The sequence below is a fragment of the Bradysia coprophila genome, unplaced genomic scaffold, assembly GCF_014529535.1.
Source record: "Bradysia coprophila strain Holo2 unplaced genomic scaffold, BU_Bcop_v1 contig_143, whole genome shotgun sequence".
NCBI lineage: Eukaryota > Metazoa > Arthropoda > Insecta > Diptera > Sciaridae > Bradysia > Bradysia coprophila.
In genome coordinates this window covers 468,041-612,219 of record NW_023503415.1, presented here as the reverse complement: position 1 = coordinate 612,219, position 144,179 = coordinate 468,041, and the positions used below count along the sequence as shown (strand labels likewise).

Here is a 144,179-nt window from a genome sequence, read left to right as displayed (position 1 = left end):
CGTACAGATCAACTTTACTAACAGATAAGATAAAATTTGAAAACAGTGACGACAAAAATATGTGTACAAAACATTGAAACTGTACATCTCCCACTTTGCGACGGATGCGACCGATTAACTAAGCTAACAGAAGAGAAACAAAAAAGAAAATACCGAAAAGATCTTGTACGCACGTCAACAATGACTATGTAATCTTTACAATGATGTTATAACGGTATAACTACCTCAATATAATATTTTCTTTGTCGATTTTGCGGTTAGTGGATTATTACCGTAAAATTGCATGATGACTAATGGCCAGGCTACAACAAGAGTACACACGCATGAAATGACCAAAATGCTTAATTTCCATACATTTTGACATAAACGTCACGATGTTGGCAAAAAGTTGAAATTAATACATTTTTTCTAAACTTCAAAAAAAATTGCGTCACAAGTGGTAGATTTACATTTTTTTGGTCAAATTTTTGCTTTTACAATTTTTGCGTACAAGCGATATCAGTTGTTTTGGAAGAATGCACAGAGACTTCCGTCACTTTTACAATTTTGAATGTTTTTGACTGATTCTAATTGCAGACGGGTGCGATTAGTCCAACGACACAGCCAATGGTAGTCGAACCCAGGTGTGATTAGCCAAGTAATACAGCCAATGCTAATGGCGCCGCACTAAAAAAAGTTCGGTTGCCCGAATTAGACCCAAGCTCCGGGCGCCAGTCGAAAAAGTGTCATTCTTTAACCGCCGCCTCCGAGGAAATCAAGATGTTTTCTGCTCAGCCTAGAAATCCAGCCGCCGCTGACCATGTCACCGACCAAGCCGCCGCCGATGATGTGGTGATTTTTTTTTGCATGTGAAATCATCAGAAGTGGTGTGTTCCTGCGTATCTAATAAAATAGCGATCTGCGTGATCTCCCCAAAGTATACACTGTATACTATACAGCCTTGTTACTTGTAACATCTTTTGATTTCCATGTTTTTTCCAGTATGCAGCAAAATTGAACTCAAGTTGTAGCATCTGTACCTGTAGCATTCTCTTATTTAGAGGTGGCCGATTTTACAGGATCGGAAATGAATCTATCAAGAAAAATGGTGGTCTCACCCAAAGTTACCAAAAATTAAAAGTGACTAAAAGTATGTCGATGTGGGATTGCGATAGCTAATTAAAAAGGTAATTCCAAATGGAATTCAGGACAGGAAAGCTTTCCACAATATCTTACAATTTGATTGAGCTATCGCCACTGTACTGACCGAAAATGCTTGGAGCTCAATAAAAAGGACGAGGGGCAAATCTCTGCTTTGGGACTACACCTGTTCAGACTCTTTCGATCAATCATATGTCAATAGAGCGTCACGTGAAATTGGCTATGTTGCAACTTGAAAAACTGGAAAAATACGACCATTTAAGAGATAAATTTATTTTTGTACCGGTGTCATCCGAAACGACTGGAGCTTTCGGAAAAGTTGGACATAAATTATTAAAACAAATCGGTAGCAAAATTACAGAAGTAACGAAAGAGAAACGAGCCATGAGCTACGTTTTTCAACGGCTAGGAATAGCAATTAAACGAGGAAACGTTGCATCAATCTTGGGTACCAAGACTTACTTTTAAACTTAAATTAAAAATTCCAATTAACACTTTTTCAATGTCAATGTACATTTTCAGTGTTTCTTTGATGTGTTCATTGAAATAAAAATACGTATGGACAAAGGCTCGCGGTTTATGGTTTTTCTAAGAAAATTATGTCACAAAAATCATGTGGATTGGTTGTGTCTGAATCCAGGATGAACCAACACTAACATTTTACGGAATTTCCAATTGTTTTATTGAGAAGTGAAAAGCTCTGAAATTCGAAAAGCGAGATTTTTATGTTATGTTACTCATCCCAACACTGACAACACTGCAAACGTCAACAAGTGTTTTGTTTCTGTGTCTGAAAATAATTATACTTTTTGTAGTCAGAACTGACCAGAAAAAACGTTTCTGTTGGCTAAATCTTGGTTATGAAGTGCCATGGTCGCCGATAAAGTTGGAGTTCCCGCATAATCATCCAATAAACCAACGTTTTCGTGCGGCTAATGATACGGTGCTCGTCATAACCTCACAATGTGTACGCGTACCGCGCGTACCGTCGAAAAAAATAGTAACAGCTGGAACTAACAGAAATTCACGACGAATATTTCGAGAACATACTTCGGTGAATTTTTGGACGCTGTGAGCGGAATTTCTTTGCGAGGAGACATTAGGAAGGCTTGGCGAGATTGGTACTCTTCTCAGTTATGTCTCACCGCCAGGACTCTTAGTTGCTTTGCCTCACTCGCCAGCTTTAGCTCTCGGCTGGTTCATGGTCTAAAAGTTTACGCACTGATGTGGCTGGGTCCTATTTTGTTTCTATATGAGTAAAATGATCCGGACTATTCATAGAGCTTAGGCTTTCGGGCTATAGAGTGGTGTAATGCCGCTGAGAGATGCTAGTTTTTCCCGGCTTTTATTTTGATTCCTCGCAAAGACAACGTACACTCGATGAGGGTACAACTCTCTGTATTGATATTCCATCTCGTGCAAAACTCTTTGCAAAGGGACGATATGGTCGACGTGTCAGGTCGTTGTGCTATTCAGTGGTGTGCCATCGTCTGGACACGCTGTCATTTCGCTTTTTGCACCAAAGGACCTCGTCTCAAAGGTGGCTCGTCCGTCAGTCTAATTTGAAAGTAAAGGCTTTTGGGCTAAATAGTGGTAAAGTTTGGCGGTTGACCTTTTGGTGGCGCGCTGCTGAGTGACGCTTCTGTCTGGCTCGGCTTTCATATCGGCCCACTGCAGAGAAAGTTTACGTTCGAACGGGCTAGTCTTATAAAATATGAGACTGGACCAGGTCCATATCGAGCGGCCTTACTCGCTGTCATTAGTGTAAGGTGTAAGGGGTGAGACACAGCTGTCCTCCCAGTGGCTTTCTAGAATTTACAGTCTAATGAAACGAGGTTGACGCCAGTCACTCTTTGCTTTCTGCCCTAAGGATTAGCTATCATTTTGGTACCTAATCATAGGGATCAGTTTGCTCGCCTGGAGTGATTCGTGTAGAGCGTAAGGCAATAGGTTGAGAAGGAGATGAGGTCTTGAAAAGGGCTTCAAGATTTTCATGATGACAGGGTAGCACAAAGGATCCCATGATCTGTGTGCATTGATCAGAAATGATCACCCTAACTGATTAAATCTACTCATCCCAATCATCAATGGATTGATCTTGATCCTGATTTATAGAAGTTTATTGAAATTTTTGAAATTCATATATTTTTTCAATTGGGTAATTTTCAATATTTTAGGTAATTTTTAACTAAATTTTCTACGCACAAAAAAATTACCAGCCGCCGTTTTAAGCTGGCTCTCTACTAGTCTGTATTATAAGTGAAATCACACCAAACTGGCCATTCTGGCAAAGGAATGTGTGCAATTTGTGTAAAGTGTTGACTAATAAGAATTAAGAGATTGATGATAAAACATAATAAATAAATGAGCTTCACTTATATAGATAGTATATATAGAGATAGATAGTTCTGCTATATCTATGCTATTTGCGGACAGACAAACTCAAAACAATTTTGAGGCCAGCCCTGGACATAAGTAAGTATTAACTATATAACCATGTTTACTGAACAAACCAGATAGTATATAGATGTAGATAGTGCTGCTATATATCCATGCTATATTCTTTGTTGATGTTGGCCAATTTTTTTTTTTTGAATAATGAGATGAAAAGTAGAGTTTTTGTGTGAATTTTGTTGAGCCGAGGCGAAGCCGAGGTCAATAAACACACGAAAACGAGACTTTTCATTTTTATCCCGAGTTATGTAATGGATTTTAAATGGCGTCGAAAGACGAGCTTCAAATATGAAAAGTACGGTTTTCGACGCATGTAGCATGTAAATTTTTATTTTACAAGGGAGGTATGGCCTTTCCCTCCCTGGAGAAAACCCTGTAAAATAACGTAGTACAGATGGGAAATAATTTTATATTTTGTATCACGATGAGTAAAAGTAGAAGCCCTCGGATACTTTCACTCATCAGGATGCGAGATATCAAATAACCTGAGGTCGAACCTGAAGTTTCGAGATTCTTCCTGAAAATGATTGTCAGTGGCAATACAATGAGCAATAGCAAGTCATAAATGTTTACTGCAATCGATACCACACATGATTTATTGCCGACCTTTCTAAGATAAGTCTGAGCGAATTTCGCGTGACCTGACTTGGAAGTGTTCCGAGCCATACCACAAAAATGTTGAGGATTTTAAATTCTGAGTTTCGAAAGAGCAATACTTTTCTTCAGTAATTCAGCAATTCGACGATTAATTTTAGAACACAATTTTTTTTGAATTGATTTAAAATTTGATTTACGCCAGCGCAGTCGCTGACAAAAAACAGACATCCGAAATCAACCGCCGCAGACGTTTGTCGCGAGTTAGGTCGCCGCCGACATTTTTGAATATCGGTTCCGCCGCCGTTGTAATTTTTTGGCCGGCGCTCGGGTCTAGCTTGAATTCGGGAGCGATTAGCATTAGCTGTGTTGCATGGCTATTTAGAATGGAGGCACATTTCAATTTCTTGTTCCATTTGTTCACCGTGGAAATACGTCATAGAAATTTTACAATGTTCAATTTTCACAAGATGTACACTTAAAAACATAGCTAACGCCGACCCGTACGAAACACCTATTCGTATCAAAAGCCTTTAATGTGAAACTCTTCATTTCTCTTACTTCATTTTCTTCTCTGCTGAAAAACTATTCTTCCTTTTAAATCACTTACATTATCCACTCTTTGCCTTGTTATCATATACAATTAAATTGCCGGAGGCAATATAGACAGCCCCGTACGAAGTCAAATTTCAAAAAATTCCTATTTAAACAGCTATATACCGATATATTTACCTATATTTCACTGTAAATAAACATTTCACAGAGGAATATGCTATTATATATGCTCTATATGCCTGTATATAGCTCAATATAGCTGTATATAGGTATATATAGATGTCCATATATGGAATCCCTGAAACCCCACACACATAACAAATTATTTCCATGTTAACAGAAACTCTCTAAGTATCATTTTTCCCACTTTAAATCGTTTTACTAAAATCCAATATGGCCGCCGGCAGCCATTTTGTTAGGAGACCGGAAATAGTACCGACGCTTTACATTCGTTAATACCTTTCAAACAAAAAAACGAGCCATCAGAACAGTCGGAGCGTTTGCTGCGACTGACCCCGTACAAACCCGTATATCTATTGCGTACGTGACCCTAGTGCGTCTGTCACCCTGCTTTGACCGTAAGCCTATGCGCCGGTTAAAGTAGTTAAAGTAAAATTATTATGTAATGTGTACATCTTAGAAATTGCACATTGCGCAATTACGAAGCCCCGTACGACGTTCCTTTCAAATAAAACCAAAATTTCAAATAGCCCTAAAATTTTAATTTATTGAGTATAAATACACATAGGGCCTAGTATCGGCCTCAGTCCGAGGATCCAAATTTAATTTTTTTTCGACTACATTCTATTCGGTGTTCGATTATCTTTCAAATGAAACAAAAAATACGAAAAACGGATGAAATTTGCTCGAGTTATATGTAAAATACACATAGGGCCCTAGTAGCGGCCTTAGTCCGAGGACCCAAATTTAATTTTTTTTTCAACAACATTCTATTCGGCCTTTGATTACCCTCCAAATGAAACAAAAATTACGAAAAACGGATGAAATTTGCTCGAGTTATATGTAAAATACACATAGGGCCCTAGTAGCGGCCTTAGTCCGAGGACCCAAATTTAATTTTTTTTTCAACAACATTCTATTCGGCCTTTGATTACCCTCCAAATGAAACAAAAATTACGAAAAACGGATGAAATTTGCTCGAGTTATATGTAAAATACACATAGGGCCCTAGTAACGGCCTTAGTCCAAGGACCCAAATTTAATTTTTTTTTCACCAACATTCTATTCGGTGTTCGATTATCTTTCAAATGAAACAAAAATTACGAAAAACGGATGAAATTTACTCGAGTTGTATGTAAAATACGCATAGGGCCCTAGTAGCGGCCTTAGTCCGAGGACCCAAATTTAATTTTTTTTCAACAACATTCTATTCGGCGTTCGATTACCTTCCAAATGAAACAAAAATTACGAAAAACTGATTAAATTTACTTGAGTTCTATGTAAAATACACATAGGGCCCTAGCAGCTTTTCACTTCTAAGGCCCTAACTCACGGTCCACTCACCCGATTTTAAAAAACTTTTTTTTCCTGGATTGGTATTGACAATACCTTTCATTTGCCGTGTCATTTACATTTCCATCGTTTATTTTGCCATAAATATCACCAAAAGACCTTAAATCACTTAGGTGGCCCTAACTCACGAAGGGCCGACCCGAATATGCCCATCTTCGAACTTAGCCTCACTATTTTGACTATCTTTCAGGGAAAAAAAAAATTTGAAATCGGATTTGATTTACTCAAGATATCGACGTGACGGACAGACGGACAGACGGACAGACGGACAGACGGCCCAAATTTTTATTGCGGATTCGTCATCTATGAACATAGGCAAACACTTTGCCCTTACCGTCTGCTTCGAATTCCATCAATTACACACGGCATCGTAATCCTATAAGCCCCTTCGTACTTCGTACGGGGCTAAAAATTCATGAAATTCGGTCAAAATTTACTCGAGATATTGTCAAAATACACCACGTTCACTGTACTTCCGAGTAGCCAGATAAGAGCTCACTCCAAGAGACCTAGCTCACGCTCCGGAGAACATAATTTCATTAAAAAAAATTCCCCGATTGGTACGGTCAATACCTACCTAATAAAGCTAAAACAGACGAAATATGTTCAAATGTGGCCGACCTACAAGCAAAAACTGCTTGCCGCCCTGTGCCTGTTCCACACCAAGGGGTCTAACTCACGAGTCGGTCATCCGATTTCCAAAAAACTTTTTTTTGTCGATCGGTATTGTAAATACCTTTTATTTGACGTATCACTTACAAGTTTAACGTTTAAATGTCCGGAGATATCTTCGAAAAACCGTAAAGCACTTATTGGGCCACAGCTCGGGAGGGGTCGATCCAAAATCACTCATCTTCGAACTTAGCCTGTCTTTTGACATTACCAAACGGGAAAAAAAAGAATTTTCAAAATCGGATGCGTTTTACTCAAGTTATCGTGCAGACAGACAGACGGACAGACGGACATTTTTTTTTCGCGGATTTGGCATCTCTAGACAACCACAATAGGTTTCCCCTTACTCAGGGAGTCCAATTCGACGTGTTACAAACGTATGCGTAAACCTATAAGACCCCAGTACTTCGTACGGGTCTAAAAATTTAATTATTATCACATTTTCGTTTTCAACAGATTCTACATAATTTCTAGATCCACAGATTTTACAGTCTTGATATTGAATAGTTTTTAGCACCGTCAAAGGGGCTTATAGGATTACGATGCCGTGTGTAATTGATGGAATTCGAAGCAGACGGTAAGCGCAAAGTGTTTGCATATGTTCATAGATGACGAATCCGCAATAAAAATTTTGTCTGTCCGTCTGTCCGTCACGTCGATATCTTGAGTAAATCAAATCCGATTTCAAAAAAAAAATTTCCCCTGAAAGATAGTCGAAATAGTGAGGCTAAGTTCGAAGATGGGCATATTCGGGTCGGCCCTTCGTGAGTTAGGGCCACCTAAGTGATTTAAGGTCTTTTGGTGATATTTATGGCAAAACAAACGATGGAAATGTAAATGACATGGCAAATGATAGGTATTGTCAATACCAATCCAGGAAAAAAAAAAGTTTTTTAAAATCGGGTGCGTGGACCATTAGTTAGGGCCTTAGAAGTGAAATGCTACTAGGGCCCTATGTGTATTTTACATAGAACTCGAGTAAATTTCATTCGTTTTTCGTAATTTTTGTTTGATTTGGAAGGTAATTGAAGGCCGAATAATTGAAAAAAAAAATTAAATTTGGGTCCTTGGACTAAGGCCGGTACTAGGGCCCTATGTGTATTTTACATACTTAATTTAGAAGGTAATCGAAGGCCGAATAGAATGTAGTTGAAAAAAAAAATAAATTTGGGTCCTCTGACTAGGGCCGGTACTAGGGCCCTATGTGTATTTATACTCAATAAATTAAAATTTTAGGGCGATTTGAAATTTTTGTCTCATTTGAAAGGAACGTCGTACGGGGCTTCGTAATTGCGCTATGCGCAATTTTTAAGATGTACACATTCCATAATAATTTCACTTTAACTACATTAACCGGCGCAATAGGCTTACGGTCAAAGTAGGGTGACAGACGCACTAGGGTCACGTACGCAATAGATATACGGGTTTGTACGGGACTCAGTCGCAGCAAACGCTCCGACTGTTCTGATGGCTCGTTTTGATTTGTAAACTGTTCGTTACATGTGTGCGACAAAAATTTCGACTGGGAAAAATTCAAATATTTCATTCAATATGACAGCTGTCAGAATGTTTGGGACAAGAAATATCAGATCCTACATAAAACAAAAATGTGATAATACCTTATTTTTGATAACTGTAAGAAGTGTCAACAGCAATTTAGAAGGTCGCTCCTTGATTTTACAGAAAGTACGTAAAAGAAACAAAAAGCATCAATTTAGTCAGTTTAAGAGTCAGTTCGCCAATTCGTCAGCCAAATTTTAAATTTTTGAAACAAGTTATCTCCGATATTATTGAGTTATAGCTCATTCGATTCGTCGTTCAATTCTAGCGAACGGGTGTCTGCCTTTTTTGCGTATATGAATAACAGTACAATTGAAGAACTTAGTAAATCATTGATTTATCATGAAGGTTATTTTGAATTCCAGTCTATTCTTCTGCTGTTATCAATGCGGAAAATCTACAGAGAATGCACTTCACAACATTGTTAGCAGTATAGAACACTCACTTTCGTACAATGAATTTGCGCTGGGATGTTTTATAGACGTCTCAGGGGCATTCAATCACGTCAACTACGAATCGATAAAAAGAGCTTGCACAACATTAATCCTGGATTAGTTGGGTGGATAGTAGCTATGCTAATACGTTAACACTTACAGTGATTGCTTCTAAAGGCTGCCCTCAAGGCGGGGTTCTCCCTCCTCTCCTATGGTGTCTAGTAATAAACGAACTCATTAAAAAGCTGAACGACAATAACTTTCAGACGGAAGGGTTTTCGGATGATCTAGCAACGCTTCTCAAAGGAAAATTCCTAAGCATATTATAGATATAGTCTCAGAGTGGTGCGAAGAAAATGGTCTCAACGTTAACCCCAGTAAAACAAAGATGACAATATTCACCAGGAAAAGAAAAATAGAAGGACTCAAAATTCCACTGATAAATGGCACACCGATAGTTCTAGTTATTGAGGTCAAATATTGGGCATAATCATAGACAGTGGAATGTATTTGGTAGGAAACCTCGACTCACGCCTAGAAAAAGCATTTAATATAGGTCTCTTCCAAGGCCGTTCAAAATGTCAATCGTCATCCACAGAGAAGCCAACACAACCTCACTTTGAAATTTTAACGAACAAATTTGTTTAAGTTGCGGTTATGTTTGCTTCTATGGATGACGGTCGGTTGTTTTCGGCCTGTCAAAATTCGTATGTACCGTACGATGGAAGAAACCTAGAGGGATTCTTTTGAAAAACAGCCTATTTGTGCCTAGAAAGGACTTCGACCCTAGAACCCAAAACCACTTTCAAAAAAATTCTTCGAAGCTTTTGTGACTGGTGAAAGGTGATCAAAAACCGCAAACTTGCACTTTTCTTACCAAAATTTCTCCGGGTACACGAGCCGTACAGGGTCGTGTGGGGTGTCATTAGAAAGGTAATCACATGTACTATTGAGCCGAATAGAGACTCATTGGTTTTAAAATTAATCCACACTGAAATATGGGCAGTTGAAGTTTTCAACCGAAAACTTGCACTTTTCTTACCAATATTTCTCCAGCTACACGAGCCGTACATGGTGAAACGGGGTATCATTTGAAAGGTAATTTTATGCGCTTTTGGGCCGAATAGGGTCTTATGGGGGTTTGAAAGCATCTATGATGAAATATGATAAGTTGAAATGTTTAAGTGCCCATATTTCATCGCATATGCATCCAAACCCCATAAGACCCTATTTGGCCCAAAAGCACATAAAATTACCTTTCAAATGATACCCAAAACCACCATGTACGGCTCGTGTAACTAGAGAAATATTGGTAGGAAAAGTGCAAGTTTTCTGTTGAAAACTTCAACTGCACATATTTCAATGTGGATTAATTTTAAAACCAATGAGTCTCTATTTGGCTCAGTAGTACATGTGATTACCTTTCTAATGACACCCCACACGACCATGTACGGCTCGTGTACCAGGAGAAATTTTGGTAAGAAAATTTTCGGTTTTCGATCACCTTTCACCTAGAGGTGTGCGCCGATCTTAAAATAGTCGGCGGCGGTGCGCCGACTGGTAAGGGATCGGCGGCGGCGCGCCGGGAGAAATTTCAACTTTCGAAAATAATGCAAAAACATTTGAAAAAGCGTGCGCAATCCTTTTTACGAACACTGAATTCTTACTATCTTGTGATCTGAAGTATCAACCACTTATACAAGGGGAATCAACTGAGACGTATCTCACCTTTTATGTTTTGAATGTACAATCACTGACCTATTATTTTAAAAACATTTAATTTAATGAATCCAAGAATGATTAGTGAGTTTGCGTAAATGACATATAAGCTATAAGTCAACTTATAAGTTGGAAATTTTAAGTCACATCTTCATACTAGGTGTTCTGGACTGGAGGTTTCTTATTTCCAACTTATAATTTATGTCATTTAGGCAAACTCACTCGATTTATGTAATAACCGTTCCCGTTGCCTTTAGTCCATCTTCGATGTAGGAGTGAGATCGTAGTAGAAGGTTTTTGCAAATAAGAGATTTAGATAAACTTAAATTTATAAGGTAATAAGTGTATAGACTACGCCAAAATGATTTTTTTCCCAAATTTTTTACATAAAGCAGCTAAAAATTGAAAATAAAGATACCCGTGTCTCGTCTTTTGACGAAAAAACTTGAAAACCGGAAAGATTTTTCACTTTATAAATTCCTGAAACATATGATTTGCGCCATTTCCCACCCAAATTCCACATAAGGTCTTAAGTTCGCCACTTTACAATTACAACCCAGTTTTGACTCATTCAATGAATTTTGTTCACTTTCTTCTTCCTCTTATCTGCATCAACAGACAATAAGAGAAACGTCGTCTGCCGTCTGCCGCGCTCCATTCCATTGCACAGAAAATAGAGTAACGTACCCAAGGGTTCACGTTAAGTGAGGATACAGAAAAGACAAATGCTGTTTCGACCTCGGGTATCGACCATCCTCAGTAGACCGTGTGCGATTTTGAGAAAAAAGTTTCATATTTCAATAAAAAGAAGATTTACCATGAAAACTATTGACAAAAATATTTTTTTTTTTTTAAATAGAAATTATTGAAAAATTTTCTTGCCATCCCACTTATTAGAATCTTAGTAAGAATCCAATTAGAATGAATTAGAATGGTTCGGATATCCTTTTAGTCTCATTAAAATTGCAGCTTTTATAGTGAGATATTAAATCAAGCAGACATTTTTCAGATATTCTGTTTACTTTTTTGTTCTACAGAATAATAATCTACATCAATTAAAAATAAATTATTTATACTTCACACGGTCTGTTGTATCCATCGATACCCTTCCCAAGACAGCAGCAACCTTTTTCTTTGGACTACTATTTAAAAATTTGCATAAAACACTTGCCATCTACTGATGGAAATAGGATACGTTATAGAAAGCTACTTCGAAGAAACAAACTCACCGTCGTATAGTGCAAGTAAGAAGAAAAACCCAAAGTTCCAACAAAAAAAAAATAACAAAAAACTCCTTTCTAAGCATATAGAAACATAGCAGCATATAGAAACCTGAGATAAACATTTGCTAAAACCTTGTACTCAGGCACACACTTTTGTATAGATTTTTCAATTTAAGTTTATATTGCCGCCCATTAAAATGGCTGAAAGCACTAAACGTATAAAATTTCGGCGCGACAAAAATACAATCGGCGGCGGCGTGAGCTATTAATTTTGCAAAAAATCGGCGGCGCGCCGGCGTAAAATCGGCGGTGCACACCTCTACTTTCACCAGTCATAAAAGCTTCGAAGAATTTATTGAGAGTGGTTTTGGCTTCTAGGGTCGAAGTCCTTTCTAGGTACCTATAAAAAGTTTCACTAGAAAACACGCCCGATTTCGGTAGGCTGTTTTTCAAAAGAATCCCTCCTATTACGCCGGCTAAAGTCACGTTAACGAGTGTCAAGCAGTGCTGACAGTTTTGAAATTGACAGTCGTTGTTTTCGAATTGTCTTGGCGCGATTATTTTGAAATTCTGGGATATCTTTTTCTTTTTGGGATTTTTTCTTTTTCCTTGAGAAATAAAAAGAAAAATACCCATCCAGGTAAAACTTGGTTGTAATAAATTGAAATATTGAAAAAATAACCGCAATTATTTGTCTACAATTTTTTCGACAATGGCGCCGCCGCTGCAGAAATGCTCGAAGGAAGACTGTCCTTCCAAGAACATTTCTTCGGATCGTTTACGATTCTGTTTTTGCTGCAAAGACCCAATACATTTGCCGTGCTATGGAATTAATGAGTCAATGCTCTAAATCCCGTTCTGTCGATATCGAAAACCGTAACCGTTCCACAAAATTTAACACCGTCGAAGTCGTCGATACAATAATGGGTTTCATGAAATCCAAATGCAAATCCGTCCAAGGGAAAGAATCAAAACTCAGCAGAGAAACATTAGACCTGATCGCAAGCAGAGCAGAGTTGGTAAAAAACGGAGGACGAGATTCGGTGGAATACCGGAACTTGTCTAAAAGTATCAACAAAGCAAGGAGATCAGATGAAAGAAAATATAATGTCCAATTGGCTCAAAACATAATTGAAGCTAACTGCAATATGAAAGTCCTACGGAGAAAAATGACAAACGCCAAAAAAGAAATCTTCAAATTACGAGACAAAACAGGAACGATCCAAACGGATCGAAATGCGATATTAAATATTGCAACAGAATTTTATGAGAATTTGTTTTCTTCAGCAAGACAGAGTCCAACGGAAGAAACCGAAGATAGACCAATAATAAGAAACGTGGGATCGGAGGATATGCCCGACATAACTGTTGATGAAGTCAAGGCCGCAGTAGCCGAGATGAAAAACAAAAAGTCTCCAGGAGAAGATGGTGTTCCAGTGGAAGCCATTAAACTAGGTGGAGACTCCTTATTAAAGGCAATCACGGCTTTGTTTAATCAATGTCTCCAATGGGAAGAAGTACCAGAAGCTTGGGAAAATGCGGTAATTACATTGCTGCATAAAAAAGGAGACATAACAAAGCTGGAAAATTACCGACCCATAAGCCTATTGTCAACACTCTACAAGTTGTTTATGAAAATCATTACGAAGAGGAACACTAACAAGTTCGACTTCTACCAACCTGTTGAACAAGCTGCTTTCAGATCTGGTTTCAGCACAAACGACCATTTGCAAGTGATGAGAACGCTTATTGAGAAGTGTCGTGAATACAACATCGACATAGTCTTGCTATTCATAGACTTCGAAAAAGCTTTCGATTCAGTGGAAACATGGTCGATATTGGACGCATTAGACGAATGTAGAGTAGACTCAAGGTACTCCAACACAATTCGATATGTGTACAAAAATGCTACTTCATGTATAAAACTTCATAAGAGCACGGAGAAATTCAGAATTGGCCGAGGTGTAAGGCAGGGTGACACCATTTCACCGAAATTATTCACGGCGATTCTGCAGAGTGTTTTTAGGAAGTTAAACTGGAGTAAAATGGGAATAAAGATAAATGGAGAGTACCTGAGCAATCTCCGCTTCGCTGATGACATTGTACCGATAGCAGCGAATCTAGGTCAGGCTCAGCTTATGCTACAACAGTTAAGTGAAGAGGCAAACAAAGTTGGCCTCAAGATGAACTTATCGAAAACAAAAGTCATGACCAACATCGGGGACGATAGAGAAATCAAAATTGGTGACACTGTCATTGAACGAGTCGACAGCTACGTATATCTAGGACATAAGCTGAAGTTAGGTCTGGACAACCAAACTGCAGAAATAAGACGTAGGATTGGTCTTGCATGGGCAGCGTTCGGAAAACTCAGACTAATTTTCAAAAGCAAAATGAATAATAGTCTGAAACGCAAAGTTTTCGACACTTGTGTCCTTCCAGTGCTCACTTATGGAGCGGAAACGTTAACTTTAACGAAAGCATCCGAAGAAAAATTGAGGGTGACACAAAGAGCCATGGAACGGAGTATGCTTGGAATAACACTCAGAGACAGAATGACGAATCAATGGATTCGACAACAAACCAGGGTCGTTGATGTCATGGAAAGAATAGCATCTCTGAAATGGAGCTGGGCGGGACATATTGCAAGAAGGACAGACGAACGTTGGACCAAAAAGATCATGAACTGGCGACCATATAAAAGACGAGCTGTAGGTAGACCACCAGAGAGATGGACAAACGGAATTAAGAATATTGCAGGTACAAACTGGCAGCAAATGGCAATGGATCGTACGAAATGGAAAGAAGTTGGAGAGGCCTACATCCAGCAGTGGATAGAAACAGGCTGAAAAAGAAGAAGAAAGAAGTCTTCTACCGCTAAACAGAGCCAACAACTTCAAACCGTAATCGAAAATTTGGTCCACAAAGTCGAAATTCCAACATCAACGATAGAAAAATTAAAAATTTATTTACTATTTATCAACGGTTTACACCAACTGATAGTTATGATAATACAAAAAAAGCAGGAATGAAAACAATAATAGAACAAAAAGATGAATCAAACTTACATCAATAATGAAATTATCGACAAAGAAAAAACCATAGAAGATAGAAAAATTAAAAAGAAAAAGAAGAAAAAAGAACTAAAAGCGAAGCAACAAAAACAGAATAAGGAAAACTTTAATTACGTTCTGTAATTTGCAAATGAATAGTTCTCAGGTATCTCGACGGAACGAACACTGCTGCGAAATGCGCCCCTAGACACTGATCGGTTGTACAAATTCATTCGTGCAAAAATTCATTCGCACGAAGGTTGACGAACAGTTATGTTGGTCTTCAGCTCGGGGGCATCAATGCGTTCGGTAAGGACATCGTAAACGAAAGTTGCACTCCAATTGATACGTCTTCTCGATAAAGTCTCGATACCAACCATTTTGCAGCGCGATTCGTATGACGGCAGTCTGAAGGTGCTGTCGCGTCGTACAGTTCGTCTCAAGGCATAAAGTATGAATTGATTTTGTATGGACTCGATCTCGTGTATTCTCGTGGTACAGTGTGGTTGCCAAACGGTGCAGGCATATTCTAAATGCGACCTTACGTGAGCGCAGTATATACTTTTCAAAGCTTTGACGGAATGGAATTCGTAGCAAATTCGTTTCAAAAAGACGAGCATTGCGTATGCTTTGCTTTTTATGTGTTCTAAAACATCGGTCGATTCGATGAATGAAACTGTCTCACTGCAGAAGGTAGCCGTTGGAGAATCCATGAAAATCAACAACGAAAACATTTTATCCATTAAGAAGACGCTCGATCACCCATCGAATGTTAATAAGAAAAAGTCGTATGCCGAAACAGCCAAAAATGGATTGTCAGCCAGTCAAGTAACACCGAAAACATCGAAACCTTCGCCCGCACCGAAGAAGCCAGTTCACACTGGTAAATCGACAAATGTAATTGGTAATGTACGTCCTAAAGCTATTTGGATTTCACGTGTACATCGGGAAACGACTGAAGAAGAGATAAGCAATTACATCAAAAACTCAATTGGAGTCACGTCTACTGATATAACTGTCCGTAAATTGGTTAAGAAAGATAGCGAATTATGGACATACTCCTTCATATCTTTCTGCATCAAATGTTCGTCATCCGACTTCAGCAAACTAATGGATCCAATGCACTGGCCGTTAACCGTTCAGATACGCGAATTCAATTTGGAGCTAAGAGCATCAACTGGAACAAGAGCAGAACCCGCCAACAAACAGGAAATGTCAAAAAACGAGGAATTGGAGCCGACCGTTTCGATGGATCTGGATCATCACAATCCAACAGCTGTGGCAGAGATACAACAACCGACAGAAGTGGTTGCCTCTCAGTATATGTTCTAGCCAAGCAATATCAGACTCTGCACAAAATAATTTGAATGTCTCTTCCAATGCCGCATGTATTAACCGCAAATCGCAATCGCTCATCACTTCGTTTGTCCTAAACTCAACTGCAAGCGAATCAACTGGTCAAGTCATGGTATTGGAGCCATCTAACTCAACAAATCCTGACACGTATATTGGGATTTTCCGTGTACCGTTGTGACCGAACAAATCAAGGGTTGCGGCGCTCTGGTGGTGTGGTAATTTTGGTTCATCATTCGTTGAACAGCAGAACTGTAACGATAAATTCGACAATTGGACCGGACGACGCGAGTTAATTTTTGGTCATTGAGATATGCATCAAACTACAACCGTTAGTACTGTACGTTTGTTACATGCTTAGAGTAATTATACCTAGAGAGGAAATTCGCACTACGAAAAGCGGTCCCGACATCAATGTGTATGAGATACATTTACGTAATGATTTACGTAGAGCTTCTACCAATACACTCACATTTGAGATTTCTGTCAAAATATTTCTTGACGTTGTTCATCGAAACAGTCTTATGCGTTGAATGTTATTTATTTTTAAATTTCATCAGTGAAACTTACAAAAAATAAATAAAATTGCGATGGTCCATTCCTGTTCTATTAAAGGGTGTATGTCCCGAAGTAATGCGAAGTAGAAAACATAGTTTTTCTTAGTAATTGATGTGCACATAACCACATTCTTGCATATTGTCTCCCCAGATTTTTTTGACATAGTTTTCCGTCTGATCAAACCGATTGCAAGAAATGGAAATAAATAATTCATCAATCAAACAATCAGCAATGTTACGTGTACAAACACACCCAAGTATGTGAAAATCACTTCATGGAAAGTGACATGTTTTGTCGTTACTAGCAATAGGTCGGATCTTCAGAATAAATAATTAATTCAACTATCAGTCAATTGTTTATTCGAGGGACAGTGCAAAAATGACTTTTGTTAAAAAATAATACAAAAAAATTCCGACAGAATCTGTTAACTTGTCTTGTATACCAAATTTCCAAGCGAATTTGAGATATTGGGGGATCGTAATTTAAATTAAACGCCATTGTTCCTAATCACAGAAAATGACAGTCCAGCTATATCACTTATTTTTGTATCAAAATTTTCACAAGAAAAAAGTAAAAAAAAATGATTGGTAACTTAATTCAAATTTTATGCGCCGAAATTTGCCCTCTTAATTAAGAGGGCAAACACATACTACCAAACATTTCGTATTTGATGTTGGGACCACATATTTTACGTAATTTTGTTCGAAATTTCCTCTCTAGTTATAATTACTCTAAGGTTACATGAGTATGTTCGACCCATGGATTGCCGCGATACATTATCATCATGTGAAAGTCATCGTAGAGAAATATCGCAATCACAAAATAATTGTCCTTGGCGACTTCAATTTGCACGACATCAATTGGTCTCTCGATGACGATGACGAAAACGCCTATATACCATACGCTCCGACCGATCGCAACATCAATAAAAAACGTTCGTGTTATCAAACGGATGCGCTCGACTTCTTGGACAAAATGCTCAGCCTGCCGCTATCACAACTATCGAATTTCCGCAACAACGCATTGAACGTTCTGGATTTGGTTTTCGTGAGTGGCTTTCAAACCAACGAATAAAAATGCTTTGCAATGACTTAAGTCTAAAAAACTCGCCGTACAAGCGTTGTTTTGGTTTTGTCGATGGTACGGTAAAAGGGATTTGTAGGCCAACAACAGAGCAGCGCGAGGTACTCTAGCAAGATTATAGTACTGAGTTCTAAATATGTCATTGAAATTACCTTTACAGTTTTACAGTGGACACAAGCGGAATGAAATATCAAAGCCTCATGCTGCCGAACGGAATCGTTTTCAATTTTTTCGGAGCAGTTGGTGGAAGAAGACACGACGGCTACCTCTTGGCAACAAGCGATCTTATTCACTTGTCGAGTTCTCGCTTTAATGGGTATGCGGATCCTCCACACGTGTATGGTGCCTTGGGATATCCGTTGAGCAAGTTTCTAATCACGCCGTTTAAAGGAAATCTGACCCAAAGACAAAAAAAAGTGAACACCAAAATGAGTTCCTTGCGGGTGTCTTTGAATGGGGTTTTGCTAAGATACTTCAAATTTTTCCTTTCGTTGATTTCAAAAAAAATTTGAAAGTATGTAAACAAAAAATTGCAAAGTTTTACAAAGTGGCAACGATTATAACCAATTGCCATACCTGCATATACGGAAGTCAGGTCGGTGACTATTTCGATAGCGAGGCTCCGAATTTAGAAGAATATTTAGTTTGATGTCAACATGTAGAAGCATCAGTAACAACTAAATGCTTGCAACAGCTCAAGTGCTGGTCTTTTTACCTTTTTCTAATAATATCTTAACTTCACTAAAGGGGATATTGACAATCAGAAAGCGATTACAGATTTACTTATGACCCTTGTCAATCGCACTAATTAAAATGATTGTAAAAATTGGACAAAAATTTTACAACTTTGAATAAAATTTACTTTTTCTTTCATTAATGAATAAATGCCCACATTGGTAACAATCATCTGATTGCGGTATATTAAGACAATAGAGGATAATTCATATCAACGAATTCAATCACAGAATATAAGAACCTAATTGCTGCCAGTCTTTTTTATTTCTTACCGATGATTACAATTCATATTTTACAGCGACTTGTAATACAACTCATGAAAAGAATCCAACTCACGCTTTCGAAGATTCTAGTCATCACATTTCGTTTCAACTTTTCAAAGTTACCACGAGAAATTAAACCGACCGAATTTTGGATATAAAACATATTCATTTTTCTTACAACTAATTCATTTTGCCTTTATCGTTGACATTTGCCTTTATCTTCGACATTTGCCATTATTCACGGCGATTCTGCAGAGTATTTTTAGGAAGTTAAACTGGAGTAAAATGGGAATAAATATAAATGGAGAGTACCTGAGCAATCTCCGCTTCGCTGATGACATTGTACCGATAGCAGCGAATCTAGGTCAGGCTCAGCTTATGCTACAACAGTTAAGTGAAGAGGCGAGCAAAGTTGGCCTCAAGATGAACTTATCGAAAACAAAAGTCATGACCAACATCGGGGACGATAGAGAAATCAAAATTGGTGACACTGTCATTGAACGAGTCGACAGCTATGTATATCTAGGACATAAACTGAAGTTAGGTCTGGACAACCAAACTGCAGAAATAAGACGTAGGATTGGTCTTGCATGGGCAGCGTTCGGAAAACTCAGACTAATTTTCAAAAGCAGAATGAATAATAGTCTGAAACGCAAAGTTTTCGACACTTGTGTCCTTCCAGTGCTCACTTATGGAGCGGAAACGTTAACTTTAACGAAAGCATCCGAAAATAAATTGAGAGTGACACAAAGAGCCATGGAACGGAGTATGCTTGGAATAACACTCAGAGACAGAATGACGAATCAATGGATTCGACAACAAACCAGGGTCGTTGATGTCATGGAAAGAATAGCATCTCTGAAATGGAGCTGGGCGGGACATATTGCAAGAAGGACAGACGAACGTTGGACCAAAAAGATCATGAACTGGCGACCATATAAAAGACGAGCTATAGGTAGACCACCAGAGAGATGGACAAACGGAATTAAGAATATTGCAGGTACAAACTGGCAGCAAATGGCAATGGATCGTACGAAATGGAAAGAAGTTGGAGAGGCCTACATCCAGCAGTGGATAGAAACAGGCTGAAAAAGAAGAAGAAGAAGAAGATTTGCCATTAGCGTACGAATTTAGCGTTAGCGTTAGTGTGTGGCACTTAGCGTTAAAAAAATCTGACATTGTCAAATGTTTCAGTGCAGCATCGTAATTGAAAACACTCATGTAACAAAGATAGATGACCAACGATTGCGGTTTGATACATATCTCCACGGCCAAAAATTCGCTGTTCGTATCGTTGTCTACTATATCACAGAACACTATCAGCTTGCTTGTAAACTCATGGTGGACCAAGATCGCAACTCCACCTGCCCGCCTTTCAGTTTGTATTCTTCTATCGCTGCGATACACCTCGAACATGTTGGGAAAATACACACTGCTGGAAATGTCCTTTTCAATTTTCATGCAGATGTTACGCTTATTCGTTATGCTCCGAGCGTTGTTGTAATAAATCGGCAGTAATGAAATCCGGTCGGCTTTATTCGTTGAATTTGAATTGATTGACATTCTCGGCTCGGTACAGTTTCCATCCAATGGATGTTGTGCTTCTAAACGGTGTTCCGGTTTCTTCGTATTCGTAAAGAATGTCGTGATCAACGGTTGCGATTTGCTTTTACCAACGTCATATGGAATTTCAGAGAAACGTTTCGAATTACTAGGCGTAGCGTCACTTCGTGCTCGGCGAGAACACATACTAATTAATGAATTACCTGGGAGGTATCATCCATTACTGCAGTGCCGGTCGGTTCCAAGTTTTTCGCTTCTTCTGCTACGTTGCTCCATCCAGACGTTTTCGCTGCTTTGTTGAATCTGACCATTGCGGACGGGCCCCCATCCAAATCCAATTCCCGTATGCGACTGTTTGACGGCCAGTACATCGGATCCATTAGCTTGTTAAAGTTTACTGAAGAACATCCAATACGAAATGATACAAATCTGTATTCGGTGATATCCTTTTTTCACCAATTTTCGAACGTCAACATCAGTAGGTGCAATACCGATGGAGTCTCTGATGTAATTCGTCAACTCCTCTTCTGATGCGTCTCGATGTATTCCAGAAATCCAAACCGCCTTCTCTGGTTTCGGACGAAGTGGTTAGATAGGCTTGCCAATAACATTGTTTGATGTGCCCGTAATAATCGGTTTAACTGTCTTCGGAGTACGTGCATGTGTAGGCTTCGAGAATTTCGGCGTACGTCCTTGTTTAGAAGATTTCGGCGTCCCTTGTTCCATTACTTTCTTGACTCCTTCTTTCGCCACATAAGCGTACGAAATTTTTCTGCTTACTGTGCTTATTTCGTTCAACGATTCCTTAATCGATGACAAGTTTTCACCATTGACTTTACTGGATTCACCAATTGCTGTTGTTTGAACTTTCATCGACTCAATCGAAGTCTGCAAATTTTCTATGGTTTTCGTTTGATTATCTATCTTTAGAACCAAAGATTCAACGACAGATTGCAGTTTTTGACCATCTTTTCCTTTCAACGGAGTTGATCCCGACACAGCAGTTATTCTGTTGCTATATGAGGCTGTCATCAGACCCATGGTGAGTCACGGTTCCGTGATGTGGTGGCCTAGACTCGACATCGAAAGAGCTAGGAAGGAACTGGGTGATATTCAGAGGCTAGTATGCATCTGTGTTACTGGAGCCATGAAAACCACGGCGACTGCGGCCATGGAAGTGCTACTAAATTTGCCACTTCTGGACCTGGCCACAGCAGACGAATTAGCGCAAAATGGCTGGTGGACGCCAAATTTCCTGCAGGGGCATGGAAAGATCAGGAACGTGATTGCGGATCCTGTGTTTAGCATGCCCAGGGACAGGTTGACGCCGGTAGTTGACTTTACCAGGAACTTTGATGTTAGGTTACCAGGCAGACAGGACTGCCTGGCTAAACGGCTGGCCCACAGATCTGCATAGGGAAGGTAAAGTCATATTTACCGACGGATCTAAAACCTCGGTAGGGACCGGAGCTGGCGTTTTCAGACCAGAAAGCGAAGAAGGCAGCTGGTTCCACCTGGTTAAGTTTGCCAGCGACCCCAGGCGGAAGTCTTCGCAGTGCTCAAAGGAGTTCAAGAAGCTCTGCCTTTGGGAACGCAAGGAGAGGACGTAACGGTCTGTATCGATAACGAGGGGATGATAAAAGCAATATCGTCACCCGTAACGATCTCCAAGCTAATCAAGGAATGTAAAGACTACCTAAACTCGGTGGGTCAAAATAACCAGATTTGCTTGGTTTGGGTCCACGCACACTCTGGCGTGGATGGCAACGAGAAGGCGAATGAGCTTGCCAAAGCAGGCTCTGCTGCTTTCGTAGACGGGCTCGAACCGTACCTACCTATACCCGATTCGATATGCGCAAAAGCGAGATCGAAATGGGTGGAGGGTAAACACTTGGAGCGCTGGAATGCATACGAGGGAGGCGCTCACACGAAGCGATTCTTCTCGAGGCCGAACGCTAGATGGGCCAAAGATCTGCTCAGTATGGACCGGAGATGCATAAGGAGAGTGGTTGGTGCAATCACTGGACACTGTGGGCTGAATCGGCACCTCAATGAGCTAAGGCTCTCGGTGACTCCTTGGTGCTCCTGCGGATAAGAAGAAACGGGCATACACGTCATTTGTGAATGTCCTAAATTTCTTCAACTAAGACGCAGGCTCCTTGGAGATTACGTCGTACAACCCTCCGAAGTTGTCGCCCTGGGACCTGCCACTTTGGACAGATTCCTGGCGGCGACCGGAAGGTTGTCTTGATTTAAATGATGACGGTGAAGGAAACAAAGGATCACAAGATCTGTGTTTCAAGATCACCTAGGTGATCGTCCCACCCTGATAAATCTAGATAAATCTAAGACATCACTGCTCTCTAAAGGTGGCCCCGGTAGCGACAAGAATTCTTCAGCAGTGGCAGTTGTCAATAGTGCCGGTGCTGTGGTGCCTGTTGATGACTCCCGAACTATTTCCTCTGCAGGCGGAGTCATAAAGATTCGACTTATGGCGCACCCCTATCACCCATCTGAAATGCCTCCGTACGTGTTGATGCAGCGGTTGCTGCCATGGGGGCCTGGAGTCGCTATGTCGGCTTCGTGGGATAACTTAGGCTCTGTTGTAGTTAGCCTCGTTGGCCGACCTGAGATATTGCAACAATTTTTCCTGAACGTCGTTCCCAGTTTGTACAATTCCCCCGTGATTGTCACCACTGTGTTGTTATGGAAGAACAGTATTTCTCAGTTTATTGGAAGTGGAGGATCTAAGGTTCGTCAGATGGAACGATACCTTTCTCATCAAGAGAGAAACATAGTCGGTCGTATTGACGCTAGTCGTGTTACTCTGCCTGGTTCTTCGGAGATTGCTTTCACCTTACAAGGATATGTTTACCGTGTTGCCGAAGTTTTGCAAACTCTGACCTCAGTCTGTCCCGACGCTGAAATTTACCAGGTAATGGACCCATTGCATACCATGATGTTGGTGACTAAAATCTGTTTCCTCCTCCTTTTTTTTTCAGCCATAAACAGCCGGAACAACTGACTCCTTTTCCAGTGGTAATTCGCTATAATATAACAATATGTGTTTTCTTTATCAATAAAATAACCTTTCTAACTCCATTTTCACTGCTGTCTTTAGTTTTACCGCTCACGAGTTATACCTTCGTCAGTTAACTACTCCTCTAGCACTTCTGATACGTACAGGTGTCTATTTGAAGTGAACTTACTTTTATACGGAGCAGAATGCTGGTTCTTATGTCAAGTGCGGTGACAACTAGAATCGTGCTCCCACCTGTCATTTTCAGAGAATCCATCTACGCTGTCAGTTTGTTTACCTTTTGTTGTTATTGTTCTCGATAGACAATTTTGTAATAGAATGTTGTGAACTCCCAAAAAAATTCTCTTGTTTTCCCTAGTTTTCCGCTGTGGTTGCCAAGGTTGTATATTATTAGGAGGTTGCGCCAACAGCCTTTTTTCGTGGTGACATTAAATCAAAAATAAATGGTCGCTGGTGTGTTGTGTTTGAAGTAAGTTGAATTCTTCGTTGTGACATTAACACGTTGGAAATAAGCAGGCAGTTGTATGTACCAGAGTTTGACTAAAGATTGCAACTTTGATTACCGATTCTAGTATATTTCTGATTTTTACACAAATGTCAGAAATGTCAACGAAATCATAAACAAAAAAAATTAAAATAGAAAAAAAAACGAAAAATATTTTGTCTGAGTGTTTGCTATTGAGTCAGCATATTACGCATTGTCACAATGTGTGTTAAAATTGTCAAGGTTAGCTCCACAAGCCCTTTTATCAGAAATTTTGTGTGAAAATTTTTTGGAGTCTACATTCGACCGCATTTCTACGAGAAACAATTTGTGGTTCGTAATGAAGTCATCATCAAATTTGTAAAACACTAAGGATTTGTGAAATTCGCAGAATTTTATTGGTCCGTTACTAACTCGAATCAAACAGTTGAACAATCGTCACTGAATTTTTTGTGGTCGTCGGGTGAACCAGATGAATAATCGGCGGTGATGTTTTGGTGATCCTGGAAGCAAGCCTGGCACATAGGTGGACTTCCTTCGCAGTCCATGCATCTGTACGACGTGTCTTTACGCACGTTTTTATTGGTGCACGGTCTGCATCGTTGAAAGTAGCTCTTTCTTTTGTGATGATCAGGGACAGGAATTTTCACTAACCGATGAGCAGCTATTTCTATGGATAACTCAATTAGTGAAGTGCCCTGGGAAAACGCTTCACAGGATGTCGATGTTTCAATGTGTTCATGACTAATTTTGGCTCTTCGTGGGCGTCCTGTGAAATTGAATTGTAAATAAATCTATGTTTTGCGTGTTGATAAAATTTTCAGTTTTGAGTTACCTACTGACGGCGTCAAATCGACTAATTGTCTGCCTTCAACAATGTCCTCAGGTACTTGTATTAGTGATTCAATAAGTGAATCTCGGAATGATAGAAACGGAATCTTTGGATGTGTTTGTCTATAAATATAATACGCGTTCCACACAGTAACATCAATCAGATGAAGAAGAACTTTTTTGTACCAACGAATGGTTTTACGTGTGCAATTGTAGTATGAAACCATTTGATCTAAACGATCTATACCAGACATATACTTATTGTAATCAGCCACATCCTGTGGTTTAAGCTTTGACTGCCCGTGACGATTTTTGGCTTCAACAAGTTTGGGATGATGTGCTGTCGAAATTGTGAGAACATCGCGTTTATCCTTCCATTTATTTACGTACACATCGCCACATCTCTGCCAATTGATTTCACCTTTTTTGAGCTTTGCATGAACTACGGATTTCGGATTGTCTTTCCGATCAGACCGTAAAGTTCCTGTTGTGTGGGTTTGTTTTGATAAAAGATGTGTAGAAAGAGTAACGCTATTATAGAAGTTATCCATGTACAGGTGATGACCTTTGTCTAAATATGGCTGCATCAACTGCAAGACAATTTTAGCTGTTTTCGATGTTTTGTCATCTGGCTCTGAGTTTTTTCCCTGATAGATCATAACGTTCAAGACATAACCATCGCTAGTTGTCAATTCATAGAATTTTATGCCATATTTTGCAGCCTTATCTTTAATGAATTGCCGGAAACTTAGACGACCTCTCCAAAGTAAAAGAGACTCATCCAAAGAGAGTTCTTTGTGAGGTACGAATGCATCATTGAAAGTCTTCAGTAATTTTTGGAGCAGCGGAGTTATTCTTGACAGTTTGTTAGATTCTTTTTCAGCTTTCGTTATGGGCATATGGCAACAAAATGTTCGCAGCAACATTTGGAATCGTCTACCGGACATCGTTGCAGGAAATATCGGTGTGTAATATAGTGGATGTTTTGAAAACGCTAAACGTATTTTTGGAAATTTCGATTGACCCAACAAAAGACATAAGCCGAGAAATTTGTACATTTCCATATTGTCTGTGTCACGAAAATTGACCTTTGGACTTTTTCTTTCAGCTGGTGCAGGCTTTGAGTATAATTCGTTTCCGTAGGCATTTGTAGAGACGACCAGCATATCCATTATTTCTGACGTAAATAACTTATCAAATAGGTCTCTCGGAGTACATGTTTCGGTTATATTGAATTGAACACCACAATTTTCTTCTTCGAACGGGATGTTACGAATTGGTCGAACATCGGACGACCAAATCAAGGTTGAATCTGTAGAACCTGGATCAGTCATTGAATTATCGACGAAGTACAGTGGGTCCTCTGTTGGATCATCATTTTCATGGATTTGCTCTTCGTCGCTTAGATCGCAATCGGAATCATCGTAGCTTTCATATAACTCTAGGTCGGAATCAGAGTCCGAGGACATTGTATCTCCGTCATCGCTCTTAAAAGTCCCTTTCTTAGGTTGATCTCGACTTGAAAAACTTCTTTTTCCAGACATTTTTTTTTATTTTTAAACTTAGCATTTCAAAAATATTTTTCATGGCATACTTAAATCGAAATTTAGTTTTAGTAATCTGGTACAATCGGTTCAGCCGATTAATCTCCATCGTGTTAAAGCGAAAAAGAAGTGACAGCTGCGAGGAATTCACCTAAATACAAATAATACCACAGTTGCGGTCATTTCTTTTTCTCGTTTACTGTGACAGTGAATCCCGCAACCATCTAATTAAAAATCTAAGTCGATGCGGTAATTTATTTGGTTTCATTAGACGTCACACGACAATCCTATAGGTTTATTTCGAGGTCATATGATTCTGGAATTTCATCCATAGAGATACAACCTCATCAATATGAAAACCGATCTCTATGTGTTGAAATCACAACGATCACTTTTTGTGGCCTTTGCTTGAGCGTTATCCCGTACGAAATGTGGTGATGATTAGCACCGACGTTTTCTGTCTACTTGAGAATTTGAAACACTATAGAGATGTTGCTCGTATGAATGTTCCGTTTATTCTGATTTTATTCTTACAATTTACTCGTATTTATACACTGAATCGAGGGTAACTCGATTTGTTTTAATCTAAAAGGGTACTTTGATTCTCTTTACTTCGACCAGTGAAAACACTCCTTGTTCGAGATTCAACATTCTCCCACTATTTTTATGGAAGTAAAAATACTCAAAATCTCGAACCAATGAAACCATATTATTTCGCCGTTGACCAATATGTACTTCTGATGTCCATAATTATCACATTCTGATACCAACGACTTTTTTGTGTAGTTCCTAAAATACCAATTATATATTGCAATGACCAATATCGAGTTCGACATTAATTCTGATGTCTTTCAACAATTTTGAACAATTTGACAATTTGTCTTCGGATGCCGTTCACCCGATAATGCCAACGATAAATGCCGCTGACCTATTTATTTGGATGCCTTTGACCAATTTTCTCCAATTTTTGTGGAGTAAAATAGTTGCTGCTGATTTGCTATTTTCGATCATATTGAAACGATCATCTCTCCCACAATTTTTATGAGAGTAAAAATTTTATTGATACGACTTCTTTCTTTGCGTTGCGTTCGGCCAACGACTTCTTTGATTTGTATTTGACCTACGACTTTAGAATGTGTGTTTGTTACGACCAATGGATGTTCGACCAACCACTTTTGATTTTGCGTTTGACCAATGTTGAGTCGCGGTTTACCAACGACTTCTTGAGTTTCACTGACCAAGGACCAATGACTGCTTGAGTTGCGTTTGGCAATATCAGTCTAATGAATGTCTGATTCAACGACTTCTTGTGCTCTGCACAATGACCAAATTTTCTCTTGCGAATGACGACTTTTTGTGCTTTGCACCTAAGAATGACGGTTTCTTGTATTGCAGATGATTTGAACCGATATTCCGCCACTCGTTTTGACGATACGACAATGACTCGGAACAGTCGGTTGTGACCACGCTTCGTGATACTATGCTGCTTGTTGAGGGCTTACTGGAAAACCGTATCAACGATGACTGATATTATTACCACTGGGACCAATTTGTTTGACTGTGGAGTATTAGTTTTCGCCGTATTCAACCAACGACTTCTCGTTTGAATCGATATTCTGCCACTCGTTTTGACGATGCGACTATTTGATTCAAAAGCCAACGACCATTTTCCTTCCACAATTTTTATGGAAAAATTCATTGTTGCCGATGCCCATTTTCGCTTATATTGAGGCTGTCAACCCTCCCACAGTTTTTATGAGAGTTTTATTGATTTTCCAAAACCGTGTTTTGTTACCGGACCAACTATTTAATGATTGATCAGCCTTTCCTTCTCTTTCTTCTTTTTTATGACCTTTTTTATGATGAGTTTAGTTAAAGAAGTCTTTGTTTCGCAGTTGCCATCACCCAATCCGCACTTCGGGTGAAGCCGACTCCGGGCGATTCCTCAACTTCTTTGCTCAACAAAGATTGACTAAACTTCAATCGCCACTTCAACCAATTGTAGATAACTGGTTTTTGTTTTGTCCAATGGATATAATTGTTGCAGGTGAGTTTACTTGCCACCAATTTGTAATGCACGACCAATTGAACTGATATGTTGCCACTCGTTTTGACGGATGCGACAATGAATTTTGTGCATCCGACAACTGAAATACGACCTATTTTGCCATGATTTTTCATAAAGAAATATCAGTTTTTCCCGAACTATATATCGTGTGGGAAAAAACTTCATTTCTTTACGATTTATAGTGCGGGAAAAGAATTACATGAATTTTTCTATGACTATACGATTGATTAAATTTAATATGGTGAATGTGAAGTGTGTATGTTTTCAAGTAAATTGATGTGTTTTGTCTATTTCAGTTGTCCGATGCACAAAACGTTGTTCGTACCTCGACAGGAAATGGATTTTTTCAGCACCCGTCCTAATTTTCCTTAGGCCGATGCTAATCGCACCCGGGTGCGAATAGCCATTCAACACAGCCGATGCTATTCGCACCGGGTGCGAACAGCCAAACAACACACCCGATGCTATTCGCACCCAAAGGACCTAATAATCGCAAACGGGTGCGATTAGCCAAACAACACAGCAGATGCTATTCGAACCCGGGTGCGATTAGCCGTGCAACACAGCCAATGCTATTCGAACCCGGGTGCGATTAGCCATACAACACAGCAGATGCTATTCGCACCCGAATCAGGGCAACCGAACTTTTTTTGGCGCAACAAAAAAAGTTCGGTTGCCCTGATTCGGGTGCGAATAGCATCTGCTGTGTTGCGTGACTAATCTCTATTTCAAATAATTGGATTCGTGGTTATATTTTCAATACAACAGTCGCTTTCTTGACGGAACTAATGTTACTAAACTTATATAGTTCATACGAATCCATCCAATCACTGTAAATTCGACAATAGTTCTTAAATGGAAATTCTTGTGAAAATTTGATTACAGAATTTCAGCGCTTTATCACGATTTGTATCTTACTACGATCAAAATAGTCGTGTAGTAGCCTACATGTGTGGAGTGACATGAAATCTATCTAAAACTCAATTGTGGTGACAAATTGTTTTTCAAAAACTGTGAATCGAAATAATCCTGAGTGAGTTTTAAGTCCAAGTATATATGTAATTATATTAGTAAATCATTTAAGTTGTCAGAGAAATCTTCAAGTGACAGTAAAATGTAGTAAGTTTGATTCGATAAGTAACTATTCTTTGTTTTTGGATACTTGACTTTACTACGAGTTGTAGACTCTCTAAAACTCCTACCTCCAAACAAAATCTAAGAGTTATGAGAGTAAAAAAGAGATAAAAAGTGGAAACATGGTCGATATTGGACGCATTAGACGAATGTAGAGTAGACTCAAGGTACTCCAACACAATTCGATATGTGTACAAAAATGCTACTTCATGTATAAAACTTCATAAGAGCACGGAGAAATTCAGAATTGGCCGAGGTGTAAGGCAGGGTGACACCATTTCACCGAAATTATTCACGGCGATTCTGCAGAGTATTTTTAGGAAGTTAAACTGGAGTAAAATGGGAATAAAGATAAATGGAGAGTACCTGAGCAATCTCCGCTTCGCTGATGACATTGTACCGATAGCAGCGAATCTAGGTCAGGCTCAGCTTATGCTACAACAGTTAAGTGAAGAGGCGAGCAAAGTTGGCCTCAAGATGAACTTATCGAAAACAAAAGTCATGACCAACATCGGGGACGATAGAGAAATCAAAATTGGTGACACTGTCATTGAACGAGTCGACAGCTATGTATATCTAGGACATTTCGTATTTTTGAGATATTTCCTGCTATAGAGTTGGGAAAAGTATCGCTTGTACAGTTTCGTTGACGGAAGACTTTTTTCGATATTTCAAGATCATGGCGGCCATCTTGAAATTTCGTATTTTTGAGATATTTCCTGCTGTACGGCATGCAGATAGTTGTGACAAAGTGTACAGTTTCGATTGCGAAAAACTTTTTTTCTAGATTTCAAGAAAATGGCGGCCATCTTGAAATTTTGTATTTTTGAGATATTTCCTGCTGTACGGCATGTAGAGAGTTAGGATAAAGTGTCGCTTGTACAGTTTCGTTGGTGGAAAACTTTTTTCGATATTTCAAGAAAATGGCAGCCATCTTGAAATTTCGTATTTTTGAGATATTTCCGGATGTACGGCATGTAGAGAGTTAGGATAAAGTGTCGCTTGTACAGTTTCGTTGACGGTAAATCTTTTTTCGATATTTCAAGAAAATGGCGGCCATTTTGAAATTTCGGATTTTAGAGATATTTTCGGCTATACGGCATGTAGAGAGTTGGGATAAAGTATCGTTTGTACAGTTTCGTTGGTGGAAAACTTTTATCAATATTTCCAGAAAATGGCGGCCATCTTGAAATTTCGTATTTTTGAGATATTTCCGGCTGTACGGCATGTAGAGAGTTGGGATAAAGTATCATTTGTACAGTTTCGTTGGTGGAAAACTTGATGATTATTGTCGTATGAGGGGTTTCCTCAGCATCTGCCACTTGTAACGCATTTTTTTTTTGTAAAACTTTCGTTGTAAAATCTCATCGGTAAACTTATAGTCGACATATTTTCTTGTTAAAATTTTCTTGGTGAAAATTGATTACGTTGAGGCGCAGAATGCGTCACCAAAACCGATATCAAATGTTTTGGAAGTTTAATTTTTACTACACTAGCGTCACCTTTTCCTCTTTGAGGTTTTTGTGGGATGCCATTGATTCATCCAAACATTTTTTCACAATCTGGATCATACGTTCCCAACCTCCTTCCATATGAGGTGGAACCGGCGGGTTAAAGGTCCAGGTGAAGTCGGACGTTGTAAATTCCTCTTGAATCCGCTGCTGATCCAATTTCTTGAATTCTTGACGCAAGTCTGTGAGCGTATTATCAGCACCATGCAAATTTGTACCATTGTCTGAATAAAACATTCGAGGTTGACCACGACGCCCTATGAAATTATAGATGGCCATGATGCACGAACTGGCATCCAGAGATTGTGCGATTTCCAGGTGTATAGCACGCATTGTAAGGCACGTAAATAGTACGCCCCACCGTTTAGCAGTTCCACGTCCAAAAACGAGTGATATCGGTCCAAAATAATCAATCCCGACATATGTAAACGGCTTCATATAAAAGGCTAGCCTTGCGTCAGGTAATGGGGCTATTTCTGGAATCTTTGGTATTGCAAGACGATTCTTACACTTCTGGCAGTTTCGGCGAGCTTGATTTGAAAGTACACGCAGCTTCGGGATGTAAAACACTTGTCGAACTTCGTTTATTGCTGTCTGATGATTCAGATGTTTATATTTGCGGCGATTTGCGGTGATAAAAGTCCATGATAAGATGATTGATGTAATGGTGACTATCCAAAATGATGGGTCGCTTCATCGTATTCGAAATTGAAATTGCAGAGTCTGGCGAATTCGGAGAAATTTTCATCGAATACAAACGGGGAATGTAAACGGGATATATTTTTTTAAAAAAGCAAAATTATTTTTTTCATCAGCAAATTTATTCTTTTTTTCTTCAATTTTATTAGTTTTACTTGCAATTTTATTTTTTTGGCAGAAAATTTTTTTTTTCACATCTGCAAATCATGGGCGCGCGTTAGCATAACGCCCGTGACGCAAGTCCTATTACTATAAAAAATTTCAAAAAAAAATTTGTCGTAGACTGCAAAACCAAATATTGAAGTTCTACAATTCAAAGACAAATGACTCCAAATTACTTTTAAAAAAAACTAGGCGTCCGTACGAGTTCAACGAGCTATCACACGTTCTTGTAGCTTAAAATTTGGCCACGCAAAAAAATCTTCCAAGAAGCCCCATTTCCATACATTTTGGTCAATTTCAGTACTTTAAACGAAATGAAAAAATTCTAGATTCTAGTCGTCATTCTAAGACATTCCAGAAAAAAAAAATTGGGAGTAACCGGCCTCGTTTCGGAGCTAGGGCTCCTCGAAGTTCCCATATAGGCCCCATATAAGAACACAATTAAGTGTGTGTGGATGGGTATGGTAGAACAAATTTGTTCGCTTTTGGTATTTGGTAAGCTCTGCTCGCCTCAAATTTTTTAAATTTTTCAAAATTTTTTAAATTTTTCAAAATTTTTCACATTTTTCAAAATTTTGAAAAATTTAAAAAAAATTTCAAAATTTTTTAAATTTTTCAAGATTTTTTAAATTTTTAAAAAAATTTTAAACTTCAAATTTTTTTAAATTTTTCAAAATTTTTCAAGTTTTTTAAATTTTTTCAAATTTTTTCACATTTTTCATAAAGTTGGAGCATTATAATTTGAACTTTAAATATTTTTTTTCATTAGCTTAACATAAATTATTATTAAAAATACCTTTAAATAAATTAAGATTAGCACTTGAATTGTCAAACAGCATTTCAGCCACATTTTCTGTTTCTGTGTTTTACTTGAGTTTTTGATTTTTTCATATAAAAATGCATGCAAAATTCACAAAAAACCAGTAAACCACGAAACAGAAAATGTTTTCAAAATTCCGCGAGTGTATCTTCTTCTTTCTTCTTTCTTTTTCAGCCTGTTTCTATCCACTGCTGGATGTAGGCCTCTCCAACTTCTTTCCATTTCGTACGATCCATTGCCATTTGCTGCCAGTTTGTACCTGCAATATTCTTAATTCCGTTTGTCCATCTCTCTGGTGGTCTATCTATAGCTCGTCTTTTATATGGTCGCCAGTTCATGATCTTTTTGGTCCAACTTTCGTCTGTCCTTTTTGCAATATGTCCCGCCCAGCTCCATTTCAGAGATGCTATTCTTTCCATGACATCAACGACCCTGGTTTGTTGTCGAATCCATTGATTCGTCATTCTGTCTCTGAGTGTTATTCCAAGCATACTCCGTTCCATGGCTCTTCGTGTCACTCTCAATTTATCTTCGGATGCTTTCGTTAAAGTTAACGTTTCCGCTCCATAAGTGAGCACTGGAAGGACACAAGTGTCGAAAACTTTGCGTTTCCGACTATTATTCATTTTGCTTTTGAAAATTATTCTGAGTCTTCCGAACGCTGCCCATGCAAGACCTAACTTCAGTTTATGTCCTAGATATACGTAGCTGTTCAATGACAGTGTCACCAATTTTGAGTGTATATATACAGCTAAGTTTTCTTGAATAAAACCATTCATTCTGTGGACTCAAACCAAACAACTTGTTTTAGTTTCCCACAGAACTGAGCTATCTGCAAAATCCGATTTTGAAACAAACCGTCATCGATAAATTACCAACGCAAATTCAGCTAGTGTCGGATACGCAGACCTATCAACGCTCGGCAGATGGTTGTATCATTTGGCACAAGTGGCTACAAGTGTCGTCAGTCCGACGCCTTTATGTTCACTGATAGTCGCAAGACTGACATCAAGAAGAAAACTCTGCAACCGACCACCTACACGAATGCACATTCAGAAAGTGGTTCCAGTAAATCAAAGATCGAGAGGTCATCAAAATGTCATGTCTGTGATACAGATTCTCATAAATTGGTCGACTGCAGAAAGTTTACACAATTTTCCATCGATGACAGATGACAGTGCTAAGCGTTTGATGCATAGGTACTTAGCTGCATGTGAAAAAAGTCAATTTTTGACCTGAGCTACAAATCATACTTGAAACGGCGGCTAGAGCAAACACTTGGGAAACAACGTGGGTAATTTGGAAAATGGAACCAATTGTTATGTCACAGCCGAAAAAAATCGTTGTTCGAAGAAATTTAACCAACTGTTGTGGGCGAATGGCAAACTGGTTCCAAGCTTTAGCCATAAAGTAAACATAAAATGGTGATAGGTTGGACCATTGAGGTAAAAAATACATAGAACCGAGACACGTATACCCATATGTGAGGGTATGTATTAAGGTATAGTGAGGTGTTGAGGTTGAAGCCAGTTGGAGGTGGAGACAATTTATTTTTTATTTTTTTATTTAGGGAGAAGATAAAGAGTATCGCTGCAAATAATCATCACATCTGAATACACAAAAACAAATTTTTTAGCTCTTCGAATCCAGTCAAACAAATTGCCTCTTTAATGTAAAATTTCACCACACAAATCGTCTAAAGAAACTGCTTGTATTATATAAAGATATAATAATGCATGCGTAAGATCAGCGGTAAAAAAGGCGTAGCAAATTGAACTTGAAAAATTTTCGGTGAAAGACTTTATAATCGATCGATCGTTTTTTCATCGTTAAATTTAATTGCCACAATAAATGTATGAATATTTTAACTAGACGACAAAACCAATTCATTCATTTAGGGCCTTGTATTGAATGGAAACGAGCCGAATGATACCATGTTTCAAAGAGGTTCGCACGACAGAATTTCTTCGCAAGGTATCCATAGATGAAGGGTATGGTAATGTGATGCGTGACCTCGTTGTGGTTACGATAAATCATAGTAATATTGTCTCCTACTACGACGGGATGGCTCAGATTCACCTTGCCAGACAATTCCACAAGGAAATTTTCTAGCGATTGTATGTGTTTCACCCATCGGTTTCAGCCGGGTATTTACGATGGAAAATGTAACACTTTAGGTGTAACAACTCGTGATCTTTGCTTTTTCATAGAATAGTTACGTCCTCTACAGTTCAGCTTAAGCGTCAATAGTATGTTCAAGATCGTGTTGTCTAAATGTTACCACAATGGCTAAACAAACCGATTAGATTCTTACGTCTAATATACATCGTGTGAGTCGAATTAACATTCTAAAAGCTTCCAATAACACATTGCATTAAATGTAGAGCAGTGACGGTGACAATAAAAAGTGCTTCGAATCAAACTTTCTTATTGGCATGGCATGTATGGCATGTATGCTTTAATTTGCATACATAAAATGTTGAGCCCATCACAAACGTAAAAGTTTCTCTTCAAAGAGCTTTTCCGGCATAAGTTATAAGAAAACCAATCGACTTGTCCAATATCAAGTGAACCGTTGTCCGTGCAAGACTGATATTAGTTTAAGCAAACGTTTGAGATTACATCCAAGTCGATGCGGAGAAGATCAGACAATTCGAGTCGAACCGAGACGTTCGAATGATACAATTTTCACATAAAAGTTCAAAAGTGTTGAGACTGAACGGTAAAAGTCGTCGTCGGACGAGCATAACAAAATGCAATATTCGAAAATATCGGCAAACGTTGTGTGTGTTTTGGTCGAGTTTCTAGTGTTTGCACAAAATGTGAAGCTGAGTATGTCTTAACGTTTTTTGATTTGGTACCGAGAGATAATGTATTGTGATTGTAGTGTAAGATTACAGTGATAAAAACGACGAAATATACACTCAACGCGCCTACTGATAGCCTAAAGGGTCAAAGAGCGGACAGGGCACATAATTTTTTTGATATATGGTTCTTGACAAACCACGAACGGTTATGCGGCTATACCATTACTGTACTAGTTTCTCATTGCTTACTGTTTTAATCTTGGAAACGCTTCCATGACCGAACTATTCTACTGTGCCAGTCCAGTTAGAGTAATTGTCCTTGCCGTCCAAAAGAAATTGACACCATTTATGTACATTTGACGCCTTTCATGTACATTTGAAGACTTTCGTGTACATTTGACGTCATTCACGCACATTTGACGCCTTTCATGTACATTTGGCGGCCATTCAAAAATTGTCGCCAAAAATCTAAAGACGGCACTTAACTACACTTGACTAGAACCGATTCAATAGATTTTGTGATTTCGGTTACAAATCTGACAAACTGACAAACGTGTTAACCGCAACGTCATTGAGACATTGCGAAAAAGTTGTGTTGGTGCTGGGAAAGCGAGAACATATGTATAATAAATTGTCGGACTTCGGGACAGTTGCCTGGTTCGGGCTTGAAACATTAAATTGGTGTCACGATGAAGGCTTCACGCCACATAAAGAATGAAATTTAAATGTTTTGATGCCTAACAGTACCGTACAAGCAGGCCAAAACTGGCCTTATGTGAAGTAGGGCGATGCCCAAAGGGCTTTTTGTTTTTTGTATGAATGAAAGGCGATGAAGGGAACTAGGGCTGTTTACAAATGTTCTTCCTACAACGCCCTTGCGGACAAGTTCCGGAATGACACGACACACCCTCTTAAAACTAATTTCATGTCTCAGGCAGTTCAACAATCAGGTTACAGAATCAAACCGTTGTTTGTTTTTCGGAATAAATCGCAGAGGCTCATAATTTTGTCATCATTTTTTGGTCGACTGAAAGATAACGCGGAATACACTTTTCAACATATCTCTCGCTACCACATTAATATAGTGCTTAAGGTCTCCGAGCCCTTCACCGTTTTAGTTCTCCGTATTTTTAATGCGCACGTGCATAGAACAATTTCTTTCTTGACGCATGCGCACTTTTAAAACGCAGACCCAAAACAGTGAAGTGTCGTTACAGTTTTAGTGTTATATAACTCCAAAGTAAATATATTAACCAAAACCACGGAAGGTAATGCAGTTCCGCAAAAAACACTCAAAACGAAATTCGAGTGCAGTGCAAGTTTCTTTCATTGTTTTACTTACGGTTTTTATAGAATCGTTGCCGTGACTCAAATTCACCCGAAACTTGAGTTCCATGTGCTTTTTGTGATTCGCTGACGATTTTGCGTTACCTTCGGTGTTTTTGTACGCTGTAACTTTGATTATCCGACTATAAGAACAAAAGAATTCTTGTGTCGGATAAGCGTAGTTTGATCTCAGCCCACAAAATGTGTCATTCATATGCTACCACCGGTAAATAAACAAAAAAATCTTCGAAAATGTTCATACAAAAGAATCACACAAAAACCTACTATATTAACGCTTAACATAACAAATATTTACTTATACCAACTTTCATTTTCGTTACGTTCATACGGGCACTTATTTCTAGACCCATACGAAAGACCAGGGGCTAGTATGTTATGTAGGGTACCAACTTTTACATGTCAAAGTGTAAACAAATAAAATGTTCCGAAATAAATGCATCTCGAAACCTTTATGTCCGACAATAGACCATACCTACGTTACCTATTCTTTTCTTCCACTGACAGAAGACACAAAGGAGGTTTTGCAGAGGTTTTGTTGGATTTCTAATGATTGTTAAGAATCTTCTTTTTAAGTTTTGACGACTTTGTACTATTTTTATTGATTAAAATCTTCGTTTTCCGAGGATTTTCCTCGGTTTTGAGTATGTTCTAGCTGTCAAATATTTTCAAAGAATATTTTTTGGTTGACAGACTTTCTCTGGTTGGTGTGGTCAGTTAGTTTTCATAATCAATGCTTGGGTGGGTAGCTCCGCAGTTATTTGCAAAAAACCTTGGTCGGCACAATAACACTTTACCGACCCTAATGCTCGATCAATTTTGCTAATCTTCAAACGTCGCCGTACTTTTAACATTACCTAACTGAGATAAAACTAATGATCAAAATAGGCTGCTTCCTAGCTTCCTCCTCAACTTAGATTGACGACATGCATACTGTTACGGTGGTTTGGGTATCTCTAAGATGTGGTAGGCTTAGGTTTTCTACACTAATTATACTTGGTCGTACGGGGTCTATCGCAGCAATTGGATAAGACTTATCAAATAGGGACCATTCAATAATCGCGGACTGAACATTTCGTAGGTTTTTGTCCCCTCATCGTGGCTCTATGGGGTCTTCACATACTTGGCGCGTCACGATGAGTAATGTGTTTCTTCTCCTCCCTTAGTAGAGAACGTTTTTTATGAATGCACCCCACACATATACGTTAGAAACAAGTTTAACATCTCGATTTCCTGCGGAACATTTTGCTTGATTTACCGATCACGTATTTTATGAATGTTGGATTAAATTGAAAGGCATGTCATTCAGCTAGTCGGTGCATTTTATTCCTCTAAAATGTTGGTACGGGATCATTCACAAATTATGAACGCTCTTGGCTCTTCAGGGGGAGAGGCGTCAGTCAAAAGCTTGCGCTTTATAACATTTTTGAGATTTTTCAGTCATTTTGGCGTGCAGGTGATTTTTTTTTTTGAATCGGACACTCCATTCTTGTTTCCGGACCGTTATGGTGCTATCGAATTCACAGGTGATCATTTCGTAGAAGAATTTATTTTTAAAACGACCTCTCTGGCTCGGGGCGACCCTAAGAAAATTTCTAAATCATGACTTTTTCAACCAATTTTATTTTGAAATGTAGGCAAACGACCTATTTGGACCAAAGGCAAGTTTTATAGAGAATCGACAGGAGATTTAAAAAAAAACATCGTCGGGTCGAAAAGGTCCTGTCCATCGGTCGAGCTGGAGGGTTAAATTAGGAATTTGCAAGTTTCACCAGGAGCACCTGCTATTTTGCGTAAATATTACTAGGGGGTTTTCCTCTTTTCGTAAAAATACTTTTTTCCATATTACAGTACCCATTGTGATGAACTTGTTTTCTCATAAAAAGCCCACGCAATGGACGTAATGATGTTGCTAGGCACAGATTTTTATGTTTAGACCCGTACGAAGTACTGGGGTCTTATAGGTTTTGTAAGGGGAAACCTATTGTGGTTGTACATAGATGCCAAATCAGCGAGAAAAAAAATGTCCGTCTGTCCGTCTGTCTGCACAATAACTTGAGTAAAACACATCCGATTTCTAAAATTCTTTTTTTCTCTGTTTGGTATTATCAAAAGAGAGGCTAAGTTCGAAGATGAGTGATTTTGGATCGACCCCTCCTAAGTGCTTTACGGTTTTTCGAAGATATCTCCGGACATTTAAACGTTACACCTGTAAGTGATACGTCAAATGAAAGGTATTTAGAATACCGATCGACAAAAAAAAAGTTTATGGAAATCGGATGACCGACTCGTGAGTTAGACCCCTTTGTGTGAACCAGGCACAGGGCGGCAAGCAGTTTTTGCTTGTAGGTCGGCTAAATTTGAACATATGTCGTCTGTTTTCGCTTTATTAGATAGGTATTGACCGTACCAATCAGGGAAAAAAAGTTTATTAAATTATGTTCACCAGAGCGTGAGCTAGGTCTCTTGGAGTGAGCTCTTTTCTGGCTACTCGGCCGTACAGTGAACGTGGAGTATTTTGTCAATATCTCGAGTAAATTTTGACCGAATTTCATGATTTTTTTTTGTTTGAAAGGTATTAACGAATGTAAAGCGTCGGTAAAATTTCAGGTCTACTAAAAAAATGGCTGCCGGCGGCCATGTTGGATTTTAATAAAAGTGATATATCTTGGGAAAAATGGTACTTAGAGAGTTTCTGTTAACATGGAAATAATTTGTTATGTGTGTGGGGTGTTTCAGGCATTCCATATATGGACATCTATATATACCTATATACAGCTATATTGAGCTATATACAGGCATATATAGAGCTATATTACAGCATATTCATCTGTGAAATGTTTATTTATATGTAAATATAGCGGTATATAGCTGTTTAAATAAGAATTTATGAAATTTGACTTCGTACGGGGCTGTCTATATTGCCTCCGGCAATTTATTTGTGTATGATAACAAGAAAACGACTGGGTAATGTAAGTGAAAATTACCTAACATCTAACATAGCTTTTCAGTAGAGAATGAAGTAAAAGAAATGAAGAGTTTCACAGTAAAGGCTTTTGATACGAATAGGTGTTTCGTACGGGTCGGCGTTAGCTATGTTTTATTAATTTTTATTAGTAGGGAAAAATCGAGCTACTCGAAAAAAAACGAGCAAAAATATATTTCTCCTTAAATAACTCGCAAAATAACTGTTTTTGATAAGCTTATGTAGTAGTGTGGTCTACATCACTGAAACATCTTTACTCCTTTATATTCCTCATTTTGAGAAAAATTCAACCATTATTTCCGCATTGTCTGTTGGAATAAAGCAATGGAAGTTTTTCGTGTCGATTATTGTTTTCGCGTACGAGATAGAGATGTGCGGGCCGACCTACTTTCAAAACCCGGCCCAGCCCGGTCCAGACTAATTTTTAAGACCCGAGCCCGACCCCGACCCGACCCGAGAATTTTTAGTAAGGTCCGGACCGGCCCGACTCGGCCCATTTTTTTTTACTGAGCGAAAAAACCTAAAATTGGCGAGCCCGAATCTTTGTATTTGAAACCCGAGCCCGACTAATTTTTGAAGCCCGGACTTAAGCCTGGCTGGGCCTGATCGGGTAGGTGAATTTCGGGCGGCCCGCACATCTTTAGTACGAGAAGCTTTCTTTTAAATTTTCACACATTGCAGTGTAATCATCTGACGACGAATAGGCTAACTCGGTAGCAATAGATGACATGACGCCCATTCAAAAAGACGCTTCGGTTTTGATATGATTTTTAATAATTTTGTGGATGTTGTCCCAGACTATATTTCTTACGCAAATGGACTGGCTTGTTTAATCTAGATAAGAACAAAATATCAAACTTACATGAAATCGTCTCAATTTCTCAATTTAAATTAAGTACGAATCCTTAAAATATTTCTATTTTTATATTTCCGCTCAAACGATTATGAAATTAGCTAAATATGTTCATTGTGAAACATATTCCACTTTTTTGGTTTTTGTTTTTCACCAATACTACCATAAATGTCTACAAATGTCCAAGTATGTACAAAATGTGTTTAGGAAGCGTTGGTAAAGTTCCTCGGACAACCTCTTTTAACGAGGAATTTTATGTGCTGAACATTACGTTGACAAAAAAATTTTGAATAGCTACGACATGAAATATTCTTGTAGCGAAAAAAATTACTGAGAGCTGAAAACATCTCATTCAACGGTCTGTACTAACCTTTTAATGTACGCTCCAGCCTTGGTGCATGACGTCAATAATTTTACTGTTCTGTTATGCATCTGTCATTTTAATTTGAGTGATTAAAATAAGATTTGATCTTTAATTAGTGAATTTGACCGAATTTTCGTGATTAATTAATTGTGATTTTGATAATAATTCCTGTAGATATTTTTCTAAATAGATGACTAAACGAGCTAAACTCAAAGCGTATGCAGAAAATAAGGGTCCAATTTCGGTCACCTTTCTTGTTATTTACATACTTAATACATTGATCGTATTTTCACATATAGAAAGAAACAAAATTAGACCAGTATTTTCTGCATACGTTTTGAGTTTAATTCGTTTAGTTATGATTTAGAAAATACCTGCAGGAATTAAGATCAAAATATCAATCAATTAACACCACAACTGATTGACAAAATGACAGATGCACAAGAGAACAATGAAACTATGTCATGCACCAAGGCTGATGCGTAGATTAAAAGGTGAGGGTAGACCCGATCGGTTTATAAGATGTTTTCAAGTCTCAGTAATTGCTTCGCTATATTGTCTACAAGAGTGTTTCATGTGCTTATCATAAAACAATCCCGAGTTTCTATGCAAAATTTTGTGTTTAATGAAAGGAAGAGGTAGTATGGCGTTTGTATCAAACTTTTGCACGAGCGCACATCTGATTCTGTTATAATGATATTACCTTCCATTATATCTACCTTATCCTTTATGAATTTGTTGCAATAATGCCGTCTGGGACAATATCGAAATTTGTGGATTGTGAAGTTTCTTTTAAAAAAACAAAATTGTGTCACTACCTTCGTTTTGCTGAGTGTATGTCATACCAAAATCTTCACAACAATCACACTATTTGCTTCCATGTGAATGCTGCTCAGTTCAATCAAAAAAATAATCTCCACAAGCTTTTTGTGATGATTACCTACCATATGCTGAAGACATTCGCAGAACGGATATCTCCAAGCACAGACCACTGTTTCGATCCTGGAAGACTAAGTGCAATGCGAATGCTAACGGAGTACAAAAATTGTCAACATTCGCCACGTCCCACCAGGCAGTGGTAAATGTGCATACAATTTTAAGCGGTATATACATTCATGCCAACGGAAAAATTTAGAAAATTATTAAAAATATGTTGTCACACATAAAATTGTAACATAATAAAAAAAACGAACACCAGAGAAAAAATGAACTTGCATGAAGTAACATTTTCCATTTCACTTTCTCTCTGGTGTTCAGAGAGAAAATAAAGTTACATGAAGTGCGACAACTGCATTAATCTCTTTTGGACTTTTTCTTTTTTTTTCTTTCACATTGACACAATCATTTTTGCTGATTTCGTCGTCTAGGTAGAAATTATGGGCGCGCGTTAGCATAGCGCCCGTGACGCAAGTCCTATTACTAGAAAAAATTTTGCTCCTCGAAGTTACCATATAGGCCCCATATAAGACCTTTAAGTGTGTGTGTGTAAGCTCACATCAATTTTTTTCCTAAATTTAGTATTTTTTTATTTTTTTTTAATTTTTCAAATTTTTCAAATTTTTCACATTTTTTAAATTTTTCAAATTTTTCCTATTTTTTTAAATTTTTCAAAATTTTCCAATTTTTTAAATTTTCTAAATTTTTCAAATTTTTCAAATCTTTCAAATTTTTTAAATTTTTTAAATTCTTTAAATTTTTCAAAATTTGTCAAAATTTTTCAAATTTTTTCAAATTTTTCAAAAAAAATTCTAGAAGCAAAAACTTACCAAAAAAATTTTGCGTCACAAGTGGCAGACGTTGAGGAAAGTACTATTAAGAAAATTGTTAAAATAGGGAAAAATACGTCCTGAAAGAATGTACAAATGAAAAGTAGCCACTTGTGACGCAAAATTTTTTTGTTAAATTTTTCTTCTAGAATTTTTTTGAAAATTTTAAAAAATTTAAAGAATTTAAAAAATTTTAAACATTTAAAAAATTTGAAAAATTTGAAAAAATTTGAAAAATGTAAAAAATGGGAAAAATTTGAAAAATAAAAAATAAAAAAAAATACTAAATTTAGGAATTTATGAAAGTAGACTTCGTACGGGGCTGTCTATATTGCCTCCGGCATTTTTTTTGTATATGAAACAAGGCAAAGAAAGATAATGTAAGTGATTACAGGGCGAATAGCTTTTCAGTAGAGAATGAAGTAAAAGAAATGAAGAGTTTCACAGTAAAGGCTTTTGATACAAATAGGTGTTTCGTACGGGTCGGCGTTAGCTATGTTTAAAATTGCGCATAGCGCAATTACGAAAGCCCGTACGAAGTACCTCTCAAATAAAACCAACAATTGACGACATTATTTTAGAATTCATGTTTTGCTAACTTTCCATTCGGTATTCAATTATCTCTCAAATGAAACCAAAACTAACAAAATCGGTTGATATTTATTCGAGGTATGTGCAAAAAACACTGAGGGCCGAGTAGCGGCCTCAGTCCAAGGACCTAATTCTAGAAATTTTTCCACAACACGGTATTTAGTGTGCAAGTACATCTCAGATTTTACAAAAATTGGCAAAAACGGATGAATTTCACTTTATTTTTACCGATTTTAATAAAATCCAATATGGCCGACAGCAGCCATTTTGTTAGGAGACTAGAAGTAGTTCTGACGATTTACATTCGTTAAAACCTTTCAAACAAAAAAAGATTCATGAAATTCTGTCAAAGTTTACTCGAGATATTGGCAAAAAACACCACGTTCACTGAACGGCCGAGTAGCCGGATATGAGCTCACTCCAATTGACCTAGCTCACGCTCCGGTCAACCAAATTTCATAAATTTTTTTGCCTGATTGGTACGTTCAATACCTATCTAAAAAAGCAACAGTAGTCGAAATCCGTTCAAATTTGACCGACCTACAAGCAAAAACTGCTTCCAGCCCTATACCTGGTTCACATCATGGGCTCTAACCGCATTTAGCCCACTGAGCGCCCTGGACCACTCGAATCTAGCGCCATATTTCTTTACGCCTGATATATTTAGGGGATATTCATTGACGATGGTCAGCTAAGAGAATTAAGGAAGCTAAGTGAAAAATTTCAAGAATTGCGACACAGGCATTTTTATCTGCAGAGCTGTTTTTTTGGTATCCTATATTATCTAGAAATGATAAAAAAGGTAGAACGATTGGATGGCTCTCCAAAAATCACCGAAATTTACGAACAATCAGATATTTCAGATTTCAGTCATCACCAGTATTGCGCGACGTTGCGTCCTAATTTATCTACATGGAATAAAATCTTTGTCAACCATACAATAATTTCCTCTATCAAATAATATTATATAAAAAATTGTTTCTTGGAATCAAAATGATCGAAGTTGTCGTAACATCAGTCCTCACTTTTGGTCCGATATATCAAGTTTTGTAAAAACATTACGCTACATTTTGAATATATCTTCATCGAACGACCCCAATATATATATATAGACACAATTTTTAATCAGAGAACTATGTAGATTAGTTCTTCGGACAGAACCCCAATATTGACACTTTAAAGTAGACGTCTTCCTTGCCATAAAAATTCTGTATTCAATTCTTTTTGCATTTAGAAAAAGTTGCATTGAATGCAAACAGAATTGAATACAGACGATTCATGGATTACTTCGGGGGAAGAAACAATTTTGAGATCTCGAAAACAAAAGTAAAATTGACAAATTTATCAACCTCAAAAATATGTTGTCGATTTATATGCATTTTTTATGCATAGCAAAAGAAGACAGGAACAAGCAACGTAATATTTGTCTTACAAGAAAGTTGACAGGAGTCTTCTTTTGCTATGCATAAAAAATGCATGAGAATCGACGACATATTTTTGTGGTCGGCAATTTTGTCAATTTTTATCTATATTTTTGCATGACAAAATTAGGTTTTTTTTTCACCGGTGCTATTATAAAGATGAACATATTTGTATAAAATGATAAACATTTGGTGTGATAAAAAAGTATTTCACCGAATGTTCGTTTTCAAATGCATTTGCGGCATTCGATATAGTTTCTTTTTTTGCTGGGATTGGGTTTTTGCTACTGGGAGAGAAAACGTACTAAAACGTAAAAAGCTGTCAAAAGATGTGACAGAAGGATTAGCTAAATATACTGAAATCAAACATTTTAGAGATTTACACATTGTAGATAGATGCTCGAAAAAAGTCATTTGAATTTAAAAGGATTTTTCAACGTTTCAACGAATAGTTCTTAGAATATTATAATATCGTCTCGCCGATACCGAACAGAAGAAAAAAGTTTACGAAAATCCCTTGACTGGATCATGAGCAAGAGCTATTATAGCTAGCATAACTAACATAACTACTCGGTCGTACAACATAAGGTGGTGTCTGTTGTGACTGTGTTTTCTGCAGATTTTCTTAATTTTTCCTATACTATTAAAACTAAAAGCAGTAAAATCTTAATATCTACTCACTTACTACCCTGAGAACTAATCTATATGACCTACGGAATGACGCAGCGAATTTTTTTTTGTTTCGAAGCAAGATCTATAATTTTTTTAATGACGGAATATTTATGAATTCGTTGGAAACATCAGCGTATTCCAGCGCCCCATTTACCCAGCGCCCTGGACCAATTGGTCCCTGTGACAATGCGGCACTGCTCATGAGTCGGTCATCCAATTTCCATGAACTTTTTTTGTCGATCGGCATTGTTAATACCTTTCATTTTACCATATTAACAACTTTACCGTTTAAATTTCCGGAGATATCTTTGAAAAACCCTAAATCGCTTATGGGGGCCCAGCTCGAGAGGGGTTGACCCAAAATCGACCATCTTCGAACTTAGCCTCTCTTTTGACATTACCAAACGGGAAAAAAAAGAGTTTTCAAAAAAGGTTGTGATTTACTCGAGTTATAGGGGTCATGGACGGACAAGGCGGACGGACGGACAGGCGGACGGACGGAAATTTTTTTTATTGCGGATTCGTTATCTATGAACATAGACAAATGCTTTGCCGTAACCGTCTGCTTCTAATCTTACAAGCCCCCAGTACTTCGTACGGGGCTAAAAATGTCCGTCCGTCCGTCTGTCTGCCCGTCTGTCCGTGACCCCTATAACTTAAGTAAATCACAACATGTTGTGAAAATTCTTTTTTTCCAGTTTGGCAATGTCAAAAGAGATTTTGGGTCGACCACTTCCGAGCTGGGGCCCCATAAGCGATTTCAGGTTTTTCGAATATACGTTCGGAAATTTAGCAGTTGTTAATGATGCTTAAAATGAAAGGTATTAACAATGCCGATCGACAAAAAAAAGTTCATGGAAATTTGATGACCGACTCGTGAATTAGACCCCTTGGTGTGAACCAGGTACAGGGCGGGAAGCAGTTTTTGCTTGTAGATCGGCCAAATTTGAACGGATTTCGACTACTTTCGCTTTATTAGACAGGTATGACAGGTGAACGTACCAATTAGGGAAAAAAGTTTATGAAATTTGGTTGACCGGAGCGTGAGCTAAGTCCCTTGGAGTGAGCTCGTATCCGGCTACTCGGCCGTACAGTGAACGTGGTGTTTTGCCAATATCTTCAGTATATTTTGACCGAATTTCATTTTTTTTGAATGGTATTGACGAATGCAAAGCGTTACTACTATTTCCAGTTACCTAACAAAATGGCTGCCGACGGCCATATTGGATTTTATTAAAAACAATATAAATTGGTAAAAATGAAGTAAAATTTGTGCGTTTTCGACAATTTTTGTAAAATCTGAGATGTACTTGCACACTAAATAGCATGGTGTGGATAAATTTCTAGAATTAGGTCCTTGGACTAAGGCCGCTACTCGGCCCTAAGTGCTTTTTGCACATAAATCAAGTAAATCTCAACCGATTTTGCTAGTTTTTGTTTCATTTGAGAGATAATTGAATACCCAATAGAAAGTTGGCAAAAAATTTTGGGTTTCTAAAATAATGTCGTAAATTGTTGGTTTTATTTGAGAGGTACTTCGTACTGGCTTTCGTAATTGCGCTATGCGCAATTTTAAAAATGAACACTTTCAGTAAATTTGACCATGACCAACTTGACTTGCATTTTGGTAACAGACGCATCAGAAGGTTGTAGACGTATTAGGGTTCCAGGCGTATTACGGCTACGGACGTATTATGGTTACGAACGAAATAGGATTACGGGTCGTACGGGGCTAAGTCGCAGCAAACGCTCCGACTGTTCTGATGTCTTGTTTATCATGTAAAATATCATTGGTCATCTTTGATGGATGGCTGTGCAGCTGGATGGGCATGAACATTGTCCTGGGATGTCATACTATTAATAAAACATAAAAATCTGTGCCATGGGCATGAACATTGTCCTGGGATGTCATACTATTAATAAAACATAAAAATCTGTGCCTAACAACATCATTACGTGGGCTTTGTATGAGAAAATAAGTTCAACGCAATGGGTACTGTAATATAGAAAAAAGAATTTTTACGAAAAAGAGGAAGAAGCCCCCTAATTTTTTGCAGTGTTTACAGGGACGAACTAAGCTTCAATTTACGCTAAAAAAAACAGCAAAATATTTGGGTGCTCCTGGTGAAACTTGTAAATTTGTAATATAACCCTCCAGCTCGACCGATATTTTTTTTAGAATCTCCTGTCGATTCTCTATTAAACTTGCCTTCGTTGCAAATAGGTCGTTTACCTACATTTCAAAATAAAATTTGTTAAACAAGTCATGATTCAGAAATTTTCTTAGGATCGCCCCGAGCCGGAGAGGTCGTTTAAAAAAAAAGTTCTTCTACGAAATGATCACCTCTGAATTCCCTATAGACAGCACCATAACGGTCCGGAAACAAAAATGGAGTGTCCGTTTAAAAAAAAATTTCACCTGCAAGAGGGTCTGAAATTCAAGCGTACCTAAATTTGTGAATAATATTATGAAAGAATTATTCGCTTTCTTCTCCACTTCTTCGGGTGGTGTGGAAAAAAATAAAAAATAAGGAAATTATACAGTTCATCAGTGACGTTGAAACACCAAAGTGGTGACCAGAATAACTTTTACATCAGTTATTACATCTAGAGATCGATACTGCTTTTTCCAGTAAGCCGTACAAAAGCGCTCTACAATCAACTGTCACTTGATATCAACCGATCCAATCGGCTTCGTTGTTAGACTCAACAAGTCACTAAATAACTTGGTTTGGATTACAAATCTGTCTGTTACGCAATTACTCGTAACGAGCATATTAAATAATGACACGTTTTGTAGGCTAAGATACTAATAGATAAGTAACCTCAACCAATATACAAACAACACACTGTTTACGGCTGTGGTTCCAAATGTTCTGGGCTCTGATGTATGGAAAGTAGCGGTAGAGGTGTGTTGTTTATATATTGAGGCAATTGACGAGCAACTAATTTTGGAATTAACCGATCGGTCTCTCTAACAACTTTAAATAGCAAGTGGATCAAAACTTCTCGATGATTTAGTCAACAATGAGCTGTATCTGGGCTCAGAACAAATGTACAAAAATACAACGATCAGTGATTGTATTTGGCATGACATTGACGACACGTGTTCTGACGATGTGTCGATAATTTTATATGCTAATCGAAGGAGAGAAGTGGTAAGTGAATTTAAATGTTAGACGACATTGTGCTTGCTTAGGATGGGGCCACCCATTGGGTAAACTTGCGCAATCTATAGAGTGGGGAAGGTTGGACTTTGTTTAAAGTCTAGATGGGAGATGTTAAGAAATCCTTTTTTATTGAGTGGACAGTGGCATCTATCCTTATTGAGTTGAAGCTGGGCGGGCTTTAGGACTATCGAAAGATCTGTGTGTGAAGGTCTAGTTTTGAGCAACGCCGATAACACCGACCGATAATAGTAAAAAATAAGATTTTAAACAAAAACCAATACAAATAATACAATAAACAAAGTAATACGCACACATATAAATAAGGCAAACACAAACATAGCAAACGATGCATAATTATATCAAATGATACGTGAGTATAATGAGAAATTATATGTGAATATGATGATTTCTAGCATGTATTGAAGTGGGTTTACGAAATTTAAGGGCACGGGTGCGGGCTTCTCGAAAATGTGCGGGTACGGGCGCGGAAACGGGCTCTGAAATTGAAATGTACGGGTAACGGGCGCCGCGGGCAAAAAAATTAGGTATGCCCGCTCATCTCTAGCCCTAACTCACGGTCCACTCACCCAATTTTATTAAACTTTTTTTTCTTGGATCGGTATCGACCGTACTTGTCTTTTGCCGTTTCATTTACATCGGATTTGATTTACTTAAGATATTGACGTGACAGACGGACAGACAAAATTTTTATTGCTTCGAATTCCATCAATTACACACGGCATCGTAATACTATGAGCCCTGCCCTTCTGTACTTCGTACTGGGCTAAAAACTCTTGCCCACCTCATAGATGTGAGAAAGAAGAGCAAGGTGTGTGGATCATTTTTATCAAAAGAAGGGGCTGTCGGGTATGGCATAAATTGACAAATACTTTCTTTTCATAAAACAATAATTTGTTCAACCCAAAAACTTCCACATCTATTGAAATCAGTCAAAACCCCTTGAAATAGAAAAACGTGACCAAAGTAGTTAAAAAAATTGTTTGTGAATGGCATTCAAAAAGAAGAAAGCCGTATCAACTGCCACATGTGACGCAAACTTTTTCTTGTGAAATCTTCTCCACATTTTTTGGGTCAAATTTTTGTTGTGAACATTTTTGCGTACAAGTGCAGAATGCGTCACTTACTATGAGATCAGTTGTTATGAAAGAATTACAGGGATCTGCGTCAATTGATACTCTCTTAACGGCTTTTGAATAATAGTTAGTCCGTAAAAGGTTTGATTATCTAATTCCAAGCGGCTGTAATTAGAGCAGAAATCAGCTTTCCTTCACAGAACCGGTTGGTAATCCTAAAAGTTACATTATTATTTATGAGAATGGAAGGGGGAAATGGATTCGGATGTGAAAAGAAAGGGTTGTCACTGATTCCGGAATTTACGCTGATATCGTTTGCATGCGAGGAGTACACAGTAGACGACCCCTTAACACAACTTGTTCTTTTCCCATACTTCAGTTCAATCCTCGCGATAAAAACTGGTTGCAAAACAGCGCTTACAATCCGCGCAAGAAAAATGTCGTTCTCATCCATGGCTACGCGTCAGGAGACCAAGATCCGCCGTTCGCCGTACTAAGAAGAGGTATAAATGGAAATGCAAATCAAAAAATGATTTTCCTAAGACAAAACTCTGGATTCTGTTTTAAGCTTATGAGAGAACCGGTCGCTACAACGTATTTTTGGTGGATTATTCGAGTCTGAACCGCCCACCGTGCTATGTTTCGGCCGTTAACAATCTACGATACATTGGCCGATGTGTTGCCAACTATTTGAATGGATTCCGTACGAACGGATTGCATGTCGATAAATTAACATGTACTGGCCATTCGTTGGGAGCAATCACTTGTGGATTGTTGAGAAATCATTTGCAATTTCAATTGAACAAAATTATTGGTAATTGGCAGGGCAGATAAATGCTATTGCTGCAGCTCACAACTCGTAACTTCTCCTAAGTACAAAATAACATCGTCACATTGACGAATTATACTCCAGTGAGGTGCCGCAATAGCGCTTCTCTGTATGAATGCGAAATTTTTAGTGAGAAATCCACAGAAGTAAAAAATAAATGTTTCCCTCTCATAGCACTGGATCCTGCATGGCCGCTCATTATTGGTGATCTTCGTTTAACTAAATCAAGTGCACGAGTCGTTCATGTGCTCCAAACGAATGCTGGACACTACGGCCAATTAGGACCGGTCGGACATGTCAATGTCTGTGTCAACAGTGGCTACATCCAACCATATTGCTTTGGAACGCGTCGTAAGTTCATATGAACCGGAGAATGACAAAATGGAAATGTTATTAACATCCGTAAATTCATTTTCATACAGATCCACACTTGTGCAGTCACATTCGATCACTTTGTTATATGGCACAGAGTTTATTTCCGCATAAGAAACCTCTGACAGCCAAGAAATGTTTTACATTCTGTCCCAATCTAGGAATATTCAAATTTATGATAAAATCAGAGGAAATCAAAGTCATCAATAACGTACCGCCGACGTAAGTGCCACAATCTAGGCTGTGCTCAAATGGCGTTGACACTACATTAGAGGTGAGCGGGCCGAGGTTTTTTCAAAGCCCGACCCGACCCGACCCGAGCTCGACCCGAATCGATTTTTAAATCCCGAGATACCCGACAGATACTGAAACAGAACTGAGGCCCGACCCAAACCCGAACCGAATTAAATTTTTGAGACCCGATAACCCGAAACTTGACAGATACTGAGACCCAAAAGATACTGAAACTCGCTAAAATTGAAAATTATTCAGAAAACTCAAAAAAAATATTTTATTTTGAAACAGATTCTTGAATTTCTTAGATCCACATATAAGTGTTCGACGCTGTGACTTTACATAGAAAATTTTAATTCGGGTCGGTTTTGGATTTTAAATTAAAAACCCGGCCCGACCCTGACCCGACCCGAATTGAATTTTAAAAACCCGAGCAACCCGAAGCCCGTTAAAATTGAATCGGGTTCGGATTCGGGGCGGGTTTTTGGACAACTTTGGGTAGCCCGCTCTCCTCTAACACTGCACGAATACAAATTCACCTAGTAGCACAAGTAAAGAAGGTTTCTTTGTCTTATGTATGTTGGCCATGCCCTTTTCATATAACAACACTTCTTTCACCACGGATGGCTTGTTTCGTACTACCGGCATGAGATATTCTCGGATTCGAGTGTTCAATAATCCTTCACTAATCGCTCTAACCGCTGCCGCTTGGGCTGTTTCCAAAGCATATTTTAGTCTGTGAGGATTCGCTATTGACGTGTTGATTTTACATGACGCGATTTTAAACAACTTTTCCGCCCGTCGGACGAATGTTACCGTTTCCTCACCCGGTTGTTACTGACACCCACCTATGTCCCTGATGCAGTCTTCATATGGCGTATCTTTCCTATATTCTTCAATTAGTAACGTTTTCATTTTTTCAAAAGTCGTACATACCGATAGGCTCACGTTGTAATACGCATCGCCACATAACCGCATTTTCAGACATTCCAGCAGGTCGTCAGCCTCACCCGGTCTCTCACCTTTCTTCATCGCTTCACATCCTTTCAGATATTTGTCCAGTTTAACCAAATTCGTGCTTTTTGGTTCATTCAGATCCCCTTCAAACATTGGAACAATTCTATTTACCTTTAACATTATATCCTCGAGTGGCCTCTGATTTAAGAAGTCTAGGTCGTTACTGTCACTAGAAGCGGTACTGTTCTTCCTTGGCATCTTAACTGGTGTTACTTCTGGTGACTGTGTGAGAGTTCATGCTTTGTGCAGCGCTCGCCTATATTCTGAGACAGTCGCGTTGATTCCCGTCTCGTCTTGACCACCAACAGTGTTATCTATTGTTCTGAGGTTATCTGAAACGTTAGTTCTATCAAAAAAGCACCTGTTTATCGCCTCGTTGTGTGTCCTAGACGATTCCCGGTTCTGGTCTGTCCGTCCTTCCTTCAGCTCTTCCAGTTGTTGAGTGCACACCTTAAGCTCGTTCTGTTCCTCGGCCAATTCCCGTTCTAGTTCATAAATTTTCTGCCTGAGTCTAGTGATTTCTTGTCGTTCCTTCTTTATTTCAGATTCAGCTTCTTCGAATTGCGCCCGTATTATCGATAGCCCACGTTCCGCACTCTCTTGGTCTTGCTTGTGCACAAAAGCTAACTTTTTTTCCGATTCTCTCTGCTCTTTAATTTCTCTTTCTAGTTTTACCTTATCTTCCTCCAACTTAGCAGCATGACTCTTTACCTGCGTGATTTGTGTTATGAACTTCCCGATTTGCTCTTCACATTCAAGGAAGTCGTGTGCCAAGCGCGAATTCTCGATCTTTTGCCCGTTTAACTGATCTGCCAACGTTTGCTGACTGATCTGTTCGTTATCAAGCTGATTGGTTAACCTGTGGATATCACTATCTACCTCACCTGTTCTTTTCAGGACTTCCTCGTATAATTTCTCAGTTCTCTTTTGATTCTGTACTGCCTGGTTTAAATTTTCGTTCACCTGCAAATATTTATTTTCATAGAGACTTACCAGATCCGCCAGAATTTGGTCCACGAACTCCTCGATTGAACTACCAATCGCCCATTCGTCCCAGATGGCCTCTCTTTCTTTCGTTGCCGCTGGTCCTGCTATTTGGAGGTATTGTGTTTTGATGTTCTCTGCCAAATCCCTCTGTTTTCTTGAGCTCTCGTGAATGGCTCGAGTCTGGCGTTCTACCTGATCCTTCAGATTCAGAATCTGTTCCTCTGCTTTCTTTATACTCTGATTCACCTTATTCATTCTTGTCCCGGTTTCCTAATTCTATTACCCAAGACTCTACGGTGTTCCAACCTTATTTGTTTCGCATTTATTCGTTCAATAACACGGCCGGGTCCATATCTGCACTTCAACGTTGGGCGCCATTGTCGTATCCTTCAATTATAATGACACGGTGTTGCACTCGGAAAAAAAAAAGTTTATTATTCAACTTTTATTATTTAACTAATTTACAGCTTTTTCAAATAATATACAAGGTTTTCGACGCGAAATCACTCATTCGGGCAGATCCTTTACCAAATTAAAATTCTGTTTCCACGACTATCAACTTTTACCGAACCTTTCCACTCGACCGACAATATACTTCTCTTTTCTACAATTCTTGCAACCGACCGTTCGGTACGATTGATATTTCACATTTTGCATACTTTGCATTATCCGCAATTTGATGCGAGTGCAATTGCACTTCACATCCGTCCAACCTCGATAGCAATTTCGTGGACGTGACATTCTCACGATATTCGATTCCAAATATTTGAAAAGTCGATGATTCAGCAAATCGTGGAACATATTTCTCGCCATTCGGCATGAGGGGTATCACAAGCTGAGCCTGACCTAGATTCGCTGCTATCGGTACAATGTCATCAGCGAAGCGGAGATTGCTCAGGTACTCTCCATTTATCTTTATTCCCATTTTACTCCAATTTAACTTCTTAAAATAATTTCGGTGAAATGGTGTCGCCCTGCCTTACACCCCGGCCAATTCTAAATTTCTCCGTGCTCTTATGAAGTTTTATACATGAAGTAGCATTTTTGTACACATATCGAATTGTGTTGGAGTACCTTGAGTCTACTCTACATTCGTCTAATGCGTCCAATATCGACCATGTTTCCACTGAATCGAAAGCTTTTTCGAAGTCTATGAATAGCACGACACTTCTCAATAAGCGTTCTCATCACCTGCAAATGGTCGTTTGTGCTGAAACCAGATCTGAAAGCAGCTTGTTCAACAGGTTGGTAGAAGTCGAACTTGTTAGTGTTCCTCTTCGTAATGATTTTCATAAAGAACTTGTAGAGTGTTGACAATAGGCTTATGGGTCGGTAATTTTTGTTATGTCTCTTTTTTTATGCAGCAATGTAATTACCGCATTTTCCCAGGCTTCTGGTACTTCTTCCCATTGGAGACATTGATTAAACAAAGCCGAGATTGCCTTTAATAAGGAGTCTCCACCTAGTTTAATGGCTTCCATGGGAGCCTTTTTGTTTTTCATCTCGGCTACTGCGGCCTTGACTTCATCAACAGTTATGTCGGGCATATCCTCCGATCTGGAAATCGCTTCAGCCGTTATCGTAAAAATCCAATGAAAGTACAGAACAGGTATGGCCGATCGGCAAATTCACCTTAAACGTATTCATAAATTATGTCAAAATAATATGAAAATGAGTGCGTTTGAGAGCGTAAATCAAATGTTTATGTCCTCCGGGCGAACGATCGACCATACCTGCTTTACACTTTCATTGTAAAAATCCACTAAACTTTCAAAATTTGTATCGCACCTTCAGCTGAGTACAGAAATGCAGTTTCCGTTACCGCTATCCACCATGTGTTCTTTGTGATGCGGCCCAGTGAAATAATGGCGATCGGCGAAACCTCCTCATATACAACCAGCGCACATTCTCTTCATTGTAGCACCTACAATATCAATCGCTGCGCTTAAATTCACGCCATAAGTTCGCCTTCTATTTCAAAACATGCCGCATAGCGTGGCTTTTTAACGCTTATTTTTTGACATTTATTATATGACGTCAGCGTTACTTTGTCCAGCTGCCGTTTGAAAATATTTAAGTTTTTGGCGCACTTATTGCGTCAATTCATCAGAAACTTGAGTTGGCTTTTTGTGATCCGCGAAGTTTTGAATCACCTTCAGTGGTTCAGATACTTCGGTTAGAAATTCGAATCCACCAATTTCCAATTCCAGTTCCTGGCGCGTCCAATTTGGCCTGACACCTCCTCCGATTAAATGTACTTGATTTCCAGGGAGTTTGAATACACTTCTGCATTAGACAGCGGAGTAATATGGATCAGTGATTTAGCCAAAGTTCTGACCGGCCAGACCTTTATGATTAGTTGAGAAGTTTCTTATCTTAATTGATCACGAACGCGGTGGCATAAAAGTTTCATGGTGGCCGTGGCTCCTAAGGTTTTATATTAGGAGGTTACTCCAGTCACTGTGGCGGTTATGGCAAAAATTCGCCGAACTTTACTGTAATTTTCGTACAAAATTGCAGCGCGATTCCAGTTCAGTTGAGAAAATTCCGATCGGCGTAACCTTTTCGTATACAACCTTCGTGGCTCCAACTAGATTTGTGACGGTTTCAACTTTACCAATTTTTTTTGGTAACTTGATTCACAGATTATTCGCTAATTATGGCGATTGGAACGTCGCTTCGTCGGATAGAGTCAAAATCTGAATGACATTTGCAAATGCGACCCACGTGTTGTAATGTGGGAGAGAAATTCAATATATCTGTCGAAGTCGAAGCGACCTCCCAATCGCCATAATTATCATCTGATTTCATTAATTTTCCAAATTTTTGTTTTTACTTATTCGTAAACGGGACAAGTAAAAAACTGTGCTAAGTTTGTGTTTCTTTAAAAACACACGAGCAATTTTGCGTGGCCGTAAAATTGTGAGGTGCGGGAAAACAGAAAAAGTAGGAAAATGAGGTATGCTTGAAAAACTAGGGAAAAACACCGCAAAAACACTGTTCCGAGTTCCGACTTTAAACTACTGCCATATAATTATTGAATATATTGCATCCTTTGTTAAAAGCATCAGCTAGTGCTTTATACAATGACTCGACAATGACTTTTACTTCATTCCTCCAAACATACTTTCTACATTTATATGGCACCGCGGTATACTATGTGTAACATGCAAATATGGTCATGATCGTAGTTAATTTATTTAACACAGATACCAAATGTCATGTGGAATGCGTGGAACGCGATTGCTTAAAAAAACAGCGACTGCTACGCAATTGACATCTGATTGTTTTTTTTGTTGATTTGTTGGTTTTGTCGAGTGCTTTTCAATTTTAACATTTTCTTTCGCTTTGGTGTAACAAGGACTGAAACAGCTTCTAGTTTTGTGTTAAAATTGTTTCAAAGTCTTCTAAATTTTATAGATTTCAGATGTGTTCGTATATCTTCTTCTTCTTCTTCTTTTTCAGCTTGTTTCTATCCACTGCTGGATGTAGGCCTCTCCAACTTCTTTCCATTTCGTACGATCCATTGCCATTTGCTGCCAGTTTGTACCTGCAATATTCTTAATTCCGTTTGTCCATCTCTCTGGTGGTCTACCTATAGCTCGTCTTTTATATGGTCGCCAGTTCATGATCTTTTTGGTCCAACGTTCGTCTGTCCTTCTTGCAATATGTCCCGCCCAGCTCCATTTCAGAGATGCTATTCTTTCCATGACATCAACGACCCTGGTTTGTTGTCGAATCCATTGATTCGTCATTCTGTCTCTGAGTGTTATTCCAAGCATACTCCGTTCCATGGCTCTTTGTGTCACTCTCAATTTTTCTTCGGATGCTTTCGTTAAAGTTAACGTTTCCGCTCCATAAGTGAGCACTGGAAGGACACAAGTGTCGAAAACTTTGCGTTTCAGACTATTATTCGTATATAATAAGCCCTAATTAGGCCGTCAAATCGTGAATTTTGCTTTGTGTTTGAGTGATTTGTTTCCGTACAGAACTCATTCTGTTATTTTCTTTTTTAAAAGAAAAATTTAATTAATTTGATAATACAGTGGGCAAAGTATCTAAATTGATAATTTTCCATTAATTCGTCACAACTTTTAATTCATAATTCAATCCTGAAAATTGGTCAATCTAAAAATACACTGCTCGTCCGCATTCACATCCTCAATCAACAAACGTCAAACGGTTTTCATTGTCTCATTAGATTTTTTTGTGAAAATGTTTTTTGCCTACCTATTAAACCAGAGCTCTCAATATTTCCGAAATTGTTTCATTTCGAATAAGGAAAGTGCTCTTAAAATCAACAAATCGAAAACAACAAACAATGTGTTTCGAGCACTGTGGAACGACAACAAATTCAAAACAAATTTTACGCGCCTTATTGTTCCAACATTAAAATTTTTTATTCGGGAAAAAATTCCCCGAAAACGACAATTTTATAAAACGATTTTAATGACACAATCCAAAAGGTAAAACAAACATTTCTTCCCTCGAACACTCCAGAAAATGTAACCGATCACAATATTACACAATAAACTACAAATTTACGCTGAGTTCGTCTTTATAAGACTCATCAGTGCACCTTTGTTGCTTGCAACCATGTGCATATCAGCGTGTTCAAATTCAAACTAAAAAATTTGAATTTGATCACAACACAACACAGTCTGAACGGCATATTGCGAAACAAAGGATCGTGACGTCACATATAGAGGTTTCTCGAAGGAAAAAAATGTTTGTTTTTTGTCAGTCTGAGTGTACTGAAAACCTAATTCTTTCTATCCAAGATAGCAAAATAAATTCGGATCGCAACAAAGGTGCACTGATGAGTCTTATAAAGACGAAATCAGCGTAAATTAGTAGTTTATTGTGTAATATTGTGATCGGTTACATTTTCTGGAGTGTTCGAGGGAAGAAATGTTTGTTTTACCTTTTGGATTGTGTCATTAAAATCGTTTTATAAAATTGTCGTTTTCGGGGAATTTTTTCCCGAATAAAAAATTTTAATGTTTTAACAATAAGGCGCGTAAAATTTATTTTGAATGTTTTTTATTCTTGGAGTTATTTTCAGAAAAGTTATGCTCCGCAAGTGTCGGATATCGATTTTTCTTCGCTTGTTCGATACTGTTTTTTATTCATTCTCATTTAAAATGTGTTTTGACTACTTATCTACTCGAAAATAAAGAAATATCAGGAATTCCTAATAAGTTGCAGATGTTTTCGATTCAAAAGTTTTTTTCCTCTATTTCAATGGATCTTTATTTTAATATTGAATAATAGGAGGGTTCTGTTAGCCGGGCTCACTGAATATCTTTGAATTTTGACCTAATCTCTCTTTATTTATTTATTTATTAAATAGGGCGTATGACTAGTTACTCAGTCATACTGCACTTAGGCCGCCTGTGGGCCCATTGTGCTCACCCTTTTGGAAAAATAAATTTATAAAAAGTTGGTGCCGACGTGCACTGCATATGTATTTAGAGCGGAAACTTTCCATACTACACGTATGTAGTTAAGAATATCCCTTCAGTGCACTATTTTGATGTTACCGTATGTTAATGGTGATGTTACCCAAGCAATTATACCTACAAATGTACAAATGCTCGGCATTGGCACCTGTAGTGGGTGTGTAGTAGTAATTACACAAACAAACGATTACGTGGAACGCTTACAAGCGAATATTCCTTCTGGAACTCCAATTGCCATTAACAAAGCTCGACTTGTTCTCTTTTACATAGCTCGACTAGAAATTCGTCGTGTAACAAATCCCGACAAGGCCTGATATGTTCAATTTCTACTTAGCTCGACTAGAGCCGTGAATTTTGTCGTGAGACAGGGCCCGACCAGGGCTTACGTTTTTTTTTTTTTTTTTTTATTATTATTATTACATAGACCGACTAGGGACGTTTGTTACACAAAACCCGACTAGGGTTTCGTTGCATAGCTCGACTAGAACTATTTTTTGTCGTGAGACAAAGCCCGACTTGGGCACGATGTAATTAATCGCTATAGCTCGATTAGAATTATTTCGCCGTGAGACGAAGCCCGACTGAGGCATCGTTTAATTCATTTCATAGCTCGATTAGAACTATTTATTGTCGTGAGACAGCTCACAGTGAATCTAGGTTATAAACCCGAGAGAACAAAAGTCGAAATGAAAACCGCATGACCACAAACAAAAGAACAATGATCTTCTTTGTACGCACCACTTTTATACAAAAGCAAACGAACATGATACATGAATACTTGTATAAAATCACAGCAAAAAAATAGACAAGCACAGGAAAACAAATCTAAATGGACTAATTATATTGTTGAATTACAATTATTGAATTACAAATTCACAAAATCAAAATTTTGTAGCGCAATGCAAGACGAAAACGCATTTTAGAGAGCGACGTAAAAACACGTCCGTTCTCCATGCCGTCTCTACTCGTCTCTTTAAGTATCTACAGAAATTCTTATCAAGTCACTTTGGAGGAATTATTTCAGCAACCCCTTCTTAATAAGATTTAAAAAATCCATTAGTCGAAAAGATAAATCTGATAAATTTATTGCACTCTTAGCGCTGGTTTTTGTATTGAACTTCCTGAAATAAGTACGTTACTTCAGTTAATTCATTCTTTATTTGGTTTTTCGTAGCTTTTTTTAGAAAAATGCCTTGCAGTGCTGCTTGATAATTTATTAATCCAGATATTATTCCTCACCTATGGCATTATGTAATAAATCTCATATTTCTATCTCCGAAATGCTGCGTAAATGTCGAACATTAACAAATTTGGACAATTTTAAAATATCAGAAAATATGAGTGTAGAAAATGGCTGGACTACTACACCTCGTAGGCTTATCTCAAATCTTAATAAAGTTCTAAGCTCTAACCGTAGCTCAACTTTTTTTCGTTAAATATATTCTTTGGTTTTTCTGTCAGAAGGATGTGCTATGTGACAATAAACTAAAGTTGGTTGATTTCTTGGACTATAGCGGTGGTTTGTAAATAAAAGACGTTAGTTTACGCAATATTTCGAGCTTTGGCTTTGCTCTTCATCAGGCTTTTTTGACTACTAATTACATTACTGAAAATCAACAAAAATATGAAGCTAAGACTACTAACTCCTCTCCACATGCATATTACAAATGTTTTGTAGCTTTGACTTTAATTTAGCCAACGGCGAAGAAACAAAATCCAACATGTGTCAATAAACATCAGACGCATCTTCATTGTATTTTCGTTAGTAATTTGAAGGACACCACGAGTGTAATCGAAAATCATTGAAATAGGAATAGCCTGAAACCTGATATGATCTGGATCAGATCTGATAGATTTTGACTTGACCTGATTTGAGTTGAACCTGAAAATACAGACACTGACCTGAAGTGAATTGTATCAGACCTATTTCGCAAATTATTTTAACAATATCTTGAGAAATTTGTTACTTCTATTATGCAAATATCCTCCGTAAAACTACTAAACGGAAATTACGATTTTAGAACTCCGCGGCAAAGGAAACTAACAAGAAATATGCAAATGAATCAGGTCAATCCTGGTTATTTCAGGTTAAATTTAAAACATGTCAGGTCAGATCAGGTTTTTGATTTTCATGTCAAAAACCTACCTATTCCGAGGCATAAGTGGTTTGTAGTGTGGCTAAGCTAATTTACTGACCGAAAACAGCATGGTTGCCTCACCTTTTTAAGTACAATCTTCAAAACAACCTTCAAAAGAAATCTTTTCCTATTTGATTTTCCACATAAACTCTTGCATAAACTACAGTGTGTTCATCTTTAGAAAGAACAATTTCAGATTTATCAGAGTTTTAAAAGTCATCGAGGTTCCCAGTCAATTAAGTTCTTCCTGGTCTATGATATTTTGGCGCGAAATTTGAATTCGCTATGGGATTTTCAAATTTTGTGCCAAAATATCATAACCTGGAAACGCTTTATTGACTGGGAACATCGATGACTTTTAGAACTCTCAAAAATTTCAAATATGTTCCGAACTAAAATGAACCCACTGTACATAGTTTTCTGAAACTTTGCCTAAATCTTTTGCCGATCCCAAAATGCATTCCAATTTGCTGTAAAGATCTTCGCATCATCAATTAAATACAACAGTCGATTGAATTGACGATTCAAAGGCTTGCGTAGCATAAATTTCCTGAAAATAACTCAAAGAATAAAAACATTGTTTTTTGTTTTCGATTTGTTGATTTTAAGAGCACTTTCCTTATTCGAAATTTATAAAAATTATCAATTGAATCATCTTGTAAACAATTTATTGACTCGAATAAATGAAACAATTTCGGAAATATTGAGAGCTCTGGATTTAATAGGTAGGCAAAAAACATTTTCACAAAAAAATCTAATGAGACAATGAAAACTGTTTGACGTTTGTTGATTGAGGATGTGAATGCGGACGAGCAGTGTATTTTTATATTGACGAATTTTCAGGATTGAATTATGAATTAAAAGTTGTGACGAATTAATGGAAAATTATCAATTTAGATACTTCGTCTACTGTATTATCAAATTGATTAAATTTTTCTTTTAAAAAAGTAAAGAACAGAATGAGTTCTGTAGGGAAACAAATCACTCAAACACAAAGCAAAATTCACGATTTAACGGCATAATTAGGGCTTATTATATACGAACACATCTGAAACCTATAAAATTTAGAAGACTTTGAAACAATTTTAACACAAAACTAGAAGCTGTTTCAGTCCTTGTTACACCAAAGCGAAAGAAAATGTTAAAATTGAAAAGCACTCGACAAAACCAACAAATCAACAAAAAAACAATCAGATGTCAATTGCGTAGCAGTCGCTGTTTCTCCAAGCACTCGCGTTCCACGCATTCCACATGACATTTGGTATCTGTGTTAAATAAATTAACTACGATCATGACCATATTTGCGTGTTACACATAGTACTGAAGTTATGGTTCCTTTTGTTATTGCTTTCTGAAGCCGTTTTAGCCGTTTCTGAAGGGCCTAGCAAAATCCCGCTTAGCGCTTTGCACAATGAAATTCAAAATTATAGATAGTAGAGATAAAAAAGCACATTCCGACAAAATTTTACACTCACACGCAGGTGTTTACACAGAAAAATACGCATACAATTGTGCCAAGCAAGGAAATGCTGGACAGAAAAAATTGTTTGAGCTTTCGCCAGGTGTCTTAGAGACCTGCGTGGTAGTTTAGAGCTGGTTCAGGTATCGATTTTTTGCTAAATTTTTGGAACTGTGCCAACCTAACACCATTTCGAGGCATGTCGGAACAGAAAGCCTACCCAATAAGAGGGTTGTTGGGGCTTCAGGTTCTGTCCGGGTCAAAACAGTTCCATTTAGTCGATGTAAAATATTTATCATTTGTTTTCTTTCAGAGCTTCAGGAACGTATTGTCTTGAGAACGCAAATCCGCCATACTGTCCCAAGTATTTGAACGGGTTCGGAGATGACATGTGTTGCCGATTTGTGTGATTGTGTGTGATTTTGTTATGAAAATTTTGTTAAATTAAATTTAAAAAAACAAACCTTCACTTCGTTTTTCTTCCAAATTTGAGCATCCATACAAATTTCACCATCTATCACTCCTTTAATTCTCGTTACTTCATATTCCGTCTCTCCGGTAGTTCTAAAGAGGAAACTCTGAGCCATATGTAGGACTCAGGGTATGTAAATCAAAAATTTAGCAATATCTGGTGCACAATCACACGAGTTTTCCATACGTTCAGTAATAAGTGAGACACTAGGCTCCGACCACCACATCTTCTCCTTCTTCTTCTTTTTCAGCCTGTTTCTATCCACTGCTGGATGTAGGCTCCAACTTCTTTCCATTTCGTACGATTCATTGCCATTTGCTGCCAGTTTGTACCTGCAATATTCTTAATTCCGTTTGTCCATCTCTCTGGTGGTCTACCTATACCTCGTCTTTTATATGGTCGCCCGTTCATGATCTTTTTGGTCCAACGTTCGTCTGTCCTTCTTGCAATATGTCCCGCCCAGCTCCATTTCAGAGATGCTATTCTTTCCATGACATCAACGACCCTGGAGTGTTAATCCAAGCATACTCCGTTCCATGTCTCTTTGTGTCACTCCCCCGGTAAAAAAAACATATTTGAGACCGTTGTTGAGACCGAAACTTTTGCCGTGAGACTATGTATTTCGAGCCTATAAGAATATTTGAGACCGAGAATTTGTCGAAATAGTTCATCGGAGTTCATCCAAAATTCATGAGACGTCTCACTTTAGAGTCATTTGAGGATGTTCTAGTCTGACTGAGTGGTCTGGTTTCGGATTTGCTAGACGTAGTGAGACTGGAGGAGTGGTCTGGTTTCGGATTTGCTAGACGTAGTGAGACTGACTGAGTGGTCTGGTTTCGGATTTGCTAGACGTAGTGAGACTGACTGAGTGGTCTGGTTTCGGATTTGCTAGACGTAGTGAGACTGGATGAGTGGTCTGGTTTCGGATTTGCTAGACGTAATGAGACTGGATAGTGGTCTCATTACGGATTTCTTAGACGATGTGAGACTGGACGAGTGGTCTCATTTTGGATTTCTTAGACGTTGTGAGACTGGATGAGTGGTCTCATTACGGATTTCCCTTGTGAGGATAACTGAGTGGTCTTATTTAAAAAAAAGACTGTTAGTGATTTATCAGTGGTTGGACTAAGCCTAATCCGTCCTTTACTTCTATATACTCAGTGAAGAGTATAATATGAAGTGAATCACAGCGAGCTGGCGTTCCCCTTCTTCATCACACAGCTGAAATGCCTATCTAAATGAAGCTCAAAACAAAATAAAATAAAATAAATTAAGAACAAACAGAGTTTTAACACTCTTCTCTTACCCTGGACTCACGTTAAGTGAATTATCAGTGGTTGGACTAAGCCTAATCCGTCCTTTACTTCTATATACTCAGTATCTGAGATCCACAAATACCTTGAAAATTCCTTAACCGACTGAAACCAAGGTGGTTGATTGCCGGATGATTGTAAGTGAGTTTTTAGGTTTGAATGTTGATTGCTTGATTTGACTGGTTTGTTTGAGACCACTCAACCAGTCTCAGAAATCGAAGAAAATATTTTCTTCAAATGAGTCCACTCAACCAGTCTCAGAAATCGAAGAAAATATTTTCTTGAAATGAGACCACTCAACCGGTCTCAAAAGTCGAAGAAATTATTTTCTTCAAATGAGACCACTCAACCAGTCTCAAAAATCGAAGAAAATATTTTCTTCAAATGAGACCACTCAACCAGTCTCAGAAATCGAAGAAAATATTTTCTTCAAATGAGACCACTCAACCAGTCTCAGAAATCGAAGAAAATATTTTTAGCCCCGTACGAAGTACTGGGGGCTTATAAGATTAATATGCCGTTTGTAACACGTCGAATTGGAAGCAGACAGTAAGGGCAAAGCATTTGGTTATGTTCATAGATGACGAATCCGCAATAAAAAAAATGTCCGTCCGTCCATCCGTCCGTCCGTGACCCCTCTAGCTGGAGCAAATCACAACCTTTTTTCAAAATTCTTTTTTTCCCCGATTGGTATCGACAAAAGTAAGGTCAAGTTCGAAAATGGGCATGGTAGGGTCGGCCCTTCCAGAGCTAGGGCCCTATAGGTGTTTTTCAGTCTTTCGACGATATCTACCGAAATACGCACGCAATAGCTGCTTGTAATATATCAAATGAAAGGTATTGACGAGTAGAACAAAGTTGCTGAACATTGTTTTTGGGTAGGATGGAACCCGGGCTTGTTGCGAGGGCTCAAAGGTCATTACTCGGCCCTAAGTGTTTTTTGCACATAAATCGAGTAAATCTCATCCGATTTTGCTAGATTTAGTTTTTTATGGAAGGTAATTGAATACCGAAAATAACGTGGAGAAAAAAGTTTCAAATTTGGGCCCTTAGACTAAGGCCGCTACTCGGCCCTAAGTGTTTTTTGCACATAAATCGAGTAAATCTCATCCGATTTTGCTAGATTTAGTTTTTTATGGCAGGTAATTGAATACCGAAAAGAACGTGGCGAAAAAATTTTCAAATTTGGGCCCTTGGACTAAGGCCGCTACTCGGCCCTAAGTGTTTTTTGAACATAAATCGAGTAAATCTCATCCGATTTTGCTATATTTAGCTTTTTATGGAAGGTAATTGAATACTGAAAAGAACGTGGCGAAAAACGTTTCAAATTTGCTCTCTTGGACTAAGGCCGCTACTCGGCCCTAAGTGTTTTTTGCACATAAATCGAGTAAATCTCATCCGATTTTTCTAGTTTTTGTTTCATTTGAGAGATAATTGAATGCCGAATAGAATGATGGCGAAAAAAGTTTCAAATTTGGTCCCTTGGACTAAGGCCGCTACTCGGCCCTAAGTGTTTTTTGCACATAAATCGAGTAAATCTCATCCGATTTTGCTAGTTTTTGTTTCATTTGAGAGATAATTGAATGCCAAATAGAATGGTGGAAAAAAAGTTTTAAATTTGGGCCCTTGGTCTAAGGCCGCTACTCGGCCCTAAGTGTTTTTTGCACATAAATCGAGTAAATATCATCCGAGTTTGCTAATTTTTGTTTTATTTGAGAGGTAATTGAATACCCAATGGAAAGTTGGCAAAAAATTTTGGGTTTCTAAAATAATGTCGTAAATTGTTGGTTTTATTTGAGAGGTACTTCGTACGGGCTTTCGTAATTGCGCTATGCGCAATTTTAAAAATGAACACTTTCAGTAAATTTGAGCATGCCCAACTTGACTTGCATTTTGGTAACAGACGCATTAGAGGGTTGTAGACGTATTAGGGGTCCGGGCGTATTACGGCTACGTTCGTATTATGGTTACGGACGAAATAGGATTACAGGTCGTACGGGGCTAAGTCGCAGCAAACGCTCCGACTGTTCTGATGCCTTGTTTTCAAATGAGACCACTCAACCGGTCTCAGTAATCGAAGAAAATATTTTCTTCAAATGAGACCACTCAACCGGTCTCAAAAAACGAAGTAATTATTTTCTTTAAATGAGACCACTCAACCGGACTCAGTAATCGAAGAAAATATTTTATACAAATGAGACCACTCAATCGGTCTCAAAAGTCGAAGAAAATATTTTCTTCGAATAAGACCACTCAACCGGTCTCAAAAGTCGAAGAAAATATTTTCTTTAAATGAGACCACTCAACCGGTCTCAGTAACCGAAGAAAACATTTTCTTCAAATTAGACCACTCATCCAGTCTCGCACGTTCACCAATAAATGTTATGAAAGAGACCACTTGTTCCATCTCTAGCGATCTGGACATATAACTGCAACGAGACCACTCATCCAGTCTTGCACAGTTCACCAATAAATGTCAGCAAAGAGACCACTTGTTCCGTCTCAAGCGATCTGGACATATAACTGCAACGAGACCACTCATCCAGTCTCGCACAGTTCACCAATAAATGTTAGCAAAGAGACTACTTGTTACGTCTTAAGCGATCTGGACATATAACTGCAACGAGACGACTCATCCAGTCTCACACAGTCTGGCGAAATAATATTCGAAAAAAACTACTCGTCCGGCCTACGGTATTCTCATTTGTTCATCCGAAATGGTCACCGGGGTCTCAATTTATCTTCGGATGCTTCCGTTAAAGTTAACGTTTCCGCTCCATAAGTGGGCACTGGAAGGACACAAGTGTCGAAAACTTTGCGTTTCAGACTATTATTCATTTTGCTTTTGAAAATTAGTCTGAATTTTCCCAACGCTGCCCATGCAAGACCAATCCTACGTCTTATTTCTGCAGTTTGGTTTTCCAGACCTAACTTCAGTTTATGTCCTAGATATACATAGCTGTCGACTCGTTCAGTGACAGTGTCACCAATTTTGATTTCTCTATCGTCCCCGATGTTAGTCATGACTTTTGTCTATGAACTCGAAAATCAGTGCCGTCTCATCGAATGAGCTCTTCGCGTTGAGGAGGTAAGGTCAAATACTGAGAAAAGACAAAGTTTCTTCGATAAATACAGCAAGAGAAATGATAAGCTCCGGCTCACAGTACTAATATCGAATATGCCAGCTAAGCCGAAAGAAGGTTGAGACTGTTGAAACGATTAACCGGAACAATGTGGGGAACATCGAGAGACACACTGCGCTGCGCTGAGTATGTACATTCACTCAGTCCTCACGTACGGAGAAGAATTACTGATAACAGCTAGTGATTCAGTCAACAAACAACTCGAAATAGTACAAAACAAGGCATTGAGGACGATTTGTGGTGGAGTGAAATTTACACCGATTACATCAATGGAAATGTTCACCGATGTAAAAACATTGCAATTCTCCAGAGAAGAAGCAGCTTTGAAACTATATCAAAGAATTGTAAGGACCCTGAACAACTTATGGAACAATTTCATTACAACCGAAGAACGCCTTAAATCGAAATATTCATTTGTGAATAAAATCGAACAATTACACCGTAAATACGTGTTAAATTTGCCGAATAAAGTTCGGAAGTTCACGAATAAAAAGCAATCAAAATTACGCAACATGGAGTACAACGCGAGCAAAACATTGATCAAGCAATCACGAAACGCAATACCGAATTGTCCGAAGGGAAAGCATGTTCGATGACCAACCCGAAAATTGTGCGATCGAATGTTAGGCAGACGTATGTTGCAAACTTTCGAAAACTAACGGGACACTATCTGCTTTACAAGCATTTGCATTGAATGAAATTGGTGCCCTCCTCACTTTGCAAGTTCTGTGAAAAAGAAGACCAAATATCAGAAGAATTTATTTCGAAACTATATTGGCACATTCGAGGAAAAGAATGAATTGAATTGAATTGATATTTTCGAAAAATAAATAAGCATTAGATAAAAAAAAAGGTGCGTATCATCAAGTGGCACATTCGTTTTGACTAATGTGTCAAAAATGTGTGAGAGAATTGACAGTAAGCTCGTTCAGATGCACATTCTAGTCTGGGCACCAATGTCAGTTGGTAAAGCATTGATAAAAAGTGGCCGAAATTGGTATCCTGCACGGAAAAAACGGAAAATGTCAATGTACGTCTGGTTCGATCACGATTTACGTGTGAGTCGCAAATACTACATCTCCTACGTAGTATGTACATCGAAGTCGTGAAATTTTACGTCTAAATCGTACAATAAACGACTGAGTGAACCATTGGTTTTGTACATTGTAGTTGAGTAAGGACAAAACCAATGGTTCACTCAGCCGTTTATTGTACGATGTAGACGTAGAATTTTACGTTTTCGATGTACATACTACGTACGAGACGTAGCATTTGCGACCCACACGTATGAATGACAGCTACATGTAACGAAATTGTGACGTCATGTTTGAAGAAGAACATTTTTGGGTCGGCACTTTCTGAGTTATGGCCGCTTTAGTATTTTAACGTTTTTCGAGCAGATCTATTGCAAAATTAAAGTTTTAAATGAAACGACAGGCACGCAATAGATATACTTGTTTGTACAGGACTACCGTCGCAACGTATGCTTAGTTGTTGGTGTGCTTCTCCCCCATAGACCTTTCTCACATTTTCGATTTTACTCCACTCATATTGAACATAAGGTTGGTATATTTCCACTTTTTGTAGTTTTATCGGAACTACTTACCCACAGTATGAAAGATACGCATACGCTAAATAAATAAATAAATAACAGTATGAAAGAGAATGCTTGCCCGAAAATGTGAGAAAATGGGGAAGAAGCACACCAACAACTAAGAATACCTGATTAGAGGTCCTGAGGGGTCCCTCCATCCAGAACACAAATCATTTTTTGGCTACATTTTCATAAAACTTCTTTCTTGTTCAGGACCACCGTGTTGTACACCTCTGTTTCGGATTCCACCTGTAACAAACGGTTGAGTGGTCCATAAACACCCAGTACTTCCCTTAATTGGTGTGGTCAGTAGCTTTTATTATCTATGCTTACCACTGCTTTTAGTGGCATAGAGAGATACGTATTGACCCGGATTACAAACTTTTCCAGGCTTCGGGCAAATATCATAGTTTTGCAACATAGTTTTCGAATCTCAGGAAGGTTTTGCAGAACAAACTAGCAGTTCCAGAAGCTAAAAGATAGGTTTGTGTAACGCGGCTGACATAGAATTTCCCTAAAATTGAGAACAAGACACAAAAAAACCAATTTGTTGGTGAATGGTTTTCAGCAGAAAATTTATTTTTCACAATATTACAGAGACGAATTTAAGTCGCACGGTCGTGTCCACATATTTTCGTTTAGATGAGTCCACTTTGTAGCAACTAATGAAAAGAAAGTTTTTTTTTAATTCTTTGATCAAAATCGGGAAGGCATCGACTTACTCCATTTATGACCCATTATGACAGGACCTGAATAAAATTTAAAAATTAATTTGCTTAGCAATTGGCAAAACGATAGAAAATATTCCAGACAAAAATATGGAACTGAAATGCACTTACAGGCACCATGCAACATTCTCGAATCGATTGATCCATTTTTCAGAGCATTGTACCAAAGCACTGCAGATGCTTTGACAGGCTTTACAAAGGTACCAAGTATTGGAAACGGTGTGAGTCCTCCTTGTTCAACGTCGTTTAGCTATTTAGTCGAAAGTTAACGAACAAATTATTAAAAAAATTTAAAACAATTTAGAAAACACGGAGCTGCGGGAACGAATCATCACATAAATAACTCCCACAGGCGAAGTTGATATCACTCCGAACAAGTTGATATCAGCTCTACATATATAAACACAGAGATGTGTTTCCAGCAACGGCTGGGAATGTTCTAATTTATTTCAAACAAAGCGAAGCCTTATAAAGGGCCTTGCAAAGGCAACTTGATTAAAAATGATTTAACAGCACACTGTGATGCGAGGCACCACACAGTTCCCCCTGTGGAAAAAGTTATTCTTCATTTTCCGAATTACTCAGTAAGTCTTCTTCACTCGTCGACTAACTCATTAATGTTACCTTTATCGTCGACATTTGCCATTACCGTTCGTATTAAGCGTTAGCATTGAAAGTGATTGGTTATGTTTTGGGTGTGTTTTAGGTATCCCGTGCATGGACAACAAAAAATAGATTTTTTGCTACTATTTTTTTATTTATTTAATACTCAAGTACTAATACAATTAATAAACTTAAAACGAACATTTAAAAATATCACATAGAAGAACTGGTGTATCACATGAAAACATTTGTATCACTTCTATCACCGAAAGTACCGCGGATACTCATAGCATTGCCTTTCTGAATGGCGTGGCGATAGATATACGCTGCAGCAAAAAATCTAAACTTATCGGCTCGCCTGTTTCATCAGTTTACCAAGTTTTGATAAAAATATTTCTGTTTCTGGACCGACTGATCCTAATGTTTCGAACGCCACTGGTGTGAAGTGGTAACTGTTCTTAAATCAATGTAATGGTTGTGTTTATTCCTTTCCGCTAGATCAGCTGCGGCACCACTTTTTTTGGATGTTTGAGAGATGTAAGATGCCGCCAACGTGTCAACCACTGTAACGTCCCAAATTAGTGATCTCCCGTTTCTCCAAGGGTAGTAGGTCAGAACATCGGGTCGTTTACCATCACGGCGTGATAATCCAGGTGGTTTAGTTTTATTTGGGAATCCAGCAGATATAATGGCCATTGACATTATCTTGTTGACTGAGGTATGTGTATTGTACTTGCCGATCATTTTATTGCAAGAAAGTCCATGGTGACCATCTGACTTGACTACGTTGCCACAAACACAAACGTGTGATTCACAAACGTTGCTTCCTAAACGAAGAGCTACAGCTATTCTCGCAGAGTCGTTGTCCAGCAATAGGCCCAACTGATGAGATGGTACAGCTTGCAGCCACTTTGAAGATGTTTTAGTTGATGACGCAGGAGTCTGGCTCGATCAGTGAGATCACTGGACGACAGCAGGTCGTTGTAAATATGGTTTACCCGAAACAAATCCCACGATGCTTGGTTCCGGTTTCACTGGAATCCATTCGGTTGGATATGATTCGATTGATGCGGAGAAACAGTCGTTTTGAACACATAAGTTGAATTTGGCAAGAATTCGATTTGACAAGACCTCTGATTGATAGACGGATGCGAAGTATGCAGGGTGAGCTAAATCGACTAACTTTCTTATACCCAAACCTGCCAGTGCCAGAGGTAATGATGCTTGGGTCCACGATCTGTCGTTCAATTCGTTATTGGTAATTGCTTCGAGAGTTCGCTGGTAGAAGCTGTCGATATCAGACAGTTGACGTGGATGCGTGAAAGTTGGGCAACATCTTAACAAATGTTGGAATCGTTGCGATGACAATGAACTACGGAGCAAACGTAGTGCCGGGTGAATGTCCAATGATGTCAGCCGTTTGCACAAAGTTTTCACGGTACTGAGTCCCTTCTCTAATGCACCGGAAATGCCATTTACTGTAATGGCGACCCAAGGCTTGGCTTGGCTTGGCGACCCAAGCAATTGGAATGAGGTATCGTCGAGCACTTTTATACCTGGCAACAGACGGTTCAATTTTTCCAATGATTCAGCCTTAACATCGGGTGTTGTGTTGATGAAGTAAACCTCGCATTTCGATGGATTAAGTGTCTGAGAAAGCTAGGACTTTAGACACATCATCAATGACGGTTTCTAAGGTGTCTCCAATCGTTCCATCATCAGCAAACCAAGCGTTTAATCGAGACTGCAGCGAATGTGTTAACTTCATGATCGCCAGGGGTCAGGGGAGAACCGTGATGAGCCTCGATGAACGTTCGGACAGCATACACAATCGCTTCTGCACCTCCTTTTATGTCAAATCCGTTTTGAGTGGGTGCTAAGATTTCCGCAATTGATTTCTTAATCGAAAAAACGCCAATTTTACCCGCTAATCTTCTCCAAACCAGACCAATTACGATTGGCCTGATATCTCCGTTCAATTTTGCTAATGCAATCAATGCTGCTCCATAGAAGATCGGACATATTTTCGGGCAAATTTTCCCGGCACGAATTAAATTTACCAGTTTGCTGATGGCCACAATTAAATTGCTGGATGAGTCGCCACAAGTGAACGAGATGAGGTCCTTAAGGTGGCGAGGTCTCAAGCTGTCTGTACCACCTGAAATGCTTCATAGAATTAGTTACTTCCTCAACTGAAGTTTCGAACGATGCAACGGTATGATCCCCTTCAGGGTCGGTCGGACTGGGTTCGTCCGGATGTTTTTCCTTTAATTTCTCAATGGTTTCTTGCGTGCATTCGGCCATTCCCTCTTGCGACGATAATACTCGAACCGCGCCGCTGATATCGCCTTCGGCCACCTTTCGTTGTGCAATTTTTATTAGCAATTTTCCGATCGACTTTTTGGTTTTCTTGGAAGATCGATAGCTAGTAGAGTCAGCAGCTCGTGGAACAAACTGGGTACGTCGTTTAGCTGGGAAAATCTTGCTAAATTTTGCCGGATGATGTTGGGACGGTGTACCTTTCTGGGGTTGCACTTGGGAATCGAGTTTAGGACGATCACCGGAAAACACAAAAGTCTAAGCCATGAGAATGTGTCGTTCTTTGCTGCTGTGAATTCAACCACTTTCGTGAGTTCCTGAAACACCACTGTGCGCACGGACTTCTGGATAATTCTGACCACCGGTATGGAACACTTGCATTTGTAGAGGATTTCACCAAAACGCTGAATAACACTTGATTCATCGCTGAAGTCTAGGACACTTTGCCCCTGTGGTGCTTGGTGATCATCACTTGTAGTTTGTTGGCTGCTATGAACTCTTTCGTGGACTCTCAGACCTTTCTCGTTTTTTGCTATAAAGCCACAAGTACGGCATGTTGCACTGTCTTGAACGATGGCATTTGCTGATTGAGATATCACAGATTGAGTTGGAAGCACTGGACCGACGGGTAATGGTGGAAGATCTTGAGAATTACGCTCAATTGCAGCTTGGATCTCACCACTTGTATGACCTCTAGACCAATGAAGTTTTATACCGGCTAATGTCTCGAAGTCTCTGTGGCAAATTGGGCATATATTGTCATTCGATTCTTCTGAGTCGGAATCCATGGCGTTGGTATAATAGCTTCGCGCTGTGGGATAGTGCTAATGTTAGAAATAGTCCGTTGCGCAATTGTAACGTTAAAAAGCACTTCGCATATGTCAGAGTCACGGATGTTTGCAAAATTTATGCAATCAACCTTAATATGGTGAATCTGTTCATGATGTGTCTGAAATATTCGTCTGACGTATTTCGACAAATCAGAAAACAACGCAAAAAGGCCAAATCTCTGTCGTCGTTAAGTCAAAATTACGTTAAACCGATCAAAATCAAATTGTCTAAGTCGAGTTATCCCTAAAGTACCTAGAGACACCGTTTCGTCCAGCTAATCTCAAAACTCACTAGTTCACTTCCATAAAATTCCCGTGAATTTTATGTGGAAACAGAACACTGGGGGACTCGTCAGGAACGACAGTGTCGAGAGTTTTGTTATTAAATATTCTTCGTTTGTAATCAACATTACTTTGCAACCTCCATGCAAAACTTTCTGCAAACGTTTGCAACATCTACAGATTGTCTACATGGTGGTCACAAGAAACACTTCCTGAGTGAACAAGGCGAATTATCAGTGGTAGGTATAACAGGCGAGCACCAACAGCGGCGGACATTTTCCTTGAAAAAGTCGGACAAAATCGGACATATTTTCGCTAAAAAGTCGGACTAAATCGGACATTTTCTGTATTTTTTCAAAAAAGTACAAAATCGGACAATTTCTCGTCGATAAATCGCAAAGTATACATATAAACATACTGAAGGTAATGCAAATGCTCAGCGGATCACAAATTTTACGGAACCTAAGTTTCGGGTGAATATAAGACTCGTTATGTTGCTTGCGTGATGTTTGGAGTTTTTGTGTTGAGTATAAAGAGCCTAGGGCCAACATTATAAAAATTATATTCACCCGAAAGTAGGGTTCCGTGAGTTTTTGTGTATTTGCATTACCTTCAGTATGTTTATATACTTTGGATAAATCGTACTTATAAATTGAATTTAGAGGCGTCAGGAATGAAGTTCATCTAAAAGATAAAAAACACCTCTAGCGAGTTTGCTTCGCTGCAAAAACTCCCCATTAGATCCTGCTTCAAGTCTACATCGCAGGCTTTTTAAAGACTATTTTGGATTTCTGTCTGAGCACTTTATGAAAATTTCGTTAAACTGCTGACTGTTCTCAGAGCTGGTCAAACGACTATAACCAAAACTAATTTTTAATTAAAGCTAACACCGGTTGTACATTTAAAAAAAAATGATGAAAAGATATCATCAATCAAAAATGAAGTACGCAATTGTAGGCTAAAATTTTAGCTAGGCATCGATGCCTCTTAAAATCAATTTAATTTATTTTGCTGAAGCCATTTAATTTCTAAGAAATTCCTTTCTTTTCGTCAATAAATGGCCTTTTTTCTATAACAGGTTTTCTTGATGTGGGTACAAATAGTATTGCCTGTGTTGTGTGGCTATTTGTACCCGGGTACAAATAGCAAACGCTGTATTGTTTGGCTATTTGCACCTGGGTACAAATAGCAACCGCCGTGTTGTTTGGCTATTTGTACCCAGGTACAAATAGCAAGCTCTGTGTTGTGTGTCTATTTCCACCCGGGTGCAATTAGTCACTCCGTTCAATTGGGATTTAACGACTGTAGTGCTTTTAGTGCACGTTTTACTTTTAACAGTTCACTGAGCGTTTGGTATAAAGTAACAGTGCAAATTAGTTGAACAATTTGTTGGAATTGTGCTAATTTGGTTTTAGTTATGAATTTCAGTACTATTGTTAGCTGAAATGAAGTATTAGACTTGGTTCAGAGGTTTATGAACGTGCACTTTAGTCGGGGTCATCAATTATATGGAGATCTAAGCTCTACATATATAAACACAGAGATGTATTTCCAGCAACGGCTGGGAATGTTCTAATTTATTGCAAACAAAGCGAAGCCCTATAAAGGGCCTTGCAGAGGCAACTTGATTACAAATGATTTAACGGAGTGACTATTCGACACCAGTGTCAAATAGCCACACAACACAGTGCATGCTATTTGACACTAGGGTGTGTCGATTTCATTTTTTTTTAGTCATTCCTGGTTCCGCCCTACCGCGACTCACCCTCTCACTAGCAATAATAATAAGCAATTTTTTTTATAAGTCAATATAAGCTTGCACCGTCACTTTTTCAAAAATTTTCGAGCTACACGAGATACTTGGATTATGGGGTCCGAACCAAAAAAAATCTACAGATGCTTTTGCAGAGGTTTCTCTGTACGGCATCTAAGAATGCCCCGTTTTTGAGCCTTCCAACAGCGAAACCAATAAATTTTCAGATTTTCCTATCTGATTCGCTATTGAAAACCCTACAAAATGAGCTATCACAACAATAGCTTGAAAAAAATTTACCCAGAAGAGATGATTTTTTCACAAACAAAATTCTTGAAAATTCCACCTCGGTGAAACTTGGTGCTACACCAAAATGACGGTAAAACATTTTAACTTTTTTAATTTTTGTATGTTCAAGTAGACCCTCTAGATGCCGTACAGAGTGAAAACTCTGCAAAAGCATCTGTAGATTTTTTTGGTTCGGACCCATAATCCAAGTATCTCGTGTAGCTCGAAATTTTTTGAAAAAGTTGACTTATAAAAAAAAATTGCTTATTATTATTGCTAGTGCGAGGGTGAATCGCGGTAGGGCGGAACCAGGAATGACTAACAAAAAAATTGAAATCGACACACCCTATTTGACACTGGTGTCGAATAGCCAAACAACACAGTGCATGCTATTTGACACCGGTGGCGAATAGCCAAACAACACAGTGCATGCTAGTTGACACCAAACACATTTATTTATTCGGATTTGAACATACGAAATTGTTAAAATGTCTACTAAATGTGAAATTCAAAAATTGGATAAAGATTTAAGGATTGATGTCAATAGTAGGGTGTGGTTTTCATGTTGGTATTTTGTGCAAGAAGGCCAAGAGGTGTCGATAATATTATCCAAGTATCAGCGAAATCATAAAACATTGTTTGATACTCGAAACTATATCACAACCTAAACACCTTTAATGCAAGGCTTAACACGTAATCACAATGTATTAACGGAGTTCAGGTTCGATGAATCAAGGAAATCCGAGACAACAAATTAACAGTTCTTTATTGTTCAGCTAATTTCCACAGAATGAAGAAGAAAATTATATCGAGAAATGCGGTTGCTTTTGTTATAAACAAATTAAATAATTTCATTGCATAGTAGATCTCCAACACAATGTTCATTATTTTAAGAATTAAAAACTGATTTGTCAACGAAACGTGCGCAAAACAAATTAAAATTTAAAAAATTTTGAAATAAATTCGCTAGGCAACTTCCATGACCTTGTCGAATTGACGTCTCAAGTGCGGTCGAAATTCCAAATTGAAATACTTTCTACACTGTCATACAAGGAAGCTTTGAAATTTACTTTTCGGTTCACTTTTTCATCGAATCGTTCACTTGGAATTCAAATTTTAGGCACAGTTACAGCGTGAATTGCTCGAAAACTATGGGACTTTTCTTAGAGTAACCTTCATGGAGCATTATCTGATCTATCAGTGGACCGAATTTAGGATAATCCAAGATGCTTTAGAAAAGTTTTTTAGTTTCCCATATATTCGCATGCAATTCGAATGTATTAGTAACAACGGGCTAACATTTGTTTCGACCCGACTTCAATTCATTTTATGTTAAATTAAAATATTTAGCCGATTTAGGAAAATAGTAAATTAGTGTCGACGTTCAGGAAAGTCTGGTGGAACAATTCATCCACTAAAAATTAACAATAGCGCATAAACACGTTAACGAATAAATTTAAATTAATTGTGTCTTGTCGACCGAAGATTTGCCATGAAACAAATCAATAGCAACCAAACTACAATTATTAAGGTGGTAACTACGTTTATGAATCACTGCTACTTTGTTCGCTCGTGTTGTTGTTGTTTTTAAGCCATATTAAAAATCAGCGTTTCTCAAACTTATTTTCCCCCCTAAATCGATTTTTTGAGAGAGTTTCTCAATGTCTCAATGCGAGAAGGAAAGAGATCGATAGATGGTTATTATTTAAGCCGCAAATTGTATGATATTCGTTCTATCGGAAGTATTAATGTTGTGCATTGATAAGCCTTTTATACTGATTTAGCTGAATAAACGTATATTCTATGAGTATACTTGTTGGATTTTAAATGTAATTTAAAATCCAACAACTATTCATCGAAATCAACCTAATCCATTTATACACCCAAAACACCAAAAATTTAAAATGTTCCAACCGAACGAATATCTTACAATTTGCGGCTTCAATTAAAGCGATATGTCGATCTCTTTTCTTCTCGCTTTGAGTCATTAGTGTATTTAATGCACACATGCTGGACACCTATTGACAGTCTAAAATTTTTGAAAGCATTTGTTTCATGGCAAATATTTGGACGACACGACCGAATTTATTTAAATTTATTCGTTAACGTGTCCCAAGCCACTTTGAAAAAGAGTGGATGGAATGAAGTTTAACGAGGACGTAGCAGTAGATAAGATAGGATTAGAAAGATTAATCTTAAGGCTGAATGAATCGTGAGCTGGAAGCCGAAAGAATTGGGGTTAAGGGACCAACGTTGAGGTGAAGCAACACGATCAGGAAGCCCAAGGATAGAACGATCTCAGAATTCTTATTAGCTACTAGGTTAAGCTTTTAAAGGACGTCCTTTAAAAAAAACGCCAATAACCTTTTGCTCAGATAGGTTCAAAAGAATGGGCAAAGCTTTATGGAAAAGAATGTTCAAAAAGAGTAACACTACCCCGTCGGGCACTGTGCACTTTGATAGGCACGGTGGTCCCGGAACGTGCAGAAATGTGCGGGTCAGAGCTCGAGGATTACCGGGGGCGAGCAAAGTAAAGCTTTCATACTCACCAACCCGCAGTAGCAAGCGTGGTGTTTTAATGCTAAAAACCTTCAAACGAAGCCATAACGAATTATACATTGCCACATATAATGCCAGAACATTGTCGTCAAGACAAAAAATGCAAGAAATGGAAGAAGAGCTAGAAAAGATAAAATGGGATGTTGTGGGAGTGAGCGAAGTGAGAAAACCTGGAGAGGAATGCCTGAAATTACAATCAGGGCATACATTCTTCTACCGAGGAAGTGACAGTCAGATGCTGATGCACGGTGTCGGATTGTTCATAAACAAGCGGTGGTCGGATCGCATAATTCACACGAAAAGCATATCCGATCGAGTGATATACGTAAGCCTGAAGATAAATAACAGATACAGTGTCAAATTAATTCAGGTTTACGCACCCACGTCCACTCATGATGACGAAGAAGTAGAAAGATTCTATGAAGATGTCGAGAAAGCTCTGGACGAAAACCCTTCACATTACCAATATCTAATCGGTGATTTCAATGCGAAGCTGGGAAAACGAGAAGAAGACTCCGAAGTTTCTGTTGGTAGTTTTAGCAACGACCAAAGAAATGAGCGTGGAAATACTTTACTCAACTTCTTACAGCAACACAATTTGTACGCAATGAATTCATTTTTTGCAGGAAAGCCTCAACGGAAATGGACTTGGGCTAGTGCAGATGGTGTAACGAAAAATGAGATCGATTACATCATAACTGGCTGTAAGTCAACCGTTAAGAACGTTACGGTCCTAAACAATTTTTCAACCGGTAGTGATCACCGAATGGTTCGTGCAAGAGTCACGTTAAATACCAGATTTCAAAGATCACAACTAGTTCAGAAAAGTGAAAGGATTGACGTACAACGGCTTTACACACAAAATGAAGAATTTGCTACGAAAATGACTGCCGAATTAGATAACGTTAACAATGAATGTGAAACATTGGACGAATTGAATACCAAAATCATCGATACAATAATGGGTAAAAATGCGTCACAAGTGGCAGATGCTCATACGATAATAATCATCTGCCACTTTGTGACGCATTTTTTTTATAAAACTTTCGTTGTAAAATCTCATCGGTAAACTTCTAGTCGACATATTTTCTTGTTAAAATTTTCTTGGTGAAAATTGATTACGTTGAGGCGCAGAATGCGTCACCAAAACCGATATCAAATGTTTTGGAAGTTTAATTTTTACTACACTAGCGTCACCTTTTCCTCTTTGAGGTTTTTGTGGGATTTCAACTAGACAAAAATACAATACGAAAAAATACATCAGAAAAAGTGAGTGAAATCAAAAATGCTGGTTTGAAGAATCCAGAGAGGCTTCATGTTGTGGAAACTTGACTTTTCTACCTCGCGAATTATCAAAAACAGCTAGTTTTAGTTGGTTATTTACATCACAATGGAAAAGTGTTTTGCAAGGCACTTTTCGTTAGTAGCTAACCTGTGATTTTTTAGAAAACCAAATAAATAGTCGAGAGCAGCCAGGCAACACAGCTGATGCTATTCGACATCGACAACCACCTTTCAGAGCCAGAAGTAAATTTCGCGCGCGCGAAATTTATTTCTGGCCCTGAAAGGTGGGTGTCGAATAGCATCAGCTGTGTTGCCTGGCTATTCGACACCAGTGTCAATTAACATCTCCTGTGTTGCGTGGCTAATCGACACCAGATGCAAATAGCATGCACTGTGTTGTCTGGTTATTCGACACCAGTGTCAAATAGCATTCACTGTGTTGCTTGGCTATTCGCATCCGGTGTCGAATAGCCACACAACACAGTACATGCTATTTGACACCGGTGTCGAATAGCATCGGGCATGATTTAATTGCACACTGTGATGCGAGGCACCACAAGCCTAGAAGTTGTAATCAGGCAGGCCTAAGAAATTGATATCAACCCTAACAAGTTGCCATCAAAAATTGGATATGCATTTCATTATAAGTAAGGCCACTAACGTGGCACACCCTTTACTCATTTTTGAGAATTAGGAGTAATTTTAACGGACATTCCTTATTTTCAAATAAAGTGCAAAGTTTTAACTCCGCTTTATCAAAACTGTAATGCTATATGTACACAGCAAGTGTAATATAACGCATCAGAAATTCTCGGCTGCGGACACACAAACTCACCGGGCCCAGAGGTGGAGATGCGGACACACAAACTAAATATTATAATATTCTTCTTCTTCTTCTTCTTCTTCTTTTTCAGCCTGTTTCTATCCACTGCTGGATGTAGGCCTCTCCAACTTCTTTCCATTTCGTACGATCCATTGCCATTTGCTGCCAGTTTGTACCTGCAATATTCTTAATTCCGTTTGTCCATCTCTCTGGTGGTCTACCTATAGCTCGTCTTTTATATGGTCGCCAGTTCATGATCTTTTTGGTCCAACGTTCGTCTGTCCTTCTTGCAATATGTCCCGCCCAGCTCCATTTCAGAGATGCTATTCTTTCCATGACATCCATTGATTCGTTATTCTGTCTCTGAGTGTTATTCCGAGCATACTCCGTTCCATGGCTCTTTGTGTCACTCTCAATTTATCTTCGGATGCTTTTGTTAAAGTTAACGTTTCCGCTCCATAAGTGAGCACTGGAAGGACACAAGTGTCGAAGACTTTGCGTTTCAGACTATTATTCATTTTGCTTTTGAAAATTAGTCTGAGTTTTCCGAACGCTGCCCATGCAAGACCAATCCTACGTCTTATTTCTGCAGTTTGGTTGTCCAGACCTAACTTCAGTTTATGTCCTAGATATACATAGCTGTCGACTCGTTCAATGACAGTGTCACCAATTTTGATTTCTATATCGTCCCCGATGTTGGTCATGACTTTTGTTTTCGATAAGTTCATCTTGAGGCCAACTTTGCTCGCCTCTTCACTTAACTGTTGTAGCATAAGCTGAGCCTGACCTAGATTCGCTGCTATCGGTACAATGTCATCAGCGAAGCGGAGATTGCTCAGGTACTCTCCATTTATCTTTATTCCCATTTTACTCCAGTTTAACTTCCTAAAAATACTCTGCAGAATCGCCGTGAATAATTTCGGTGAAATGGTGTCACCCTGCCTTACACCTCGGCCAATTCTGAATTTCTCCGTGCTCTTATGAAGTTTTATACATGAAGTAGCATTTTTGTACACATATCGAATTGTGTTGGAGTACCTTGAGTCTACTCTACATTCGTCTAATGCGTCCAATATCGACCATGTTTCCACTGAATCGAAAGCTTTTTCGAAGTCTATGAATAGCAAGACTATGTCGATGTTGTATTCACGACACTTCTCAATAAGCGTTCTCATCACCTGCAAATGGTCGTTTGTGCTGAAACCAGATCTGAAAGCAGCTTGTTCAACAGGTTGGTAGAAGTCGAACTTGTTAGTGTTCCTCTTCGTAATGATTTTCATAAACAACTTGTAGAGTGTTGACAATAGGCTTATGGGTCGGTAATTTTCCAGCTTTGTTATGTCTCCTTTTTTATGCAGCAATGTAATTACCGCATTTTCCCAGGCTTCTGGTACTTCTTCCCATTGGAGACATTGATTAAACAAAGCCGTGATTGCCTTTAATAATGAGTCTCCACCTAGTTTAATGGCTTCCACTGGAACACCATCTTCTCCGGGAGACTTTTTGTTTTTCATCTCAGCTACTGCAGCTTTGACTTCATCAACAGTTATGTCGGGCATATCCTCCGATCCCACGTTTCTTATTATTGGTCTATCTTCGGTTTCTTCCGTTGAGCTCTGTCTTGCTGAAGAAAACAAATTCTCATAAAATTCTGTTGCAATGTTTAATATCGCATTTCGATCCGTTTGGATCGTTCCTGTTTTGTCTCGTAATTTGAAGATTTCTTTTTTGGCGTTTGTCATTTTTCTTCGTAGGACTTTCATATTGCAGTTAGCTTCAATTATGTTTTGAGCCAATTGGACATTATATTTTCTTTCATCTGATCTCCTTGCTTTGTTGATACTTTTAGACAGGTTCCGGTATTCCACCGAATCTCGTCCTCCGTTTTTTACCAACTCTGCTCTGCTTGCGATCAGGTCTAATGTTTCTCTGCTGAGTTTTGATTCTTTCCCTTGGACGGATTTGCATTTGGATTTCATGAAACCCATTATTGTATCGACGATTTTGGTATTCAATTCGTCCAATGTTTCACATTGATTGTTGACGTTATCTAATTCGGCAGTCATTTTCGTAGCAAATTCTTCATTTTGTGTGTAAAGCCGTTGTACGTCAATCCTTTCACTTTTCTGAACTAGTTGTGATCTTTGAAATCTGGTATTTAACGTGACTCTTGCACGAACCATTCGGTGATCACTACCGGTTGAAAAATTGTTTAGGACCGTAACGTTCTTAACGGTTGACTTACAGCCAGTTATGATGTAATCGATCTCATTTTTCGTTACACCATCCGCACTAGCCCAAGTCCATTTCCGTTGAGGCTTTCCTGCAAAAAATGAATTCATTGCGTACAAATTGTGTTGCTGTAAGAAGTTGAGTAAAGTATTTCCACGCTCATTTCTTTGGTCATTGCTAAAACTACCAACAGAAACTTCGGAGTCTTCTTCTCGTTTTCCCAGCTTCGCATTGAAATCACCGATTAGATATTGGTAATGTGAAGGGTTTTCGTCCAGAGCTTTCTCGACATCTTCATAGAATCTTTCTACTTCTTCGTCATCATGAGTGGACGTGGGTGCGTAAACCTGAATTAATTTGACACTGTATCTGTTATTTATCTTCAGGCTTACGTATATCACTCGATCGGATATGCTTTTCGTGTGAATTATGCGATCCGACCACCGCTTGTTTATGAACAATCCGACACCGTGCATCAGCATCTGACTGTCACTTCCTCGGTAGAAGAATGTATGCCCTGATTGTAATTTCAGGCATTCCTCTCCAGGTTTTCTCACTTCGCTCACTCCCACAACATCCCATTTTATCTTTTCTAGCTCTTCTTCCATTTCTTGCATTTTTTGTCTTGACGACAATGTTCTGGCATTATATGTGGCAATGTATAATTCGTTTGGCTTCGTTTGAAGGTTTTTAGCATTAAAACACCACGCTTGCTACTGCGGGTTGGTGAGTATGAAAGCTTTACTTTGCTCGCCCCCGGTAATCCTCGAGCTCTGACCCGCACATTTCTGCACGTTCCGGGACCACCGTGCCTATCAAAGTGCACAGTGCCCGACGGGGTAGTGTTACTCTTTTTGAACATTCTCTTCCATAAAGCTTTGCCCATTCTTTTGAACCTATCTGAGCAAAAGGTTATTCGTCCTTTAAAAGCTTAACCTAGTAGCTAATAAGAAGTCTGGGATCGTTCTATCCTTTGGCTTCCTGATCGTGTTGTTTCACCTCAACGTTGGTCCCTTAACCCCAATTCTTTCGGATTCCAGCTCACGATTCATTCAACCTTAAGATTGATCTATCTAATCCTATCTTATTTACTGCTACGTCCTCGTTAAACTTCATTCCCTCCACTCTTTTTCAAACTGGCTTGGGACAGTCTTTGGCGGTGTTAGAGTATATTGAGAGTATATAATACTGCAGTAATGCAACATATAGGAGTATATACAGTGAACGACATCTCAAATGTCTCACTATCATCTTTTTCAGAGAATGTCATTGTGAATTTGCAATGACACAATAAAATTCTCAGAAAAATTTGACAGTGAGACATTTGAGATGTCGTTCACTGTATTACTATATTATTGCAATAGTATTATATCTATTATCAGCAGATCTCGAGCAGCGGACACACAAACTAATTTTTTTTATCGCATACGCGGTGTGATTCCCCGAAAAAATTATTCACCTAGGATATATAAACAAACATTATACTTCTGTAAATTGTCAAAGTGTCATTCGCATATCTTGTTGTCTCGTTTTCGCTTATGCGATAAAAAAGAATATGCACGTATGACAAGCCGTCTCGGCAAGCCTCGACCGCTTTGTCATACGTGCATAATATTTATTACCAGACCCGTTACTCTATCGAGTAACGGGAATAAATTTGTTGTTTTGCAAGATGTTGTAGCTGAGTCTTCAGCTCAACGTTAGAGGTGCAATAACAACATTGGTTTTGAAACACATAGCAGACGACCACTGTGATATCCGCAACTCTTTATGTATGAGACAAATAAGTGATAAAAATGGAAAACTTACATAAATGAGGAATGTAGTAACGCGATCCCCTTTTGCCGCTATGACAGGATCATTTGGATCTGTAGCCGCCAACTAAATCGGTTAAATTGTAGGATTATTGGTGGAATGAAACTCTCCGAGAACCACTTACCGAATCGTAATGTGTCGATACATGACCCCCGAAGGAGTAGGAAGCGATTTGCAGGGCGACAGATGCCGCCATTCCTTGTACGTTTAGACCGGTAATTAGTTCGATTCTCCTAGACAGCGGTGTGTTCGGGATGTGTTCATCTCGAAGCCAGGCATATGCAGCCGATCTTGGTGTGGCACCGGCGGCTTTTTGAAATTGTAAGAAATCGAATGAGATTGCATATGATTAGGATTTACTCAACGGATTACCAACGGGTGGAGGACGGCGAAGCGATGGTGTTGCGGTCTTTTTCAAGTCCGCAATCCACTTATCAGTGATCACATCGTAGATTTGAAGCAACGGCGGCTCTTCTTGTAATAATTCCATTTTCAATGGATTGATGGTAAAGTAGGGATTGCGTTGAGTGTCCAACCAGCATTTCAATTTTGATTTTACTTTAGCATCCTAAGGAAGGCCGTTACTGGTAGTCAATTTTGAAGAATTATTTTATAGAAATCAAAAATTACTTGTAAATGGATTCCATTGCACATTGCAAGAAATTTGTAATGTCCGGCTTGCATTGCAGTGTCGTCTAGGTTTTTAGTGAAATAATTAATTTTTACGTCTCGCATTCGAAGCGGATTGGTCGAGTCTTTCAGCTTTCCATTAAAGATGAACAAGTGTTGCATTTCAGCATTGTGCACGTACTCATTGTCGTGCTGAAATACGTTTGGATCAAACACATCTGGCGGAGCAGGCAGACAATAAATTGCAACAGTCGCTTTTGTACAAGTGAAAAATTCATGAAATATGAAAGTCACAGGACATGACGACCAGAATAAAGGTCAAAATTTTTTTGTCGTAGACCTTGTTTGGGGGAGGGGCGTGTGGAGGAGTGTGCGATTCTCAAAAATATTTATTGCAGATTTGTATACAGGGCATTCTGAAACGCGGAGAAATCACTTTTTCGGAATTAAAATTTCTTAAAATTCCGAAATATCAGGAAACGAAGACTGAAATTCCCATGAGTATGTTCCGCACAGCCTTGATCGGGTAGAAGCAGTTATGTAGTTTAATTAGGAGGACAAACTTGCCAAATAGAGGTCATCATCCTGTGGAGCTACAGCTGGGATGGAAGTGACAGAAAATTGTATTTCGAGGACTTTTTGCAGAGACTCAAATTCCGAGGTCAAATCAGAAAGAATGTCAAAAAATTGTTTCTCTTCCATTGCTACCATCTGTAGAATTCTAGGATTATGTGGACTTTTGATTGTTGTTTGGGTTCCCTTCTAGACTTTTTGGATTATTGAGTTGGCAGTAGGTTGGTTCCAACAATTTCCTCACTCCTCATAGTCCACCGACTTTTAGTTCTAGAAATTCATGATTTTGAGGGATTTTTCAGATATTGATGGGCTCCTTTCTGGAATGTTGACATTATTAAGGTGATAGAAGGAATGTAACGTTTGTATGGAATTCTTTTCCATCAAAGTTACTCTCGCAAACAGACGCAATTAAAATTTTTCTTTTGTTGTACAGTCAAACTTGATAGATAATAGAAACAAATCCAAGAAATAATAATAATTAAGAATCTCACGCTTTACTGATTTATCTTCCGACAAGTTGTCGGCGACAACGGAATACCCACGGTATCAAAATCAACTGTTGCAATTTATACGGGTTCTATCCAATCCTAAGGCTGAGCTCACAGTCACTCTGTTTACGTAAAGCCCGTCTGTTTCCAATAGTCTAAACACATCTTCCAACCAAAACGAAGTGCTTGTGAATTCAGACCAGTCTAACAGTTTGCACTTCAATCCGATTTACCAACTGTACATTTCTTGCGTACGCCCTATCAATTTGAGTCTGGCTAATTGCTGTGCAATTTTCATTTTTCATCTTTGACTCTGCCGCGTTGAGCCAATCGAAAGCTAATGTGTGATAACCGTAGTCAATGGTGTACTCAGCAACCTCGAAAATTTGCGCTGTTGTCAGTCCCACGTCAGTTGTGACACCTCCAATATTTCCATTCGCAAACTGTGTTAAATGAAAACAAAAATACATCTTGTGCCAATGTTTCGTGTTTAGGACAGCAATCCAAATGGAGAGGCAAAGAGGAAAGCCACGTTTGGTAGACTAGTTTTACATTTTTGTTCATGTGTACATCTAACGAATCATAATCAAAGTGAAGGTAAAAATACCTGCTCAATGTCCATGTCGTAGACATAATGCAGTCTCAGAAGAGCATCCGTAGCTTCCACGAGATCCATTTCGCCTGGCCAATTGTGCAGTCCTTGATCTTTGAGCCGTTGAACCATTTCTGTACAGGTGAAATTTATTGATTGTTAAACTGACCATACCGGATGGACTGGCTAAACGGGATAGACTGGGTAAACCGAATAGACTGGCTAAACCGTATATACTGGCTAAACCGGATAGATTGGCTAAACCGGATAGACTAGGTAAATCGGATAGACTGGCTAAACCGGATAGACTGGCTAAACCGGATAGACTGGCTAAACCGGATAGACTGGCTAAACCGGATAGACTGGCTGAACCGGATAGACTGGCTGAGCCGGATAGACTGGCTGAGCCGGATAGACTGGCTGAGCCGGATAGACTGGCTGAATCGGATAGACTGGCTAAACCGGATAGACTGGCTAAACCGGATAGACTGGCTAAACAGGATAGACTGGCTAGACCGATGGAATTGCGGGATTTGTCTCATTGTGAACAAAACCGAATTGAGAAAGTCGTGATAAGACTACCAACCTGGGTTCATTGTTAATTGTTAAACTATTACAACTGTTGTTGTTAAATTAATTGTTACTGTGGATTTACATAGCAACGTAAAAGTGACAGATGCAAAAATTTTCTCATACGGCAACTCGAAATTTCATTCATAATTTTAATTTTATGAATGAAATTTCGGGTTGCAGTATTTAAAAAACATTGCATCTGTCACTTTTACGTTGCTATGTAAATCCACGGTTAAACTGTTACATATTATACGCTAAACAAAACAACGCGAGTACATAAATTTGATCCCGTAATTTTTCTTGCTGTTTGTTCAAAAATGAAATGCACAGTTTTTAGTATTTCGAAACATTTCAAAATTGCAATCTGTCAGATAGTAAAGGATGCGTTTAATTACCCGGCGCATTAAAAGATTTGAAATTTGAATGATTTTTTCCACAGCTACATATTTTTGCATGTTAAGTTTCTTACATTTTTGGCAGATAGCATTTTAATAGTAGGAAACTTAGATTTCGTAGGAAGAATTCGCGGACGGAAAAATATAAATTTATTTTGAGTCTGAGTATTGTTCTACATCTATGATTTCTCTTAGATCGTGTTTCTATTCAAACAAATCGATGGTCTTTGAATACTCAAATCTGTAGAAAGACCGTCTGCTTCATACATTTAGCAAATTTTTTACAAGAAGATTTATCAGCACTTGAAGTGACGATATTGGAAACACGAATAAGCATCAGGGAAAAAAAAATTGTCAACAATTATAAAAAAATGTGGCTCCTCTACAGTCCAACCGACTAGGCGAATAGATCAATTTTTGCATTTATCAATTAGTTTCAGTGATCATTCTAGTAATTATTACGCACTACATGGGAATAGAGTTGAATTAAATTCTACTTTACACACATTTAATAGTTGCTTTTGTTATTCAATGCACAAAACTTATTCTACAAAACCAGTTCATTCGGCCAACATACATTTCTATTGAAATGGCAATTGTCAAAATGACATCGAAGCCATTGATTTATGATGCCGAGAAGGAACATTCATCTCGCAGAAATTTTACTTTTTCATTACTTTTTATGTTTTTGTATTTACTTTGAGTTATCATGAATAATGAAAAGGATTTCGTAAAAACACAAAAAAATAAACAAAACAATAGAAGAAATGAAAAAATAAAATTTCTGAGAGATGAATGTACCTTCTCGTCATCATAAATCAATGGCTTCGATATTATTTTGACAATTGAAATTTCAATAGAACATGTATGTTGTATGTATGCTCAGTGGACTGGTTTTGTAGAATAAGTTTTGTGCATTGAATATTTAACAAAAGCAACTATTAAATGTGAGTTAATTATAGGTTAATTCAACTCTATGATTCCCATGTAGTGCGTAATAATTACTAGAAAGATCACCAAAACTAGTTGATCAATGCAAAAATTGAACTTGACTTGAAGCAAATTTATTCGGTATTTGAAAAAGAGTCGCTAATATATGCAGCTATAGTATTTTTGACAACTGTTAAAAGTTATGGAATGTATTGTGGATTGGATTGTTTCAATTTATTTAAAATTCTCAATAGTGGCTGGGTTTAACAGTTAGCCGCTGTACAACACCATCGATTTCTTTGAATAAAGACACGATCTAAGAGAAATTATAGATGTAGAACAATACTCAGACTAAAAATAAATTTACATTTTTCCGTTCGCAAATTCTTCTGACGAAATCTAAGTTTCCTACTATTAAAATGCTATTTGCAAAAAATGTAAGAAACTTAACATGCAAAAATCTGTAGCTGTGGAAAAAAACCATTCAAATTTCAAATCTGTTAATGCGCCGGTTAATTAAACGCATCCTTTACTATCTGACAGATTGAAATTGTCAACTGTCTCGAAATACTAAAAACTGTGCATTTCATTTTTGAACAAACTGTATTCTGTGGAAGCTTCGACTACCTTGAGTGTTTATACTTTCACCTTCCGAGTTAGACACTGGCTTAATGTATTGCAAAAAATCTTACTGTTTTCAAGCACCTGGTCCAGGTTCAGAACAAAACTTTGGAATTCTTTGGAAAATCTCCGCACCATTCTGTACGCCATTAGCGGATGAGTTGTTGCTTCACCTGCCCTTTGCCATGGATCTGCATTTTTCGGTAAGTGGTTGGTTCCCTTCAGTGTACTGTCCTCGTAGTCTTTTAAATATCTGAGGAAGGTATTGTTGATGGTCAGTGATTTTCTGGACAGACATTAAAATCTTCAGGAGTGTCCATTACGCTTGCGCTAGCTGCAATCTTTCTTGCAAATCCTCTGCGTATTGTTTAATTTCCTTGTATACTTCTTGTTCGACTTTCGCCAGGTAAGTTAAGTATGTGGATGACAATGAGTAAGGCGCTGGGGGTTCTTCAATCTCTGGAACAGCAGTGTTCGCAGGCGATGATAATGGCGTCGAACAAACAATTTGTGATACACAGATCACAATCACAGTAATTATCGAATTCAACATTTTCGTTAACTGATTTTTCACTTGTTTCCTTTAATTTAATTCTGAAATTTCCATTGATCCTACCTTAAAATAGCAAAAATGTAGAGTGACCATGTTAAGGGTGTGTGCACTAATATTGCAAACAGCTATGAATCTGTTCTCACTTATTTCAAGGGTTATTCTACGGGGCTTGGTCGGTGGGCAGACGTGTCAGCTCTGACAACCGTCAGTCAGTTCTGCAGAAAGGTATCACTGGAAGCCTGCAGCTCAGGGGGAAAATACACCACATTTTAGTTCACAAGAAGCCATTAATAAACGAGCCATCAGAACAGTCGGAGCGTTTGCTGCGACTGAGCCCCGTACAAACCCGTATATCTATTGCGTACGTCTAGTGCGTCTGTCACCCTACTTTGACCTTAAGCCTATGCGCCGGTTAAAGTAGTTAAAGTAAAATTATTATGTAATGTGTACATCTTAGAAATTGCGCATAGCGCAATTACGAAGCGTACGACGTTCCTTTCAAATAAAACAAAAATTTCAAATAGCCCTAAAATTTTAATTTATTGAGTATAAATACACATAGGGCCTAGTATCGGCCTCAGTCCTAGGATCCAAATATATTTTTTTTCAACTACATTCTATTCGGCCTTTGATTACCTTCCAAATGAAACAAAAATTACGAAAAACGGATGAAATTTGCTCGAGTTATATGTAAAATACACATAGGGCCCTAGTAACGGCCTTAGTCCAAGGACCCAAATTTAATTTTTTTTCAACAACATTCTATTCGGCCTTTGATTACCTTCCAAATGAAACAAAAATTACGAAAAACGGATGAAATTTGCTCGAGTTATATGTAAAATACACATAGGGCCCTAGTAACGGCCTTAGTCCAAGGACCCAAATTTAATTTTTTTTTCACCAACATTCTATTCGGCCTTTGATTACCTTCCAAATGAAACAAAAATTACGAAAAACGGATGAAATTTGCTCGAGTTATATGTAAAATACACATAGGGCCCTAGTAACGGCCTTAGTCCAAGGACCCAAATTTAATTTTTTTTTCACCAACATTCTATTTGGTGTTCGATTATCTTTCAAATGAAACAAAAATTACGAAAAACGGATGAAATTTACTCGAGTTGTACGTAAAATACGCATAGGGCCCTAGTAGCGGCCTTAGTCCGAGGACCCAAATTTAATTTTTTTTTCAACAACATTCTATTCGGTGTTCGATTATCTTTCAAATGAAACAAAAATTACGAAAAACGGATGAAATTTACTCGAGTTGTATGTAAAATACGCATAGGGCACTAGTAGCGGCCCTAGTCCGAGGACCCAATTTTTTTTTTTTTTTCAACAACATTCTATTCGGTGTTCGATTATCTTTCAAATGAAACAAAAATTACGAAAAACGGATGAAATTTACTCGAGTTGTATGTAAAATACGCATAGGGCCCTAGTAGCGGCCTTAGTCCGAGGACCCAAATTTATTTTTTTTTATACAACATTCTATTCGGCCTTTGATTACCTTCCAAATGACACAAAAATTACGAAAAACGAATGAAATTTGCTCGAGTTCTATGTAAAATACACATAGGGCCCTAGTAGCTTTTCACTTCTAAGGCCCTAATTCACGGTCCACTCACCCGATTTTTTTTCCTGGATTGGTATTGACAATACCTATCATTTGCCGTGTCATTTACATTTCCATCGTTTATTATGCCATAAATATCACCAAAAGACCTTAAATCACTTAGGTGGCCCTAACTCACGAAGGGCCGACCCGAATGTGCCCATCTTCGAACTTAGCCTCACTATTTTGACTATCTTTCAGGGAAAATTTTTTTTTTTTGAAATCGGATTTGATTTACTCAAGATATCGACGTGACGTACAGACAACAGACGGACAGACGGCCCAAATTTTTATTGCGGATTCGTCATCAATTAACAAAGGCAAACACTTTGCCCTTACCGTCTGCTTCGAATTCCATCAATTACACACGGCATCGTAATCCTATAAGCCCCTTCGTACTTCGTACGGGGCTAAAAACGTACAGTACTTTTGGTCAGTTTTGGAGGCCCTACTCACCAATCTCAAATTTGACCCAATTTTGTTGGGGCAGTCACGTTTTCTTGACCCCGCCTAACAGCGGACGTCATTTATGAACGGTCGCTAAGACCCGAAAGTGCACCTATACTGATCGTTGATCATAATCTATCTGTAGGTCTTTCAGTGGTGCTAATTCCTATAAACTTTCAACATTTGAAAAAGATATGATCTTCAGTTAAGTAATCGAAAAACCATTTTCATGACCCTCTGACATGAGGTTACTTTTGAGCCAATCACACCGAAAGTTGACAACACATCGAAAAAGGAAAAGATACGTCTTCTCTAGAATTGACAGACGAATTAAATGAGCTACAACTTAACTCCATTGACACATTGTCCGAAAATGTTTGATTTTGCTCGATGTTTTCGCGAAATCCTTATATATGCAAAAAACACTATGGGCCTGTCATTTTTACGGCCCTACCTCACGATCCACTGACATTTACACTTACTAAATGTTTTGTTGATTGTTATGCTTGGAATAACACTCAGAGACAGAATGACGAATCAATGGAATCGACAACAAACCAGGGTCGTTGATGTCATGGAAAGAATAGCATCTCTGAAATGGAGCTGGGCGGGAAATATTGCAAGAAGGACAGACGAACGTTGGACCAAAAAGATCATGAACTGGCGACCATATAAAAGACGAGCTGTAGGTAGACCACCAGATATATGGACAAACGGAATTAAGAATATTGCAGGTACAAACTGGCAGCAAATGGCAATGGATCGTACGAAATGGAAAGAAGTTGGAGAGGCCTACATCCAGCAGTGGATAGAAACAGGCTGAAAAAGAAGAAGAAGAAATGTGTTGTGTTGTAGATATAGTCGGAAAACTTTAAAACCCTTCTGGCTGAGAATCCCTGATTGGTGTGGTCAGTAGCTTTCTTGCTTTCTTTATCCATGATTAAAACCAGTTTCAGTCAAGATAATATCCAATGCGAAAAACCATTACCAGCCTTCTGAACCTTCTCGACCGATTTTGCTTATCATTTTTAACGAAAACGCGCGAAAACGAAAGAAAAATTCAAAATCGGTTTCTTACACTGCCGTAGCCAGCCGAGGGCTGCACCTCATAGAATTACTTAGTTTAGTTTTTCGCTGCACCTCTTGTGCCCCTCCTGAATTCGGAGTCTGGCTACGGCCCTGTTTGCTCAAGTTAGAGTGGCGACGGTCAGACGGACATTTTTTAGCCCCTTACGAAGTACGAAGGGGCTTATATGATTACGATACCGTGTGTAATTGATGGAATTCGAAGCAGACGGTAAGGGCAAAGTGTTTGCTTATGTTCATAGATAACGAATCCGCAATAAAAAATTTTGTCTGTCCGTCTGTCGGTCACGTCGATTTCTTGAGTAAATCAAATCCGATTTCAAAAAAATCCCTGAAAGGTAGTTGAAATAGTGAGGTTAAGTTCGAAGATTGGCCCCTCGTGAGTTAGGGCCACCTAAGTGTTTTAGGATGCTTTCGTTAAAGTTAACGTTTCCGCTCCATAAGTGAGCACTGGAAGGACACAAGTGTCGAAAACTTTGCGTTTCAGACTATTATTAATTTTGCTTTTGAAAATTAGTCTGAGTTTTCCGAACGCTGCCCATGCAAGACCAATCCTACGTCTTATTTCTGCAGTTTGGTTGTCCAGACCTAACTTCAGTTTATGTCCTAGATATACATAGCTGTCGACTCGTTCAATGACAGTGTCACCAATTTTGATTTCTCTATCGTCCCCGATGTTGGTCATGACTTTTGTTTTCGATAAGTTCATCTTGAGGCCAACTTTGCTCGCCTCTTCACTTAACTGTTGTAGCATAAGCTGAGCCTGACCTAGATTCGCTGCTATCGGTACAATGTCATCAGCGAAGCGGAGATTGCTCAGATACTCTCCATTTATATTTATTCCCATTTTACTCCAGTTTAACTTCCTAAAAATACTCTGCAGAATCGCCGTGAATAATTTCGGTGAAATGGTGTCACCCTGCCTTACACCTCGGCCAATTCTGAATTTCTCCGTGCTCTTATGAAGTTTTATACATGAAGTAGCATTTTTGTACACATATCGAATTGTGTTGGAGTACCTTGAGTCTACTCTACATTCGTCTAATGCGTCCAATATCGACCATGTTTCCACTGAATCGAAAGCTTTTTCGAAGTCTATGAATAGCAAGACTATGTCCGAAGATAAATTGAGAGTGACACAAAGAGCCATGGAACGGAGTATGCTTGGAATAACACTCAGAGACAGAATGACGAATCAATGGATTCGACAACAAACCAGGGTCGTTGATGTCATGGAAAGAATAGCATCTCTGAAATGGAGCTGGGCGGGACATATTGCAAGAAGGACAGACGAACGTTGGACCAAAAAGATCATGAACTGGCGACCATATAAAAGACGAGCTATAGGTAGACCACCAGAGAGATGGACAAACGGAATTAAGAATATTGCAGGTACAAACTGGCAGCAAATGGCAATGGATCGTACGAAATGGAAAGAAGTTGGAGAGGCCTACATCCAGCAGTGGATAGAAACAGGCTGAAAAAGAAGAAAGAAGAAGAAGAAGTGTTTTAGGGTCTTTTGGGGATATCTACTGCAAATCAAACGATGGAAATGAAAATGAAACTGCAAACGATAGGTATATTCGATACCAATTCAGGAAAATAAGTTCATTAAAATCGGTTAAATGGACCGTGAGTTAGGGCCTTAGAAGTGAAAGGCTACTTTGTGTATTTTGCATATAACTCGAGTAAATTTCATCCGTTTTTTCGTAATTTTGTTTCATTTGGAAGGTAATCGATGGCCGAAAAGAATGTTGTTGAAAAAAAAAATTGGGCCTTGGACTAAGGCCGCTACAAGGGCCCTATGTGTATTTTACATTTAACTCGAGTAAATTTCATGCGTTTTTCGTAATTTTTGTTTGATTTGGAAGGTAATCGAAGGCCGAATAGAATGTTATTGAAAAAAAATAAATTTGGGTCCTTGGACTTTTGTTTCACTTGGAAGGTAATCAAAGGCCGAATAGAATGTTGTTGAAAAAAATCTTAAATTTGGGTCCTCGGACTGAGGCCGATACTAGGCCCTATGTGTATTTATACTCAATAAATTAAAATTTTAGGGCTATTTGAAATTTTTGTTTCATTTGAAAGGAACGGCGTACGGGGCTTCGTAATTGCGCTATGCGCAATTTCTAAGATGTACACATTACATAATAATTTTACTTTAACTACATTAACCGGCGCAATAGGCTTACGGTCAAAGTAGGGTGACAGACGCACTAGGGTCACGTACGCAATAGATATGGGATGGCTCGTTTCTCTTAGTGATCTAGCATCTCTCGAAGGATTCTTTTGAATTTCGAGTGACCGAATTCGGCGCTTTTTTTCCGTGACTTTTTTATATATGACTAGTTTGGCCTTGGTTTGGCCTATTCCCCAAAACCAGTCTCAGATATTTTTGATCTTGCATACCTGGCTGGTTGTGAGTGGCCAAAACTCGAAAAATGGGGTTTCGTAGTCCGTATTTTATTTCCGTAAAGTGGCGAGGACACAGACGTGTATGGGTTCGTTGGAAAGCTGAAGCCAAGTACTCCCGGAGCAAATATTAACTTCAAAATATTTGATGATAAACAGCCGAAAATATGATCCGGAAAATTTCTGAAAATCGATGTAACTTCGGTGAACTTTGATGAATGCTGTGACTACACTAAAGCAATTATTTGATTAAATTATTACTTATTATGAATGTGGAAGACCTCAGTTTTACAGCGATACGTCTATTTAGTAGTTTGGCGGAGTGAAACACACAGATTCTATATGTTCGTAGTCACGTGCCTAATATGGACATCGGTGTAAACCTGAGGTCCTCCACATTCATAATAAGTAATATGTTAATTGAATAATTGCATTTGTGAAGTCACAGCTCTCATCAAAGTTCACCGAGGTTTTCTAGATTCTGAGAAATTTTCTGGAGGTCATATTTTCGGCCGTTTATCATCAAATATTTTGAAGTTAATATTTGCCCCGGTAGTACTCGACATTTGCTTTAGAACGAGCCCATACAAGCCCGTGTCCTCGCCACCTTACGGAAATGAAATCCGGACTACGAAACCCCATTTTTCGACTTTTGACCACTTACAACCAGCCAGGTTAATCAAAAATATCTGAGACTGGTTTTGGGGCCTAGGCACCAAGGCCAAACTAGGCATTAAAAAAAAGTCCCGGAAAAAATAGCGCCGATTTCGGTCAGTCGAAATTCAGAAGAATCCCTCTTCCTCCTTTCTCAGAGATTAGAGTTCGACGTTTTGCAAATGTGATAGTAAATCTGTCAAAATGTACATACCGCAAGATTAGCGCCACTAGATATATTATACCCCTGATTCCCTGATATGATACGGTGTTGATTATACTTCGGCCACTATCATTTGTCACTTCAATAGACTTGATTGCAACCTTGAACAGACTTTTCTCTTGTTTTGAATTAAATGAAGGTAGCGCTCAGCGTAGCTTCACTTCTAATATATAATTGACAACATAAGTCTCCACTACAAAACATTAACCGTAACAATCCTAACACCAACGACGTTCTCTCGTCAAATTCACTACTTCTTTGGATACACAAAATACCACGTCTCCAATCACAAAAATGGAACAGAACCAGTTGAGTGTAGGTATACATGCCGGCCTGCGACATTAGGCGAAAGAGTCACCCAGCATGTCCATTAAATTTTAATTGGATGTGATCAATTGAATTGGTTGACAGTGTGAACTCGTCATAAGTAAATAGATTGCACACGTTTTATCAACGAAGTTCGCTCGAAAAACGCGAACAGAAAACCAAAACAAGATGTGTGTCGATTCACAAAAATTACTTCTTCAACAACACTTGGCTCCTCGTCCAATTACACTCTTCATTCACTGAAGGTAACAATTAAAAATGTTAATGAACGATCGCACAGTGATATCCGCAAGTTACGTAACGCGAAGATTGTCATACTCTGACCATTTTATGGATACTGAAAGCACCAATTCGATGGTAAAAACCGAATTCTGTTCAAGGTGAAGACATTCACACAATGAATAAACGAGTTAGAACGAGAGACGTACACCGCAACAGTAAGAAGATATATATGTACAGCGGTATACATTCTGCTACATGCGAGACGTATATTTCGGTTACCTCATATTGAAGAAAAGCGAAACAAAAAGAAAGACGGAAATTGAGAATAAATCAAAATGCATGCGGTGCGTAAATAACGGTCCATCTTCTACAGTATGAATGCAAATCCATTAACATTTCTTCTGGTCGATCATCATCATTATTTACAGCACAGTAGATGAGGTCTTTCTTGTACACTTTCTTTTACGCATTACGATTACCAGCAGAGTATATATGTGAGGCATTCCACGGTGAGCTACGTAGATTTCGATTTTATTTGTGAAGATCTAACAAAACTCGTTATAGAAATTACAGGATGTTCCGTAAGTTTGATTAAATATCTTGCCCACACGTTAGTAAGCGGTCGTGACGCAAGTCCTCTACCACCAAATTTTTTTAGTGACTTTGGATTATGCCCGCACGTTAGTAAGCGGGCGGGCGTGACGCAAGTCCACTACCACGAATGTTTTACCAAATTTTTTTTGAGGACGGCGGAGCATATTTACAGCAACTTTTTGACTTCTCCCCCTTAACTCCAACGACCCCAAACTAGGATATCTGGAATCTAGTTGCAAGCGCAGCGCGCAGCGCTGCGCCTTAATACATGACTGTCCCGGCATCTATTACACGATGCCCGCAGGGCATCGTACTTTCTAAAAATCTAAAAAGTATATAGGAGCGTTTCTTAGGGTGGCGAGATGGGAAAAAGTCGACTTTGGACCTAGGTTAGGACTGAGGCCGTACCTCGGACCTAACGATTTTACGGTTGATTTCGGTAGAGCTTTTGATGCTGATTCAGGAAATGTGGGTCACAAAATTTTGTTATGCGTCGCTTTGCCGCTAGGTGGCTACAAAGTCCGAATTTTTGAAACGAAAACTGGCTGCCATTTCGCGTAAAATTAATGGATTGGCGTGAAATTTGTGTCTAAAGGGTTTTCGAGGTCGGCGCTTCCGAATAAAAACATTTGAGAGCGGCCACAGGCATGTGAGCCACCGCAAATCACCAAAGAGTGGTTTTTTGGGTGGTTTTTCTCAATTTTCTCAAAAACGGTACATAGAATTTTTGTGCAAGTCTTACCGTTGATAGCCGCTAAAAATACCTATCGATTGAGGTACATATCAAAAAAATCGGCGGAAGCGTTTTTGAGAAAAGTTGGAAAATGTGTCAATTCAATGTGCCAACTTTAATGTAGGTACGGTCACAAGATGGCGTCGTAGAGATTTGGTCTCTTCGGGACAAATGTTCAAAAATGAAAGTTGAGGGGGGTCCTAGAACAAAATTTTCATGTCCGAGGTCATTGGACCAATTTAAGATTTTAGGTCACTCGATGTTTCCGGAGCCTCAAGGTGTGGCACCAAAATTTGTTTTTCACAGTTGAGATCTTTGTGTCGATTCAATTTCGTGTTTAAGAAAAAGAATCTGTTTTCTAAAGTTTGGACCGGCGATAATCTAATCTATGTAAGCAGTTGATGCTGCAACATTTTCCTAAAACAATTTTTCGAAAATAAAAATTTGGATCAGTGCATGTTTACGAATTAAATTACCTGCGAAAAGATAAGGCCTATCGATTGCACAACATTTGACCATCAAACACTAAACATTTTATATTAAAATATTCGATTTTCGATTCAACTTTTACAAAATTCCAATTGCATCAAAGAACCATTTTGTGGTTTGTAAACATCAACAATGTTTCTGATTGATGTACGTCAAAATGGTAGTGCTAAACGTACTAGATCAAAAGGTGTCAAAAATAGTACGCTTTTTGTGAGCGCTAAAATTTTAAAAAGTTCATGTTCGAACCTTCACATGCAAATGGAAACTGATTGTTTTATTTTGTCATTGAATCAATAAAGTTGCAGTAACAACTGTTGTACGCACTATTTGGATTTTTCGAACATTGCAAACTTTATTTTTATGGAAAAATATGAATTTTTTTCGGTAATTTGCTGAACATCGATGTCGTGGGATTGTTGTCACGTGGCGATTGTGGTTGTTTCTTTTTGCGCTATCTATTTTACTTTAAAGAAATGTTAAAGTGAAACATTTCGTTTGGGAAAAGTGAATTCATCCTTTTACAAATTGTTACAGTCGGCGGTTCAACCGAATTTATTCAATTTACGCCTTTAAAAATCTTTTGCGACTTTCGAACGGATCTTAAATAAATGATTACCAATCGTTTCCCGTTATTCATTGAAAATTTAAATAGGCTAATCCAAGGTAGTATACCAATGCGCTTCGGCTATTATTGTAAAACTTCTTTCGAAGAAAGAGTTAAAATCTTCGTGATTGTTTGTCCATTTTCGTATTATTTTGAATGTTCAGCGGAGTCATAAAGTGAAAAGTCGTTAGAGGCGTAAATTATGGAGAGGTTATAATTATTGCTCATTCTAATACAAATAATTCACATACCATGATTGTCGTCGGAATGATAGAATGAATTTTGTTATTATGTAAAGTCATTAAAGGTCCTATACAAAAATTATATTACACTCGCGGAATTTTGAAAACCGACACATTTTCTGTTTTGTGGTTTATTGGTTTTTTTTGAATTTTGCATGTATTTTTATATGGAGAAATCAGAAACTCAAGTAAAACACATGAACAGAAAATGTGTCGGTTTTCAAAATTCCGTGCTTGTAGGAGGATTAAATTTGAATAAATGTTCAAACGCAATCTTTGATTCCAACAGATTACACAGGCTGCAGTTCTGTAGTCTGTATAAAAGTTTTCACAAGCAATTTATCTGTCCCATAAAGGAAACCTAGGAGGATGGTTATGCAGCTTTAGCTGCTTCGGATGTATCTCCTTTTGAGTTTACCACAATGTTTTGATCATGAGCAGCGAGTAAGATGTATAAGAGACTAGTGAACCCCTCTTATTACACCCTGTATTGCCCTGTAAAAGGCGTTTGCGTGGTTCTAAAAATCTGAAACTTCACAGGATGACTCTAAATAGGCGTTAGAATCGATTTTTGATAGTAGGGTCCTACCTTAGGTCCGGCCCTTCGACACGGACCTAACGATTTTTTCGTTGATTTTGGTAGTATTCAATGCGCTGAACACGATGGTGGTGGAGAAAAAAAATTGTTATGTAGTTTTGCCTGTGAAAATGGCCGCTGAAGTGCAAAATTTTGCACTTTTCAATTGCGTATTACGGGCTGTGGTTGATCGATTTCTGCGCGGTTTGTGGCTACTAAGGGGTAATCGAGGGTGTAGATTCCGAAAATCAAGTTTTTACGGTACCTCACAGTGGAAGAAGTGCCGCAAAATGCGAAAAAACCTGTTTTTTTTTGTACAAAAAAATCGTTTTTTTCGTATCCCATTCAAAATTTTCCACTTTATTGAAAACGGCTATTATTAATGAAAAGTACTCTAAAAGACCTTTCAAATGAGCCACATATCAAGAAAATCCTTGGTGCCGTTTCCGAGCAATTGAGGTTTAAATGTCGAAACAGAGGCCCAACTTTGATCTCAGTACGTCCACAAGATGGCGTCTAAGGCTATAGGTTACTTCGGCAAATTTTTTCTAAATATAAAGTTGAGATAGGTCACAGAACAAACGGATTCCAATCGAAGTCACTGGACCGAGATATGAAAAGATTTGTAAACGAAAATTTTGCGACATTCTTCAGTATATGGCGCACTGCTTCTTAAATGAAAAAAATTTCGTTGTACAAATTTAGATATTGCAACGAAAGAAGTTCCAGCACTTTAGGGCGCACTAAAAATTAGAGTGTGAGCGCCACAGCAGTGATTGGGGCAAAACATCCAACATCCGAAGCCTCTGTCTGTAGCGATTATGTGGTCTTAGGGTCATATTTTGCTAAAAGATTTACACAATAAATTATTTGTTTTGCATCTTTTAATGAATTGAATTACCTGAAATCTGATAAAGCCTATCGATTGCACAACATTTTGCCATAAATCATAACACTGTTTGTTGCATTCATGCATTTTTCATTCCAAAGCGGCATTTTATTATTATTTTTGCAAACAACAACAAAATGTTTTTCGTTTTAAGACGTCAAACGGCAGTGCCAAAGATACTAGATCAAACTGTTTGTACGCTTTTGTAGGCGCGAAAATTTAAACAAAAACCAATGCTCGAGATAAATGCACTAAGTGCATTGCGCTTCAATTTTGAGCGTATTTTTGTTAGCGCGAAAATATTCGAAAAGCGAATGGTGTAATAATAACATATTATCGCGTGTGATCGTTCTAAATTTAGTAATGTGCGGTACAGTCTGTCTTTGCAAATTAAATGTATTAGCAGTCGGCAGTTTAACACTCATCAACTAAAACATTAAATCATTTTTTATTCGGTTGCAAAAGATTTAAGTGCGTTGCGGGTGGGTCAAATTAATTATTAATTAAGAAATTGTTGTGCAATTTAATTCGGCCGTAATAGATCGACCTCACAAGATTTGTCCTATTAAAAAATTTAGCAGAAGCACTAATAGAACAACTTCACCGGATTTGTCGTTTTACAAATCGCGAAGGCGTTTATAGGTCGATCTTACCGTATTTTTCCTTCTACAAAATGTAATGGAGACTCTAAACTCTAATAGATCGATCTCACCAGATTTGGCTTTTAGCGAAATCTCTAATAGAACGACCTCACGGGACTTTTCCCTTTACAAAATGTAGCGATAACGCAAGCTTGATCTGTTACAGGATCACAGGATTTATAGTGAAGACTTCAATAGATTGACCTCACTGGATTTTTCTTTTAACGAAATGAGGCAAAATCGCTAAAATAGATCGACCTCGCCGGATTTGCTTTTTTACCAAATGTAGTAAAGACGCTAATATATCAACCTCATAGATTTTGTCCTTTTACGAAATGTTGCGAAGGTACTAATAGAACTACCGGATTTGGCCTTTAACAGAGTGTAACGGGAATTCTAAAATAGCCGGACCTCATTGGATTTTCCCTTAAACAAAATGTAACGGGAACGCTAAAATCGCTCGACCTCATTGGATTTGTCCTTTTACAAAATGTAGCGAAGGCTCTAATAAACCGACATTACCGGATTTGTCCTTTTACATAATGTAGCGAGAACGCTAATAGCTCGACCTCATTGGCTTCGCCCTCTTATGAAATGTAGCGAGAACGCTAAAATAGCCCGACCTCAACGGATTTGACCTTTTACAAAATGTAGCGAAGGCTCTAATAGACCGACTTCACCGGATTTTCCCTTTTACAAAATGTAGCGGGAACGGTAATAGCTCCAGCTCATTGGAATTGTCCTTTAACAAAATGTAGCGGGAACTCTAAAATAGCTCAACCTCACCGGATTTTCACTTTTACGAAATGTATACTTCATACATTTTGCCGTACACCGTGGGAGAGGGTCTGATAATCATACTTTTTTGCGCGTGCATTTCTTGAATGACCCTTTAGTCTACCACAAAACCACAAAAATGAAACAAACGCAATTCCTAAATGAAACCTAGAGTGATGGTTAGGGCAGCTATGCTGCCTTCTCGCATTCAGTTGTAGGCATTGGGTGCATCTAAAATATACTAGTAATCCATACGAGTTCAACGAGCTATCATACGTTGCTGCAGCTTCAAAATTGGCCGAGATATTGAACTTCGAAATATTGATGTTTGTCTGAAAATAAGCAAAATTTCGAATTTTCAGATAATGCAAATCGCCTACGTTAGTTAGTTAGTTAGTTCCTATGGAAAACTGGATCCACCAACTCCTAGACGTTTCTATTGATTTTCCTGAAATTTTGGTTGTAGGCTAATATTGGCCCAAAAATAAGAATGGAATTTTCAGAGAGCTGGAGCTCCTCAAAGTCTCCATACAAATGCCATATAAAAACAAATTTGTATATGAGAGTGTGTGTGTTTTGTATATTTTGGTGCATGATATGGATGGTAATGTGGTGAAAGGTGTGTGTTGTTCTTGGATGTGTTTCTTGTAGGAAATTGTGTGGATTATTAAATACTAGCACTGATTCCCGGCCTTCGGCCGGGCTGTACTGATGATATTAATTAGACCCGTACGAAGTACTGGGGTCTTATAGGTTTACGCATACGTTTGTAACACGTCGAATTGGACTCCCTGAGTAAGGGGAAACCTATTGTGGTTGTCTAGAGATGCCAAATCCGCGAAAAAAAAAATGTCCGTCTGTCTGTCCGTCTGTCTGTCTGCACGATAACTTGAGTAAAACGCATCCGATTTTAAAAATTCTTTTTTTTCCCGTTTGGTAATGTCAAAAGACAGGCTAAGTTCGAAGATGAGTGATTTTGGATCGACCCCTCCCGAGCTGTGGCCCAATAAGTGCTTTACGGTTTTTCGAAGATATCTCCGGACATTTAAACGTTAAACTTGTAAGTGATACGTCAAATAAAAGGTATTTACAAAAGTATTTACAATACCGATCGACAAAAAAAAAGTTTATGGAAATCGGATGACCGACTCGTGAGTTAGACCCCTTGGTGTGGAACAGGCACAGGGCGGCAAGCAGTTTTTGCTTGTAGGTCGGCCACATTTGAACATATTTCGTCTGTTTTAGCTTTATTAGATAGGTATTGACCGTACCAATCAGGGAAAATTTTTTTAATGAAATTATGTTCTCCGGAGCGTGAGCTAGGTCTCTTGGAGTGAGCTCTTATCTGGCTACTCGGAAGTACAGTGAACGTGGTGTATTTTGACAATATCTCGAGTAAATTTTGACCGAATTTCATGAATTTTTTTTGTTTGAAAGGTATTAACGAATGTAAAGCGTCGGTACTATTTCCGGTCTCCTAACAAAATGGCTGCCGGCGGCCATATTGGATTTTATTAAAAGTGATATAAAGTGGGAAGAATGATGCTTAGAGAGTTTCTGTTAACATGGAAATAATGTGTTAAGTGTGAGGGGTTTCAGGGATTCCATATATGGACATCTATATATACCTATATACAGCTATATTGAGCTATATACAGGCACATATCGCACATATGTCAGGACGCATAACCCGGCCTTAAGGCCAGATTATGCGTCCGATATATCGCACATATGTCAGGACGCATAACCCGGCCTTAAGGCCAGATTATGCGTCCGATATATCGCACATATGTCAGGACGCATAACCCGGCCTTAAGGCCAGATTATGCGTCCGATATATCGCACATATGTCAGGACGCATAACCCGGCCTTAAGGCCAGATTATGCGTCCGATATATCGCACATATGTCAGGACGCATAACCCGGCCTTAAGGCCAGATTATGCGTCCGATATATCGCACATATGTCAGGACGCATAACCCGGCCTTAAGGCCAGATTATGCGTCCGATATATCGCACATATGTCAGGACGCATAACCCGGCCTTAAGGCCAGATTATGCGTCCGATATATCGCACATATGTCAGGACGCATAACCCGGCCTTAAGGCCAGATTATGCGTCCGATATATCGCACATATGTCAGGACGCATAACCCGGCCTTAAGGCCAGATTATGCGTCCGATATATCGCACATATGTCAGGACGCATAACCCGGCCTTAAGGCCAGATTATGCGTCCGATATATCGCACATATGTCAGGACGCATAACCCGGCCTTAAGGCCAGATTATGCGTCCGATATATCGCACATAAGAAGAGTATCATGGGGAATATTCCGTGAACTGTCAAACTTTTAATTAAAGGGTTGCCGCCTTTTATTGATCATTAGTTACTTTATTGCTTTATATAAGCGGTAAATTCCCTTTTATATCATCATCATTAAAGAGATTACCGCTTTTAATTGTACATTAATTACTTTATATAAGGAACAAATTTTCTTTATGTCCCCGCCTTATGTAAGCGATAAATTTCACTTTATATCAGCGTATTATATAAAGAGATTGCCGCTTTTTATTGTACATTAATTACTTTATATAAGCAGTAAATTTCCTTTATATCACCGCTTTATATATGCGGTGGATTTCATTTATATAACAGTGACACCTCTTTATATACGCGGCGCATATCCTTTTATATGTAGATATACTGTATAATTGATGTATGTATTGTTTGCGGTATATTTCATTTGTAAAAACGGAATATAGGAATATATAGGTTGTAAACATTCTGTGAGAATTTTGTATTACATTTCCATTTTTCCAATGACGTAAAAAATTTAATTTCTCACGACAAAAAAACAAATACAATTGACGGTTGGTCTGTTTTGATATTCAACAAGTGTCAGGCTAACTCTACTGTCATGTCTCCTATTCCATCTATAGGTTTGTTCCAAGGCAATATGAATTGTCAAATTTCATCCATATAACCATAACCTCAATAATATCTCTGTGTAAATCGCGTAGACGACGTTGCTCGTTTTGTATGAAATATCACGGAAGCGACGTTGCTGTGGATGAAATTGTCGTTGTTCGGGTTGTCAAAGTTCGTGTTTACAGTTACTTGGAACAAACCTATTACATAAAAAGAATTAAAAGTACAGGTGTCGACTAATAGAAGGCAGTGTGCAAACAATGAAATTCAAAATCTGCGTTTGAATTCTCTTCGTGAATGGTTTGGATGTAAAAATAAAAAACTTTGTTTTGGAGGTAAAATTTTTCTTTATTGAGTTCAGAAATACTTTTATAATCTAAAAACTTAGAAAGTAATTGAAGAACTTAACGATGACATAATCATTAATCAGTAAATTTTTGGAAAACTTAGCAGTAAAACTATCAAAGGTATGTCCATTAGCCATGTGTGCAATGAAACAGGCAGCGTACATTCCACATACATTGCTTGTTAGCTGTTGTAAATGCTGTGTGCAATAGGTTACTTGTTTACAGTTCTCTTGGATAAATGTCAACAGTTGCCAGCTTCTCGGTTTGAAGCCGTAAGAATCCATGTAATACCCATGGCGATTTCGTGTGATGAAGACACTAACCCAATGACTCCAAATTCCGATTTTTTTGATAAATTTATTACGAAAGCAAAGTTTTCGTATCGTTTGCGTTTTACTGTCAATTTGGTCGGTGGTAGTTCGTCTATAGCACATACAACAACTTTTGTATGATGTAAATTTAAATTGCGGAAGAATTCTTGCAAATGCAATGTATTCATTGTTAGAGGAGTATTGTTCAACTACTGTAATCGGTGACCACGTTACGGTTTTTTATCTATTTCTATGGTTGACGAAAACTCTGAGAATATTACGGCGGTCACAGACTGGGTAAGAGCCTCACTAAAACGTACTTCAATACGTAGAGATCCAGTTTTTGACATTGAATTATGAGGTTCTGATGCGCTCAAGTCTGGAGTTAGATCAACGGCTATCAGTGTATATCCGGCCGCATATGCTTCTCGACTGATACCATTACCAAAGTCAGTGTAGTTAATATTGCATCCTTCAAACAACGAATTGTAGGCTCTTATGTATTGATGATTTGTAAAATCGCAGACAAACGGTTTAGATGGTATAGCCAGGCTGTCCAGAAACACACAAATTTGTGTCATGTCATAGTGTCTAAAATTGAATGGATTTTGATGTGATCTGTCCGTTAAAGGCAGCTGTGTTAACGAATCCAATGATACATCTCTGTAGAAAGTACTCCGAGGTATAAATTATCCATTGTTTTAGTCTGTGATCCTGTTGGAATCGTGATCGCCTTGACATCGACCCTAGTAATAGGGTATTTCGCTGTAGCAACTTCCAAGACTCTGTTGTGTGCCATTACAAAATTCGAATTCAGCTTAACTTTACGAACATGTAACTGCTTCAGTAATTTCAAATGTGGCTCCAGAATTTGGTACTCCCATTAGATGAAAGGCATCCTTAGATCTTTGTAGTTTGATAGTCATTTCGACACCGCTCAGCAGTAATTTGTCAACGTTAAATAAATCGCAGTGAAGTGGCCCGTAAAGGTCGACAATTCTATTGTCAATAGTATGTGAGCGACGTTTTGTAAAACCTTCATTGTCATTGTTTTGTACTCTCCATGTGTCCATGAGTATCGGCATAAAACAGACCAGAAGTTAGATGAGTGTTTTTGGAAATCTCCGAGTAATTAAGTAAATTTTGTAGGTATGCTCTGTACGGGTAACAATTTGTGGGTGGTGTAACACATTTCTGGTTGAGGCTGACATCTACTTGTGAAAACATTGAGTGTAACCAATTGTTAACAGGACCCACTACTGGTGTGTTGGTGCAGCTACACCACCAGGTGGTATCGGTTGAGGGGTACAGTTATTTTTGCCTGTACGTGTATGTAAACACGAGCCAGATCCAGATATTCGTCAGCGCAGCTACCACTGACCACAAATTCAATCGGTCCATTGTTGGAGATCGAAGTTATGGGTCTATAGGTCTGGAGAGCACCGCTCTCAATAGCTGTCTGTATAGGAACGGTAGCGAAAAGGTCCAACTCAGATTTCAGATCTCAGCTCAACTACTTTATTTATATGAGCCATTGTAGATTATTTAGTGAAAAATATCTTTGAGTTCTTTTGGTAATTTTCTTTTCTTGTTGTTTGTTTTCTTCACCGTTGGTTTGCTCGGCTTCTGTTTCTTATTTTGCACTGTTTTTCTGCGTTTAATGTTACTCGACTGAATAACTGTACTCGTATGGCGTTTCCTATTAGATGGCATCCGTTTATATCCTTCTCCGCTACATCATTTTATGAGTCAAATTGGTTACAGCTTCTTTGGATCTATTATTGAAGGCAGTACGCGGATTGACATTGTTAACGATATCGTTCAGAAAATTAGAGCCACTGTTGATCACTTCACGGCCCACCGCTGTGGTCCCTTTTTTCAAATTTGTAAAACTCTTCTGAATAGTCCTCCTAGGAATGAACCAATGCCACCACCTCTCTGTATAGAACGTGACCACGTTGATATATGGGTCCACTATAGAAGGAATTTCCAGACCCTGCCTGTGTAATATAGTAATGGGTGAGTGCTTCAAGCTCTGCCATGTTAATATTTGTAGCTGTTTCTCCTGAAATGTAGTTTCACGCTCAGCGTACCGTAATTGGAATGGCATGAGTCGCCCTTCGATATCCCTTATATCTATTTTGATGGACTCAAAGTTCTGCGACTGCACAGATATGTATTGAGGTAGACTAAACATAGTGTTGCAAGACTGGCCAAAATATGGGCGCTGAATGCCTGAGTTAGTACTGATTATACCCAAAACTTTTCCCCAACTATCACCAATAATTTGTGGTTCCAGAATGTCACAGTAAATTAACATTTTCTCTGGCATGATTGTGTTATTGTTTGCAACATGTGGTGCAAAAGCACCACCACGTATTTTGAATTGGGGTGGATACCCCAACTGTAAGCCTAAGCGTGTACTGAGTTTACAGCTCTCGATCCACTTCCGTCCTATCTCTACAATATCATTACCGGCTCCTACTTTGTTGGCCCATGAATTGAATTCAAAGAATGTTTTCTGTTGTGTTTTCTGGTCGATCTTTGAATTTATAGCGGTAATGACATCTTTTATATCAGTATAGTACCCTGGTAAAATATCTGTGTTGATCAGATAGGTGACTTTAGCGTGCCGGGGCTTATCATGTGACTTATCCAAATGCCAATTGAGTACCTCTTCAGTTATCTCATAGGCATAATTTCTCTAGCATAATTTCGTTTTCGCCGTCTTCAACATTCATAAAAGTGTATGGGTATTGTATTTCGGTCATAGCAACCTCCCAATTGCCATCCAGATACATGTACCGTGGTAATTGCACTGTGAAAGTACTGCGTCTTATTCTCAGGATAATAATTCATTGAGCTGTTTGACAACAGTGTCATGTAAAAACTATTGTTATTCATTTTTTTGTAATGGTAGAGGCATTTATCCACGAATTATGTTTACTGCTGTAGCCTCGCCACTCCACAAGATACTGAATCGTTTTACCACGCTTCCTCTGTTTTATAATCGTTTTGATGGCCTTGGCTGCTGACTCATCGAAAATTACTTTTGTAGCTCTGGTTCGTAGAAGGTCCCTGTTATTTCTTCCCCGTCCAGATCAACAATCCTGTATTACCACAGGGTCTCTTTTCACAATCTTTTGTACCTTGAAACATTCATCATTTGTCCAGCCGCTTTCGTAGCCTTTAGAGAAGGTATTTTTACTTTTAGAAATACGCACGTAGTCCCCGACTCTGAGCTTTGACTTAATTCTGTTAATTTTCCTTTTTTTGCTTTACGTGCCATCTGAGATTTCATTGTGTTCTCATACACTTGTAAAAATGTTATTTTCATTGACATCAACTGGTGCCATTTTAATGGTACGATGATAGCTGTTGTTGTATGCATCGACAAAATCATCCAGCTTGTCAATAAATGTAAGAGAACCAGTGTGTGTAAAATACTTGAAATTCTCCCCTTCAATGTGCGTATAGACCGTTCACAAATACTTGCCTTTGTATCAGGATTTCTGGTTGAGTTGTAAATTATGTCTTTTTCTTTTAAGAACTTTTTAAACTTCAGTGCTGCTAAATTCACCACCATTATCGCTCTGGATACGTATAGTCGCTGATCAGTTTTTTTAAATATTTTCTTGAAGGCCGTAATAACAGCGTCTGCATTCTTCTGTGTTAATGGTTCGACAAACATGTACTTCGAGAAGCAATCAATAACAACTAAAAAATTTTTACTTTTAGAGTTTTATTTTAAAATGCTTATGTTTTACATTAGATTAGATTAATATCGCACATAGGTGTCAGCGACGCATAACCCGGCCTTAAGGCAGAATTATGCGTCCGATATATCGCACATATTCAGGACGCAATAACCCGGCTTAGCCAGATTATGACGTCTCCGATAAATATCGCACATATGTCAGACCGCATAACCCGGCCTAAGGCCAGATTATGCGTCGATAATCGCAACATAAGAAGAGTATCATGGGGAATATTCCGTGAACTGTCAAAACTTTTAATTAACAGGGTTGCCCGCCTTTTAATTGATCATTAGTTACTTTATTGGCTCTTATTATAACGGTAAATTCCCTTTTATTATCATCATCATTAAGAGATTACGCTTTAAATTGTACATTAATTACTTTATATAAGGAGCAATTTTCTTTATGTTCCCCGCCTTATGTAAGCGATATAATTTCACTTTTATATCAGCGTATATATAAAGAGATTCCGCTTTTATTGTACATTAGATTAACTTTATATAAGCAGTACAATTTCCTTTGATATCACCGCATTTATATATGCGGTGGATTTCATTTATATAACAGTCGACACCTCTTATATATACGCGGCGCATATCCTTTTAATATGTAGATATACTGTATAATTGAATGTATGTATTGTTTGCGGTAGTATTCTCATTTGTAAAACGGAATATAGGAATATACTAGGTGTAAACATTCTGTGAGAATTTTGTATTACATTTCCCATTTTTCCAAATGACGTAAAAATTTAATTCTACGACAAAAAAACAAATACAATTGGAACGGTTTGGTCTGTTTTGATATTCAACAAGTGTCAGGCTAAACTCTACTGTCATAGGTCTCCTATTCCATCTAATAGTTTGTTTCCAAGGCCATATGAATGTTCAAATTTTCATCATATAACCATAATCTCAAATAATATCTCTGTGTAAATCGGCGTAGACGCGTTGCTCGTTCTTTGTATTGAAATATCACGGAACCGAACGTTGCTTGGTGTGGAAAAGGGGGGATTTTTTTTTTTTTTCTTTTTTTTTGAAATGTCGTTGTTCGGTTGTCAAAGTTCGTGTTTACAGTTACTTGGAACAAACCTATTCATAAAAAGAATAATAAGTACAGGTGTCGACTAAATAGAAGGCAGTGTGCAAACAATGAAATTCAAAATCTGCGCTTGAATTCTCTCGTGAATGGTTTGGATGTAAAAAGATAAAAAACTTTGTTGAGGTAAAATTTTTCTTAGGAGTTCTAGAAATACTTTTATAATCTAAAAATTAAAAGTAATTGAAGACTTAAGCGATGACAAATCATTAATGCAGTAAACTTTTTGGAAAACTTAGGCAGTAAACTAATCAAAAGTATGTCGCATTAGCCCATGTGGTGCCATGAATACAGGCAGCGTAACAATTCCACATAAACATTGCTTGTTAGCCTGTTGTAATATGCTGTTGCCAATAGGTAACTTGTTTACAGGTTCCTCTTGGATAAATTGTCAACAGTTTGCCAGCTTCTCGTTTGAAGCGCGTAAGAATCCATTGTAATACCCATGGCGAATTTCGTGCTGATGAAGACCCACCTAACCCAATTGACGTCCAAAAATTCGATTTTTTTGATAAATTTATTACGGAAAGCAAAGTTTTGCGTATCGTTCGTTTACTGTCAATTTGGTCGGTGGTAGTTCGATCTATAGCAACATACAACAACTTTTGTATGATGTAAATTTTAAATTGGCGGAAGAATTCTTGAAAATTGCAAGTATTCATTTGTTAGAGGGTATTGTTCAACTACTGTAATCGGTGAACACACGTTACGGTTTTGTTAATCTATTTCTATGGTTGACGAAAACTCTGAGAAATATTACGGGCGGTCACAGACTGGGTAAGAGCCTCACTAAAACGTACTTCAATACGTAGAGATCCAGTTTCTTGACATTGATTATGAAAGGGTTCTGATGCGGCCTCAAGTCTGAGTTAGATCAACGGCTATCCAGTGAATCGGCCGCATATGCTTCTCGACTGATACCATTACCAAAATCAGTGTAGTTAATATTGCTCCTTCAAACAACGAATGTAGCTCTTATGTATTGATGATTTGTAAAATCGCAAGACAAACGGTTAGATGGTATAGCCAGGCTGTCCAGAAACACACCAAATTTGTGTCAATGTGCATAGTGTCTAAAAAATTGAATGGATTGCATGTGATCTGTCGTTAAAAGGCAAGCTGTGTTAAGCGAATCCAATGATACATCTCTGGTAGAAACAGTACTCCGAGGTATAAATTATCCATTGTTTTAGTCTGTGATCCTGTTGGAATCGTGGATCGCCTTGAGCATCGACCCTAAGTAAGGGTTATTTCGCTGTAGCAACTTCAAGACTCTGTTTGTGTGGCCCATTACAAAATTCGAATCAGCTTAACTTTACCCGAACATGTAAACTGGCTTCAGTAATTTCAAATGTGGCTTCCAGAAATTTGGTACTGCCCATTAGATGAAAGGCGATCCTTAGATCTTTGTAGTTTGATAGTCATTTCGACACCGCTCAGCAGTAAATTTGTCAACGTTAAATAAAATCGCAGTGAAGTGGCCCGTAAAGGTCGACAATTCTATTGTCATAGTACTGTGGGGAGCGACGTTTTGTAAAACCTTCATTGTCATTTTTTTGGTACTCTCGCATGTGTCCCATGAGTATCGCATAAAACAGACCAGAAAAGTTAGATGAGTGATTTTTGGAATCTCCGAGTAATTAAGTAAATTTTGTAGGTATGCTCTGTACGGGTAACAATTTTGGGTGGTGTAACACATTTCTGGTTGAGGCTGGACATCTACTTGTGAAAACATTGCAAGTGTAACAATGTTAAGCAGGACCGCCACTACTGTGGTGTTGGTGGGCAGCTAACAATTTTCCCTTAAACAAAATGTAACGGAACGCTAAAATCGCTCGACCTCATTGGATTTGTCCTTTTACAAAATGTAGCGAAGGCTCTAATAAACCGACATTACCGGATTTGTCCTTTTACATAATGTAGCGAGAACGCTAATAGCTCGACCTCATTGGCTTCGCCCTCTTATGAAATGTAGCGAGAACGCTAAAATAGCCCGACCTCAACGGATTTGACCTTTTACAAAATGTAGCGAAGGCTCTAATAGACCGACTTCACCGGATTTTCCCTTTTACAAAATGTAGCGGGAACGGTAATAGCTCCAGCTCATTGGAATTGTCCTTTAACAAAATGTAGCGGAACTCTAAAATAGCTCAACCTCACCGGATTTTCACTTTTACGAAATGTATACTTCATACATTTTGCCGTACACCGTGGGAGAGGGTCTGATAATCATACTTTTTTGCGCGTGCATTTCTTGAATGACCCTTTAGTCTACCACAAAACCACAAAAATGAAACAAACGCAATTCCTAAATGAAACTAGAGTGATGGTTAGGGCAGCTATGCTGCCTTCTCGCATTCAGTTGTAGGCATTGGGTGCATCTAAAATATACTAGTAATCCATACGAGTTCAACGAGCTATCATACGTTGCTGCAGCTTCAAAATTGGCCGAGATATTGAACTTCGAAATATTGATGTTTGTCTGAAAATAAGCAAAATTTCGAATTTTCAGATAATGCAAATCGCCTACGTTAGTTAGTTAGTTAGTTCCTATGGAAAACTGGATCCACCAACTCCTAGACGTTTCTATTGATTTCCTGAAATTTTGGTTGTAGGCTAATATTGGCCCAAAAATAAGAATGGAATTTTCAGAGAGCTGGAGCTCCTCAAAGTCTCCATACAAATGCCATATAAAAACAAATTTGTATATGAGAGTGTGTGTGTTTTGTATATTTTGGTGCATGATATGGATGGTAATGTGGTGAAAGGTGTTGTTGTTCTTGGATGTGTTTCTTGTAGGAAATTGTGTGGATTATTAAATACTAGCACTGATTCCCGGCCTTCGGCCGGGCTGTACTGATGATATTAATTAGACCCGTACGAAGTACTGGGGTCTTATAGGTTTACGCATACGTTTTGTAACACGTCGAATTGGACTCCCTGAGTAAGGGGAAACCTATTGTGGTTGTCTAGAGATGCCAAATCCGCGAAAAAAAAAATGTCCGTCTGTCTGTCCGTCTGTCTGTCTGCACGATAACTTGAGTAAAACGCATCCGATTTTAAAAATTCTTTTTTTTCCCGTTTGGTAATGTCAAAAGACAGGCTAAGTTCGAAGATGAGTGATTTTGGATCGACCCTCCCGAGCTGTGGCCCAATAAGTGCTTTACGGTTTTTCGAAGATATCTCCGGACATTTAAACGTTAAACTTGTAAGTGATACGTCAAATAAAAGGTATTTACAAAAGTATTTACAATACCGATCGACAAAAAAAAAGTTTATGGAAATCGGATGACCGACTCGTGAGTTAGACCCCTTGGTGTGGAACAGGCACAGGGCGGCAAGCAGTTTTTGCTTGTAGGTCGGCCACATTTGAACATATTTCGTCTGTTTTAGCTTTATTAGATAGGTATTGACCGTACCAATCAGGGAAAATTTTTTTAATGAAATTATGTTCTCGGAGCGTGAGCTAGGTCTCTTGGAGTGAGCTCTTATCTGGCTACTCGGAAGTACAGTGAACGTGGTGTATTTTGACAATATCTCGAGTAAATTTTGACCGAATTTCATGAATTTTTTTTGTTTGAAAGGTATTAACGAATGTAAAGCGTCGGTACTATTTCCGGTCTCCTAACAAAATGGCTGCCGGCGGCCATATTGGGATTTTATTAAAAGTGATATAAAGTGGGAAGAATGATGCTTAGAGAGTTTCTGTTAACATGGAAATAATGTGTTAAGTGTGAGGGGTTTCAGGGATTCCATATATGGACATCTATATATACCTATATACAGCTATATTGAGCTATATACAGGCACATATCGCACATATGTCAGGACGCATAACCCGGCCTTAAGGCCCAGATTATGCGTCCGATATATCGCACATATGTCAGGCCAGCAGTTAGCGTCGATAATCCCGGCCCTTAAGGCCAGATTATGCGTCCGATATATCGCACATATGTCAAGGACGCATAACCGGCCTTAAGGCCAGATTATGCGTCCCGATATATCGCACATATGTCAGGACGCATAACCCGGCCTTAAGGCCAGATTATGCGTCCGATATATCGCACATATGTCAGGACGCATAACCCGGCCTTAAGGCCAGATTATGCGTCCGATATATCGCACATATGTCAGGACCGCATAACCGGCCTTAAGGCCAGATTATGCGTCCGATATATCGCACATATGTCAGGACGCATAACCCGGCCTTAAGGCCAGATTATGCGTCCGATATATCGCACATATGTCAGGACGCATAACCCGGCCTTTAAGGCCAGATTATGCGTCCGATATATCGCACATATGTCAGGACGCATAACCCGGCCTTAAGGCCAGATTATGCGTCCGATATCGCACATATGTCGGAGCATAACCCGCCTAAGCCGATTGCGTCATATTGCACATATGTCAAGGAACGCATAACCCCGGCCTTAAGGCCAGATTATGCGTCCGATATATCGCACATAAGAAGAGTATCATGGGGAATATTCCGTGAACTGTCAAACTTTTAATTAAAGGGTTGCCGCCTTTTATTGATCATTAGTTACTTTATTGCTTTATATAAGCGGTAAATTCCTTTTATATCATCATCATTAAAGAGATTACCGCTTTTAATTGTACATTAATTACTTTATATAAGGAACAAATTTTCTTTATGTCCCGCCTTATGTAAGCGATAAATTTCACTTTATATCAGCGTATTATATAAAGAGATTGCCGCTTTTTATTGTACATTAATTACTTTATATAAGCAGTAAATTTCCTTTATATCACCGCTTTATATATGCGGTGGATTTCATTTATATAACAGTGACACTCTTTATATACGCGGCGCATATCTTTTATATGTAGATATACTGTATAATTGATGTATGTATTGTTTGCGGTATATTTCATTTGTAAAAACGGAATATAGGAATATATAGGTTGTAAACATTCTGTGAGAATTTTGTATTACATTTCCATTTTTCCAATGACGTAAAAATTTAATTTCTCACGACAAAAAAACAAATACAATTGACGGTTGGTCTGTTTTGATATTCAACAAGTGTCAGGCTAACTCTACTGTCATGTCTCCTATTCCATCTATAGGTTTGTTCCAAGGCAATATGAATTGTCAAATTTCATCCATATAACCATAACCTCAATAATATCTCTGTGTAAATCGCGTAGACGACGTTGCTCGTTTTGTATGAAATATCACGGAAGCGACGTTGCTGTGGATGAAATTGTCGTTGTTCGGGTTGTCAAAGTTCGTGTTTACAGTTACTTGGAACAAACCTATTACATAAAAGAATTAAAAGTACAGGTGTCGACTAATAGAAGGCAGTGTGCAAACAATGAAATTCAAAATCTGCGTTTGAATTCTCTTCGTGAATGGTTTGGATGTAAAAATAAAAACTTTGTTTTGGAGGTAAAATTTTCTTTATTGAGTTCAGAAATACTTTTATAATCTAAAAACTTAGAAAGTAATTGAAGAACTTAACGATGACATAATCATTAATCAGTAAATTTTTGGAAAACTTAGCAGTAAAACTATCAAAGGTATGTCCATTAGCCATGTGTGCAATGAAACAGGCAGCGTACATTCCACATACATTGCTTGTTAGCTGTTGTAAATGCTGTGTGCAATAGGTTACTTGTTTACAGTTCTCTTGGATAAATGTCAACAGTTGCCAGCTTCTCGGTTTGAAGCCGTAAGAATCCATGTAATACCCATGGCGATTTCGTGTGATGAAGACACTAACCCAATGACTCCCAAATTCCGATTTTTTTGATAAATTTATTACGAAAGCAAAGTTTTCGTATCGTTTGCGTTTTACTGTCAATTTGGTCGGTGGTAGTTCGTCTATAGCACATACAACAACTTTTGTATGATGTAAATTTAAATTGCGGAAGAATTCTTGCAAATGCAATGTATTCATTGTTAGAGGAGTATTGTTCAACTACTGTAATCGGTGACCACGTTACGGTTTTTATCTATTTCTATGGTTGACGAAAACTCTGAGAATATTACGGCGGTCACAGACTGGGTAAGAGCCTCACTAAAACGTACTTCAATACGTAGAGATCCAGTTTTTGACATTGAATTATGAGGTTCTGATGCGCTCAAGTCTGGAGTTAGATCAACGGCTATCAGTGTATATCCGGCCGCATATGCTTCTCGACTGATACCATTACCAAAGTCAGTGTAGTTAATATTGCATCCTTCAAACAACGAATTGTAGGCTCTTATGTATTGATGATTTGTAAAATCGCAGACAAACGGTTTAGATGGTATAGCCAGGCTGTCCAGAAACACACAAATTTGTGTCATGTCATAGTGTCTAAAATTGAATGGATTTGATGTGATCTGTCCGTTAAAGGCAGCTGTGTTAACGAATCCAATGATACATCTCTGTAGAAGTACTCCGAGGTATAAATTATCCATTGTTTTAGTCTGTGATCCTGTTGGAATCGTGATCGCCTTGACATCGACCCTAGTAATAGGGTATTTCGCTGTAGCAACTTCCAAGACTCTGTTGTGTGCCATTACAAAATTCGAATTCAGCTTAACTTTACGAACATGTAACTGCTTCAGTAATTTCAAATGTGGCTCCAGAATTTGGTACTCCCATTAGATGAAAGGCATCCTTAGATCTTTGTAGTTTGATAGTCATTTCGACACCGCTCAGCAGTAATTTGTCAACGTTAAATAAATCGCAGTGAAGTGGCCCGTAAAGGTCGACAATTCTATTGTCAATAGTATGTGAGCGACGTTTTGTAAAACCTTCATTGTCATTGTTTGTACTCTCCATGTGTCCATGAGTATCGGCATAAAACAGACCAGAAGTTAGATGAGTGTTTTTGGAAATCTCCGAGTAATTAAGTAAATTTTGTAGGTATGCTCTGTACGGGTAACAATTTGTGGTGGTGTAACACATTTCTGGTTGAGGCTGACATCTACTTGTGAAAACATTGAGTGTAACCAATTGTTAACAGGACCCACTACTGGTGGTGTTGGTGCAGCTACACCACCAGGTGGTATCGGTTGAGGGGGTACAGTTATTTTTGCCTGTACGTGTATGTAAACACGAGCCAGATCCAGATATTCGTCAGCGCAGCTACCACTGACCACAAATTCAATCGGTCCATTGTTGGAGATCGAAGTTATGGGTCTATAGGTCTGGAGAGCACCGCTCTCAATAGCTGTCTGTATAGGAACGGTAGCGAAAAGGTCCAACTCAGATTTCAGATCTCAGCTCAACTACTTTATTTATATGAGCCATTGTAGATTATTTAGTGAAAAATATCTTTGAGTTTTCTTTTGGTAATTTTCTTTTTCTTGTTGTTTGTTTTCTTCACCGTTGGTTTGCTCGGCTTCTGTTTCTTATTTTGCACTGTTTTTCTGCGTTTAATGTTACTCGACTGAATAACTGTACTCGTATGGCGTTTCCTATTAGATGGCATCCGTTTATATCCTTCTCCGTACATCATTTTATGAGTCAAATTGGTTACAGCTTCTTTGGATCTATTATTGAAGGCAGTACGCGGATTGACATTGTTAACGATATCGTTCAGAAAATTAGAGCCACTGTTGATCACTTCACGGCCCACCGCTGTGGTCCCTTTTTTCAAAATTGGTAAAACTCTTCTGAATAGTCCTCCTAGGAATGAACCAATGCCACCACCTCTCTGTATAGAACCGTGACCACGTTGATATATGGGTCCACTATAGAAGGAATTTCCAGACCCTGCCTGTGTAATATAGTAATGGGTGAGTGCTTCAAGCTCTGCCATGTTAATATTTGTAGCTGTTTCTCCTGAAATGTAGTTTCACGCTCAGCGTACCGTATTGGAATGGCATGAGTCGCCCTTCGATATCCCTTATATCTATTTTGATGGACTCAAAGTTCTGCGACTGCACAGATATGTATTGAGGTAGACTAAACATAGTGTTGCAAGACTGGCCAAAATATGGGCGCTGAATGCCTGAGTTAGTACTGATTATACCCAAAACTTTTCCCCAACTATCACCAATAATTTGTGGTTCCAGAATGTCACAGTAAATTAACATTTTCTCTGGCATGATTGTGTTATTGTTTGCAACATGTGGTGCAAAAGCACCACCACGTATTTTGAATTGGGGTGGATACCCCAACTGTAAGCCTAAGCGTGTACTGAGTTTACAGCTCTCGATCCACTTCCGTCCTATCTCTACAATATCATTACCGGCTCCTACTTTGTTGGCCCATGAATTGAATTCAAAGAATGTTTTCTGTTGTGTTTTCTGGTCGATCTTTGAATTTATAGCGGTAATGACATCTTTTATATCAGTATAGTACCCTGGTAAAATATCTGTGTTGATCAGGATAGGTGACTTTAGCGGTGCCGGGGGCTTATCATGTGACTTATCCAAATGCCAATTGAGTACCTCTTCAGTTATCTCATAGGCATAATTTCTCTAGCATAATTTCGTTTTCGCCGTCTTCAACATTCATAAAAGTGTATGGGTATTGTATTTCGGTCATAGCAACCTCCCAATTGCCATCCAGATACATGTACCGTGGTAATTGCACTGTGAAAGTACTGGTCTTATTCTCAGGATAATAATTCATTGAGCTGTTTGACAACAGTGTCATGTAAAAACTATTGTTATTCATTTTTTTGTAATGGTAGAGGCATTTATCCACGAATTATGTTTACTGCTGTAGCCTCGCCACTCCACAAGATACTGAATCGTTTTACCACGCTTCCTCTGTTTTATAATCGTTTTGATGGCCTTGGCTGCTGACTCATCGAAAATTACTTTTTGTAGCTCTGGTTCGTAGAAGGTCCCTGTTATTTCTTCCCCGTCCAGATCAACAATCCTGTATACCACAGGGTCTCTTTTCACAATCTTTTGTACCTTGAAACATTCATTTGTCCAGCCGCTTTCGTAGCCTTTAGAGAAGGTATTTTTACTTTTAGAAATACGCACGTAGTCCCCGACTCTGAGCTTTGACTTAATTCTGTTAATTTTCCTTTTTTTTGCTTTACGTGCCATCTGAGATTTCATTGTGTTCTCATACACTTGTAAAATGTTATTTTCATTGACATCAACTGGTGCCATTTTAATGGTACGATGATAGCTGTTGTTGTATGCATCGACAAAATCATCCAGCTTGTCAATAAATGTAAGAGAACCAGTGTGTGTAAAATACTTGAAAATTCTCCCCTTCAATGTGCGTATAGACCGTTCACAAATACTTGCCTTTGTATCAGGATTTCTGGTTGAGTTGTAAATTATGTCTTTTTCTTTTAAGAACTTTTTAAACTTCAGTGCTGTAAATTCACCACCATTATCGCTCTGGATACGTATAGGTCGCTGATCAGTTTTTTTAAATATTTTCTTGAAGGCCGTAATAACAGCGTCTGCATTCTTCTGTGTTAATGGTTCGACAAACATGTACTTCGAGAAGCAATCAATAACAACTAAAAAATTTTTACTTTTAGAGTTTTATTTTAAAATGCTTATGTTTTACATTAGATTAGATTAGATTAGATGGGAGGGTGTAAGCCCAGCACCTAAGCCTCAGATGGGCCTGTTGTGCTATTGTACAAGTCTCTTGATCATATGGACTGTGATTTTACATCATATCTCTCCCGACTTAGATTGTTCACAAATCGACCGTGTGTTAACGTCCCATACGTTGTGAATTCTCCAAGCCGTGGGTGGTATGCGAATACCACAACCATCACTAATTGACCTGTACATTTTCCCAAAGATGGCGCTATCAACATTGTCATGTTGTAGCTCTTTCTACTATTGACATTATGTCGATATGGTTTCTTTTATGGAGAAAGCGAATGTTGGGTTTTTTGATATTTCCGACTTTGTTACGGTCACGGCTATTAGTTTTAGGTAATAGCAAGTGTCTAATCACCATAGGCCATGAGTTGCCTCTTCGTATAAATCGCCATGCCACCATGTGACTGAACTCGTTCTGGCGTTGCAGGTTGTAGCGTTTGAATGATTCGTATTTCGTCATATCCCTTGACATCCATACAACGTATCAATCAATAGATCTGTTAAACCTCGCGGTCATTTTGGAGTACAAGATAGTTTCTGTATCTTGGGATTGTACCACAGCAAATTTGTAAAAATTTGCTATGTGGTTTTGGGGTGTCAAATGAGAACCCGAGGCGTTTGTACCTTACCTGCACTAAAATTGACTGCCAGATGCCATACGGCAATGTGTCATTTTCGTACATTAATCGAGCACGTAATTTAGCATTAGCTTCTGGTAGAGTCGATTGTTAATCCGTACACCGACGCCACGAAGCACATGTTAAATAACAAAGGAAATAACACAATTGTTGATATCGCACAATGAGGCGAGAACAACTTTATTGATCAAAGAGAAAATGACCTACGAGAACAACACTTTGACTTCGTTAATAAAACCTTTAAAATAATTTCACCATTTAACCATTACAGCAAAATAAAAACACCAAAGCCGTAAAAGTTGGCACAGAAATTAGACAAAATCGAAAATGAATTCACACACAGCCACACAAAAGAAACACTTTTAGAGAGCAACGCATAAACACGTCCGTTCTCTGTGACTGTGACTGTGACTCCTTTTACATTATCTAACCTAGTAAATATTTTATGCCATTGTTTTCCTTAGAGTAATCAGTGGAAAATTCAGCTAAATCACACTCCCACAAATCCCCGATGTTAGTTCTGTTGTAACTATAGCGCGGAAAATGTAGGCGATGCGGTTTGTGGCGTGTATATGTGTACTGTTTTTGTAACCATTCGGTAATTTTCTTTTTTGAAAATTTCTTGTTTGTTGCCAACCATAACTTTTCCACAGTTGAAAAGGAGGCAGGGTGTGAAGGTGTGTAATAGATTTTACTCAATTTGTTATCCATTGTCTTATTTTCCACCGTACGGGGTCCAGTTGACCCAATACCCATCGTAGCGTGAGTTTTTACGAACTTTGTCGGTTTTACGGAGTCTATCATGTATTGGTGTACCACGTGGTAAATTGCTTCGTAATTGAGTAGTCGTCGTTGTGCAGGTAACGGTGGACTGGCTAAAAGTTGTTGATGATGGGAATGTCTACCCGTTTTAGGTGTAACTCCCGTTGCTGATGGATCAGATAGAAGACTTGGATTTGATGGACCGGGGTCTGCAGAGCTATCTGGGTCTTCGTGTCTTCCGTCTGGACTCTCATCTAAAACAGGGTCTATCTCTTCTTTTTTTATTTCGAGCTGTGTATAGGTCTTAGGGTTCGGTCTTATATTTTCCTTTTCACTTTCGCGTAACAAGAAAAGGTATTTTTGTAGGCGTTGATTGTATTCACGAAGCCTTGCATCTGCTGGTAGATCCTCACGGGTCAAAAGGGCCTTCAATTGGGTATCCAGATGACTAATGGCAATGGCATTAGATCCGTAAATTGTTTTACTGAATTCAGTGGCTCTGGCCAACGAATTGATGGCCTCAACAACTGTGTCTTTGGTCTCTGGTTTGGCTTCAACCAGAATCATTTTTCGGGCGTGTTTCATTTTTTACTGTATAACGTGCCGCTGCGACTATCGGCTTCAGTAGGACAGGAAGAAATGACCCACCGTTTTGTACAATCAAATTACGCTTTTTCTCTAGACTACACTGTACGTTCAAAAGACTTCGTAAATTGACTTGAATTTTCGTAAATTGCTTGTTTCGGTAGCTGTCAATTTGATGTTCCCGAGTAACGTATTCTGAACACACTCTAATATGGTCTTAATTAGATCCAGATCGCAATTGCTGAGTATACTCTTGCGTAGCCTGGGCTTTGCTGTCTGAACAAGCTTTAATGTCGGTAGATGTTTCTTTACTGATGCCATTCTCGATGGTACTGCTTTTATATTACCTGCTTCACTCTCTTTTATACGGTGTGTTTTCTTGGTATATAGAGAATATTTGAAGGGTTATCCTCTGGAAAAATGTTTGTGCGGTATCTGAAACGGTCAGGCGTTGTCTGGGTCAGGTCCATAACTAGGTAACCGTAAGGTGCTGATGTAGCGTCTTCAAAAATTTCTTTCATGTAGGACAGACTCTGCGGTGCGATTTGTCGGGCAAGTGTTGAAAATTGGACCCTATCTCGAGGATTTTTATACATAACAATGTAGTGTGAATTTAACGAAATGTCGCGTTGTCCTCTCCCTTTGTAAAATATATTTTGACAGATAAAAATCACCGAGACAGATAAATGATGGCTCAGCTTGGTGTAAAAATCAGACAGGTCATCAGATTGTGACATTAGATCATCGATGATGGCTAGTCTCGGTTTCTTATCTTCAAACAGTTCAATGCCAGGTAGAGCTTGTAAGTATCTGATTGGTGTTTCACAGCCCTTCAGATCCGGATAACTATACTCGGGGGCACAGTAAATTATCTCGTGAATTGGTATGTCAACCATATGTGGAAGAAATTTCAAAAACTTGGCCGTAAAAGTACTCTTTCCAGAAGATGTCGGCCCCGCTACAATGGCTTTTCAAAAGAAAAAAGGTTGTGCAAGCTTAACGATTGAACTTAATAGGAAAGCAAAATTGTTTACTCGACTGAACCCGAAAGGGTTCAGTCAAGCAAACAATTTTTCTTTCCCCGTAGTTGAGACTGCTTACCCGTAAATGGATGCTTCCACTTGAAAGCCATCACTGTTATTAATCCATTTCCACTGATTACCTTCAGCAATATATACGCGTAAGCCGCGCGGCCGGAGGGGAGGGGGTTGTCCTTTGTCCTACTCAACGGTGGAAGGGAATAGTAACTCTTTATAAAGAGGCCTCAATCTTTCAGAGACCCATTACTGAGTAGGAGATCGAGGTAAACACATACAAGAAAATGGAATTTGTTAAACAGTTGTTGTATACCTTACTGACAATCGAACAAAAAGAAGCAGCCTTGACAGATCGTAAAATAGCTGTGTACCGTACACTTTGTGAACATCTACAACATTGTTATGCTGGTGAGAGTCACGAGACCTATGCTCTGTGTGTACAGTCACAGGAAAAAAATCATGTCCCTTGGTATGCCGCAGTCAAAGGTATACCCAAAACGACAATAAAAGAATGTCTTCAGGGTCTCACCACAACCCGTATCAGAGGGAAAGAGCTGACTTCTATTTTGATGGAATTTTTGAACAAAGTCGAGTCCTACTATAAAGAGGATGAGGAAAAATCTTATATCTGTTCTTATTATCGCCGGTCACTGTTGGGTTGTGATAATTACGTAGATGCTCATACGAGAGAATGTAATGCACCAAATGGCAAAAAATGTTCTTGTGAATATAGGGACGGGTATCGAGCCACTGAGATTATACTAAGTTTCATTAACACATTCGTATTCGAGACTGAGTGGGAGACAGCCGACGAAGAAGAAGAACAAAGTGCACTACCATGACACGAAGATTTTTCAAATTTCGATTTAAATGTCAAGACGGAGAAGAAAAAACATGTTTTTCTGCATTTAGACGAAAAGTGTTATGTCTTTGTGTGTGCTCTGAAACGAAAGAATATGGTATAAAGGACAGGACAACCCGGGAGAATATTCATTCCGAAACCGACTTTCGCACAAACGACTCCAACAAAAGTATAAAAACAATGGCTTCATCAGTTAAAACTACCAACAATGACCAGTATGGTCTCTGGGACCATGAACCTCGACTGTTTGGCGAGAGATACTTTTACCTCAACAAATCAACTACTAAATATGTCTCTGTCGGACTAGACCCTTGTACAATTAATCCAATCGTACGGATCTGTAACAGGGTCACAGGCCGCTATATTACTATTACACACGATATACTTGAGGCCTTCTTTGCAGTCATATCTAAAATTATATCCGGGTCGTATAGCCTAAACTATGGCTACATTGAACAAATCAGCCCTAATCTTGAACCCATGAAATTTGCATCTATGGGCAATGGCATATGGAGGATATCGGACGGTTCTACAGAATATTCAACTCTACAGATACATACCACCAGTCTCAAGGCATTGGTCCGTATCATGGATGTCATAAACTGGCAGATCGGGTTCTACAATTGTGACGCTTTCAAATCATTGATCGAGCTCATGAACAATAGAATTAAGACTATGACAGTTAAAGAGGCTGATTCTTTTCTGATGGGTGAGCTCCAGAACCCGTTACACGGCTTCATTGAAAACAGCGTTCTAGCTGATTTGATCTGTTACCGCGATATGTTTATACATTGAAGAAGAAAACAAATAAAAATATTTCAAACACTTAAAAAAAAACGTATTTTTCTGTCATTATTTTCTATAAAAGTTAAACCCCTTGCTGTACCCTGACTATTTGGAATTCAATACTCGACTGAGGAGAATGGAAACATATATTAGTAAAAGAGAAATGATGGTCTTGAAGTATTTCGAAATCGGTAATGACGAAGATGGAAACCGTGCCGAATACACAAGATACATCTGTATACCTTATACTCGAAAGAGATCACAGTTTATTAAGAGTTATATGTCCCGTTTAAATTTACTTATTAGTCCATGCCGAGGCTGGTATGTGAAATGTAAATTTATCAGAGGGTCTGAAAATATTGAAGAATACATAGAACATTTGAAATGTAAAGTCACAAAAGCTCGAGCCAGAGGGTACGGAATTAGGGACCCAATCACAGCAAGAATGTATACTTCTAACCAGTTGCTACCTCACGAGACTAGGCTAAAGTACAACTTACCCTGTGCCTTCCATGACTGTTTTGGCGAACATTTTATGGATGAGGATAAGGCCGGGGTGGATGTGTGCAGACTATAATATATAACTACTTACCGTCTCAGAAGAAATTTTTCATTTTATCTGTCACTTTCCTACTATATAAAGTGTTTCGATTTTGGAATAAGACAAACATTCACTACCATTCTTTTGTGGAGTAACCAACTTGTGCTAGAAAAATGGATATTTACAATTGCAAGAAAATAATTGTAATGAAATATTTTGAAGTCGGTACAGATATGGAGAAAAATCGCGTCGACTACACTAGATACACGAAAGAGATCACAGGAAATTAAAAATTATATTATTGGTCTCAACTCATTTGTTGGTCATGAATGTAGTCGGTATGTGAAGCGTAAATTCATCACAGGCGAAGAAAATATTAAACAATATTTGGGACATTTGAGATGTAAAGTTACAAAATTAAAAGATGTTGATTCTGAAGAAATTCGTGAGCCCATCACTGCAAAAATTTACAAGACCAACGAGATGCTACCCCATGAGGAACTGCCTGATTGGGATTTTCCGGTAGTCTTCAATAACCGTTTTGGGGAACATTTTCTTAATGATGAGAAGTGGGGAGTGAATATACGCAACCTATAAGTACACTTTCTCTGCATAAATATTTATTAGTACTTTTCGAGATGTGCCCTCTACACAACATCATTCGATTGTTACACAGCTTCGAAGATTTTACAATTGTTACTAGGACAAAAGTAACAGAGTTTCATTCATGCCATCGGCGTTTCAAAGAGTACATGACTCTCACTAAGACTGTCAAGAAAGATCATCTGGATAAATGCATAAACTATGGCTCAGTGAAAAGTATAAAGGATTGCGACTGTAAAACCTACATTTACAATACACTACCAGACCTGATTCGCGAGATTTTAGACCATATTGCCATTGCATACATTATAAACTTTAAATACTACAGCTGTACTTCAATGCATCCAGATGGGTTTGTGGACAAGAGTTGTACAGATTGCATCTATAACTCACCAACGCATCGAGAATAAAAAGAAATCTTTATTAAAAATTAATTGTACCTTACAAATGAAATAAACTTAATATTATTTCTTATAATAAAAAAAAATTCGATTTTTTTTTCCTATTCTAAAACCCGTACGGTAAAGTCTTATAATCTACATTACATTTTTGCCTCTTATTGTAATTAAAACTGTATGATTTAGGTATACGAATAGTGTACACATCACCGATTTTAGACCGTCGAATACAGTCATTTTCAAATACTATGGGACCTTCAATGAGTCCATCCACCATTTTTTTCATTACATCAAAACTGAGAACTTGTGAATTTTCATGGTTTAATGTAATACCCTTAACCTTCATAACGGTAAATATTTCATTTTTTTCTGGTGAGTATACTTTGAATGCATAGTTTTTTGGGCCGCCTGAAACGTATTCTATAATGTATGAACCAGGACCATACGTTTCCAATTCATTTGTCATTTGTCCTAAAAAATTACCAGTCTCTACCATGGTCTCACCCTCTTTGTACGAGAAGATAATACTGTCAGTATCGTGATAATAGACCCTATCTGAACCTAACATATCCATATATTTGTACAGTTCCATCCTTGCATAGGCCGTGGTGAATGAGGCTAAAATGACATTTGTAGTCTTGTCAGGAATACGTGCTTCGGTCAATTCCTTATACATGAGTAACATATTTTCTTGTCCCAATGGCAAAACACTGTGAACTTCTATATTAGGGTCAAACATTTTGTTCAAAAGAACATCATAGCTCTGGACCAGCATCGTACGAATAAGATCTGGTCTCATTCCAAACCTACCCCAGAAAGAGTTTAATTGATTTTTTGCCATTGCACGTAGGGACTGGTTATATTGCATTTTTGTTGCGTCTAAACGCACACCCTCCCTTTCCTCAAACTCATCTAAGAAGGCCTGTTTTTCCTCCTCTGTCACACATGAGCTAGGGTACCCTGAACTTTGTGCCTTTATACGTAAAAATGCATCAATGTAGGGTGCAAATAGACCACCGGTCCGTGTTTCAGGGTCATATTGAGTTGTCTCATATTCCCAGATCTCATTAATTCTAACAATTTGGTACCCCTTTTCAACAGCCAACTGAACTTCGGCCACTACCCATGTACCAGAAAGCTCTCTCTCCGCGTCTGAATGACTACATTGGTCCTGATTGAGGTTTTGGGCACACTTGTGACATAATACGAACATCAGTTTACCGTGATACCGTGAAGGTAAAACAGGGAGAGCCAACCCTCGAGGTGGGAGAACGGTACACATCATAACACCGTTAATATTTTGCCAATTTACTTTGTGACAGTCATTGCCTACGTGTACTTTAGGATGTCCCTTGACATTGGGGGCTTTCTTATTAATACTTGGATATAACGAACAGATGTCCACATAAAATAACTTTGTTTCACCGTCTGATTTAAAATACAATCTATTGGCATTAGTCCTTCCACCATAGAAGGCATCTCTAGGATTCAATGGTGGTATTTTCACCATAGGATGTTGTTTTAATCTTGAGTCTAATGCAGGGTCGTTTTTTAGTTTCTTTCTAAAATCGCATTCTCTCATTGTAATTAAATTATAACCAGCTTCCTTTATAGCTTTATTCTTATTCTTAGTACTCTCACGTCGCATTCTCATTTCATCTGCTCTAGATGATCTGTCAAGGGGATTATACTGAACAGGGATACATTCACATCCATGGTACCAATCCCCGTGGAACTCAAACACTGTCTTCTCATACACCCCATCAACCCGTCCTGCACCTGGAATCACCACCTCTCTACCTCTACCTGCATGCTGTATCTCAATACCTAACTCCTCCTCAAGATGACAGATCCATTTAATTGCTATTTCAGACTGATTATCGGCAAATCGATAACCTCTACTTGGTATAATACCAATTGTTTCCTTTTCGAGATATTTGCTTCTGAAAACTTTGTTACATGCTCCGGCCATTGTACAAGCGTCTAGAAACGGATCTATCTGATTACACTCCCAAAAATCTGTAACAAATTTCAAACAAGATTTGCGCAATATTGTAACGTCCTGTACACAATAATTAACCAATTCCTTTTTATTATCAAAAATATAATCTGATGGAAGGGAATCATACCAATGATCAAATTCGATTCTACCCCGTGTACTCATACTGTCGGGACAGTAAAATTTCTTATCTGGTACAGGTCCAATGTAATTTAAGTTACTACTGACATTGAACAAGTGACAATAATATCCTTTACTATCCTCGAATCCAAACATTTTAGGTAATTTAGATAACTTCTTCTTCTTCTTCTTTTTCAGCCTGTTTCTATCCACTGCTGGATGTAGGCCTCTCCAACTTCTTTCCATTTCGTACGATCCATTGCCATTTGCTGCCAGTTTGTACCTGCAATATTCTTAATTCCGTTTGTCCATCTCTCTGGTGGTCTACCTATAGCTCGTCTTTTATATGGTCGCCAGTTCATGATCTTTTTGGTCCAACGTTCGTCTGTCCTTCTTGCAATATGTCCCGCCCAGCTCCATTTCAGAGATGCTATTCTTTCCATGACATCAACGACCCTGGTTTGTTGTCGAATCCATTGATTCGTCATTCTGTCTCTGAGTGTTATTCCAAGCATACTCCGTTCCATGGCTCTTTGTGTCACTCTCAATTTATCTTCGGATGCTTTTGTTAAAGTTAACGTTTCCGCTCCATAAGTGAGCACTGGAAGGACACAAGTGTCGAAAACTTTGCGTTTCAGACTATTATTCATTTTGCTTTTGAAAATTAGTCTGAGTTTTCCGAACGCTGCCCATGCAAGACCAATCCTACGTCTTATTTCTGCAGTTTGGTTGTCCAGACCTAACTTCAGTTTATGTCCTAGATATACATAGCTGTCGACTCGTTCAATGACAGTGTCACCAATTTTGATTTCTCTATCGTCCCCGATGTTGGTCATGACTTTTGTTTTCGATAAGTTCATCTTGAGGCCAACTTTGCTCGCCTCTTCACTTAACTGTTGTAGCATAAGCTGAGCCTGACCTAGATTCGCTGCTATCGGTACAATGTCATCAGCGAAGCGGAGATTGCTCAGGTACTCTCCATTTATCTTTAATCCCATTTTACTCCAGTTTAACTTCCTAAAAATACTCTGCAGAATCGCCGTGAATAATTTCGGTGAAATGGTGTCACCCTGCCTTACACCTCGGCCAATTCTGAATTTCTCCGTGCTCTTATGAAGTTTTATACATGAAGTAGCATTTTTGTACACATATCGAATTGTGTTGGAGTACCTTGAGTCTACTCTACATTCGTCTAATGCGTCCAATATCGACCATGTTTCCACTGAATCGAAAGCCTTTTCGAAGTCTATGAATAGCAAGACTATGTCGATGTTGTATTCACGACACTTCTCAATAAGCGTTCTCATCACCTGCAAATGGTCGTTTGTGCTGAAACCAGATCTGAAAGCAGCTTGTTCAACAGGTTGGTAGAAGTCGAACTTGTTAGTGTTCCTCTTCGTAATGATTTTCATAAACAACTTGTAGAGTGTTGACAATAGGCTTATGGGTCGGTAATTTTCCAGCTTTGTTATGTCTCCTTTTTTATGCAGCAATGTAATTACCGCATTTTCCCAGGCTTCTGGTACTTCTTCCCATTGGAGACATTGATTAAACAAAGCCGTGATTGCCTTTAATAATGAGTCTCCACCTAGTTTAATGGCTTCCACTGGAACACCATCTTCTCCGGGAGACTTTTTGTTTTTCATCTCGGCTACTGCAGCTTTGACTTCATCAACAGTTATGTCGGGCATATCCTCCGATCCCACGTTTCTTATTATTGGTCTATCTTCGGTTTCTTCCGTTGGGCTCTGTCTTGCTGAAGAAAACAAATTCTCATAAAATTCTGTTGCAATGTTTAATATCGCATTTCGATCCGTTTGGATCGTTCCTGTTTTGTCTCGTAATTTGAAGATTTCTTTTTTGGCGTTTGTCATTTTTCTTCGTAGGACTTTCATATTGCAGTTAGCTTCAATTATGTTTTGAGCCAATTGGACATTATATTTTCTTTCATCTGATCTCCTTGCTTTGTTGATACTTTTAGACAGGTTCCGGTATTCCACCGAATCTCGTCCTCCGTTTTTTACCAACTCTGCTCTGCTTGCGATCAGGTCTAATTTAGATAACCCTGCATGGAAATAATTCAATGAATCTAAAAAGTGAATTCTCCTGCATAGTGAAATAAAAACAGCTTTTGTACCATTCATTATTACATTTACATCGCTGTACTTATCATTGTTTTCGTATATCGTCTGAAGAATGAACTGGCCATCGAAACCAGACATATTGTGGGCTAAAGTTATGACTTTACTGAATCTGAAGGTTTTGCTAGTCTTCTTCTTCTCGGTAGTGATTTTCTTTTTCTCATTGGCCTTTTTACTTAAAAATTCTAAAAGATCGGTCACACAATTTGTTGAGTCGAAAATGTATTGTCTCTCACCACATTCCTCACAACCTTCACTCAGATCAGTATTATGGCCACATTTTAAACAAGCAGTTTGTACAACACATAACTTAGGCACATGTTTCCGCTTGTGTTGGTCGCCTGGATACAAGGGGGTATCTTGCTGTGTCTCAAAATCATAAAATACATAAAGAATATTATTTGCAGGTCTTCGCTTAGTACCATATAAAGGCATATGACATTGGTGTGTATATGCTACATCATCCTCACATATTTTACAATAAAAGACACCGCACTGGTGATCAGTTTTACCCTTGTAACAGACATCACAAATAGGACATTGTTTCCGTGCATCGCATACAGAAATTTTTCCTCTAGCACTAGATTTTGGTATTACATGCTTTACATAACAGTCATCTCCTAAAAGCTCCCTGTTACACATATCGCAAGTTATTATATCATCTTCAGGAACTGGAGGACATTTTGGTGATGATTCACAAAATGAACATGAGTATTTGCACACATGATCAGTATTTACATTTGCGGAAGACTGGCAATCTGGACACATATAACTTACGGCAAAACAGGCAGTAAGACTTCTCATCGCAAAATAATGTCCTTGTCCTTGGTCATACATAATATTAATTTTTCTGTCACTTAAGAATGCACTATCGGTATAAGGTATTGCTTTAATATCTAACCCCCAATATATTATTATCTGATACTCTGGCATAACATTTTGAAATTTTTTAACTTCGTCTAATGAACATCCATGCGTAATTGCAGTCATATTTACACCTGCTAGTAAACATAAATTGACAGCAGCACCTCGCAATTTTTTGAATGCTTTTTTATAACTATCAAATTCTACTTTAGTGATCTCTTTATTATTAAACTTTACGCATTCTCTACCCATAATAATAGCATAGGGTAAACAATATTGGTCAATATGGTTCTTTGGCACAGTATATTTAATGAAACATGCTTTTCTTTTTATAAATTCAGAGTTTTTTTCACCTATTTCCTTTCTAATAACACCACCTGCCCCATGCGGTAATTGTATGTGGTGAAATTGTATACTCAGAAAACCATCTAAGAAAAACGACTTATTACTGTCAAATATCTTCATGATATGACTTAAAATTGCCTCGCTATTGAACTGATCTGCCCTTCTAAGAGATATGTAAATCGGATCAGTCCCACAATTATTATTTTCTAATGTCATACCAATACGGTCACCGGCCCGTATTTCGTATGACGATTGTTTAAAAAAAAAATCTATGATACTGTCAAAAAGTTGCACCAACCATGTTTCGGGGTCCAGTGTTGAATCAGGCGTCCTTATTTTGAGACTGTAGCACGACCCTTGCATACGGAATTTTTCGTAATATTGTTCATTGGAATCGACGACCGTAAACAAAGAGGAACACTAACAAGTTCGACTTCTACCAACCTGTTGAACAAGCTGCTTTCAGATCTGGTTTCAGCACAAACGACCATTTGCAGGTGATGAGAACGCTTATTGAGAAGTGTCGTGAATACAACATCGACATAGTCTTGCTATTCATAGACTTCGAAAAAGCTTTCGATTCAGTGGAAACATGGTCGATATTGGACGCATTAGACGAATGTAGAGTAGACTCAAGGTACTCCAACACAATTCGATATGTGTACAAAAATGCTACTTCATGTATAAAACTTCATAAGAGCACGGAGAAATTCAGAATCGGTCGAGGTGTAAGGCAGGGTGACACCATTTCACCGAAATTATTCACGGCGATTCTGCAGAGTATTTTTAAGAAGTTAAACTGGAGTAAAATGGGAATAAAGATAAATGGAGAGTACCTGAGCAATCTCCGCTTCGCTGATGACATTGTACCGATAGCAGCGAATCTAGGTCAGGCTCAGCTTATGCTACAACAGTTAAGTGAAGAGGCGAGCAAAGTTGGCCTCAAGATGAACTTATCGAAAACAAAAGTCATGACCAACATCGGGGACGATATAGAAATCAAAATTGGTGACACTGTCATTGAACGAGTCGACAGCTATGTATATCTAGGACATAAACTGAAGTTAGGTCTGGACAACCAAACTGCAGAAATAAGACGTAGGATTGGTCTTGCATGGGCAGCGTTCGGAAAACTCAGACTAATTTTCAAAAGCAAAATGAATAATAGTCTGAAACGCAAAGTTTTCGACACTTGTGTCCTTCCAGTGCTCACTTATGGAGCGGAAACGTTAACTTTAACAAAAGCATCCGAAGATAAATTGAGAGTGACACAAAGAGCCATGGAACGGAGTATGCTCGGAATAACACTCAGAGACAGAATGACGAATCAATGGATTCGACAACAAACCAGGGTCGTTGATGTCATGGAAAGAATAGCATCTCTGAAATGGAGCTGGGCGGGACATATTGCAAGAAGGACAGACGAACGTTGGACCAAAAAGATCATGAACTGGCGACCATATAAAAGACGAGCTATAGGTAGACCACCAGAGAGATGGACAAACGGAATTAAGAATATTGCAGGTACAAACTGGCAGCAAATGGCAATGGATCGTACGAAATGGAAAGAAGTTGGAGAGGCCTACATCCAGCAGTGGATAGAAACAGGCTGAAAAAGAAGAAGAAGAAGAATTAGTTTTCTAATTAGTTTTTCTAATCCGATTTTTTCTCTCAACGAATTAGATTTTATATTCTCATAAAACCTTTTTCAACTACCAGAAACTCTCAACACCAGATGTCACTCAAATATAGACAAAAACAATTTGTTGACAGCAAGACAACACCAACTACTTTTTTATCTTCGCAAAATATTCAAAAAAATAATAATAACAACATAAAAACCAAAACACAAGTACAACCTATCGTACCTCTCTCCAGAAATAGACTGTGCTGTTCGTTTTGCACTGAGTCCTTTTTATACAGAAAATATCACCGAAAATGTGAGAAAAAATCAACGTTCACACGGATCTATTCCATAGACAATTTTTCCTTCTAGGAACACATCTGAGAATATACACCGACTTAAAAAGAAAAAAACCGATATTCTCACAGACTATTCAATACAAAGGACTTAAAAGAAACACCGTTTATACATGGAGTATATGCGCATAGTTCAGCGCATTGTCTTTGCAAAGGATATACACCGCCTATAGCAAAAGGTACTGTGACTATACCGCCTAGAATAAGTGAAAATAACACAAAAGGATATGCGCCGCGTATATAAAGTGGTATCTCTGTTATATAAATGAAATCCACAGCATATATAAAGTGGTGATATAAAGGAAATTTACCGCTTATATAAAGTAATTAATAAAAAGCGGCAATCTCTTTATATAATACGCTGATATAAAGTGAAATTTATCGCTTACATAAGGCGGGGACATAAAGAAAATTTGTTCCTTATATAAAGTAATTAATGTACAATTAAAAGCGGTAATCTCTTTAATATAAAGTGATGATATAAAAGGGAATTTACCGCTTATATAAAGCAATAAAGTAATTAATGATCAATAAAAGGCGGCAATTAAAAGTTTGACAGTTCACGGAATATTCCCCATGATACTCTTCTCACATATGTCAGGACGCATAACCCGGCCTTAAGGCCAGATTATGCGTCCGATATATCGCACATATGTCAGGACGCATAACCCGGCCTTAACGCCAGATTATGCGTCCGATATATCGCACATATGTCAGGACGCATAACCCGGCCTTAAGGCCAGATTATGCGTCCGATATATCGCACATATGTCAGGACGCATAACCCGGCCTTAAGGCCAGATTATGCGTCCGATATATCGCACATATGTCAGGACGCATAACCCGGCCTTAAGGCCAGATTATGCGTCCGATATATCGCACATATGTCAGGACGCATAACCCGGCCTTAAGGCCAGATTATGCGTCCGATATATCGCACATATGTCAGGACGCATAACCCGGCCTTAAGGCCAGATTATGCGTCCGATATATCGCACATATGTCAGGACGCATAACCCGGCCTTAAGGCCAGATTATGCGTCCGATATATCGCACATATGTCAGGACGCATAACCCGGCCTTAAGGCCAGATTATGCGTCCGATATATCGCACATATGTCAGGACGCATAACCCGGCCTTAAGGCCAGATTATGCGTCCGATATATCGCACATATGTCAGGACGCATAACCCGGCCTTAAGGCCAGATTATGCGTCCGATATATCGCACATATGTCAGGACGCATAACCCGGCCTTAAGGCCAGATTATGCGTCCGATATATCGCACATATGTCAGGACGCATAACCCGGCCTTAAGGCCAGATTATGCGTCCGATATATCGCACATATGTCAGGACGCATAACCCGGCCTTAAGGCCAGATTATGCGTCCGATATATCGCACATATGTCAGGACGCATAACCCGGCCTTAAGGCCAGATTATGCGTCCGATATATCGCACATATGTCAGGACGCATAACCCGGCCTTAAGGCCAGATTATGCGTCCGATATATCGCACATATGTCAGGACGCATAACCCGGCCTTAAGGCCAGGTTATGCGTCCGATATATCGCACATATGTCAGGACGCATAACCCGGCCTTAAGGCCAGGTTATGCGTCCGATATATCGCACATATGTCAGGACGCATAACCCGGGCATCTGACCATGATTTGCGTTTTCATCTTCATCATCCCGTTGATATTCACTGCTGAATGTTGGCCCCCTCTTTTGTTTTCCATTCTGAACGATCCATTGCCATTCACTGCCAGTTTGTCCCCACCATTAGCTTGATCCGAGTTCGTCCATCTTTCTCGTGGCCTGCATATTGGTTGTGTCATTGGTGGTCTCCAATTCATCCTGGTTTTGGTCCAACGGTCAGCTGTCATTCTCGCAATGTGTCCTGCCCAATTCCACTTCAGTGATGCTATCCGTAGCCAGCCCCTAAGCCCCTAGACAATTTAGATCGGGCTCAGCGCCTAAAAAAATTTTTTGTATGGCATAATTGAAAAAAATCGCTTAAAATGGCTACATCAGAGGGTGCTCTGCCTACTCTAGCCACTACCTGGTTACGGGCCTGACGTCTACGACTTTCGTTTGTTGCCGAATCCACTGATTCGCGATTTTATCTCTAATAGAAATCCCAAGCATACTATATTCCATTGCTCTTTGTGCAACTCTGACTTTGTTCTCGGATGCTTTCGTTAGTGTTAACGTTTCTGCTCTATACGTCAGCGTCGGTAGGACACACGAATCAACAATTTTCCTCTTCACCACTGTTGTTCATTTTGCTTTTAAAAATCATACTAAGTTTTCCGAACGTTGCCCATCCAAGACCAATCCTTCTTTTGACCTCTACTGTCTGATTGTCTAGTCTATCAATAAAAAAGGCATTATCATAAGTAGTATGTGAAAAATATTCTCAATCTAAATAAGGACTTTTCGTATGTATCTTGTAGCTTTTACCAAAGATATGATTTTATATTAGTTTGAACTCGGAAGGTGACGTTAGGTTTGATATGTTCTTCGATATTGCATCCCATTGCATTGAATGTAACAATCGTGATTTAAACGTCATAAACATTGGGAGTCAGTTTTCTAAGGACTACTTTTTGAATTCTCTATGTACTAACGCTTCCATGGCCATGTATCAGCGCATAGGCGTGGGTGGAAGAAAAATTTTGTGTCGGCCCACCCAAGTCAAAGGCTACATTTATACAAAAAGGTCGTCCGCCCAACGCGACGGCTGAATTACTGCCAGTTTCTGGCCAGGTTATGCGTCCGATATATCGCACATACGATATATGTGCGATATATCGGACGCATAACCTGGCCTTAAGGCCGGGTTATGCGTCCCGACATATGTGCGATATATCGGACGCATAATCTGGCCTTAAGGCCGGGTTATGCGTCCTGACATATGTGCGATATATCGGACGCATAATCTGGCCTTAAGGCCGGGTTATGCGTCCTGACATATGTGCGATATATCGGACGCATAATCTGGCCTTAAGGCCGGGTTATGCGTCCTGACATATGTGCGATATATCGGACGCATAATCTGGCCTTAAGGCCGGGTTATGCGTCCTGACATATGTGCGATATATCGGACGCATAATCTGGCCTTAAGGCCGGGTTATGCGTCCCGACATATGTGCGATATATCGGACGCATAACCTGGCCTTAAGGCCGGGTTATGCGTCTCGACATATGTGCGATATATCGGACGCATAACCTGGCCTTAAGGCCGGGTTATGCGTCCCGACATATGTGCGATATATCGGACGCATAACCTGGCCTTAAGGCCGGGTTATGCGTCCCGACATATGTGCGATATGTGGGGACGCATAACCTGGCCTTAAGGCCGGGTTATGCGTCCCGACATATGTGCGATATGTGGGGACGCATAACCTGGCCTTAAGGCCGGGTTATGCGTCCCGACATATGTGCGATATGTCGGGACGCATAACCTGGCCTTAAGGCCGGGTTATGCGTCCCGACATATGTGCGATATGTCGGGACGCATAACCTGGCCTTAAGGCCGGGTTATGCGTCCCGACATATGTGCGATATGTGGGGACGCATAACCTGGCCTTAAGGCCGGGTTATGCGTCCCGACATATGTGCGATATGTCGGGACGCATAACCTGGCCTTAAGGCCGGGTTATGCGTCCCGACATATGTGCGATATATCGGACGCATAACCTGGCCTTAAGGCCGGGTTATGCGTCCCGACATATGTGCGATATATCGGACGCATAATCTGGCCTTAAGGCCGGGTTATGCGTCCCGACATATGTGCGATATATCGGACGCATAACCTGGCCTTAAGGCCGGGTTATGCGTCCCGACATATGTGCGATATATCGGACGCATAATCTGGCCTTAAGGCCGGGTTATGCGTCCCGACATATGTGCGATATATCGGACGCATAATCTGGCCTTAAGGCCGGGTTATGCGTCCCGACATATGTGCGATATGTGGGGACGCATAACCTGGCCTTAAGGCCGGGTTATGCGTCCCGACATATGTGCGATATGTGGGGACGCATAACCTGGCCTTAAGGCCGGGTTATGCGTCCCGACATATGTGCGATATATCGGACGCATAACCTGGCCTTAAGGCCGGGTTATGCGTCCCGACATATGTGCGATATATCGGACGCATAACCTGGCCTTAAGGCCGGGTTATGCGTCCCGACATATGTGCGATATATCGGACGCATAATCTGGCCTTAAGGCCGGGTTATGCGTCCCGACATATGTGCGATATATCGGACGCATAATCTGGCCTTAAGGCCGGGTTATGCGTCCCGACATATGTGCGATATATCGGACGCATAATCTGGCCTTAAGGCCGGGTTATGCGTCCCGACATATGTGCGATATATCGGACGCATAATCTGGCCTTAAGGCCGGGTTATGCGTCCCGACATATGTGCGATATATCGGACGCATAACCTGGCCTTAAGGCCGGGTTATGCGTCCCGACATATGTGCGATATATCGGACGCATAACCTGGCCTTAAGGCCGGGTTATGCGTCCCGACATATGTGCGATATATCGGACGCATAACCTGGCCTTAAGGCCGGGTTATGCGTCCCGACATATGTGCGATATATCGGACGCATAACCTGGCCTTAAGGCCGGGTTATGCGTCCCGACATATGTGCGATATATCGGACGCATAACCTGGCCTTAAGGCCGGGTTATGCGTCCCGACATATGTGCGATATATCGGACGCATAACCTGGCCTTAAGGCCGGGTTATGCGTCCCGACATATGTGCGATATATCGGACGCATAACCTGGCCTTAAGGCCGGGTTATGCGTCCCGACATATGTGCGATATATCGGACGCATAACCTGGCCTTAAGGCCGGGTTATGCGTCCCGACATATGTGCGATATATCGGACGCATAACCTGGCCTTAAGGCCGGGTTATGCGTCCCGACATATGTGCGATATATCGGACGCATAACCTGGCCTGCAATCCCGACATATGTGCGATATATCGGACGCATAACCTGGCCTTAAGGCCGGGTTATGCGTCCCGACATATGTGCGATATATCGGACGCATAACCTGGCCTTAAGGCCGGGTTATGCGTCCCGACATATGTGCGATATATCGGACGCATAACCTGGCCTTAAGGCCGGGTTATGCGTCCCGACATATGTGCGATATATCGGACGCATAACCTGGCCTTAAAAGCAAAATGAACAACAGTGGTGAAGAGGAAAATTGTTGATTCGTGTGTCCTACCGACGCTGACGTATAGAGCAGAAACGTTAACACTAACGAAAGCATCCGAGAACAAGGTCAGAGTTGCACAAAGAGCAATGGAATATAGTATGCTTGGGATTTCCCTTAGAGATAAAATCGCGAATCAGTGGATTCGGCAACAAACGAAAGTCGTAGACGTGATGGAATGGATAGCATCACTGAAGTGGAATTGGGCAGGATACATTGCGAGAATGACAGCTGACCGTTGGACCAAAACCATGATGGATTGGAGACCACCAACGACACAACCAATATGCAGGCCACGAGAAAGATGGACGAACTCGGATCAAGCTAATGGTGGGGACAAACTGGCAGTGAATGGCAATGGATCGTTCAGAATGGAAAACAAAAGAGGGGGCCTACATTCAGCAGTGAATATCAACGGGATGATGAAGAAGAAAACGCAAATAATGGTCAGAGGCCTTAGAAGGAAAATCTATCAAAATCTTTCGATATAAAAAGGCATTATCATAGTTAGTATGTGAAAAATATTCTCAATCTAAATAAGGACTTTTAATTTGTATTTTGTAGGTCTTACCAAAGAGATGATTTTATATAAGTTTGAACTCGCAAAGTGACGTACACCTAACCTTAGTTGTGTCCGTTATTAAATAAAATTAAAATTAATATCATCAGTACAGCCCGGCCGAAGGCCGGGAATCAGTGCTAGTGTTGATATAGGATGTTGCCAAAGTGTCCACGCATGTTGCGTCCCATGCCAGACAGGAACCTCGTTTCCATGGTGTTAATGTTAATCCATCTAAACGTTTGCCGTCATCTCTGAACAACCCGTCAGGCTCTAGTTTTGCAGGGACATTCGCTGAATGAAGTGTTCTATGAATTATGTTATTTAACTCCCTGTGTTTTGCATATTTTCCAATGTTTTTCAAACAGCTAAGACCATGAATTCCCGATTTCTCAACTAACTTTCCCCATCTACCACACGTATGCTCGTGGCACATATCAGCTTCCAATCGTAAAGCCATTGAAATCCTGAACGTATTATCATCTAGCAATGTTCCGATATTCTTTGATGGGAGAACAGATAACCATAAACTTGTATTCGCTGCTAGCTTTGAACTGTTGTGAACTGTAATGACGATATTATTCTTTTGATGTTAATTTTGTTCCACTGATTTTGTGTGGCCATTGCATTTATAGGTACGATATTTTTCATTGAATTCCAAACAGCGATTCCTTCTTCATAGAAAGCATCTTCCACAAGGTCAGAAGTTTTAACACTTAGTATCGAGTTGACCAAGAAAGAAGTTGATGTCACAAATGAAAGGAATGCTGGGAGCACAATGTCGGCTACTTTGCGTATACCGATACCGCCAGTGTGACAAAGTTCAAATTCTTCCCACCCCGATAAGTTGTCAGATATGACGTCTTAAAATTTGGTGGGCGGGAAAGTTTATAGAGTTTTTTGAGGCGAGCAAAATTGGTGCAGAAAGTCTGTCTCCAATTCTTCAGACATGACAAAAAACCGTTCAAATATCAGTGATCTTTTATACGAACTGCATTCCTAAGCTCAAATGAGGAAGAATACAGCAAGCAGATTTTCTCCACCTGCGCTCCTTACCGCTCCCAGTGTGAATTGTAGAATTTCGATGAATTTTAACGGTGGTAGATTGGCTCTTAACACCGCCAAAGACTGTCCCAAGCCAGTTTGAAAAAGAGTGGAGGGAATGAAGTTTAACGAGGACGTAGCAGTAAATAAGATAGGATTAGATAGATCAATCTTAAGGTTGAATGAATCGTGAGCTGGAATCCGAAAGAATTGGGGTTAAGGGACCAACGTTGAGGTGAAACAACACGATCAGGAAGCCAAAGGATAGAACGATCCCAGAATTCTTATTAGCTACTAGGTTAAGCTTTTAAAGGACGAATAACCTTTTGCTCAGATAGGTTCAAAAGAATGGGCAAAGCTTTATGGAAGAGAATGTTCAAAAAGAGTAACACTACCCCGTCGGGCACTGTGCACTTTGATAGGCACGGTGGTCCCGGAACGTGCAGAAATGTGCGGGTCAGAGCTCGAGGATTACCGGGGGCGAGCAAAGTAAAGCTTTCATACTCACCAACCCGCAGTAGCAAGCGTGGTGTTTTAATACTAAAAACCTTCAAACGAAGCCATAACGAATTATACATTGCCACATATAATGCCAGAACATTGTCGTCAAGACAAAAAATGCAAGAAATGGAAGAAGAGCTAGAAAAGATAAAATGGGATGTTGTGGGAGTGAGCGAAGTGAGAAAACCTGGAGAGGAATGCCTGAAATTACAATCAGGGCATACATTCTTCTACCGAGGAAGTGACAGTCAGATGCTGATGCACGGTGTCGGATTGTTCATAAACAAGCGGTGGTCGGATCGCATAATTCACACGAAAAGCATATCCGATCGAGTGATATACGTAAGCCTGAAGATAAATAACAGATACAGTGTCAAATTAATTCAGGTTTACGCACCCACGTCCACTCATGATGACGAAGAAGTAGAAAGATTCTATGAAGATGTCGAGAAAGCTCTGGACGAAAACCCTTCACATTACCAATATCTAATCGGTGATTTCAATGCGAAGCTGGGAAAACGAGAAGAAGACTCCGAAGTTTCTGTTGGTAGTATTAGCAATGACCAAAGAAATGAGCGTGGAAATACTTTACTCAACTTCTTACAGCAACACAATTTGTACGCAATGAATTCATTTTTTGCAGGAAAGCCTCAACGGAAATGGACTTGGGCTAGTGCGGATGGTGTAACGAAAAATGAGATCGATTACATCATAACTGGCTGTAAGTCAACCGTTAAGAACGTTACGGTCCTAAACAATTTTTCAACCGGTAGTGATCACCGAATGGTTCGTGCAAGAGTCACGTTAAATACCAGATTTCAAAGATCACAACTAGTTCAGAAAAGTGAAAGGATTGACGTACAACGACTTTACACACAAAATGAAGAATTTGCTACGAAAATGACTGCCGAATTAGATAACGTCAACAATCAATGTGAAACATTGGATGAATTGAATACCAAAATCGTCGATACAATAATGGGTTTCATGAAATCCAAATGCAAATCCGTCCAAGGGAAAGAATCAAAACTCAGCAGAGAAACATTAGACCTGATCGCAAGAAGAGCAGAGTTGGTAAAAAACGGAGGACGAGATTCGGTGGAATACCGGAACCTGTCTAAAAGTATCAACAAAGCAAGGAGATCAGATGAAAGAAAATATAATGTCCAATTGGCTCAAAACATAATTGAAGCTAACTGCAATATGAAAGTCCTACGAAGAAAAATGACAAACGCCAAAAAAGAAATCTTCAAATTACGAGACAAAACAGGAACGATCCAAACGGATCGAAATGCGATATTAAACATTGCAACAGAATTTTATGAGAATTTGTTTTCTTCAGCAAGACAGAGCTCAACGGAAGAAACCGAAGATAGACCAATAATAAGAAACGTGGGATCGGAGGATATGCCCGACATAACTGTTGATGAAGTCAAAGCTGCAGTAGCCGAGATGAAAAACAAAAAGTCTCCCGGAGAAGATGGTGTTCCAGTGGAAGCCATTAAACTAGGTGGAGACTCATTATTAAAGGCAATCACGGCTTTGTTTAATCAATGTCTCCAATGGGAAGAAGTACCAGAAGCCTGGGAAAATGCGGTAATTACATTGCTGCATAAAAAAGGAGACATAACAAAGCTGGAAAATTACCGACCCATAAGCCTATTGTCAACACTCTACAAGTTGTTTATGAAAATCATTACGAAGAGGAACACTAACAAGTTCGACTTCTACCAACCTGTTGAACAAGCTGCTTTCAGATCTGGTTTCAGCACAAACGACCATTTGCAGGTGATGAGAACGCTTATTGAGAAGTGTCGTGAATACAACATCGACATAGTCTTGCTATTCATAGACTTCGAAAAAGCTTTCGATTCAGTGGAAACATGGTCGATATTGGACGCATTAGACGAATGTAGAGTAGACTCAAGGTACTCCAACACAATTCGATATGTGTACAAAAATGCTACTTCATGTATAAAACTTCATAAGAGCACGGAGAAATTCAGAATTGGCCGAGGTGTAAGGCAGGGTGACACCATTTCACCGAAATTATTCACGGCGATTCTGCAGAGTATTTTTAGGAAGTTAAACTGGAGTAAAATGGGAATAAAGATAAATGGAGAGTACCTGAGCAATCTCCGCTTCGCTGATGACATTGTACCGATAGCAGCGAATCTAGGTCAGGCTCAGCTTATGCTACAACAGTTAAGTGAAGAGGCGAGCAAAGTTGGCCTCAAGATGAACTTATCGAAAACAAAAGTCATGACCAACATCGGGGACGATATAGAAATCAAAATTGGTGACACTGTCATTGAACGAGTCGACAGCTATGTATATCTAGGACATAAACTGAAGTTAGGTCTGGACAACCAAACTGCAGAAATAAGACGTAGGATTGGTCTTGCATGGGCAGCGTTCGGAAAACTCAGACTAATTTTCAAAAGCAAAATGAATAATAGTCTGAAACGCAAAGTCTTCGACACTTGTGTCCTTCCAGTGCTCACTTATGGAGCGGAAACGTTAACTTTAACAAAAGCATCCGAAGATAAATTGAGAGTGACACAAAGAGCCATGGAACGGAGTATGCTCGGAATAACACTCAGAGACAGAATGACGAATCAATGGATTCGACAACAAACCAGGGTCGTTGATGTCATGGAAAGAATAGCATCTCTGAAATGGAGCTGGGCGGGACATATTGCAAGAAGGACAGACGAACGTTGGACCAAAAAGATCATGAACTGGCGACCATATAAAAGACGAGCTATAGGTAGACCACCAGAGAGATGGACAAACGGAATTAAGAATATTGCAGGTACAAACTGGCAGCAAATGGCAATGGATCGTACGAAATGGAAAGAAGTTGGAGAGGCCTACATCCAGCA

The 144,179-nt window shown here is 38.8% G+C and overlaps 2 protein-coding genes and 1 long non-coding RNA gene across 4 annotated transcripts; 2 read left to right on the top strand and 1 right to left on the bottom strand.

The window, feature by feature from the left end:
• Positions 1 to 50,166: 50,166 nt before the first annotated feature.
• Positions 50,167 to 62,786, top strand: LOC119074183 (endothelial lipase-like). Its single transcript, XM_037180176.1, has 5 exons — positions 50,167 to 50,356; positions 50,422 to 50,667; positions 50,857 to 51,033; positions 51,105 to 51,276; positions 62,665 to 62,786. The coding sequence occupies exons 1-5, from the start codon at positions 50,173 to 50,175 to the stop codon at positions 62,759 to 62,761; spliced, it is 876 nt and encodes a 291-aa protein (XP_037036071.1). The 5' UTR covers positions 50,167 to 50,172; the 3' UTR covers positions 62,762 to 62,786.
• A 6,100-nt stretch (positions 62,787 to 68,886) lies between these two features.
• LOC119074192 lies at positions 68,887 to 76,408 on the top strand. The gene is made up of 3 exons (XR_005087154.1): positions 68,887 to 69,095; positions 74,300 to 74,301; positions 76,398 to 76,408. It is a non-coding gene; the product is annotated as an uncharacterized LOC119074192 (long non-coding RNA).
• LOC119074190 (prolyl 4-hydroxylase subunit alpha-2-like) lies at positions 69,434 to 89,916 on the bottom strand. 2 transcript variants are annotated; one of them, XM_037180184.1, is made up of 11 exons: positions 89,518 to 89,914; positions 89,266 to 89,447; positions 86,691 to 86,809; positions 86,317 to 86,526; positions 85,020 to 85,211; positions 84,762 to 84,957; positions 84,514 to 84,698; positions 84,384 to 84,455; positions 69,713 to 69,851; positions 69,596 to 69,622; positions 69,434 to 69,535 (listed from the first exon to the last, which is right to left on the bottom strand). In XM_037180184.1, exons 1-11 carry the CDS (start codon positions 89,745 to 89,747, stop codon positions 69,465 to 69,467), a joined length of 1,623 nt encoding a protein of 540 aa, XP_037036079.1. In that variant the 5' UTR covers positions 89,748 to 89,914; the 3' UTR covers positions 69,434 to 69,464. The 2 variants fall into 2 exon arrangements, with proteins under 2 accessions (XP_037036079.1, XP_037036080.1); XM_037180185.1 differs by lacking the exons at positions 69,434 to 69,535; positions 69,596 to 69,622; positions 69,713 to 69,851 and adding an exon at positions 70,532 to 73,334 and having other exon boundaries at positions 89,518 to 89,916.
• Positions 89,917 to 144,179: the final 54,263 nt, after the last annotated feature.

Excerpts from the sequence above, each read along its gene's own strand:
- LOC119074190 (XM_037180184.1), bottom strand. The coding sequence starts at position 89,747 with ATGTTGAATTCGATAATTACTGTGATTGTGATCTGTGTATCACAAATT. Across the intron at positions 89,448-89,517 it reads AGATTGCAGCTAGCGCAAGC|ATATTTAAAAGACTACGAGG; the intron begins GTAATGGACACT and ends TACCTTCCTCAG. Across the intron at positions 69,536-69,595 it reads CATAATGGGTCATAAATGGA|TTGCTACAAAGTGGACTCAT; the intron begins GTAAGTCGATGC and ends TCTTTTCATTAG.
- LOC119074183 (XM_037180176.1), top strand. The coding sequence starts at position 50,173 with ATGCGAGGAGTACACAGTAGACGACCCCTTAACACAACTTGTTCTTTT. Across the intron at positions 51,034-51,104 it reads ATATTGCTTTGGAACGCGTC|ATCCACACTTGTGCAGTCAC; the intron begins GTAAGTTCATAT and ends ATTTTCATACAG. Across the intron at positions 51,277-62,664 it reads ATCAATAACGTACCGCCGAC|AGCTTCAGGAACGTATTGTC; the intron begins GTAAGTGCCACA and ends GTTTTCTTTCAG.